Source organism: Schistocerca piceifrons, chromosome 2 (genome assembly GCF_021461385.2).
Source record: "Schistocerca piceifrons isolate TAMUIC-IGC-003096 chromosome 2, iqSchPice1.1, whole genome shotgun sequence".
NCBI lineage: Eukaryota > Metazoa > Arthropoda > Insecta > Orthoptera > Acrididae > Schistocerca > Schistocerca piceifrons.
The window spans coordinates 948083850-948228028 of NC_060139.1; positions in this window are offsets into that span (position 1 = coordinate 948083850).

Consider the following 144179-nt stretch of genomic DNA (forward strand, 5'->3'; position numbering starts at 1 on the left):
AGAGGCGAGGCGTAAACAGCTTCCTTCACACAACCCCAAAAGAAACAGTCGCAGGGTGTGAGATCAGCAGATCTCGGTGACCAGAAGTGCAGAGCCAGGTCCGTGCGACCGATCCAGCGCTGAGAAAGTGTGTCATTCAAAAAGATTCGTACATCATGGTGCCAATGGGGTGGAGCCCCATCCTGTTGGAAAATGAAGTCCTAGGAATCTTCCATAACTTGAGGGAACAGCCACTGTTCCAACATGTCCAGGTACGTGATTCCCGTTACAGATCAAAATGGTTCAAATGGCTCTGAGCACTATGGGACTTAGCATCTGAGGTCATCAGTCCCCTAGAACTTAGAACTACTTAAACCTAACTAACCTAAGGATATCACATACACCCATGCCCGAGGCAGGATCCGTACCTGCGACCGTAGCGATCAAGTGGTTCCAGACTGAAGCGCCTAGAACCGCTCGGCCACACCGGCCGGCCCGTTACAGATCCATAAACCTTTGTACGGGATACGGCACAGAACACGTTGATCTTCGGTGAGTCTCTTTCGTATTTCAATGGTGAATGTGGATTTTCCAAACGCCATATGCGAACATTGTGTCTGTGGAGTTCTTCACTAAGGTGGAACGTCGCTTCACCACTAAAAATTACACGCTGTAGAAATGCGTCATCCTCCATCTTTCCTAGCAAATAACCACAAAATGCAATATGCTTCTCTTTGTAATTGGGGTCGAGAGCCCGCACAAGTTGTAATCGGTAGGGCTTGTACATCAAACGCCGTCTCAGAACTGTCCATAAAGTTTCGAAATGAGAATTATATTAATACCTTCAGCTGTCGTCGGGCCTTTATATATATTAACGGGGACAGGTGAAAATGTGTGCCCCGACTGGGACTCGAACCCGGGATCTCCTGCTTATATAGCAGACGCTCTATCCGTCTGAGCCACCGAGGGCAAAGAGGATAGTGCAACTGTAGGGACTATCTCGCGCACGCCTCCCGCGAGACACATTCTCACTTTGTACGTCCACACACTACATTCGTAGTGTCCCACCCCAACACACACATTACTCGTGGAAGACATTCTTACCAAGTCCCGTAAGAGTTCGGGGAACATGTGTGCATCCACACAGAAGAAGGAGGTTATGGCCGGTAATGCCAGAACTATATACTTATATGGATATGGTGTCTGTTCCTTCGGACATGTCCGAAAGAACAGACACCATATCCATATAAATATATCCATACAGTTGGTTAGGGTATTCCAAGTTCTCGACTGGCTCTATTGGTAGACTTACTGGGACTGCGCACAAAATTTTCTTGAACCCGTTGGACATCATTCTCTGACATACGCGGTCGGCCTGCGCTTTTTCCTTTGCACACACTTCCAGTCTGTTGAAATTGCTTAAACCAATGGCTAATGCATTTGAGAGTTGGTGGTTGAATACCGAATCTGGTACGAAATGCCCGCTGACTGCGGTTTGCGACTCACTTTTCGCGAAATCAAGATCGCAGAAAACCTTGTGTTGCACAGTCGCCATCTCACTTGCAACTAACAGTAAAACGGAATGATGGCCCTATTACCACGCGAAATCTACTAGCCGCTTCTGAAACCATCACTGACCGCCGCCGCCCGCCAAAAACTTTGAAATTTCCTCTTTTCGTTGGTATAAAGCTAGTTCATTTGGGATTTGTACTTGAATACATAGGAATTTTTGAGAATGGGTCCGTCATTTAGAATAACCCTGTACATTGTGGGATGTTTTGACGTAAGTTCCGTGACGAGCTTTACCCACCGGTTAAACGGGTGAGCAGATCGGCTTCAAAGCCAGCCTGGAACGGGTGGAATGGGATGGAAGCACGGACAGGCGGCGTGCTAACTCGACGTTAACGGCTCCCAAGGAGAATCGCTGGATGCCGCTAAGTGTTTCATTAGGAACGTTCACGTTGGCTTATCCCAGCTCGCCACCAGAGCTCACATTTGCTGGTACGCTACTAAAACTCATTTCACTCGCAGCGCTTTTCCAATCCAGAAAGAATGAATCTGTACTTGCACCACCCTGTGATACAAGTTCATAAAGAATAATCGAAGCAAAGTCGATTCTAATACCCAATAACAAACTCTTTGAACCTAACTAAAATTTGTATATCATCCGAAATCTGTTGTTGTATACGTAAGACACACACGGCGATTCAGCTGCCCCTACCCATGTCGTTTTATGCAACCCACAATTTTTTATCTTGCCTTCATGAACCACTCGCGAGATTTTCATATTCTCTCACTCGCCCAACCCAAACTACACTACTGGCCATTAAAAATGCTACACCAAGAACAAAAGCAGACGATATACGAGTAATCATCGGACAAATATATTATACTAGAAATCACATGCGATTATATTTTCACGCAATTTGGGTGCGTAGATCCTGAGAAATCAGTACCCAGAACAACCACATCTGGCCGTAATAGTCCGCATCTCGTGGTCGTGCGGTAGCGTTCTCGCTTCCCACGCCCGGGTTCCCGGGTTCGATTCCCGGCGGGGTCAGGGATTTTCTCTGCCTCGTGATGGCTGGGTGTTGTGTGCTGTCCTTAGGTTAGTTAGGTTTAAGTAGTTCTAAGTTCTAGGGGACTTATGACCACAGCAGTTGAGTCCCATAGTGCTCAGAGCCATTTGAACCATTTTTTTTGGCCGTAATAACGGCCTTGATACGCCTGGGCATTGAGTCAAAAAGAGCTTGGATGGCGTGTACAGGTACAGCTGACCATGCAGCTTCAACACGATACCAAAGTTCATCAAGAGCAGTGACTGACGTATTGTGACGAGCCAGTTTCTCGGCCACCGTTAACCAGACGTTTTCAATTGGTGAGAGATCTGGAGAATGTGCTGGCCAGGGCAGCAGTCGAACATTTTCTGTATCCAGAAAGACCCGTACAGGACCTGCAACATGCGGTAGTGCATTATCCTACTGAAATGTAGGGTTTCGCAGGGCTCGAATGAAAGGTAGAGCCACGGGTCGTAACACATTTGAAATGTAACGTCCACTGTTCAAAGTACCGCCAATGCGAAAGAGAGGTGACAGACGTGTAATCAGTGGCACCCCATACCATCACGCCGGGTGATACGACAGTATGGCGATGACGAATACATGCTTTCAATGTGCGTTCACCGCGATGTCGCCAAACACGGATGCGACCATCATGATGCTGTAAACACGGCCTGGATTCATCCGAAAAAATGACGTTTTGCCATTCGTGCACCCAGGTTCGTCGTTGAGTACACCATCGCTGGCGCTCCTGTCTGTGATTCAGCGTCAAGGGTAACCACAGCCATGGTCTCCGAGCTGATAGTCCACGCTGCTGCAAACGTCGTCGAACTGTTCGTGCAGATGGTTGTTTGTCTTGCAAACGTCCCCATCTCTTGACTCAGGGATCGAGACGTGGCTGCACGATCCGATACAGCCATGCGGATAAGATGCCTGTCATCTCGACTGCTAGTGATACGAGGCCGTTGGGATCCAGAACGGCGTTCCGTATTACCCATCGATTCCATATTCTTCTAACAGTCATTAGATCTCGACCAACGCGAGTAGCAATGTCGCGATACGATAAACCGCAATCGCGATAGGCTACAATCCGACCTTTATCAAAGTCGGAAACGTGATGGTACGCATTTCTCCTCCTTACTCGAGGCATCACAACAACGTTTCACCAGGCAGCGCCAGTCAACTGCTGTTTGTGTATGAGAAATCGGTTGTAAACTTTCCTCATGTCAGCACGTTGTAGGTGTCGCCATCGGTGCCAACCTTGTGTGAATGCTCTGAAAAGCTAATCATTTGCATATCACAGCATCTTCTTCCTGTCGGTTAAATTTCGCGTCCGTAGCACGTCATCTTCGTGGTGTAGCAATTGTAATGGCCAGTAGTGTATTAGTCCTACAAAAAAAGAAACAGGACCTATTTCTAGGAAATTTAATGTAGGTAATTTTTTTACTGGGATACGTTTTCGCTTAAGGCCGTATTTTTCGAGCTATTCAAGAAAAAAGTACAAAAGTGACCTTTAAACGCACTCTCACTCTCACACTTAGGTCCCGCTGTTCAAAAATTTGTGACTGCACGAATTATTTCCGACATAAGACATTTTTTGTTTTCATTGTCTGGTCTTATTACGCCACCGAAGTAGTCTAGCACTTACAAAGTGTAAAACTGATGTTTGTGTAAATTTTATGTAACATATTTGTGAATTTTAACAGCATAAAGTAAACATGCCTTCTGACTGCGAAACTATTGGACCCGTAAGTATTGAGTTTGGATCGAACTCTGAATCTAATTAGTTTTATCGTAACATTTAAAAAAGTAGTTTTTCTTTCATTACCCTCACTGACAGGTTTAAATTAATAACTTTAACGAAATAGCCGACAATGCTAGAAGCATAATAGCCTAATTAGCAGGGACCGAAAAAGGCCGAATGTCGGGGTATTTCATGGAGTCGGAAATTTTTGTACAGTGGACAGGGATGAGTGTGGGGGTGGAAGTGCATTTAAAAGCCATTTTTGTACGTTTCTCTTGAATAACTCAGAAACCGTAGCCTTCAGTAAAAACGTATCCCAGAACAAAATTTAAGTATGAAACGTCCCCTTTGAACAATTTTTACAAGACTGACCTTAACCTGACACACAATATTTTGTTAGCGCAACGCAATCTGACTTTCAAAATTCCCTACAAAAGAATGGCCCTGACTAACATTAAACGATACCTTTCACAAATCACTTACCTCACAAAATCTTCGCTGCTCAAGCTACTGCAATACAGCGAGCGCCACTACTGCCAGCTAAATAAAAGATTCAAACTACTGAAGGCACTAACTACTGATAGGGATAGTTAGCAAATGAAAGATATTAATAGAGAACAAACAATGTATTTACCTTGATATCATCATATATAAATATACCAGTTCATGAAAAATTACAAAACTCCGCCATCTCTCTCCACACATCCACCACTGCTGGCGGCTCACCTCCAACTGCGCAACGCTACGCGCTGTTCACAGCCAGCTGCCGCTGCCCAACACTACAATGGCAGACAACAATGCAAACTAGCCACAGACTGCACACAGCACAGCCAGTGATTTTCATATTGAGCACTACGTAACGTTGCCAATAAGAAAACATAAACAGCCTACTTACATAGAGAAAACATAAACAGCCTACTTACATAGCCCCCATGCTCCCCACAAAAAATTTTACAAATTTTTTTTTGGGCAGTGGCCAATAATGATTTGATAAAATTTTTCATAATTACAATAACAAAGAAATCAAATGCACACACTTATTGATACAATGTTGGTCAAAAGCTAAAATTTTCTCACAGTCCATAAAGATAGTCCTGATCATTCATCATAACAGTAATTACAGGTTTTTTTCACAAAGTCTCATTAGTAAAAGAAATTGCACACAGAAGTAGTGGATTTCCATGCAGTCTTGAAGAAGTAGTGTTGTCCTTCCAACGGAAAGACAGTGCTGACTCTTGACATGCTGACAGGTAATGGGCCACAACAGAGCAAACCCACTGCAGAGTCAGTCGAAGTTTTGATGAATATTGGTAGGTAGGTCATCACAGAGCAGACCCACTGTAGTCCTGGTAGAGATTACGGTATTGGTGGGCCACCGAAGGTGCAGACCCACTGTAGTCCTTGTAGAGATTACGGTATTGGTGGGCCATCGAAGGTGCAGACCCACTGTAGTCCTTGTAGAAATAATAGTATTGATGGATCATCAAAGATGTAGACCCACTGTAGTCCTTGAAGAGATGGCCAGCAGCCATCTGTTGTGACTGTGCAGGTGCACAATCACCATTGAAGAGTCTTGCGGAGAATATAGCAAGTCCATAAACCACCACTTGTGCACTCACAAAGTTTTTGGAATTGTCCTTAGAACCAGCAATGCTGTTATCCAGTCCCTTGCTGAGTTATTAACACACGTGCAAACACTAACAGTCCCTACTTCTCACATATTGTCCACATACTATGACCAACAGAAACGTGTGCAGTGAAATGTAACTAACAAGTTAATAATGTCATGAACTGGTGACAATTACAATTTTATAACATAAGAATAGAATTACAAAGGTACAAAATACATCATTAAAAACATAACAATACAGATAACATTTGTAGTAAAACAGGCGTTACAAAAGAATAGAAATAAACATATACATCAGTGTTACAAAAATAGTGACATAAGTACATACATAAAATAATGAGAATAGTTTTCGAAACATTAATTTCACACATGAACATTGAAAGAGAACAGAATTGTAAACAACTTTACAAAGAAAATAACATATTATTAATGCAACTTATATTTGAGGATAACAGTATTCCTCCTCATAGTGAATATAGCTTAGTATTAGAAGAGAAGAAAAATTCTATGAAACAGTACACAGAGACAGGAAGAAAACAAATACTCAAGGGTACACAAACACATAGTTGGATAACACCAATAGGAAAGGACAGGGTTCGTTTTCAGTGTAACATTTGGTACTGCAGTCCAACCCAAAACTTCATATATCTTTCCTCTTATTTCATCCTTTGTTTCCACCAAAAAAAATTATATCTAAGCATGCTTTCTGTATTTATATGTTCACACATTTCTTACCTCATTTTTATTTTCCATTATCTTACCTCATCATTTATTTCCTAGAAAATCCTACCTATACCTGCTTTCTGTACGTTTTTCGTATAGATTCTCAATGCATTTCTTCCAATTCATCGCAACTCATTCTCTTCTATAGTCTACCCCCTCTTAAGCTAACTTAAATCTACTGAGCTCAGATGCTAAACTAAGGGACGAGGCAATGCAGCAGCACAAAACAATTAACACAAACATCAATGACGAAAAAAATTCAAATTTGCAAAGCAAGCAGCATTAAACCTGGCTTAGCAGAGTAACACAAATTAAAATTCAGTAGCACTACGCCTGGCAAACAGCAGCAACTTATACCTAGACATGACATAGCTTAAGCAGAAAAAATATTACACTAAACAACAATGCAGATAAGGGAAATGTATATTCACATCTTAATGTCTATGTAATTAAAGTGGTGCACCACAAGAAGTTATTCTACCAAAAAGTTACCAATTACTTGAAAAGAAAATTATGAATGCAGTTACTAGTTCCTTCTTATTGTTCTTTCCCTTCCAAGTGCTCCTTTTTTAAAGAATGTGGATCATAAAATAATTATTTAATAGATCTGTTGACAGAAAGTGTTCACATTAGCAAATGCATTTCATTTTATAAAAGCAATGCTGCAACACAGCTGGAAACCAGATATCAAGTGAAATAAGCAATTACGCAAACCAAAGCATAAAAACATCATTCAATAGCTATGTGGCATTTCGTAAGTCAGTAGCTCTCAATTCTCGTAGAAAGACACTTGTCATTATCAGGTTTGCAGATGTAAGAATATTTCCAAGGATAATGGCCTCCCCTTTTTTTTTGTGCTACCTGTGCCGCTGGAAAGGGCTCGCAATAATGGCTTTTTCTCCAGGCGTCTGACACAGCTGGGTGCCCGCGACGCATTACGTGCAGGTGGTCACTTAACTTTCGTACGGAAATATTTACGACAGCAATTTTCGCTAAAGTGACAGTCTCACATAAAAATACTTCACAGGTCAAGAATTAGCGTTGCAAATCTGTAGAAACAAAATCCTATGAATATAACAGTGTCCAAAAAATGTTCAGTGGCATTGTGATACATTCACACATGATTCACACATGTCATAACTCTTAAAGTACGATTCTTGGTTTCCAACATCCTTTTTCACAAGTCAAGAGTCCCTACCCACTATTCATTACTCCTTACCTTATTACACATATACGTATCCATCGACACTCGTCAATATTTCGTCATTATAAATATGAAGCATAATCAAATAACTCATATAGCCTCAGCCTATTAATCGTAAACATACCTCAGCAGCATAATACACATCGTCGTCGTAAAAATAACATCATAACACCTCGGTCAAATCTCAAAATCGTCGTAGCTTCCTCCAATAATTAAAAAAATTCTCTGCTCATGTCAAAAGTGTCATCTGCCTCAAACGTACTTTAAAAATCATGATCTCATACCAAATACATCATTCAAAGCTCTCATAGTATCACAATGATTCCGAAAAAATATGAACAGTTTACAAAGTACAGACAAAATACAGTTTCATAAGTGTGAAGTTATCCAACGGTGTAATTGCGTAAACATCTGTCACTGATGTAGTAAAAAACATGTTTATCTCTCAGTTAAATGATCAGATAGCTGTGTAATTTGTGTGTTAGAGAAATATGGTACCGATGTGTAAAGTTGTATAAGCAAATACCATATTAGCTAGGGCTCCTTGTGCTTGCCAAACACATGGTACACAAAGTAAGCATGTACCCCCCTGAGGATTAATGTAATTATACCCTCAGGTGTTACAGATTACAGCAATGGAATGAAATGTATCACGGAAAACTTTCTTTGTAATTCAAAAATCTTTAAAAATAAATGTTTCAAGTACAAAATTAATCACTCAAATACGTGTACTGTAGCGCTAAATGTGCGTCTTGTTGCAACATAATCTGTATGGAAGTGTCGTAGTTATCGTCCTCCGAAAGCTAAGTTCTGCAGAAGTCAATGTACTTACCTCATGATAAACAAAAGTGAAATGCTTTGTGTAGAGATATCTTAGTTATTACGCTTATTGTTGTGATGATGAAAGTACTATGCTGTAACGTATTGTTGTGCTATGGAAAAGGCTGTCTCCTTGTAGCTATACCACAAAAGTCATTAATAAAACATGTTTTGATTTCCAGAAGAATTCAGAAAACTGTGCAGATATAAAACAGATACACCGCAAAAGCAACATTGTAAATTGTCACTCATTAGTAGCGTCGTGATAAAAATCGTGTAGCTGTCACATAAACTAACCTCTGTGTCATCTGGTATCTCTCAGAAAGCACTTTAAATTCAGAATGTATTTTCAAATAAACCAAAATGGTGCATTAAAATCTCATTAGCAGTACTGGTAAATGTTCTAAGTATGTGAGCCTTATAGTCGTTACGTAATCGTGCAACAAACAAGCAAGAATGTACACACACAATAACACTGTGACGTCTGTTCACTATAACAATGCATTCGTCATTTCTGTTTAAATAAGTTCTCTTGGTTCTTGACTGGATATTTCACTTCAAACATTGTTACATGTTAACAGATTCTAAATCTGACAAAGCATATTAGTAATGTGAAGCGAAAAGTTTTATGGCAATGACAAAGTTAAAAAGCAGATTATCTTTCAATAAACGGATTTACATGTGAAGTGTGGTGTAAACCTTCACTCTTCCTAGTACGCAGACTTTCAACTTGAATGCAATTGTCAGGCGGTATACGTCGGTAAAGAATACTGGAATTTTGCTCAAGGTTAGCGTCAATGTTATTTTTCCCTGAGCCAGCGGGCGCACGCGGCTGCCTGCGGTGTGAGTCATTGTCTGTTTCTATGTTGGCGCGCGCCGTTACTGGGATTAGGAGGCCTAACTTCCACAAATTCGCCTTGCCCAGAGGGCCCAGCTCTGTTTAAAGCTCGCCAGTTCTGATGGAATTCAGGTCTGTCGTTATGTCGGTAGTTGACATAGTTTCTTGTTTGTCGGTCATGTGGTGGAGAATTTCTCCCGGAATCGTAATTGCGTGGTGGACCGTTGCGTCTGAAGTTATTCTGTCTCCCTTGATAATAATTATTTTGGTTCCCATATTGTCTGTTTCTCTGATTGTCTCTGTGATAGTCATTACTGCGGCGAGGTGATCTTTCCCTGTAATTATTACTACTCTGCCAGCGGTTGTCATACGGGTGGTGTCTATTTTGGTCACGATTTGTGTTGTGAGAATAGCCTTGTCGCGTCCAGTTATTATTTCTTTCATCGCGGAATTGCGACGGATGTGACCTGTAATTGTTGTGTTCCTGGTTTCGCGTTCCGCGATTGTCAGTGTCAATTTCTAATTCTTGTAAAAGTCCCTGAAATGCTTCAATGTCGTCTTTGCAACGTCCTGCTAAAATAATATGTCGTAAATGTTCAGGCAATTTGAGTAAGCAAATGCGGATGAGTTCTGAGGGGCTGTATGGGTTTGAAAGATATTGATTCTTATGCAACATGTCTTCAAAATATTTGACAAGACTGGAAAATTCAGATTGTTCAAAGTGTTTCATCATCATGATGCTATGTTTTACACGGTCTTGTGTAGCTTGAGACCAATACGCTGAGAGGAAGGCATGTTAAAAATCTCCTTCACTGTGACAATCGTGAATGACCGATCGCATTCTTACACCTGGTTCATTCTCTAAGTAGCCACACATAAATTCTAATCTGTGTTCCAACGACCAGTTGGGAGGGAAACAATGAGAGAATTGATGGAGCCACGCTTGTGGATGAATGTCGTTGGCAGAATTCTTAAATGTTTTGAATTTACGTGTTGTAATGAACAGCTTATAGTCAAAATCATCGTGTCGGCGAGTCGCATATCGGTCATTGTTAGGTCGTGTCGGCCGTTCCATCTCAAAATTCGGTGCACATTGCCAATTTCTTTCATAACTTCCGAAATGCCCTGTGTTATTATTTTGCGGCTTTTCCGTGTTTCTAAGTCCCTCTTCCCAAGTTGGGGCACGAGTATCCTCTGAAATACGTAATTCTTGTATTAACTGTGTCAGCTGATCTTGTACTTCCCGGATTTCTCTTTGGTGTTGCGTATTAATCTGATTCTGATTTTGTTTGAATTTCCTAATTTGTTCGCACTCTTCAGTGTCAGTGAAGGCTACAGGTCTTGTGTCATTCAGATCATCATCTACCTTTGTAGATAAGTTAGTGACCTGATCCGAAAGTTCGGCTACTTTCTCCGATAGTGAACACATTTCCTCAGTGTGTTTTTCTGAACCAAGTTTCAGAGTATCTACTGTGTCCTTTAAGTTTTCCTGAGTTTTTGCAAGTTGCGTAACCGAATCGGTAGATGCAACTGAGTCAATTTTAGCCCACAAGGTCTCATGATTTTCATGAACAATGGCTTGCAGTTCTTTTATGGCTGCTTCGTGATTCTGTAATGCATTTTCATGCCGCGAAAAAATAGGTTGAAAATGCTCACAAATTTGTGTTTTTACGTCATTACAGACTTTTTGACATTTCGATTCAATGTTATGTAACTCAGTGGTTAAATCTTCACGTGTTTGTTCAAGTGTAGTGTCTAACTTTTGAAGATTTTGTTCCATTGTGTCTAACTTTTTGAGATTTTGTTCCACTGTGTCTAACTGTTGCTGTGTTTGTCTCTGGTGTTGTTCCATTGTGTCTAACTTTTTAAGATTTTGTTCCACTGTGTCTAACTTTTGAAGCTTTTGCTGTGTCTGTCCCATTTGTTGTATTAATTGTAATAACAATGCATTAGTGTCTGGAATCTGTTCCTCTACTCTTTTCGGCAGTGCATTTGCACCGGCAACATTCACATTTTGACAAGCTGAAAATGTGTCTTGACTTATTTGAGAAAACGGTGAGGATCCAAAACCTGAGTCTGCAGTATTTGCAATATTGTGTTCTGTCATTTCGGCTTCCTGAGGCGAGCTATTGCCGACCGATCGATCGATAATGCTTCCCTCTTCACTAATTGTTTCACTGTCCACGCCATTGTTTGACGCCCGCTCCATTTCCCTGTGCACAGTTACCAAATTACTACTTTGAACATTAGTAAATTCATTACTCGGCGGCGCTGATAAGCTACGCTCATCATCACTATTATTTCTCAGTTTAGTTTGGAGCCTAGTGTTACGTTTTTCACACGCCATTATTGTCACAGTATTTCACACGACAACACAGAAAAACACAATTTGAAGATCAAAAATAAGAGAACACATTAACATAGCACTGAAAATAATATCTAGTTAATTGCAAGCGCAGCTGCGAAATACTTGGTGCAAATCTACATGCATGCCACAACTGTTTTACTATACAACAATGAAAGACTGCAACTACAAAGAAGATTCTCTCTACAATTACGCGTTAGCAATAAACAAAAGCTACACTAAATACACAAACTACAAGAAAAAATCAGAAGATTCCAGTGAGGTATCCTAGGCTAAGGGTCGACATATGAAACGTCCCCTTTGAACAATTTTTACAAGACTGACCTTAACCTGACACACAATATTTTGTTAGCGCAACGCAATCTGACTTTCAAAATTCCCTACAAAAGAATGGCCCTGACTAACATTAAACTATACCTTTCACAAATCACTTACCTCACAAAATCTTCGCTGCTCAAGCTACTGCAATACAGCGAGCGCCACTACTGCCAGCTAAATAAAAGATTCAAACTACTGAAGGCACTAACTACTGATAGGGATAGTTAGCAAATGAAAGATATTAATAGAGAACAAACAATGTATTTACCTTGATATCATCATATATAAATATACCAGTTCATGAAAAATTACAAAACTCCGCCATCTCTCTCCACACATCCACCACTGCTGGCGGCTCACCTCCAACTGCGCAACGCTACGCGCTGTTCACAGCCAGCTGCCGCTGCCCAACACTACAATGGCAGACAACAATGCAAACTAGCCACAGACTGCACACAGCACAGCCAGTGATTTTCATATTGAGCACTACGTAACGTTGCCAATAAGAAAACATAAACAGCCTACTTACATAGAGAAAACATAAACAGCCTACTTACAAGTACATTAAATTTCCTACAAAAAGGTTATCTTTATCTTCCGTAGGATTAACACTTCGCGCGTAGGGAGCGAGATAGTATGAAAATCTCACGCGTGGTTTTTGAGGGCCTGATACAACATTGCGGACTGCATAAAACGACGTCGTTATGCGCAGCTCAATCACGCGTATATACACAGAAAATGTTGACCGACCAGAATAAAGAGGAAAGGACAACGAATGCATGCAAACCGTTACAGCGCCTCTATTCCGTCCACTTTGATGATGCAGAGACGTTCAAAACTTTTGTGCGCCAGTGGCTGAGGATGCAGGACCATGGGTTTTACCGTACAGGTAAACATGGTAAACATGCTCTTGTTTCAGGTGAAAGAAAACTGTGGTCAAAGTTGGTGTTTAAACTGAAAAGTGACAAATCAGTCGTGAAAGTTGTAACTGTTTTGCTATGGCACTGGTGAAAATAAAAAAAAATAAAAAATAGGAGGCCTATACCGCATAACCTTTCCAAACCAAAGAGTTTTGACTGAAACTAGATATTTTCGGGGTTTATGCTGTAGACCAGTAATTGTGATCTAGCCTGCACGTTGTTGTTGAAAAATGTTATGCGATGTAACTGCGGTATAGGCTCCGCATTACTGCAGAAGTTAAATCTTTTAAAGTTATGCGACATAATAATGGGATCTGGACTGCGTGATATTACAAGATCATCGTATTCAGACTTTGTTATTTACAGTGTCGTGTGACTAGGGCCTCCCGTCGGGTAGACCGCACGCCGGGTGCAGGTCTTTCGATTTGACGTGACTTCGGCGACTTGCGCGTCGATGGGGAGAAAATTTCCGACCCAGTCAGGAATCGAACCCGGGGCCTTAGGATTTATTTCTATATTTTTTTTTTATTTTGTTCGGAGTTGTTCGTTGCGTTTGGACTGGGCGGACGTCACATGACATCCGTTCAAGTTGATCGTCGATTTCTTTCCTCAGATTTTTTTTAATTACAGGGGGCCACCGCCTCTCTGACCGAACACGCTGAGCTACCGTACTGGCTATTCAGCTACCGGGGGCGGACGTTATTTACAATGTCGGGCCAAAACATTATGACCACTGCCCACCGCGACGTTGGATCCCGCCAGATGGCGTTACGGGCCTGGTCACCGGAGCAGACAAGCACGAGGATCATCCCACCGAAGATATGGGCTGCAAATGACGAAGTCCATCGTGATATGCGACTTTGACAAGGGGCAGATTACTATTACGCAGAGCTTGTGAACGAATATCGGAAACGGCGAAGCTGGCCGAATGTCCACGTGCTACTGTCGTGAGCATCTGCGGAAAGAGGTAGAAGCACAGTGAAACTACCACTAGGCGCTCAATGGTCGGGCGTCCACGACTCTCCGCAGAAGGTGGGATTTGGAGGCTTGTGTTGATCTGTGGCATCCCTGCCGAAGTGTTTTGGAGCACACCGTTCATCGTACATTGTTGAACACGGAACTCTGCTGCAGACCACGTATACGTGTTCCCACTTTGACCTAAACGACATCGTCAGTTACGACTGCAGTGGACACGGGACCACTGGGATTCGACCTTCGATCAACGAAAACGTTTCGGCTCTTCGGGTAAATCACACTTTTGCCACACTAGGTCGATGGCCGTCTCCACAAACGCCGTCATCGAGGTGAGCACCGGCTCGAAACATGCAAAGAGCCACGGACGCAGGCTGGTGGGAGCAGTATTATGCTATGGGAGACATTCTGCTGCGCTTGCCTGATAGTTGTTGTAGTAATCGAAGACACGTTGACAGATGCGTACCACCTGCATCCCTTCATGCTTGATGTCTTCTTTCAGCAACATAATTGTCCGTCTCTCCCTTACGTTGATGTCTCGGCGACCGACTTCTTCCGATGTAAATCCTACGGAACGCATCGGGGTTCTATCGGGCGCTATCACCGGGTACGCAAATCAGCGGCCCATCATTTACAAGAATTGCATGGCCTGTGCGTAGATATCCAATGCCACATACCTCCACAAACCCTGCTATTAAGCAGGTGGTCAACATGTGATTACGTAGGCTTTCCCGGCGTAATAAGTCTTGAAAAGTCTCTTCGGGTACACAGTAAGAATTTTGATGAAAACTGTGGTAGTTGCCAACATTTCCGGTTTTTGGAACGGTGTCTATAAAGAGGCGATCGAAATTAGGTTGACTGATAATTTAATCAACAGAGACAATGGGTTTCCTCTTACAAGGGGAGGCCGCCAATTGTGAAATTCAGATTCGATTCATACTGCGCATAATAAAAGCTCATGGCCAGAGGTGTACTGTGGCAAAGCACCAAGATGCACTTCTCAGCCGTTGTCGAAAAAATCGACAGTTAAAAGAAACCGTTGCGGTGAAATACTCTCTACGATTAACTGTTTTCTACGGCGTCGTGGTGCAGCGTTAAGCGCTCGGGTTCGTAATCCGAAGGTCGCCTGATCGAATCTCGCGCCATGCAACTTTTTTTTTTAGTATTTGTTTTTTGTTATTCAAATGTGTACACACACACACACACACACACACATATATATATATATATACATATATATATATATATATATATATATATATATATATATATATATATATATAATTCCCGGCAATCAGTTGCAACAGTTATGCATATAATAAGTTGTTGAAAGTCGTTTGTCGTGGAAAAACTGGCGACTTCGAACACCATAACGTTGTATGTCACAAATGTTATTAATTATCTTCATAATGTTAACCAAGTATAGTTAACGTAAGACGTAGAAACGATATTCCGAAACGAATACGTATAGCGTAAGTCAAACGTTCGAATTAGAATAGAGACCCCACGAACACAAACTTGCTGTGACAGGTATGAAACATAAACTCCGTTACTCGCTCGTTACACTTGAAGGACAGATGTTGAATGGGCCGAAACGAGCCGCCCCATAACAGCGTAGTTGCCTGCTAACTTCGAAAGAAGGTAGATGCGGTCCCTAGCGCAACTTATAACATCGTCGAAAATCAGTGCGGACGGGAGAGCTTTAAACAAACGGTACAATTGGAGAGCGATCCGCCTTCACCAACATGCATAAGCAATTCATTAATAGTATATATATATATATTTGAATTACAAAAAACTAATAATAAAAAAAATTGCATGGCGCGAGATTCGAACCGACGACCTTCGAATTACGAACCCGAGCGCTTACCGCTGCGCCACGACACTGTAGAAAATTCCTAGTCGTAGAGAGTATTTCACCGCAACGGTTTCTTTTAACTGTCGATTTTCTCGACAACGGCTGAGAAGTGCATCTTGGTGCTTTGCCACATTACACCTCTGGCCATGAGCTTTTATTATGCGCAGTATGAATCGAATCTGAATTTCACAATTGGCGGCCTCCCCTTGTTAGCAAAACGTGGAATCCTGTATTATCTCGCATCAAAACTGAACCTTCTTCGGTGCGGCCTTGATTGCGATATATCGTGTTTCACTAAGGGCGGCGCCACCTCCCTGTCTAGGAAGGCAGAAACAGAGATGGGCGGCGCATGCGCCGTGTACTGAACGGTGCCTATATAGGACGTCGATTTGCAGCCTGGCGTCAGTTCTCAGCGGGACTCAGCAGCAGAAGCAGCATTTTCCTGAAGATGGCGACCAGTTGGATCGCCGAAATATCGAGTCAAGTTGATTTTAGCATCCGGCAGCAAATCCGAAGAGACTTTCAAGATGGTCATAATGTTTTGGCTCTGAGTGTATGACACAGAACAATAATGCCGATTGCATGCTGATTGCACTGATATAATTCTTCTGCAGTTGTGCTTTACGATTCCTGCAAGAAATCAATATTCCGAATGTTGAAACCAGTCTAAATTATCACATCGTATTTTTCTGTCATGAACTGAGGATCGATACAATTACTGGTGATAGTAACGTAACAGGTATCATGGGGGACAGACTCATTTGGCTTTTGGCCAATCTTGGAGCCCTTCAGTGTGCCGAGAAACACGTGAGTTGTGAGTTTGTCATCCTTTCTGATTCCATACCAGCGTGGGAAGCATTGAGAAATCTGCACAGATCCAACCATCCCGGAGCGTATAGCATCACGAATCTCTTTTTACAGTTCGCGAATAGGAACCTGGAAGTTACCAGGTGCTGGTTAAAAGAACACTGTGGCATATTTGTCAATGAAGCAATAGACAAGCTAGCCAAAGCAACCGTCTATGACTGAGCGAGGGGGCACATGGAATCGCCAACTATTGATTTTTCGAACGTTATTAAATCAACGATCACAGAAGTAGGACATAGAATGGCATGAGACCTCGAAATACAAACGGCAAGATCTACGCACAAGTGAACTCGGTACTGTTCCTGTCACGAGAAAAACTGATACTCCAGAAGACTCACTATAAGGTGCCTCACATTCAACCATGGCTATTGCAGGAAGCAGCCACACCGTATTTGTCTGGCCGCATCCCCATTATGCGACTGTGATGAAAAAGAGGATGTCACTCACATCTTTTTTTGACTGCGCGAACAGGCCCAACTCTACAAGCCACATCCTACGGCCGGACGCTGTGGCCGAGCGGTTCTAAGCGTTTCAATCCGGAAACGCCCAGCTGCTACAGTCGCAGGTTCGAATCCTGCCTCGGGCATGGATGTGTGTGATGTCCTTAAGTTAGTTAGGTTTAAGTAGTTCTAAGTTCTAGGGGACTGATGACCTCAGATGTTGAGTCCCATAGTGCTCAGAGCCATTTGAACCGCATCCTTCAACGTCTAGTCATCGAGGGCTGCTCTTTGCCGACATACATCACAGTACTGCTATGCTTGAAAAACTTGGAAATATATCGCCTTTATACGCTTTTTACTGGAAGAGGTGAACTTTTAATATGATTTTACTGTACTTTTCTATTTGTGATAATGCATTAAACCTTGTATGTATGGTGATAGCTGATGAGTCCTGCTCAGGTACGAAGAAAGAATCTCATTAGGCTAATACCAAAATTCTATCACCAAAGAATAACAGATGAAAGTCAAATTAAGTTAAATAACTGTCTTGAAAAGTAACGTTAATGTCGCTCAGCAGATGCTGGAGGACTAAAGAACGCGATTTACACGGTCGACTGTAATCGTGACGCACCAGTTGAATTAAAGTTACTCTAATATAAATTAGGATATTAATTTCACGTCGAAAATATTACACATCTACAAAATCTGTCACAGGTTTTCGCATTAACATTAAATTTCTTTATGCTGAGCTCCACAGAGTTTGTCAGTCATACTGAATTTCGTAAAAAAATTCATTTATTTTTTTCGTTGACATGTCACACAGGTTTGTGGATATGATAGTGGACTCGCAAGTGCCCGTATGTTAATATACACTCAAACAAATTTTTTATGCAACATAAAAACTGTTTTAAATCAATAGTAACATAAATGAAAATATAATTAGCATCTTTGCAGCTTAAATTTTTTATTAAATACATTACTACGCTTTGTTTTCTAATATAACGCCCATTAAAGTGATGGGGAGAGGGATGTCTTCAAATATGGTCTGTGTAGACTCGATGTGGAGGTTGGGAGTGAGTTGGTGTTGCTGTAGGTCACGAAGACATAATAATTTTAACTCGTCGACTGATTTTAGTGTCTCATTTCGTAATCTAATTCTGACAGTGACATCTTAATCCATTACCCTTGTATTACTTCTGTTGATTTTCATCTTACGACTTTTTTTCCAAGACACAATTCATTCCTTTCAACTGCTTCATTCCTTTTAACTGCTCTTCCAAGTCCTTTGCCTTCCCCGACAGAATCACGGCGTCATCGGCAAACCTCAATGTTTCTAAAACATTTATCCATTGTGGCTATGGAACAGTGCGATCGTGATCAACAATTGTTTTCAGAAATTAATGCTCTCAGTCGCAGTTTGCAGGATAGTGCGTAACGAAGACGCACAGGATGTACTTAACACTGTAGCAGACACAATTTCTTCAGCCCTCAACATTGAGTACCTATGTAGACGACCATGTCACTAACTACAAGATAAGCACCATTTGGACAATTTACAGAGGGTAGACAAACAACGACGAAAGACGAATGTACAAAAGTCAGTACGATCACGAAACGTAATCGAGCCAAGCAAATATATACTACCATCATACAAAACTTAGACTAGGAAATAAAATTAATAATAGCCCAAAACATATAAGAGACGCAATTAGTTGAGCAGAGTAGTGACCGGTGATCGCATCACGTGACATGACGTTACGTCAAACCTGTTCTAAGATAAATAGTTTTATAATAAATACAATAGCACATACATTTAACATACAAGGCACATAACATAGCCAAAACGAGCACAACTTACAATTTTACGCAGGGATTATAAAAAAATTAAGAACGTTAAAGGCGTCCAAAGTCAACGGCTCGAGGAACCATACCGAGTCTTTTCTTCTTAAAATCCAAATGTTCTAATTTCCTCTTCTGCAATCATTTTCATTTTATACATAAGTCTAAAAGCTGTTTTACACAAACCAAATTAAGAAAAAAAGAGAGAAAGTAAAAAGGGTCCGCCTAAACGTGGTAGGGACGGACAATGGTGTGTACGGTGCTTTTGTATTGGGATGGCCATGCACATTATACTGAATAGTAAGAATAAAAACTGTACCATCACAAAAGCCAACTGCTTCCAGCTATTTCTGTAAACCTCAATGGTTTCACATCTTCTCCCTGAACTTTACTCCTCTTCCGAAACTTGTCCTTGGTTTCCTTTACTGCCCGGTCAATGTTCAGATTGAATAATATCGGGGAGAGACTACAGCCCTATCTTACTACCTTCTCAACGACCGCTTCCCTTTCACGTCCTTCAACTGTTATATCTGCAGTCTGGTTTTTGTACAAGTTGCGGGTGACTTTCCGGTCTCCACATGTAGCCCATGCTACCTTCAAAATTTCAGAGCGTATTCTACTAAACGTTGGCAGAAGCTTTCCCTTATTCTATAAATGCTGTTTTCCAAGACTTCGTACTGACCAACTAGGCTCACGCAACAAGTTCTTGTTTCTATGTTGTTCTTGTTTATCCAGTATTTCTTCGCCTTCTCCCCATGTCGTCTTTTTACTTCTTTTGTCCATACTACTCCCTGCTTCTGATTTCTTCTGCTTTTATTCTAAACTTAGTGTATTATTCTTAAAAAGGCTTTTTTTCTTTGCCATTTAAGATTTTTTGTTGTTGATTCTTTCTAGTTCTTATTTCTGTAATCCACTCTATGGTCGACTTTTTCCAGAAATACAGGAATATTTGTGGCCCTCGAGGTTTTGGTTTCAATCCTGAAGAGGGGAGGGAATTTTTCCTCGTTCCGGTCGCTCCAGGATGTCCCCAGGTCCATGGCGCCTATTTTAAAAATTAGTACCGTGGGTCTTTCCAAAGTTTTCTCACCTCCCGCCTACCTGTCATAGTATTTGCAGTGGATCCTGATGCAGTTTGGAATTCCTGTGTGATGGTCTGGATAGATGTCTGCCTATTACACATTACGACCCTCTTCAACAGTCGGCGGTCTCTGTCAGCCAACAGACGAGGTCGGCCTGTACGCTTTTGTGCTGTGCGTGTCCCCTTCACGTTTCCACTTCACTATCACATCAGAAACAGTGGACCTAGGGATGTCTGGGAGTGTTGAAATCTCGCGTACAGACGTATGACACAAGTGACGCCCAATCACCTGACCACGTTCGAAGTCCGTGAGTTCCGCGGTGCGCTCCATTCTCCTCTCTCACGATGTCTAATGATTACTGAGGTCGCTGATATGAAGTTCTTGGCAGTAGGTGGCAGCACAATGCACCTAGTACGAAAAACGTATGTTTTGGGGGTTCCCGGAAACTTTTGATCACATAGTGACACGTGGTGCCGGCCGCGGTGGTCTAGCGGTTCAGGCGCTCAGTCCGGAACCGCACGACTGCTACGGTCGCAGGTTCGAATCCTGCCTCGGGCATGGATGTGTGTGATGTCCTTAGGTTAGTTAGGTTTAAGTAGTTCTAAGTTCTAGGGGACTGATAACCACAGATGTTAAGTCCCATAGTGCTCCGTGCCATTTGAACCATTTTTTTGACACGTGGTATTTTCGCAGATCTCTTTGTTACTTCCCGTCCTCCAACCATGTGTGGTTTGTATTGCACCCATTATTTTTCTGATAGTCCGTCTTTCAAGTATCTCGATGCTGTCCAGTTCTTAATACATTGTTTATCATCCGCATGTATACAAGCATTCTAGTCTCGTCTTTCTGGGGGTGCATTTCTTGCTGTAGATATTATTTGTGAAACGATATGCTCTTTCCATTTTACTAACTCATGCATCCCACGATTTTTAATTTCCAAAGTAGTAACAATATTGCCACGATAAACTGGGCAGCGCGCGGCACGTAACTGTGTTACATGGGTAAATCCGAGCTGTTTCCGGCTGCGAACCCGTTCCCGACCACACTGTGTTGGTTCCGCTTGGCACAGCCGCGCTAACGAGGAACAGTTCTCACCCCATCCAAAGCTGGTCAGCCGCTTGACCGGAGCCTCACGGGCAAACAGTGCTGGGCTAGGATTACAGTACTAACGAATGTATCGACCCTGCCGCCTAAGACTGCACATCGGTTCTTGTGGAAACTCCGCGCTCGGCTTTCGGAGGAAGTGTACTCACAGTTGCTCGAAGATTATACTTGCCCTACCAGGAGCCGAAGTTTGGCGCCGGCGGAGTGGTAGCTGGACTGTTTGCTTAATTAACTCTGTTCCGATAGCTATATTTGATCCGAAATTCATTAGTAGCATTGTTGCCCTGGCAATCAAGCGACTGCGGAAAACCCGCGGGGTGATTCATTAGCACCGTGTAGGTTTATAAACGGGCACAAAATAAATCAAAGCTTCCAACTGGAGCCAATTATCGCTTATCGTATTCGCACGCCCGTCGCACACGCCACGTGTAGCGAGTTTCAGTTTTGTTGAATAACTACATTCTACCACTTTGCAGCTTATTTGAAACAGTTTCTCGTCAACGGTATTTCCTATAAACTGGAGACATTCGTTATATACGGAACGCGATCAGGAATGTTCTTCTGCGATATGCAACGCGTTGTCTGCTGCAGGCATTCACCGGTGTTCTACGAGGGAAGTTTTATTTACGAAAGCATTTCTCATGGCTCACGAATATATGACGAGAAGCAGTTAAATAAGAACTTGGAAAAAATGTCATTTTTGCGTGCAGAAAACCAGACGGAACAAAGCCCACTCACACGGATAGATGCGGTCACAGATGTTCCAACCACGACCCCAGGGAATAACGAGGAATGACCGAAACAGTGATGTACCAGACTTGAACAATATGTAAACTACAGCACTCTGAGGACAAGCTAGATAATTTAAGAACTATCTTCTGAAGAAGTAAATAAACTGGGTTGGCTCTGAGCACTATGGGACTTAAACTCTGAGGTCATCAATCCCCTAGAACTTAGAACTACTTAAACCTAACTAACCTAAGGACCTCACCCACATCCATGCCCGAGGCAGGATTCGAACCTGCGGCCGCAGCGGTCGCGCTGTTCCAGACTGTAGCGCCTAGAGCCGTTCGGCCACTCCGGCCGGCTAAATACACTGGGAAAGAGATAAATAGAACACTACATCTTAAAAGATCTGAATCTTCTAGTTAAAATGAACCAACTAAATGGAAGGTTTTCCTCTCATTCGTTGAAACATTCTCAGACTGAATCAGCAGAGTACTCCGAAAACACGGTACTGACACCACTGCTAGAGCCAACAAGAAATGTGCGCAAATATTTGAATACTTTGAAGGACTTAGTCATGCCGCTTGCCAGAGCAGAAGTGTATAAAATCTTTTCACATACGTTCCTATATACGAACAAACTAGAAAACTTGCCACTAACACACGCCTTAAGGAACAGAAGAGCAATTGTTGTCACCCACTGGGAGCAGAAAACGACCAAATTCTTTTCCCCGATACAATGGTTTTATCAAAATCCAATCATTATTACAGTCAGTTTCACAAGAAAGTGTAAGTCGTTATCTGTATGAAATAAAAGTCACTATTACAAATATATGTTTATATGAAAATATATGTTATCACTAATTGCAAAGCTACTTTACAGTTAATCCAATCGCCGCCATGATCGATTATAGCTTGGCTCTTTTTCACATGATTTTCACGAGATTTTCTGCTTATTCTCTTGGTAACGATCTCCATATCGTCCTGACTTTATATGACAGCTGCTTGCACTCGGCGAAGGGTCTACCCGACGGGAGGCCCTAGCCACAAGACATTATAACGCATTAGAATATCTAACAAGTTTCGCCGCCACACGATAATTACAGCCCACACTTGACCTTTGTGAGTAACTGCACTTTAATTATTACCAACAAGTACCTACGTACTCTTAACAGGACAAGTAATAACCTGTTTATAAAAGAAGTGTAGACTGATCGCCAGTGAAAATGAGCCCCTTAGCCTCGAAATGCATAGTGTATTGCATAAAAGAAATCATTTGTAAATGAGGGTGGTTTGTTTTATTTCTCACTAAAATAATAGTCACGGCAGCTACACTGACAAAATTAAGTTTAATTCATTTGCATCATTAGATCTCACCAAATCCGTCTGTTCTATGAAATCTCACCACCAACTAGCTAATAACGCTTATACGACACCGGGCTCTTCTTACCAACTAGATACGTGACCCTAGGCTGCACCCTTGCTCACAGTAACCGGAAAAACGCAGAGACCTTCACACCTGTGCACGAGAATCGGCCTTATTTCTCTTTCAGTTTTCCGAATTGGACGACATGCCTCGTGCATAACAGTGGATCACTTATTCGCCGACCTTAGAAGGTAATAATACTCTCGATTCAACACTTCCGTTCAGGATGATGATGATGATGATGATGATGATTGGTTTGCGGGGCGCTCAACTGCGCGGTTATCAGCGCTCTTACAAATTCCCAACCTTTGCTCAGTCCAGACTCGCCACTTTCATGAATGATGATGAAATGATGAGGACTACACAAACACCCAGTCATCTCGAGGCAGGTGAAAATCTCTACCCCGCCGGGAATCGAACCCGGGACCCCGTGTTCGGAAAGCGAGAACGCGATCTGTGGACTCCGTTCGGGAGAATCCTGAACTCCAACACTTGGGAGCCCTGGGGACCGACTTCTCTCCACGAGCTCCCGGTAACTGGCCGCCCGGTTTGTCCACCTCAAATAAAAAATGCCGAGTGGCTAGGTTATGTTCTCCATTCGGGGAGACTGTTCGCCTGGTGCAAGTCTTTCAAGTTGACGCCACTTCCGCGACTTGCGTGTCGATGGGATGAAATGATGATGATAAGGACAACACAACACCCACTCCTTGAGTGAAGAAAATCACCGACCCAACCGGGAATCGAACCCGATCCTTCTACATCTACATACATACTCCGCAATCCACCATACGGTGCGTGGCGAAGGGTACCTCGTACCACAACTAGCATCTTCTCTCCCTGTTCCACTCCCAAATAGAACGAGGGAAAAATGACTGCCTATATGCCTCTGTACGATCCCTAATCTGTCTTATCTTTGTGGTCTTTCCACGAAATGTAAGTTGGCGGCAGAAAAATTGTGCTGCAGTCAGCCTCAAATGCTGGTTCTCTAAATTTCCTCAGTAGCGATTCACGAAAAGAACGCCTCCTTTCCTCTGGGAGACTTCCATCCCAGTTCCTGAAGCATTTCCGTAACACTCGCGTGATGATCAAACCTACCAGTAACAAATCTAGCAGCCCGCCTCTGAACTGCTTCTATGTCTTCCCTCAATCCGACCTGATAGGGATCCCAAACGCTCGAGCAGTACTCAAGAATAGGCCGTATTAGCGTTTTATAAGCGGTCTCCTTTACAGATGAACCACATCTTCCCAAAATTCTACCAATGAACCGAAGACGACTATCCGCCTTCCCCACAACCGCCATTACATGCTTGTCCAACTTCATACCGCTCTGCAATGTTACGCCCAAATATTTAATCGACGTGACCGTGTCAAGCGCTACACTACTAACTGAGTATTCAAACATTACGGGATTCTTTTTCCTATTCATCTGCATTAATTTACATTTATCTATATTTATTGCTAGCTGCCATACTTTACACCAATCACAAATCCTGTCCAAGTCATCTTGTATCCTCCTACAGTCAGTCAACGACGACACCTTCCCGTACACCACAGCATCATCAGCAAACAGCCGCACATTGCTATCCACCCTATCCAAAAGATCATTTATGTAGATAGAAAACAACAGCAGACCTACCACACTTCCCTGGGCCACTCCAGATGATACCCTCACCTCCGATAAACACTCACCATCGAGGACAACGTACTGGGTTCTATTACTTAAGAAGTCTTCGAGACACTCACGTATTTGGGAACCAATCCCATATGCTCGTACCTTCGTTAGGAGTCTGTAGTGGGGCACCAAGTCAAACGCTTTCCGGAAGTCAATGAATAGGGCATCCGTCTGATACCCTTCATCCATGGTTCGCAAGATATCATGTGAAAAAAGGGCGAGTTGCGTTTTGCAGGAGCGATGCTTTCTAAAGCCGTGCTGATGCATGGACAGCAACTTCTCTGTCTCAAGGAAATTCATTATATTCGAAATGAGAATATGTTCGAGAATCCTGCAACAAACCTGTATGTTAGACATTTCGTCGCGCTGACCAGCGGCGGACTCCACCTCAAATAACGACAACAGACTGTCAAATGGTACAGGATATCCACGCGATGGGGGCAGAGCCAATGGTATTTATATCTCGAAACGAGAGAACAATCCTATGGGACCGATTACCTTTTGAAGCGCAGCACCGAACTAAGAGAAAAATCTACTATAGGACGGTTCAGAAATAGAAGGGATGAATACGAAATGGTTCAAATGGCTCTGAGCACTATGGGACTTAACAGCTGAGGTCATCAGTCCCCTAGAACTTAGAACTACTTAAACCTAACTAACCTAAGGACATCAGACACATCCATGCCCCAAGCCGAATTCGAACCTGCGACCGTAGAGTTCTCGCGCTTCCAGACTGAAGCGCCTAGAACCGCTCGGCCACCCCGGCCAGCGGATGAATACGATTGCAAATGGAGTGACATTACACAAACGACTGAGGAATTCATGCGACAAAATTGCGAAATAAACAAAAATTACTAAAGAGTCAGCCAGTTACGCCAGCCACTCTGAGCTGGCCTCGTTGAGCGGCTAACAAGCGGTGCGCGGTGTTTTTAAACGGAGCGGACTCCGGGGAACAGCAGGGAGACTATTAAAGCCCGCTTTAAGCTGGCGCGCATTACGCGCAGGATCACATGTTGCTTAAGCCAGCACTTCCAGACGCCGGCTGCGGGGCGGTCTGCGTTTAAAGCTGACCGCCGGCTAGAAGATCAGTTGGCAGCGGCCGGAAGTTATACCCTGGCGCGAAATTTCATCCTTCACGCGGCTCTAAGTGTACTTCACGACACGGCCGCGTCTTATGCTGGGAAATTTTCTGAAATGCAACACGAGATGTACTTTGCCCCATTTAAAATTTTTTATCCTTCATATACGTCAGGGTTGCGTGGATGGCCGGCCGCCCCTCACCGTTCGTTTTTGTAATCTTTTTCATTTTTTCCTCCGCTCCTGGAAAGGAGCGTGCGGGCCCTTGTAGAACTTATACTGTCCAGTCACATTAACCTGAACAATTACGATCTCTGGACAACGCTCGGAGAGACAGGTGGACAAATACTGTTGAAAATAAACTTCAGTCGTTCCAGTAGGAAGGCCTGGTCACTGATACGGAAACTAGATTCTGCTTCCATACCATCGAAGAGGACCATGCCTGTCAATGTTAATGCCGTAGCTAACCATCTTGTTGATACATCTAGAACGCCAAACGATAAGAAGCTCAGCAGACTAGTAAAATCCAAATTCAGGCAAGCCAAGCAGACAACTCAACCTCACGACGTATATTAACGACCTTTTTCCATACAAGAAGTTGACCAAGGTTTACACTCCCTTCAGAATGGAACAGCAGCAGGAATAGACGGGATTTATCAGCAAAGGACTTGGAAGAGCAGTTGAACGGAATGGACAGTGTCTTGAAAGGAGGGTATAAGATGAACATCAACAAAAGCAAAACGAGGATAAGGGAATGTAGTCGATTTAAGGCGGGTGATGCTCAGTGAATTACATTAGGAAATGAGACACTTAAAGTAGTAAAGGAGTTTTGCTATTTGGGGAGCAAAATAACTGATGATGGTCGAAGTAGAGAGGATATAAAATGTAGACTGGCAATGGCAAGGAAAGCGTTTCTGAAGAAGAGAAATTTGTTAACATCGAGTATAGATTTAAATGTCAGGAAGTCATTTTTGAAAGTATTTGTATGGAGTGTAGCCATGTATGGAAGCGAAACGTGGTCGATAAATAGTTTAGACAAGAAGAGAATAGAAGCTTTCGAAATGTGGTGCTACAGAAAAATGCTAAAGGTTAGATGGGTAGATCACATAACTAATGAGGCGGTATTGAATAGAATTGGGGAGAAAAGGAGCTTGTGGCACAACTTGACTAGAAGAAGGGATCGGTTGGTAGGACATATTCTGAGACATCGAGGGATCACCAATTTAGTATTGGAGGGCAGCGTGGAGGGTAAAAATCTTAGAGGGAGAGCAAGAGATGAATACACTAAGCAGATTCAGAAGGATGTAGGTTGCAGTAGGTACTGGGAGATGAAGAAGCTTGCCCAGGATAGAGTAGCATGGAGAGCTGCAGCAAACCAGTCTCAGGACTGAGGGCCACAACAATAACAACATATCCGGAACTACTAAAGAACTGCGGCCCGGCTGCAAAAACATGTTTGTCATTGTTTTTCAGCAGCATATTGGAATCAGGGAAGTTACCCGCAAAATTCAGGAAGACCAAAATCATTGCTATCTTGAAGTCAGGAATAGATCCACACTTACCTCAAAGTTATCAACCAATAGCCTTGAATTCTGTCACGTACAAGCTTTTGGAAAGGCTGATATTGAATAGAATAGCACCAGCAATAGAAGAGTTAATTCCAGTTAAACAAGCGGTATTCCGCCCCGGTCGTGATTGCAGTGATCAAGTGCTTGCACTGACCACTTTTGTGGAAGCTGGTTTTGAGAAGAAGTTGAAGAGCGTCTCTGTCTTCCTTGATCTCACTGCAGCTTACGACACCTTTTGGAAGGAAGGTCTTTTATTAAAACTGATCAAGGTGGTTCCCTGTGTGAAGATATCAACTTTAATCGAAAATATGCTAAGTAACAGACTAATCCATGTTTACTCAGACAACAGGAGAAGCCGTTTCCGCAAACTGAGTAATGGTCTACGATAAGGTTCGGTCCTCTCTCCAGCACTTTTCAATTTATACACTCACGATCTGCCTAACACACTCTCCCGCAAATTCATATATGCGGATGATATCAACCTCACTGCTCAACTCACTAATTTTGCAGAAGCAGAGAATGTCCTCAACCAAGGCCTTGTACTCCTGGATGAATACTTCAAGAAATGATGTTTGAAATCGAACCCTCACAAAAGTGAGGTATCTACTTTTCACGTGGACAATAGGCTCTCAAATTACCAACCAGGAGTCAGTTTTAGAGGGGAAGCATTACGGTTCAATGGTACGCCTACATATCTGGGTATGACTTTGGAAAGGACCCTAACATATAAAGCTCAATTACGTAAATCTGCTACAAAACTGAAGAGCCGTAATAACCTTCTTCAGCGTCTATCTGGTACATCATGGGGAGCTGACGCCAACACATTGAGAATATCTTCTCTAGCACTCGTCTATTCCTCAGCAGAGTACAGCTCTGCAGTATGGCTTAACAGCTGCCATACTCACCTTGTGGACATTCAACTTCGTCACACTATGCGTATAATATCTGGAACATTTCTTGCTACTTCAGTCCAATGGCTGCTGGTGTTGTGTAACATTCCACGTCCTCACATCAGAAGACAAAAACATCTTGGTCATCTGTGGTCAAGAATACTGAATAACTTGTCACTCCCAATTGATGAAGATGCGAGACAGCTAGAATCATCCAGGTTGAAGTCCCGTAAACCAGCGTGTAAAACGGCCATGGAATTGTTAAGCAACCACTCCGACCCCAAAGACAGCTGGCGGAATGAATGGACATCATCTACTCCACAGGGCATCTTCAAAGTTGTAGATCCAACAGTAAGGCTCAATGGTTTCAGCTTGCCAAGATACACTTGGAGCAGGCTTAACCGTTTCAGATGTGGTGTGGGAAGAAGTGCTTCGATTCTTTATAAATGGGGTTTGGTGGATACACCATACTGTGACTGTGCTGAAGTTCCACAAACAATTAAGCATAAAGCAGTGGACTGCCCCCTCCGTGCCTTCCCTGGAAATCTAGTGGATTCGAACCTGGTTACTTCCGAAGCGGTGGACTGGATCAATGGCTCAGATATAAAGATCTAAACTGTAGTTTGAAGTATCTGTGGTACTGTACTTTCTGTGTTATTGTGATTGTTATGTATCATACGCTAAATAATAAATAAAATGTGACCACCTGTGAAAAGGTTCAATAAGCACCTTCTTTCAGCGCGTACCGCTGCTAGACGTGCAGGGAGAGTGTCAGCGAGAGTTTGGAAGGTACCGACAGGGGCATGGAGCCATGTTGACAAAAGTTCCATGACGAGCTGCGCTAGGTTTTTTGGTTGATGATCCATGGCGCGAACAGGTGGTCCCAGATATTCCTTGACTTCCGGAAGGCGTTCGATACAGTTCCGCACTGTTATCTGATAAAGTAAGAGCCTAGAGAATATCAGTGGCTGGATTGAAGAGTTTTAAGCTAAGAGAACACAGCATGATGTTCTCAATGGAGAGTCGTCTACAGACGTTAAAGTAACCTCTGGCGTACCACAGGGGAGTGTTATGGGACCATTGCTTTTCACAATATATATAAATGACCTAGTAGATAGTGTCGGAAGTTCCATGCGGCTTTTCGCGGATGATGCTGTAGTATACAGAGAAGTTGTAGCATTAGAAAATTGCAGCGAAATGCAGGAAGATCTGCAGCGGATAGGCACTTGGTGCAGGGAGTGGAAACTGACCCTTAACATAGACAAGTGTAATGTATTGCGAATACATAGATAGAAGGATCCTTTATTGTATGATTATATGATAGCGGAACAAACACTGGTAGCAGTTACTTCTGTAAAACATCTGGGAGTATGCGTACGGAACGATTTGAGGTGGTATGATCATATAAAATTAATTGTTGGTAAGGCGTGTGCCAGGTGGAGATTCATTGGGAAAGTCCTTGGAAAATGTAGTCCATCAACAAAGGAGGTGGCTTACAAAACACTCGTTCGACCTATACTTGAGAATTGCTCATCAGTGTGGGATCCATACCAGATCGGGTTGGCAGAGGAGATAGAGAAGATCCAAAGAAGAGCGGCGCGTTTCGTCGTTTCGTCACAGGGTTATTTGGTAAGTGTGGTAGCGTTACGGAAATGTTTAGCAAACTCAAGTGGCAGACTCTGCAAGAGAGGCGCTCTGCATCGCGGTGTAGCTTGCTCGCCAGGTTTCGAGAGGGTGCTTTTCTGGATGAGGTATCGAATATATTGCTTCCCCCTACTTATACCTCCCGAGGAGATCACGAATGTAAAATTAGAGAGATTCGAGCGCGCAAGAAGGCTTTCTGGCAGTCGTTCTTCCCGCGAACCATACCCGACTGGAACAGGAAATGGAGGTAATGACCGTGGCACGTAAAGTGCCCTCCGCCACACACCGTTGGGTGGCTTACAGAGTATAAATGTAGATTTAGATTCTCGATCGGGCTCAGATACAGGGAGTTTAGCGGCCACGAGAGTACGGTAAACTCATCCTGCTGCTCTCCGAACCACGCATGTACACTGCGAGCTGTTTTGACACGTTGCATTATCTCGCTGCCAAAAAATCGAACTGTTTATATGTGTGGACACGGTCCCCAGCTGTAGATACATACTTGGGTTCATCCACTGTGTCTTCCAGAGCGACGATATCACACAGGAATGCCACGAAAACACTACACAGACCGTAATGCTCCTTCTACCGGTCTGAACCTTTCCGATGATTGTTGCAGCGTGTTAACTTTCAGACGTCTCACGCCGGTGGGGCATGAAAAGTGATTCATCTGAAAAGGCCACCATCACCACTCAGTAGACGTCCAGCTTTGGTATACTCATGCAAATTCCAGCTTACTTCGGCGACGAACAGCAGTTAACATCGGAGCACGAACCAGCCGCCTGCTGCAGAGGCCCATACTCAGCAACGATCGCAACGGTCATTGTTGGTAGCCCCTTGATTCATCCTGGGCTAATTTTCAAGAATGTTTGCCTATCGAAGCCGCGGGCTCCAACGATTGATATCGAACGTGCGATTGTAAATCGATCACGCGACTGTGGTGGTTGGTGTTATGATAAATTATTTGTGAGTTGCTAGGGAAACCCAGACGGTTTATGTCGGTAGTGAGTGGGACGTCTGGTGGTGTTGACGTTTCTTCGGCCGATTGCTCCACGTGGAGAATCTAATTCCATGCTTATGCAATGTAGAAAATTGTTTGACTTTTGGTCGCAAATACGGGCTAATATCGGATGAGGAAAGCAGGGACTGTGTAGACTGCGGTGGGGAGAAGTGTATAAAACTTCGTAAGAAGAGTTCTGATACTGAAATACCGTTACAATTTCATTGCTGACAGTGTGGAAAACGAACGACTATCACGAAGAATACATAGTTTGACTATTCCAAATTATCCATCCAGACCAGCGTAATTCTTCTATCTTGCTGGATTAGGGATGAAACCGTGCAAGAAACAGCATCGGAAACTGACTTATCTACTAATACCGTGTGCGACTATTTCGGGTTTTGCTGAGAAGTGTGTTATGTAATAGTGATGAACGACAGTGTACCGATCGGTGGACCAAGTAAAGTTGTTGAAGTGGACGAATCGCACATAGCAAGAAGGAAGAACCACAGAGGACGATCCTCAAAGAATGATATCAAACATATTTGTGTATTCGGTGGTATAGAACGAGACGTGTTCTGTTGTGAGAGAGTTGTCCAGAAACAAGGTAACTTTAGTCTGTTTAATGAAGCCTTTTATACTGCTCGGTAGTAAAGTCATTACAGACGGCTTTCAGTCCTACAAGACACTGAAAGTAGAAGTATTCGACCATGATTTCGTCAACCTCTCTGTAGAGTTCGTGTCTTCGGATGACCTCAGTGTGCACACGCAGAACATCGAGCTGCTGTGGAAATATGTGAAGACTTCCATTAAAGGAGAATGACGTCCAGGAGAAAGAGACGAACTGTACTTGTTTCAGTTCCTCTCTTTCCGTAACTTGCGCTGGCAAGGAAAAGTTAATGCATGTGACACTCAACCCATATTTTTGAGTGACACTGGCAGAGTTTACTCAGTTTCCCGTAGTATCAAATGGACTTTCTCATGGTGACAACATCGACGAGGAGTAAGGTGAGTCGTTTCCTTGGTAATTTCAAGTATTTTATTCACGCTTTTCTTTTGTCGTTGCTATAAACATGCGCGTAACGCCCGCCACCACAGTCGCGTGACCGATTTACAACTGCACGTTCGATATCAATCGTTTGGAGCCCGTGGCTTCGATAGGAAAACATTCTTGGAAATTTCCCATCTTGGCGGTCAGTGGCTCAACAGTTGAACGTCTATTCGCCCGTACACATTTCCGTAGCCGTCGCTCACTCCTGTTATCTCCGGACCGTTGTGCGTCACAGCTACCTCGGGGCTGGGTTTGGATAGCGTCATTTTGCCACCTGTGGTATACGTTAACCATGACGGCACGAACAGTTTACAAACTCAGCCGTTTCGGAAACGCTTGTACTATTTACCCGCAAGCCAATGATCATGCCCTTCTGAACGTCAGATAAGTTGCTCTGGTTCTGAATTACGACAGCGACTGCACTGTTTTCTGCGTTTACCGGATGGGATTTATATACCTTGCACTACTTCCACATGCCTTCCGTAACTGGATACACCACGTTAACGTGGAACATAGGTGGTGGTCGCCTTAATGTGACAGGAATGTGTACTTCTTTTGAGCCAAGCCAGTCTGTCTGGCATTGTGTCAGGGCGACTCCAGTTGAGAATAACAAGTTGTCGCACGGCACATTATTTTTAACTAGCGTACTTGCGCAATAATGAAGTTGCGACAACAAGACCTTCATGTCAGCCTGCAGGTAACAAATGATGTGAACTAATTATGCATACAACTCATCTTTTCTACTATCGACTTTACGAGCTCGTTGTATTTCATACCGCCTTGCGTTATTTCGTCTAGATATTTAATCGACGCGGCTGTGTCAAGGACTACACCAGTCAATAATCTGTTCAACCATTACAGAATTGTTTTTTCTTTTTTTGTCATCAGTCTTCTGACTCGTTTGATGCGGCCAGCCACGAACTCCTCTCCTGTGATAACTTCTTCATCTCAGAGAAGCACTTGCAACCAACGCCCTTAATTATTTGATGGATGTATTTCAATCGTTAGTGAGATGAAGTTAGGAAAAAGTATTCATTTATCAAATTTTCAGTAGGTGCATTTCTCTGACAGGACACAGTTTTCAGTACGTGACAATAAATTAACACGTACGTTGTGATTGTTTGACGAGGAAGCCATTCTGTATACTATTGATGGTCATTCTTTGTATTTAGTTTCATTTGCAGATAGTCAGATTCAGTTTAGATTCGTTAGTTGATTGGTTTGGGGAGTAAAGGGAAGAAACGGCAGGGTTATCAGTCCCTATTCAGTTTAGATTAACTGGTACCACTCGCATCGAAAGCAACTGACACACTTCATGTACGCATTCAAACGTTGGCTAGCACAGGCTATGCTAGATCAGAGCACAGGGACGGCTCTGTAATAGGAATTTTGAACACTTGGTTTCGCATTGCTAACAATACACTGTGACCCTGTATTCATAAATAAAAATTAAAATAGAGTTCGTACTTCTGCTAAAATGTTCAGGTTATACAGTAATGGCAATGAGAAACATTCGTAAGTAACAGGTCTCGCCACATACAGTTATCAAATGTGTGTGTGTGTGTGTGTGTGTGTGTGTGTGTGTGTGTGTGTGTGAAATCCTATGGGACTTAACTGCTGAGGTCATCAGTCCATAAGCTTACACACTACTTAACCTAAATTATCCTAAGGACAAACACACACCCATGCCCGAGGGAGGACTCGAACCTCCGCGCCGGCCGAAGTGGCCGTGCGGTTAAAGGCGCTGCAGTCTGGAACCGCAAGACCGCTACGGTCGCAGGTTCGAATCCTGCCTCGGGGATGGATGTTTGTGATGTCCTTAGGTTAGTTAGGTTTAACTAGTTCTAAGTTCTAGGGGACTAATGACCTCAGAAGTTGAGTCCCATAGTGCTCAGAGCCATTTGAACCATTTTCGGACCTCCGCCGGGACCAGCCGCACAGTCCATGACTGCAGCGCCGTAGACCGCTCGGCTAATCCTGCGCGGCACAGTTATCAAGTTTCAGTTTATTAGCTTCAGGGTACCTAAAGTCGTCATCCAACTTTCCTTACAAGAATATATCGGGAAGAAACGATAGCAAGTAGTGTAAGTGAAGTAAGAAAGAAGGAAGACGGAAGGAGATTTTCACTCTGCAGCGGAGTGTGCGCTGATATGAAACTTTCTGGCAGATTAAAACTGTGTGTCGGACCGAGACTCGAACTCGGGACCTTTGCCTTTCGCGGGCAAGTGCTCTACCATCTGAGCTACCCAAGCACGAGTCATTCCCCGTCCTCATAGCTTTACTTCTGCCAGTATCTTGTCTCCTACCTTCCAAACTTCACAGAAGCTCTCCTACGAACCTTGCAGATCTAGCACTCCTGGAAGAAAGGAAACATCCAACGGGCTGTGGCTAAGCCATGTCTCCGCAATATCTTTTCTTCCAGGAGTGCTACTTCTGCAAGGTTCGCAGGAGAGCTTCTGTGAAGTTTGGAAAGGAGGAGACGAGGTACTGGCGGAAGTAAAGCTGTGAGGACGCGGCGTGAGTCGTACTTGAGTAGCTCACACCTTCCAGGACAGTTATAATGTGTAAGGACGTAATATGTTTATTTTGTGAATAATAAAGGTTTCTGTTTCTCCTACCTTCCTTAAAAAAATAAAATAAAAAATAAAAATAAAAAACCTCACTCCTGACATTTCTTTTCTTTGTTAAAAAAAAGGTGGTAGAGCACTTGCCCGCAAAAAAAAAAGTGTTAGAGGACTTGCCCGCGAAAGACAAAGGTCCTAAAAAGAAAAATGGTAGAGCACTTGACCGCGGAAGGCAAAGGTCCTAAAAAAAGTGGTAGAGCACTTGCCCGCGAAAGTCAAAGTTCCCGAGTTCGGGTCTCGGTCCGGCGCACAGTTTTAATCTGCCAGGAAGCTTAAAGGAAGACAGAGTTCAACGTCCCATCGACAGTGCGGTCATTAGAGACGGAGCACAAGCTCTTATTACGAAAGGATAGGGAACAGCATCGGTCGCGCTCTTTCCAGAAGTCTGGATCGGCGGATGGGAATTGAACGGTCGTCGTCGATAGTGGGAAGTATCGTGTGCCATGTGCAGTACTTCACAATGATTTCCAGAGTATTTACAGAGTATTTCCATCTCAAAGGGTATCAACGATTAGATTCACTGAGCTTGGTATCTTTTACAAAAGTGAAGAGGACGGGTTGAATGGAATGAATAGACCAAAGAGTACAGAATGCACATTTGAGAGTAAACCAAAGGCAGACAATAGTAACGAGGAGTAGCAGAAATGAGATTAGCGACCAAGTTAGTATCACTATTCGGGACCAAGAGGTAGACGTAGTTGAGAAAGTCTGTTACGTTGGAAGCAAAATAACACAACAAATGAGACAACGAGAACATAAAAAGTAAACTAGCACAAATGAATAGGGAATTCTTGGACAAAAGGAGTCTACATGCATCAAACATAGGCCTTAATGGGAGGCAGAAACTTCTGACGATGTAAGTTTGGAACAAAGCGTTTTATGGTAGAGAATCGTGAACTCTGAGAAATCCTGGAAAGAAGAGACCTGAACCGTTTGAGATGCGGTGCTGTAGAGGATGCTGAAAATGAGGTGGACTGATAAAATAAAAAATAAGGAGGTTCTCCTATAATCGTCGAGGAAAGGAACACGTGGAGCTTACTGACAGGAAGAAAGGACAGGATAATTGATACGATATATTTTAAGAAATCAGGAATAACCTCCATGGTACTAGATCAGTAGTTCTAAACCTTTCTTAGACCATTACCGCTGAGTCCGATCAGACATTAACTGACAGGAATTGGATGACTTCAGGCTGTTAGTGCTTTGCGCCTAACCAATCTAATAATAATAGAAACAATGTAGAGCACTATAGTAGCCCTTATGTAGTTATTGCTGTGTCATGCTGTTAATTGCCGGCCGCTGTGGACGAGTAGTTCTAGGTGCTTCAGTCTGGAACCGCGCTGCTGCTACGGCCGCAGGTTCGAATTTTGCTTCGGGCATGGATGTGTGTGACGTCCTCAGGTTGGTTAGGTTTAAGAAGTATTAAGTGTAGGGGACTGATGACCTCAGACGTTAAGTCCTATAGTGCTTAGAGCCATTTGAACCATGCTGTCAATTAATTCATTTATTTGTTTGTTTCGAAGCGAGTAATGAAGAAATTTCTGGACTACTGTAGGTATTATCTACAACTTGGAGAAGACACTTTCGTGAGATATTTAGCATTTGTTATTTATATGTATCACTTTTTATCATCAGCGATGTTCGGGACAAAGCATAACATATGTGTGTAGTGGATGGACTATGTGAGGAACCTGTAACTTCCAATTCATTAAAGCTACTAATTCAGAAAAAATAATTACTGGTATCTTATATAATAAATATTAGAGTCTTACAAAGTTGTGATAATGGAAATGACCTTTTGAAAATAATTTAGTTCGTGACTGAAACAGAAGTGAATCCTTTAGTTTTTACCCCTCAGAAAATTTCGTATCACCCCTCAGGAGGTAATTACCTCCAGGTTGGGAACCGCTGTATTAGGTGATCTTGTAGAGGGTAAAAAGCTGTAGAGGGTAAAAACTGTAGAGGAAGACAGAGATTGTAATACATTCAATAAATAACTGAGGATGAATCCAGAATGAGATATAGAATACCCTTTCTTTCGGGAGTGCTAGTTCTGCAAAGTTCGGAGGAGAGCTTCTGTAAAGTTTGGAAAGTAGAAGACGAGGTACTGGCAGAAGTAAAGCTGTGAGGACGGGGCGTGAGTCGTGCTTGGGTAGCTCACTTGGCAGAGCGCTTGCCTGCGAAAGGCAAAGGTCCCGAGTCCGAGTATGGGTCCGGCACACAGTTTTAATCTGCCAGGAAGTTTCAACTGAGGATGCAGTTTCCAAGTATTAATTCAAATGAAGAGGTTTGCACAAGAGAGGAATTCGTGGCGTACCGCATCAAACCAATTAGAAGACTGATGACTCAAAATAATAGCCGGCCGAGGTGGCCGTGCGGTTCTAGGCGCTACAGTCTGGAACCGCGTGACCGCTACGGTCGCAGGTTCGAATCCTGCCTCGGGCATGGATGTGTATGATGTCCTTAGGTTAGTTAGGTTTAAGTAGTTCTAAGTTCTAGGGGACTGATGACCTTAGAAGCTAAGTCCCATAGTGCTCAGAGCCATTTGAACCATTTGAACCATCTCAAAATAATATATGCTGGGAAAGTGTTTAAAAGTTTGTCATCGCATTTCTGTTATACACTGTATACGTGGGACGTCGTCGTGTTCCGGTCGACAGCATTTACTCCTGATGACGTTGGAAATCATTAAAAGCTCGGGACTAGGAACGAAATTAATGCGGTGTAAGAAGCAGGAGGATAAAGTCCGCCACGATAAACAACACCAACCCAGGTAGTAGACGTTGCATGCCCCCTTCACGGTCGACGAAATGCAGTAACAGCGGCCCGCGAAGTAATGACAGTGGACCGCACCCAGCGCACGTAACCTTTCTCGGACCGTCCCACTCCGAGGCTCCGCGAAGGGAACGTGACGAGACTAATTGCGTGACCGCAATGACGAAAACCCGCGTCGCGCGACAGCCCAAATAGCGCAACCGTGTCCATGTGTGACTCTGCCGCGGAGCTAACAAGAAGCAGGGGCGGGCGTGCCGAACACTGCCAATGGATTGTAAGACTGTTCGGTCTCACGGTACCACCTGAGGTGAAAAACGTGGACCGGTAACTAACAGTACAGCCTCTCACTCGTCCGGAAATACAAGGTGGGTATTACTTTTGGAATATGTGCCGCGCCCCCCGGACTCCAACCGCGTGCTGATGTAGTCGGCGCCGTAGAGCTGCTACTGCCACAGCTCTCGCGGCAGAGTAGAGACACGATGCGATATAACGTCAGTCCCCGTAGATTAACGGGAGAAAAAAAACCTGAAAAACTTCCGAAAAGGCGTTCCTCGCGTAGTCGTTGTATCTCAATTACAAGTCCGCATCGTTTCCATTTATGCGAACTCGTATAATTGATGCTTTTTATTATTAATATTGTATTGTTAATTGCCCGGATTTGCAGTAGTTATTAATTCTTCTCTCGTTCGCATAGCACACACCACTGATTACGAGGAAATATTTTAGTTAACAGTTTTTTCTTACGCTGTTGTCTCGTTGGTATGGAATTGTTGTGCTGGCATGCAGCGAGATCCAGAGATACTCTCTGATTCAGTCTTTGTAAGATTGCGTCGTAATACGAAAATATTTTAAAGTTCACTTCTTAACTAATGACGTGAATATTTGCACTTCAATGAAGTAGTCTTTCATGGGTAGTCGTTGATTTACTTATTTATCAAACTATTTAATGATGTAGTCCACACCGGGTATTTAACTGGTTGTTGTTGTTGTGGTCTTCAGTCCTGAGACTGGTTTGATGCAGCTCTCCATGTAATCTATCCTGTGCAAGCTCCTTCATCTCCCAGTACCTACTGCAACCTACATCCTTCTGAATCTACTTAGTATATTCATCTCTTGGTCTCCCTCTACGATTTTTACCCTCCACGCTGCCCTCCAATGCTAAATTTGTGATCCCTTGATGCCTCAGGACACGTCCTACCAACCGATCCCTTCTTCTAGTCAAGTTGTGCCACAAACTTCTCTTCTCCCCAATCCTTTTCAATACCTCCTCATTAGTTATGTGATCTACCCACCTAATCTTCAACATTCTTCTGTATCACCACATTTCAAAAGCTTCTATTCTCTTCTTGTCCAAACTATTTATTGTCCACGTTTCACTTCCATACATGGCTACACTCCATACAAATACTTCCAGAAACGACTTCCTGAACTTAAATCTATACTCGATGTTAACAAATTTCTCTTCTTCAGAAACGCTTTCCTTGCCATTGCCAGTCTACATTTTATATCCTCTCTACTTCTACCATCATCGGTTACTTTGCTCCCCAAATAGCAAAATTCCTTTACTACTTTAAGTGTCTCATTTCCGAATCTAATTCCCTCAGCATCTCCCGACTTCATTCGACTACATTTCATTATCCTCGTTTTGCTTTTGTTGATGTTCATCTTATATCCTCCTTTCAAGACACTGTCCATTCCGTTCAACTGCTCTTCCAAGTCCTTTGCTGTCTCTGACAGAATTACAATGTCATAGGCGAACCTCAAAGTTTTTATTTCTTCTCCATGCATTTTAATACCTACTCCGAAATTTTCTTTTGTTTCCTTTACTGCTTGCTCAATATACAGATTGAATAACATCGGGGATAGGCTACATCTCTGTCGCACTCCCTTCCCAACCACTGCTTCCCTTTCAAGCCCCTCGACTCTTATAACTGCCATCTGGTTTCTGTACATATTGTAAATAGCCTTTCACTCCCTGTATTTTACCCCTGCCACCTTTAGAATTTGAAAGAGAGTATTCCAGTCAACATTGTCAAAAGCTTTCTCTAAGTCTACAAATGCTAGAAACGTAGGTTTGCCTTTCCTTAATCTTTCTTCTAAGATAAGTCGTCGGGTCAGTATTGCCTCACGTGTTCCAACATTTCGACGGAATCCAAACTGATCTACCCAGAGGTCGGCTTCTACCAGTTTTTCCATTCGTCTGTAAATAATTCGCGTTTGTATTTTCCAGCTGTGATTTATTAAACTGATAGTTCGGTAATTTTCACATCTGTCAACAACTGCTTTCTTTGGGATTGGAATTATTATATTCTTCTTGAAGTCTGAGGGAATTTCGCCTGTCTCGAACATCTTGCTCACCAGGTGGTAGAGTTTTGTCAGGACTGGCTCTTCCAAGGCCGTCAGTAGTTCCAATGGAATGTTGTCTACTCCCGGGGCCTTCTTTTGACTCAGGTCTTTCAGTGCTCTATCAAACTCTTCACGCAGTATCGTATCTCCCATTTCATCTTCATCTACATCCTCTTCCATTTCCATGATATTGTCCTCAAGTACATCGTCTTTGTATAGACCCTCTATATACTCCTTCCACCTTTCTGCTTTCCCCTCTTTGCTTAGAACTGGGTTTCCATCTGAGCTCTTGATATTCATACAAGTGGCTCTCTTTTCTCCAAAGGTCTCTTTAATTTTCCTGTAGGCTCTGTCTATCTTACCCCCAGTGAGATAAGCCTCTACATCCTTACATTTGTCCTCTAGCCATGCCTGCTTAGTGATTTTGCACTTCCTGTCGATCTCATTTTTGAGACGTTTGTATTACTTTTTGCCTGCTTCATTTACTGCATTTTTATATTTTCTCCTTTCATCAGTTAAATTCAATATTTCTTCTGTTACCCAAGGATTTCTACTAGCCCTCGTCTTTTTACCTACTTGACCCTCTGCTGCCTTCACTACTTCATCCCTCAGAGCAACCCATTCGTCTTCTACTGTATTTCTTTCCCCCATTCCTGTCAACTGTTCCCTTATGCTGTCCCTGAAACTCTGTACAACCTCTGGTTTAGTCAGTTTATTTAATTGGTAACGAACAGTTTGTTGTTATTTTGTCACTAAAGACTTATAACTCCCGCACCACACGCACACGGAATAGTTCAGTTAAGTCAGTCCGATTGAGTTATAGTTTCTTGGCAATTATCACAATTCAACACTGTAGCGTAATTGTTTTATCTTCATGATGTCGTGTACTTGGGTCCTACTCAAGACTAATTGCGAGTATTCTTTCATAGAATGTTCATTTCTTCTTAAGGTCTAACTAATTTAAAGTCAAGTGCAATGTTCACTAATTCCGTTATTAGATTTCAATTAACCCGTAGTGCACGGTTAAATGAGTCTATCTGTTCCTGTCTCAGTTCATAAAATCAGTTTCTTAAGCCGCGAATCCCATCACGCAACAAACACTTCTAAACTCGAAAACAATCTCGTCACGATTCGCAATCTCAATAATTCAGATCAGAACTGCTCTCGTACGTCTGCACTGGATGAGTTCTAGCAAGCGACTTCTTCTGTCGAAGAGCATTGTAGACGCATTGAATTTCGACGTTGCGCTTACAACTCTTTTCCACATAGAAGTTATCTCTGATGACATTACTGTGGACTTAACTTTTGAGATATTAATTTCACATTAGTCACATGGATATTTGTCCATTGCTGAAATACGATGTTTATTCTTTTTCTTTCGCTAACAAATATGCTCATTGGTGTACAATGTAGTTGTTGACAAAACTCTTTCGTGTTAGCTCATCGGCAAAGATGTCGTAACCGCCAAGATAACTTTCCCTACTTCATGTTCTATCTTAAGTGACTTTAAGGTGGTCATTGGGGCGTTACAAATACCATACAGTTAACAATTACACGACGTAGAACTACATCTATATCCACACTCCGCATGCCGCCTTGAAGAGTGTGGCGGAGGGTACTTGTGGTATCCCCTTCCCTGTTCTGTTCGTGAATATCGCGTAGGACGAATGGTAGTCGGTGAACTTCCGTACTACCGTATTACCTCTAAATACCCCCCCCCCCCCCATCCTCCCCACCCACCCAGTTTCTGTGAAGAATGGAATTTCCTCATACGAAATTATGTTGAACGTTTGTTGCAAGTCGCTAACGGCCCTCATTATCAACCACTGGATGAGTATAGGCTGGTTAATTTGCGCTTTGTTTTAAGGAAAGTAAGTTTGACACATCTCCGTTTATGATGTCGTATCTCTTGAACTATACGTCGTGCAACGACACAATTTTGCACGTACACTCGCTGGTATATATGTATACAGTCTGCAAAATATGTTACGAATACAGGGCGTAGTAAGGAAGTAATAAATTAAAACAACATGCCTAATGCTGAAGTTTTACTGCATGAACAGAGGAAATGTATTAAACGATAAACTTGGTTCCTTTCATCATTTTGTACGGGTATTAGCGAGAAAGAGTTTCTTAAAGGTTTAAAATTGTGTATAAAGTTTGTTCGAAGTCGCTAACCGCTCGCATTCTCAAATACTGGACGAATGTAATATGGGTAATTTGTGCGCCGTCAGTTACACTGCCTGAATACATTACGCAGTTCCTAACTTTAATACTTGACTTATGAGGTCTGTTCAAGAAATTTCGAAACATTCATAATTTCGCGCCAATGGTGTGTTGAAGCGAAATGAGGCTGGCATCACTGCACACGCCTGTGTTTAATCTGTAACTGTTGGAAGTTTCACTGTTGTATGTCTGTTAGTTACTTTTCAGTGCCGTATTGAGTAGAAAGTTGTGTCGCACAACTTGCGAATTTCGAGGTGGCAGAGTTAGAGGAACAACGCGTCTGCATTAATTTCTGGGTGAGATTCAAGAAAACCTTTACAGAGACACGCCGAATGGTGCAGAAAGCCTGCGGTGATGAGTGCTTGGGTCGTACTCGGTGTTAAAAATGGTTCACACGGTTTAAAAATGGCCGGGCGTAAGTTAAAGATGACCCTCATTTAGGATGCCCTTCGACTTCTACCGACGACCCCATTGTCAGAAACGTCAACAAAACTGTGAGCGCAAATCGAAGGCTGACTACCCGAGAGAGTGGAGAAGAATGTAACATTTCAGCTGGATCGTCTCATGAAATCCTGACGCAGCATCTTGGAATGTATCATGTTGCCGGCAAGTTCGTCCCACGGCCCATAAGTCAAGACCAGAAAGACCTTCGCTCCGCAATCTGTGAAGAGCTTTTGGATCGTCCCAATGAGTTCGAGACATTGCTTAAGGTAATCATAACTGGTGATGAGATGTGAGTCTACGGTTATGACATTCAGACCAAGGTAGCATCTTGACAATCGATCGGGAAAGGTTATCCAAGACCAAAAAACGCTCCTCAGTCCAGATCAAGTCAAATTTCAAAGCCATGTTGACAGTTTTCTTGAATTTGAAGGATTAGTTCATCATGAATTCGACAACATTTTTAAATTTTAAATTGCGACCAAAAAAAAAGAAAGAAAAAGGAAACACTTATTGAAAAACTGATCGTCAAATTATCGTTGCCCCTGGAAATCGTTAGATAGGCAACCTTCAACTGGCACTGGGTAAATGGGTGACCGTATTAAGGGGGGATGTAACGGGAAATGTAAACATTTAAAAAATCATTACAGCCATATTTATTAATGTACAAATCTAACATTTAGCAAGTGTATACCCAAAGAGCTGCGCTTTAACACAAAAATATAAAATATGCTGATTAATATTTTCCAGTAATTTGAATTTTTAATCATTTTATTGTCTTTTTATAAAAAGCCATAACTCAAATTCTAATCATGCAGTTCATCTGAATATTATATGTAGTGTCCTGAGAAGGTTATAGGACCACTGGACTATTGTTATCAATTTATGGTACAAATTGTATCATTCACAGCGTTTTTAATTTTGCACATCCAAAATTAACTTTTTCTATAATCAGGCATCTAAAAATCAGAATGTAATTGCAGGATCTCGTATTTTTTAGTTCCAGGGAGACAAATACGCTGCGAACAGTTCTTGAAAATTTCATAACATTGGCATAAAAGGCTTCTAGAGAAAATGAGTTTCAAAGATTTTCTTCTCATACTTCTACGTGTAATAAGTATCGACAGTTTTGTTATAACGAGTAATTGAGAATAAATAACTACTCTGTGTTCAGTAACGTCAGCTGCCCTCACATGTCTGTCTATTGCATCATGCTACTGAAGTAGCATACATTATAAAAAATTTACATTATGGAACACTTTTAATAATTTCTTCTGATAGTTTATGGCCACCAATGAAAAAAAAAAAAGATATTTTGTTCCCTATTTTAGCGTGTTAGGGGTCGATTTTGTATACTTTCTAAAGTGACCTACCTTCGTCTTCAGGGTTCAAGCTATCTTTAAACCAAATTCCATCGAAATCGGTTCAGCGGTTTAGTCGTGAGAAGGTAATAGACAAACACACTTTCGCATTTATAATACAGTAGGGACTGTCATTATTGTAGTGAGTGACATGGCCCCCACGCCACATTTTGTTCCCTTTTTTGTTTTTTGAGATTTATACCTAGCAGCAAGTGGCCATAACTGCTTTGCTTTGTTGACCCTTTGTTTATCTGCCAATTTCTTCTTCGGTGCTCTGGTGAGGAAGTACTGACAATGAACGTCTGTACTGGGAATGACGAAAGCGTTGTAGTTCAAACCAGACCTCTTGCGATATCTTACACAACCATAGTTCAAAACACGTCACCTCAAACTGGCACTTTAATGTGTTCGCATAATACTGTATAAGCGAATGAAATATTATATAATAAAAGGCAGCTTCTTTTGTTAAAATTAGGTTCGTGTTCTTAAAAGAAATAATGAACTTATGAAGAAATTTTTTAAGCTTCAACCCAAGGCCTTTCTGGCTTTGCACAACCTTATTTCTACACTATCATGAGTCTTTCAGTCAGTAAGAACAGCGTTCCTACCTTGTACTGCAAACTCTCATAGCAGCTAGGATGAAAAGTGCGATGTGGGGCTTACCTGTAACAAAAGATAAAAACAGACGTAATGTTAACAGTCAGTAAATGCATATTCGTCTAAGAGGTTAAAAAATTAAAACAGCGTTGTCCATACTTAGTATTCAACTTAGAAACAGAATGGGGAAAGAGGGAAGTGTCATAACACACATGAAAATAGGGATGAGTCTAAACTGTTTAGTGGCAGTGAACGGAACAACTATCCACAAAGGATATATCAGAGCAGTCTGAACAGTGAATAAACATGTCTCACATCACGACGACCAAAATAACACAGACAATGTAACCTCCTACCCCATTTATTTTGAAATAAGCAATCGGCGATCGGCAATGAATATTCCAGGCGCTACGGGTCTTAAATAATCAGCGTGGGTGAAACACATGTTTATGAGCTGCCTGTGTTTCACAGCACACGAGTTACGGACGCTTCAATGTTGATTTCGCCGGCCGGTGTGGCCGAGCGGTTCTAGGCGCAGGCTCGAATCCTGCATCGGGCATGGATGTGTGTGGTGTCCTTAGGTTGGTTAGGTTTAAGTAGGTCTACGTTCTAGGGGACTGATGACCTCAGATGTTAAGTCCCATAGTGCTCAGAGCCATTTGAACCATCAATGTTGATGTCGCTTTAATTGCATGGCACCTGCGCAGAAACTCATTCTCGTGCTGCGGCTTCGGCTATCCGTAAATGCTGCCTGGGCCGATCTACACTTGCATGTCTCAAATGGTTCAAATGGCTCTGAGCACTATGGGACTTAACATCTGTGGTCATCAGTCCCCTAGAACTTAGAACTACTTAAACCTGACTAACCTAAGGACATCACACACATCCATGCCCGAGGCAGGATTCGAACCTGCGACCGTAGCAGTCGCGCGGTTCCGGACTGAGCGCCTAGAACCGCTAGACCACCGCGGCCGGCTGCATGTCTCACACGATACACATACGTATATCGTAGTCTCCTGAATTCATCACCTAATGCTCGGATAGCCGACGTGTTTAAGGAGACCACTTGCGGTAAGAGGAATCCGGGTTCTAGTCTCGGTAGAGCACGTATTTCTGTAAGTTACTATTAGGTAGAAGATCTGTACCTAATACAGGTGATGTAGAGGAATTCGGAGACAGCGAATTAATTTCGAATTATTTCGCTCAGCTGTGGATAAACAACATGGCATGGTCTTCCGGACCTGCATGTATTACAAGCCTATGTGGACACACGACGTTGATAACATTGGTCTCAGTTCCTCTTTGTCTCATGCTCCCTGTCGTGACATACAGGTAATGTCGAGATCATTAGGAGATGAATTCAGTCGACTATGATATATTGAAGGAGACAGCGTGACATATGGAAGTTTGGGTCGTTCTGGGGAGCACGCAGGTATAGCCGAAGCAGTTAAGGTGACCGTTCGTGATAAGCACGATTTTCGGATTCAAGTGACGGTATGGCAAAAAATTTTCATACACCACTACTGAATAACGGATCCATATCTAATACTGCTGATGTCAAGGAATTCCCATTCAGTGAATTAATTTAGAAGTATTTCGTACAGCTGCGGATCGTCACCATTGTTTGCTCTTTCAGACATGCTTGGAAGTATAAATTTATTCACTGTTTGTTAGAACTTCAAAATTCATATTCTGAGGGCTTAGTTTCATCGTATGCTGAAAACAAATACGTTGTCTTTCAGAAGTTTCGTTCTTCAGAACGAAGGCCATTACAAACTTACGCATTAGTAAAAGAAAATTCCTGTTGGAAACTTTTTAATCTGTTTCTATCCGGAACTTTAAAAGAAATTCCCGTTGCACTTGCGAAAGCACTCCCATTGTCATTAGAATTCCGAGTCATATTATGTTATCAGAAATCACGGCTGAAAATTGAGATAAAAACTTGTTTCAAAATGGAATTGAATATTTAGTACGATTTTCAAGACGACAGTTAGTTTTCAAAAGATTGAAAAGTACACGAGAAAAAGACTGTTGTCATGCTGGTAACATATCCTTACCTTACCACAGATCCTCCTCACCACGGACCACCTATCACTCCCGCCGTCTCAAGCAACTCAGAGTCTCGCCCACGCGAGAATCATGTAGAAATTTAATTTTCAAAAATGTTATCAAAAAGAATTACAACATACTTTATTGGGTCAGAGACATGAATGACATCTTTTGTTTAATAGATGAACCTCAGGCAAAAATTGACCAGTTGCATACAGATATAAACATAATACACAGAAACATAAGATTCACAATGGAAAAAGAATAGAACAACCAAATAAAGTTTTTAGAACAACCATTAAAAAAGAAAACAATCAGCATAGCTTTGAAATCTACCGTAAACCTACGACAACTGACACAATCCTACATCAGACTTCTAACCACCCACAGTCACAGAAACAATCAGCACCCGGATACATGCTTCGTAGACTCAACACAGTACCACTCAGCACAGAAAACTACCAGAAAGAACCAGACATCATCACACAAATAGCAACAAACAATGGGTACAATAGGGAACTAGTCAAAAATTAAACAAAAATATTAAAAAACAAATACAGTCAGTGAACACAGTACATAAACACTCACAAACAACGGTACAACAAAACACTACACAAACAGGCACGAAGAGTGACAGAACAATAACGACGCAAACAATACACGAAAACAAGAAACAAGATTCAAGATCGTACCCAGTGACATATAAGCACAAACTCACACATAAACTAACAAACATTTTCAAAAGACAAGGGATACACATAGCATTCAAAACAGACAATTAAATCGAAAGGCACATACCAAAAATAACAAAAAACATAGATATATACCAAAAATCAGGAATATACCAACTGCAGTGCAACACATGTGATGGAAGATTTATAGGACAAACCAAAAAAAAAAAAAATGTTCAAATGGCTCTGAGCACTATGGGACTTAACATCTGTGGTCATCAGTCCCCTAGAACTTAGAACTACTTAAACCTAACTAACCTAAGGACATCACACACATCCATGCCCGAGGCAGGATTCGAACCTGCGACCTAGCGGTGGCGCGGTTACAGACTGAAGTGCCTAGAACCGCTCGGCCACCACGGCCGGCAGGACAAACCAGCAGAATATCTGACACCCGGTAGAAAGAACATATCAGAGCATGGAAATTGGAACGAGCCGCTCAATTTGAGAACAATTGAGAGAAAATAACCGCGAACCTACTACAAGAGAAAATGATATGAAAATAATTAGAGTAAATAATGAAAGACATCTCCTAACATTACAGGAAAATTATCATATATACAAAACAAAGGCTGAAAAGAAAGAACTACTAAGATAAATGACGAAGTAAATATGACTATCAACTCACTGTTTACACTGACTGATCATATAATAGACAGAAATCCCAACTACACATCTGATTGCTCTCAGAAGTATAAACAGGAAAATATAATAATAATAATAATAATAATAATAATAATAATAATAATTATTATTATTATTATTTAGGAAAAAAATAAAAAATCTCTCTCTCTCTCTAATACACACACACATTCACAAAACAGTTGTTAACACTTAGAAAAACAAATGAATCTCTGTATTAAAAAGATTGCAGTTACAGTGATGTCTAACGAAAAGCCGGCCGGTGTGGCCGAGCGGTTCTAGGTGCTTCAGTCTGGAACCGCGCGACCGCTACCGTCGCAGGTTCGAATCCTGCCTCGGGCATGGATGTGTTCGATGTCCTTAGGTTAGTTAGGTTTAAGTAGTTCTAAGTTCTAGGGGACTGATGACCTCAGATGTTAAGTCCAATAGTGCTCAGAGCCATTTTCTAACGAAAACAGTGAACTGAAAGTGAACTGTAAGATATCCACCTGGTTTCCAGATGAGAAAAAGTAGTTAGCTTAGATGCAGTGGATTAGAAGTTACCTGTAAGTAGCTTTCCATTTCGTAAAAAACGTTATGGAACTGTTTTCAAATCCTTAACCTAGATGTGAAACCATAACCTACGTGTAAAATGGACAAATCATGTAATATTTCAGGACACCCACTGAAGATGCCTTGTAAAAAAGGCGAAACGCGTCTGGGTGCATAAATAAAAATTTCCATGTGCAGCACGCAAAAGGCATTTCTTTGAAACAACTGCAATTTATATACAGCTGCTGCGAAAATGGCCACTACAAGAGACGTGTTTAAATTTTTGTTTATCCACCTGTTTTACGTATAGACGGGTGGATCCAAAGGCACGGACCACGCAGTAGACTACTGCTGGAAATCTCGCTGCCGGCATCAGGTGCGGGAGTTGAACGCAGCCGGCTCTTGGCTAGTCGCACCGGAGGCACGCTTCTCAACGAGCGCGTGGCTTATCACCGTCGAGCGACAAAGAGGGCGGGGAAGCCCCTATAACGTTGCGGCCGCACCGCCTACGCCGACTTGTGCGACCGCACACCGTACGCTCCTGTAGCAGGCCTCGACGGGCGATTAAAGTACTCTAAACTTCCGCCTTGCACCAGTGAACAAGTATTGGGCAGTTATAATACCAGCGCAATTAGACACAGAGGTCCGGTCTGGATTATAATTATCGTAGGGCAGCGAAACTTGGTAGATATTCTAATTCCTTAGTGCGGAACGGATTTATGCTGGAAAAAAAAAATTAGTTACAATTTTCGCCACCAGCTACAAACCTGGCGCTGTGAATGGAAGAAAGATGTATAGAAATGTCTTACATATGTAATGCATTACGCACGGAGCGTGGGCAGAAAACGTAGGACATGGCATAATGCTGATTTTATTATTGACAAACATTTACACAATTTGTCCAGTACTGGACCGGAGACAGCGACGAGCTGCTGTAAAGTGCCAGATTTGCACATAATGGCCAAAATTGGAACTAACTGTCTCCACGTAAATCGGTTCCAAATGTTCAAATGTGTGTGAATTAGAAAAAATGGCTCTGAGCACTATGAGACTTAACTGCTAAGGTCATCAGTCCCCTAGAACTGCCCGAGGCAGGATTCGAACGTGCGACCGTAGCGGTCGCCCGGTTCCAGACTGTAGCGCCTAGAACCGCTCAGCCACCCCGGCCGGCGCTGTGTGAATTCCTAAGGGACCAAATTGCTGAGGTCATTGGTCTCTAGACTCACACACCACTTAAACAAACTTAAACTAACTTATGCTAAGAACAACACACACCCATGCCCGAGGGAGGACTCGAACCTCCGGCGGGAGGGGCCGCGCAGTCCGCATCATCGCGCCTCAAACCGCGCGGCCACTCCGCGCGGCAAATCGGTTCCGGTCGCTTTGGCAGAGCGGCTCTAGGTGCTTCAGTCCGGAACCGCGTGGCTGCTAGGGTCGCAGGTTCGAATCCTGCCTCGGGCATGGATGTGTGTGATGTCCTTAGGTTAGTTAGGTTTAAGTAATTGTAACTAGGGGACTGATGACCTCAGATGTTAAGTCCCATACTGCTTAGAGCCATTTGAACCATCTGAAATCGGTTCCACATCGACACTTTAGCACATACTAGATTTTGCTGCCGTACGATAATTACTCCGTGAATAGTCACATTTTAATTATAATCACCCAGTATTAGGGACATCAAAAAGTCATGTCGTACTGCGCCAGTCGATAATTGTTTCTCATTATCAGCTCACTGTGTATTTGAAAGTTGTTCCAAAGGCACATTAATGTTAGAGTGAGTTTTTTACTCGTAAATAATCAAGTCTTAGCCTTCTCCTTGCAATTTATGGTGAAATGGCAGCGAAATCCCAGAAGAGTTATATATTCGGCATCGTATGCTCTTTAAGTTTCGCAATCGAGTATTTGCTACCGAAAATATTTACGATGTGTATCCAAGTGCGTTACATGTACCCGCCAGGGTAGCCGAGAGCGCTAACGCGCTGCTTCCTGGACTCGGGTGGGCGCGCCGGCCCCGGATCGAATCCGCCCGACGGGTTAACGACGAGGGCCGGTGTGCCGGCCTGCCAGCCTGGATGTGGTTTTTTGGCGGTTTTCCACATCCCACTAGGTGAATACCGGGCTGGTTCCCACTCAGATACACGACTCGCAGACATCTGAACACGCTCGCACTATTCCATTAATTACACTCGGCGCAGACATTAGGGGTACACTAATTCCGTCGCCAAAGACAGTTTTCTAAATTCAAATCCGGTAGTTCTGATTTTTCAGACTCTCTGCACTTGGATGGCATACACGGATATGTCTTTCCATGCTGCTTCCGCTCTTTGCTAGAGTAAATGAACTTCAGTGGCTGGATTTCAGTGATGTGTCAGTTTTTCTGGAACCTACGACCAGATGTTTTCAAAGGATAAGAGATGTGCAGAATGATCTGACAGGGGAACAGTAGAATACCTTCTGTATCACGCAAAGTCAGGACGGGAAGGCCAATACGAGATCGTGCGTTATCTTGTTGAGAGATAACATCTCGGAGACAGGGTACCGACCTTGACACGTCAGAAACGTAACCCCTGCTGTCCAAATTACCGGCTATGCCAGCTAGAGGTGTGTTGTGTACCCAACGGCAACCCTTACCATTGTCATGAGTTTCATCATAGTCACAATACAATAACAATTTTTTCAGCAATCCAGGAAGATATTTATTTTATTATATTCCGGTGACGGACTACAAATGTTTATAAATCAGGTTATCAATTTCAGTCAGTAATGACTATCTTCAGATCCAAACAATATACCGTGTGACTGAGCTGCCCCTACTGCTGTCTTCTATGCACCCCCAACACCTTCAAATACCACGTGCAATATTTTCATACTCTCTCTCCCGCTATGAGCAAACTATTAGTCCCACAGAAAAAATGAACAGGAACTTTGTAGGAAATTTAATACAGTTAAATTTGGTACTGGGATACCTTTCCGCTGGAGGCCACAGTATTTGTGCTGCTCAGGAAAAACGTATTTGAAGGTCACTTTCCTACGTTTCTCTCCAATAATCGAAAACTATGGCCTCAAACGAAAACGTATCCCTGTACATAATTTAACTACATAAAATTTCTTACAGAAAGATCTGCTTCATTTTTTCTGTAGCACTAATAATTTTGGCGCAGGGAGCGAGAGAATACGAAAAATTTGCACGTGGTCTTTGAAGGCGCTGCAGATTGCATAAAACCCAGAGGTAGGAGCAGCTGAATCCTATGTACATATTCGGATTTAGGTTATGACATGTTCGATATGCCTGCCATCACTGGCGGTGATGTGGCGCAGACGAATTGCGAAATTCCGCATGTCTCGCTGAAATGTCGGAACATCGATGGTGTCGATGACCTCCTGAATGGCTGTTTTCAGATCAGCAGTGGTTTTGGTGTTATTGCTGTACACTTTGTCTTGAATATAGCCCCACAAAAAGGAGTCGCGAGTGTTCAGATCCGGAGAATATGGCGACTAATCGAGACCCATGCCAGTGGCCTCAGAATGCGGTCCCCAAAGTGTTCCTCTAAGACATCAAACACTCTCCTGCTTCGATGACGTCGATCTCCGGCTTGAGTGGATCATATCTTGTCGAAATCGAGGTCACTTTGAATAATGCGAATGAAATCGTCTTCCAAAACCTTCACGTACCGTTCGGTAGTTACCGTGCCACCAAGGAATATCGAACGGATTATTCCGTGACTGGACATTACACACCACAGTCACACGTTAAGGGTGAGAGACTTGTCGATCGCGAAATCCGGATTCTCAGTCCCCCAAATGCGAGAATTTTGCTTATTGACGAACCCGTCAAAATGAAAGTGGGCTTCGTCGCTAAACCAAACCAAACATGCGCATACTAATTCCCATCATGACCCGTTGCAAACCGTGCAGTTTTATCATTTTAACGCCATTTTTAATAACTAAAAGAGGTGTACAAAAATCTTTCCAGCTGCAGGTAATAGGTTAGGTTAGGTTAGTGTTGTTTTAACGTCCTGTCGACAACGAGGTCATTAGAGACGGAGCGTAAGCTCGGGTTAGTGAAGGATGGGGAAGGAAATCGGCCGTGCCCTTTCAAAGGAACCATCCCGGCATTTGCCTGAAACGATTTAGGGAAATCACGGAAAACCTAAATCAGGATGGCTGGAGACGGGATTGAACCGTCGTCCTCCCGAATGCGAGTCCAGTGTGCTAACCACTGCGCCACCTCGCTCGGTACTGCAGGTAATACAAACAGATACAGTTGTGCAGATAACTGTGCTTACGTCTTGTAGGATGAAACATGAGATGAAGGGTGGCTTTATTAAAAACAGTAACAGATATATTACTGAAGTCTACCGAATAACACTGTACAATGTAACTAGTAAATCAACTACGAAATCTGCAGACCGCTAATAAATAACGTAGAACAATGTACCACGCAAGGCGTCAGTGCATATACCACGCCCACACAGTCCACCTGACAATCGACATCAGACAAGTAGTTCCCAATTATTTGAAAGGAGGTAAAAAGGCAAGTTGGAGTACATTCCTTTATATACCTTTAAACATGAAAAAGAAGAGTTTTACTAAATTGGTTTGATCTGGCGTGTAGCGATATCTAGCGAGGCGGAATGCAGACAAGTCAAGCGTCCGTGAAGGGCATTCTAAATGGCTCTGAGTACTATGGGACTCAACTGCTGAGGTCATTAGTCCCCTAGAACTTAGAACTAGTTAAACCAAACTAACCTAAGGACATCACAAACATCCATGCCCGAGGCAGGATTCGAACCTGCGACCGGAGCGGTCTTGCGGTTCCAGACTGCAGCGCCTTTAACCGCACGGCCACTTCGGCCGGCGAAGGGCATTCTAAATAGTTTTTCCATCAGAGTTAGCATCTATATTACAACGAAGCTTGTGGTACGCAAATTGTACAATTCAGTGATGAAGCTGATGCGATATGATTGATATACTGCGTCTATAAGTAATCAGGTATGGAAACGTTTCGATTTTGCTTAAAATCATTTATACTTCTGTATTTTGTAATTTGGATATAATTGTACGCCATGTTACTTCTGTCCATATATTTTTTAGGTCTGATCGGCGTGTTCTACAACCAGTTTGTTCCTTTCATTTATCAAAAGTCAGATGATGAGAGCTGCTGCTTTTTATTGTGACTAATAGTACAATAACCAGTATAGCTGGTGACTGGCCGAGCGGTTCTAGGCGCTATAGTCTGGAACCGCGCGACCGCTACGGTCGCGGGTTCGAATCCTGCCTTGGCCTTGGATGGGTATTATGTCAAAAATGGTTCAAATGGCTCTGAGCACTATGGGACTTAACTTCTGAGGTCATCAGTCCCCTAGAGCTTAGAACTACTTAAACCTAACTAACCTAAGGACATCACACACATCCATGCCCGAGGCAGCATTCGAATCTGCGACCGTACCGGTCGCGCGGCTCCAGACTGTAGCGCCTAGAACCGCTCGGCCACTGCGGCCGGCTAGTCACTGGGATTACATCTTCTGCCTCCACATGTTTTCAGATCGTAAGAAGGGACAGATGATTCATCATGAAGGTCGTGAATAAGGAAGGAAGTAAGGAATGTTATAGAATCACGTGATTTAGAAGCAAGGCAGGAAATTAAAACAAAATTATCTAATGGTTCAAATGGCTCTGAGCACTATGGGACTCAACATCTTAGGTCATAAGTCCCCTAGAACTTAGAACTACTTAAACCTAACTAACCTAAGGACATTACACACACCCATGCCCGAGGCAGGATTCGAACCTGCGACCGTAGCAGTCCCGCGGTTCCGGACTGCAGCGCCAGAACCGCTAGACCACCGCGGCCGGCCAAAATTATCTACTTGCTGCCTGATATGCTGACGTATCTCTCCGATCTGTTGCACAAAGTCGAAAAGGCGTAATTTCCACAGATATGACCCCTTTGTGCATCTGACAAAAAGTGTCCAGGGAATGAAGTACATAAGTTTCACTATCGTTACTTGCATATGGATGTAATAAGAGATATTATACTATCTACATGTTGACATCACGTTTTCACTGCAAGCTAGAAACAGTCGAAAATCAGTCACAAATAACAATATTGTAGTTGTCTCGCCGTGTTGAGGAAAAGCATTTCAATTGTTGCATACACATTATCAGCATTAATAAACTAATTATACAACAGGCAACGCAAATGAAAAAACAGTGGTCGGTATTATTACGAAAGTAGTAGTATCGCGAAAGGGTGTGGTGATTAGGTATATTTAGTTTGTTGAAATGTATTGCTGACAAAGGCAGTTCTACTTTCGTGACAATGTTTTTCGAACTCCAGCTCACAAGGCACACGCGGCTAGATTCCGCATTCCTTTTCGCACTCATTACACTCAGCTGCCGACGATGCACTGACCATTGTGTTGTGCGACAGATCAATCGTTTATTTTTCTCAGAAACAACTATATTATTCGCGAGTCACACACGGTCAGTTTCGCAAGCCGTAGGTGAGTGACGGAGCACCTGGCATGTGCCTATCGTTCTAAGTGAAGGGAACGGTCGTCATTATTTTAATAGTGCTCAGATCAGAAGGAAAACATCCTTTGTTAAGATTCCATTCCAGCCATTCAGTGTTAAAAATACGATGGGTTACGGGGATTAAACTAAAATTCCATAAGAATTGGCAGTTTATTTTTGTGTGAATTATTAACCTTTTCTCATTTGAAGAAGCATCACCATTTATGAGTAACGGCCACATTTCTGTTGTTGACAGGTTTAATTGCACTTCCTTTGCCAAAACACAGTGTAATTTGCACAAACTCATCTCACGGCAGCTATTGCGACGGAATTCTGATACAGAGTGCCTCATTAAATGAGTGATTGCAATCTAGGAGCTCAATAGCTTACGAAGAAGCTCGTACTGTCGGTTTACAGTGACATAAGAGAAGAAATTTCATGTTTATTTTCATACTAGGAAACTCTTGTTTCACTAGCTGACGACAACTCTTAAAAATTGAAGTGAGTGGAGTGAAAAAAATAAAAAGGGAATTTTGACTGCTGGTATATCGCCACAGATAAGAAAGTTCCGTGTGTTTAAAAATTGGCAAAATACTCTCCTCCTTGTGTGCTATCATATGCCAAACTCTCGTTTCGATGTCTCGTGCGGTTTATGAGATATAAGAGATGATGTGAATATTTCATTCTCGCGTGCGTCAGATCGGAAGTGAGCGCGCTACATAGGATCCATTTTCTCGAGATCGGAGGCAGATAGAGACTTCCTCCCAAGTCTAAAGAAAAATTCAACATGTTAGCTAAATTTCTTACGCAGCAATATATGGTGTAATACGCAACAAACGCAAAATCATAGCGACCCCTATTTTTCATTGCTAACTTTTCGAATTTTGAGTGGCATCTTACTAAAATGTGTACACCGCAAAAAGAATAGCCATTAGCGAGATTATGGGCACTTCGCCACGAATGTGACACACAACGCTACAAGCAAGGTAAAAAGGAAATATTTTTACTGAATAGTTTCTGTAAAATCGTTCGAGAAAGATTACAGTGTGCGCGCGCTTCGTTTCTGTCAGCGCAGGGCGTCGCCAACCGACGCGTGCAAAGTATGTACGAGGTGCGGCTAGAAAAAAACCGGACTGATGCTGGAAAAAACATTTATTTACAATTATTTACAATTTCATGTTATCTCCTTCAATGTACTCTCCTCCTCGGTCTCTACACCGCTCCATACGAATTTTCCACTGTTCATAGCAATGCTGCAGATCATTTTCGGTAAGTCCATACATTACTTCCGTCGCTTTTTCTTTTACTGCTTCAACAGTCTCAAATCTAGTTCCTTTCAAAGCTGACTTGACTTTAGGGAAAAGAAAAACTGTCACAGGGGGCCAAATCAGGTGAGTAGGGTGGATGATCTAAGATGGGAATGTTGTGTTTTGCCAAAAACGTCTTCACTGACAACGAACTGTGAGCTGGGGCATTGACTTGGTGAAGGATCCATGACTTTTTTCTCCACAAATCGTTCCGTTTTCTCCGTACTCGCTCACGTAGGGTAGCCAGGACGCTAATGTAGTAATGCTGATTCACTGTTTGTCCCTCTGGTACCCAATCAATGTTCACAATCCCTTTGATGTCAAAAAAAAAAAAAAAACAATCATCATTGCCTTGAATTTCGATTTTGACATTCGTGCTTTTTTTTGTCGTGGAGAACCAGGAGTTTTCCAATGCATCGATTGGCGTTTAGTTTCGGGATCGTAAGTAAAAAACCACGATTCATCGCAAGTAATAACATTTTGTAAGAAGGTGGGATCACTTTCAATGTTTTCCAGGATGTCAGAACAAATCATTCTTCGGCGTTCCTTCTGTTCAATTGTGAGACACTTTGGAACCATTTTTGAACACACTTTGTTCATGTTGAAACTTTCATGAAGAATCTGCCTAACACTTTCCTTGTCAACTCCTGTTAACTCAGACACTGCTCTGATTGTTAAACGGCGATCTTGTCGAACAAGTTTACCGATTTTTTCAATGTTTGCATCAGTTTTTGCTGACAATGGTCTGCCAGTGCGAGTGTCATCACTGGTGTCTTCGCGGCCATCTTTAAATCGTTTAAACCACTCAAACACCTGTGTTCATGATAAACAATCATCGCCGTACACTTGTTGTAACATTACAAACGTTTCACTTGCAGATTTTCCTAGTTTGAAACAAAATTTGATGTTAACACGCTGTTCTTTCTGTACACTCAATATTTTCCGACGCACAGACAAAACGTCAACTACTTAAAACAGACGCCACGGGCAGACTGAGTGCAGGAGGCAGATGAAACTCGAGCAGTAGGCGGAGCGAGAGTCACGTGACAGGCCACGCGACTTTCAGCCTTATTGCATTCGTTTTATTGTTTCACCAGTACTAGTCCGGTTTTTATCTAGCCACACCTCGTATACGTGTCCCAATATGCTTTGGAGCCGTGCGACACGTGCAGAACGTGCGCTTCGCGCTGTAGTGTCGTGTCACGTCACACGTGCTATACGCGTCTCAATTTGGGTCGGAGGCCGCCTTCGTGCGCGCTCTTCACAACTACAGCGGTAGGTGATCCACAACACTCAGCGATCGCCCGCCCAGAACGTACAGCGACCCCAGCCGCCGGGTCCATTAACTAGGGAGCCTTATTTAACCGCGCTACTGACGTCTATTAGCCAGTTCTCATCGTACTATGTTCTACTTCACAACTCCGGAGCGCTACGCTGCGGTGAACCTGCTAATTTGGCTGCGCTCAGGACACAGAATCCGAATGCTACACTGGAGTTGGATCGTCAACGTTCACTAGACTCAGTGCGTCAACGGACTGGTGATTCTGCGTTTCGCTTGCACATTACGTACATTAGTATAATCAACATCAATTTATATATTTTCCCATTATGTGTTCATCTACAAAATCAAATGGCTCTGAGCACTATGGGACTTAACATCTGAGGTCATCAGTCCCCTAAACATAGAACTACTTAAACCTAACGAACCTAAGGACATCACACACATCCAAGCCCGAGGCAGGATTCGAACCTGCGACCGTAGCATCAGCGCGGTTCCGGACTGAAGCGCCTAGTACCGCTCGGTTCATCTACAGCTTGGCACTTAGTAGCAGAAATATTTGTATAGTGTTGGGTCAATAAACTATAGAACGGTGGGCTATTTATTGTGTTATTCCTGGTTATAACACGAAAAGGTATGAATTGCTACGAAGATGTGAGGTTGGTGGTAGGGAATGCGAATGGTGGACGTCGGTTCATTGGGAGAATTTCAGGAAAGTGTGATTCATCTGTAAAGGAGAAGGCATACAATACGCCAGCAAAACCTATTCTTGAGTACCTCTCGAGTTTTTGGGAATCCCCACCATGTCCGATTAAAGGAAGACACCGAAGCAATTCAGAGGCGGGCTGGTAGATCTCTCACTGGCAGGTTCGAATAACACGCAGCTTTACGGACGTGTTTCGGGAACTCAAATGAGAAACCCTGGGGGGAAGGCGACATTCTTTTCGAGGGAGACTATTGAATAACTGCTGACTGCAGTAAGATTCAAATGTCACCAACATAAATTTCGCGAAAATAAGATATGAGAAATTAGCGCTAATACGCAGGCATTGTAATTTTTGTATTGTATTTAACCGCGGGGCCTAGACAGGACGGAGAGGCTCCGTCCCCGCCGCAGCCGCAGTGGTCCACAACCCCACGACGCCTTCCGCAGTCCACTTCACCCCTCTGCCGCCCCACACCAAACCACTCTTTCAGGGTTATTTTGTGGTACGGCCCCCGGTGGACCCCCCCTCCACCCCCACCCACAAGGGAACGTCTCACACCAGACGAGTGTGACACCTATGTTCGTGTGGTGTACGCGTACGAGGAGAACTTGTTTTCGCAGCAATCGCCGACATAGTGAAGCTGATGCGGAATCAAGGGAACCAGCCCGCATTCGCCGAGGCATGTGGAAAACCGCCTAAAAACCATCCATAGACTAGCCGGCTCACCGGACCTAGACAGAAGTCCGTAGGGCGGATTGTTGCCTGGGACCAGGCGCTCCTTCTCACTAAGGAAAGCCGTGCGTTAGACCGATCGGCTAACCGGGCGGGCTATACGCAGGCATACAGAAAGTCGTTTTTACTTCACTCTGTTTGCGAGAGGAACAGGAAAGGAAACGTCTAGTAGAGCTACAGGCAACCCTCCGCCACGCACAATACGGTGGCTTCCGGAGTATCTATGTACACTCCTGGAAATTGAAATAAGAACACCGTGAATTCATTGTCCCAGGAAGGGGAAACTTTATTGACACATTCCTGGGGTCAGATACATCACATGATCACACTGACAGAGCCACAGGCACATAGACACAGGCAACAGAGCATGCACAATGTCGGCACTAGTACAGTGTATATCCACCTTTCGCAGCAATGCAGGCTGCTATTCTCCCATGGAGACGATCGTAGAGATGCTGGATGTAGTCCTGTGGAACGGCTTGCCATGCCATTTCCACCTGGCGCCTCAGCTGGACCAGCGTTCGTGCTGGACGTGCAGACCGCGTGAGACGACGCTTCATCCAGTCCCAAACATGCTCAATGGGGGACAGATCCGCAGATCTTGCTGGCCAGGGTAGTTGACTTACACCTTCTAGAGCACGTTGGGTGGCACGGGATACATGCGGGCGTGCATTGTCCTGTTGGAACAGCAAGTTCCCTTGCCGGTCTAGGAATGGTAGAACGAGGGGTTCGATGACGGTTTGGATGTACCGTGCACTATTCAGTGTCCCTTCGACGATCACCAGTGGTGTACGGCCAGTGTAGGAGATCGCTCCCCACACCATGATGCCGGGTGTTGGCCCTGAGTGCCTCGGTCGTATGCAGTCCTGATTGTGGCGCTCACCTGCACGGCGCCAAACACGCATACGACCATCATTGGCACCAAGGCAGAAGCGACTCTCATCGCTGAAGACGACACGTCTCCATTCGTCCCTCCATTCACGCCTGTCGCGACACCACTGGAGGCGAGCTGCACGATGTTGGGGCGTGAGCGGAAGACGGCCTAACGGTGTGCGGGACCGTAGCCCAGCTTCATGGAGACGGTTGCGAATGGTCCTCGCCGATACCCCAGGAGCAACAGTGTCCCTAATTTGCTGGGAAGTGGCGGTGCGGTCCCCTACGGCACTGCGTAGGATCCTACGGTCTTGGCGTGCATCCGTTCGTCGCTGCGGTCCGGTCCCAGGTCGACGGGCACGTGCACCTTCCGCCGACCACTGGCGACAACATCGATGTACTGTGGAGACCTCACGCCCCACGTGTTGAGCAATTCGGCGGTACGTCCACCCGGCCTCCCGCATGCCCACTATACGCCCTCGCTCAAAGTCCGTCAACTGCACATACGGTTCACGTCCACGCTGTCGCGGCATGCTACCAGTGTTAAAGACTGCGATGGAGCTCCGTATGCCACGGCAAACTGGCTGACACTGACGGCGGCGGTGCACAAATGCTGCGCAGCTAGCGCCATTCGACGGCTAACACCGCGGTTCCTGGTGTGTCCGCTGTGCCGTGCGTGTGATCATTGCTTGTACAGCCCTCTCGCAGTGTCCGGAGCAAGTATGGTGGGTCTGACACACCGGTGTCAATGTGTTCTTTTTTCCATTTCCAGGAGTGTATATGCAAATGCAAGTTTTCTGGAAGCACCGTAATATGGGGAAAACTTCATATTCCGAGCATTAGCTCTAACACGATGAAGGGCACCGCGGGCACAGAAACCAGAGACAGGCCCTCGGCAGCACGGCAGCTGGTTCACTTCGGAGCCCGCCCTGCCTGTGCTAAATTATGCATCTCGCCGGCGACTTGTATCGGGTTTAGGGCGGGGCGGACCGGAGCGGAGGGTGTCTGCTTTCCGCCCCGCGGATTACGGAGAGCGGTCGGGGGCGCGAGCCGCTCTTAAACCGGAAACCTCCGCTAAGGCCGCCACTACTTTCCTTGCGCCCGAGCTCCTAAACCCTAAACGGAAACGACTCTCGCTGCGTCTGCCCGAAGCTGCTCTTAGAATATTGCGTTTTACAGTTGAAACACAAGTCAGCAGCTGAAACCTGAAATACTTCGTGCAGATAAAACAGGGGATGAAGGATGAACTGTACAGTGTCTTGCAGAAACCTCATCAAGCACCGACGAATTATTACACTTAGGCGCTAGTAAATATACGACCTGATCAGGCGAGGATCCAGGGCTCGGTTCTCCAAGAGGGGAGCGAGAGAGCGTGTCACTCTCTGTTACTACCTCTCTCCCTCTGTCACACCCCTCCCCCCCCCCCTCCCAATATCCCTCTTTTATCTTCTCGTCCACTTTCAAAGTGCTTCAACTGTATATCATTTTAATTGCAGTAACAATAAAACATATAAAATGTTTTAATGTGTTTGTACGTTATTGCCGATCTCAAGAACTACAATGCGGGTTATGATATGGTTTTCACTAATAGACAGGGTGATTCACGAGGAAGAGTTCTGTTTATACCTTATTGTTTAAAGTAAGTATACACGGTGGTCCATTGATAGTGACCGGGCTAAATATCTCACGAAATATGCGTCAAACCGAAAAACTACAACAAACGAAACTCGTCTAGCCTGAAAGGGGAAACCAGATGGCGATATGGTTGGCCCGCTAAATGGCGCTGAGATAGGTCAAACGGATATCAACTGTGTTTTTTAAATAGGAACCCCCATTTTTTATTAAATATTAGTGTAGTACGTAAAGAAATACGAATGTTTCAGTTGGACCACTTTTTTCGCTTTGTGATAGATTACGCTGTAATAGTCAAAAACATATGCCTCACAATTTTAGACGAACAGTTGGTAACAGGTAGGTTTTTTAAATTAAAATACAGAACGTAGGTACGTTTGAACATTTTATTTCGCTTTTTCCAATGTGATACATGTACATTTGTGAACTTATCATTTCTGAGAACGCATGCCGTCACAGCGTGAATACCTGTAAATACCACATTAATGCAATAAATTGTCAAAATGATGTCCGTCAACCTCAATGCATTTGGCAATACGTGTAACGACATTCCTCTCAACAGCGAGTAGTTCGCCTTTCCTAATGTTCGCACATGCATTGACAATGTGCTGACGCATGTTGTCAGGCGTTGTCGGTGGAACACGATAGCAAATATCCTTCAACGTTCCCCACAGAAAGAAATACGGGGACGACAGATACGGAGAACGTGCGGGCCATGGTATGGTGCTTCGACGACCAATCCACCCGTCATGAAATATGCTATTCAGTACCGCTTCAACCGCACGGGAGCTATGTGCCGGGCATCCATCATGTTGGACGTACATCGCCATTCTGTCACGCTGTGAAACATCTTGAAGTAACATGGGAAGAACATTACGTAGGAAATCAGCATACATTGCACCATTTAGACTGACACCGATAAAATGGGGGCTAATTATCCCTCCTCCCATAATGCCGCACCTTACATTAACCCGCCAAGGTCGCTGATGTTCCACTTGTCGTAGCCATCGTGGATTTTCCGTTGCCCAATAGTGTATATTATGCCGGCTTACGTTACCACTGTTGGTGAATGACGCTTCGTCGCTAAATACAATGCGTGCAAAAAATCTGGCATCGTCCCGTAATTTCTCTTGTGCCCAGTGCCAGAACTGTACACGACGTCTCCATGCACTTCCTGGTGCCTAAAAATATGGCACGGGTGCAATTGATGTTGATGTTGCATTCTCAACACCGATGTTTTTGAGATTCCCGATTCTCCCGAAATTTGTCTACTACTGATGTGCGGATTAACCGCGACAGCAGCTATAACACCCACTTGGGCATCATCATTTGTTGCAGGTCGTGGTTGACTTTCCACATGTGGCTGAACACTTTCTGTTTCCTTAAATAACGTAACTGTCCAGCGAATCGTCCGGACACTTGGATGATTTCGTCCAGGATACCGAGCAACATACATAGCACACGCCCGTTGGGCATTTTGATCACAATAGCCATACATCAACACCATATGGACCTTTTCCGCAACTGGTAAATGGTCCATTGTAACACGGGTAATGTATCACGAAGCAAATAGCTTCCGCACTGGCGGAATGTTACGTGATAGCACGTACTTATACGTTATTACAGCGCCATATATCACAAAGCGAAAAAAGGTGGTCCAATTAAAACATTCATATTTCTTTACGTACTACACGAATATGTAATAAAAATGTGGGTTCCTATTCAAAAAACACAGTTGATATCCGTTTGACCTAAGGCAGCGCCATCTAACGGGCCAACCTTAACGCCTTTTGGTTTCCCCCTTCAAGCTAGACGAGTTTAGTTCTTTGTAGTTTTTTCGTTTGATGCTTATTTCGTGAGATATTTGGCCCGGTCACTATTAATGGACCACTCTGTATATTATGTCTCTGCATGTCCATCTTTTCAGAGATGGTTTCGGCACTTGGCTGTTCAGTACAAAATGCCAAATGTAACACCTTTCAGCTGTCTAATTTCCAAACTGTTATTTTACTGGGCTACCAGTTTCGGCGATATATTACGCCATCTTCAGACCGCAACTGAGGTTGGAATCTTCTTTAGCGTCGGACAGGTGGCCTGAAGCTGGCGTCACATATCGACGAAACTGGCAACCAAATAAAATACACTTTGGAAATTAGACAGCTGAAAGGTGTTTGATTTGACATTTTATTATATACCGAAGTGCCATACCGTGGATATCTGTCTGTACGTGAAGGCTAATTTCCACTACTACTTTAGGGATTCACTAATAGACAGACTGACCCACGAGGAAGATTTGTGTATATCACAACATATTATACGAGGGTAGTTTAAAAAATTCACCGAATCACCACCGGATGTCAGTGGCAACACAACGAGGTTCCCGTGTAGTCACAGATCATCCCTCCTTAGTAAACACGTGATGTTTCGTTGCTCTGGGTGGAGATCTGTGGTGCGGACGTGTCACTGCTGTTGTTTCCCATATAGTGATTTGTGAAGACAGGCAATAAAATTCGAGCGTTGATTATTTCGTAAGGAAAGGTATGAAAGAAATGGAACTAATGTCGATTTTCAGAGCACACTGGGGGCTCCGATCCTTCATAATCAGCTGTCGCCAAACGGACAAACGAGTTTAAATTCGGTTGAGACAGCTTAGGTGATGATCCACGTTGAGGCCGGCCAAGATCTCTCTCTGCCCCAGAAATGATTGCAACAGTGCATGAAACGGACACGGAGGATCGCGAGCAGAACGCACGAGACGTTTCCGAAGTTGTAGGAACGTCATGTGAAGGGGCAGATCAGGCTCTAACAGTGCATTTGGATATGAAAAAAATATCTGCCTGATGGGCCCCGCAACTCTTAACACGGGGTCAAAAATGAATAGCAATGAAAATGTCTGAACAATAACTGACCCATTTTCAGACTAACTAAAAATATTTTTTTGCTCCATTTCGTGACCACAGATGAAACTTGGTTCTAGTACTGTACCTCGGAGAGAAAACAACAGTCAAGGCAATAGAAATATGTTTCTTCATCACCACCAAAGAAAGACAACGAATTCTTGGTACGTCCAACTTATTTTCCTCCTCCAAGCTCAAAATTATCCGCACTGGATGGAGATGGTCTTCAAACGAAAAACTGACAGCCGAAATTGGTAGGTATTTTGCAGACCAGGAGGAATCTGATTTTCGATTTGGGATCAAATCATTGGGACATCGCCGTGCATTAGTGTACAGGAAGATTAGATTTAAAAACAGAATTGTTTCTTTCTGTTCCATTCTGAGAACTTTTCAAAACTAGCATCGTAAACAAGTCGTCCGGCCGTAGCTAATTAGTTTCTCCCGAGTGAAAGCGAGACGGGTCACTAGTATAACATGTTTTAATATAATAATAATAGTTTGTTTACGTCACCTTGGCTTTAGTGTACTTATAAGAAAACGTATTTTTTTGGCAGTGTAGGATCTTTCCCTTTTTGTCTACCTTACCCAACTTTGCGTGATTTGGCAGTTCTACCAATGGACTGACGAACGGGTCCGATGTCTGTTATCAGAAGGCACGGTCAGCCTGTGAATGGACTCCTTGACCTCACTTGAAGGTTCGCCGCAACCCCTCAGACCATAAACCCAACCACATGTGCAACTGTAAGCTGTCCTACGTTAAACGTAGCACGTAGCAACTAAGTTCTTTCCATTTTCGAGACTCATAGTTTTCGTGTTGCTTTATTTTCCTGAACTTAGCTGTAAAATTTGGTTATTGACATACAGTAAAACTTCTTTAAGTCGACCACTTGCTTTTTTTTGTGGTTCTCTTAAAGCGAGATCAGGGTAAAATGTACCCCAATCGTTTACGTAGTAAAATGCGTGGAAATTCACATCTGCAGAGACACTTTTTCACACGTTTGTTTACAATCGCATTCTCATATTTCTTTTCCACCTCAGATAGTAAGTACATCAGTTTCTGGTTGGGAAATTCAAAAGCAAGTGATTTGTGTCTAGCAATATTGACTGTACAGGAATTGCGTCATTTTCACTATCACTGTTTTGATTGTCACTAAGCTGAGAATCTGCAGCCGTTCCCGCAGCGGGATCTTCCCAATTATCACCATTATTGAAGCATTCAGTGTCTTCATTCACTGTCGAAATGTCCAATCCAATATTGGCAGCATCGCACAGGTGACAGGATATGTACTGATTCATCAGCATCTTCTTCCCCAGCGTCTACATTTTGTGAAGACTGAAAACCAGAATTAATGATGCATTTTCTCATTGTTTCGTTTTTCACTTGATTCCACGCACTTTCAATCCAGCTGACGGCATCACATACGGTCACAGACTTAGCTAGTTCATACATGGATGTGGCGTTGTCCTTTTTCGCAACCAGGGAACGCGGAAGTCTCTTTCGGTAATTTAATTTAAAAGACCGGATCACTCCTTCGCCAAAAAGGCTGAACACAAGACGTTGTGTTGGAGCACAAGATTGTACTTTCACACTGTTAACTTTTCGCTGCAGTGATATGGTACATTATCTACGAAAAGTGGGATTGTACGTTTCTGAATGTTCGTTTTTGAATTTAAATTAATTAGCCAAGAATGAAAGATGTCACTCGTCATCTACACATTTTTATTTGCATATCAAGACACACTAACCAATGAAATATCATGGACGATTTGCTTATGTATCACTAATGGTTCTCCTTTTCCACCGCAGAGGTTAGCACAAAGACCGATCGTTAATCTTTGTTTTTCCATTTTGCCCCCATTGCACTGATCACCTTTCACAGTTAGTGTTGTGTCTCGAACAGCTTTAAAAAATAGGCCAGTTTCATCCGTGTTGTAAATGTCACTATTACAATTGCCACTTGTAATTACACTATGTCTCGACTTCCACTCGGATACAGCATCTTTATTAAGATAAAATCGGTTCCGTCAGCCGTTACTTGCATTGAAATTAGGAATTTGAAGTAGTAGTAGTAGTAGTAGTAGTAGTAGTTGTTGTTGTTGTTGTTGAGGTCTTCAGTCCAGAGACTTGTTTGATGCAGCTCTCTATGCTACTCTGCCCTGTGTAAGCTTCTTCATCTCCCAGTACCTACTGCAACTATTCATCTCTTGGTCTCCCTCTACGATTTTTGCCCTCCCCACTGCCATCCAGTATTAAATGGGTCATCCCTTGATGCCTCAGAACATGTTCTACCAACTGATCCCTTCTTCTAGTCAAGTTGTGCCACAAATTTCTCTTCTCTCCAATTCTATTCAATACCTTCTCGTTCGTTGTGTGATCTACCCATTTAATCTTCAGCATTCTTCTGTAGCACCACATTTCCAAAGCTTCTATTCTCTTCTTGTCCAAATTATTTATCGTCCATGGTTCACTTCCATAAGAATTTGAAGATAAGAAGCAAATTTAAGAGCTCTTTCTTGTATCATCGAGCCACTATAAGGCAATCCTTTGGCACGTGCTCTATTAAACCACACTAAAACACCATTATTAGCTCCTTCAGATGGTTGCCACCGTTTTTCCTTTGAAGTTCTGTTGAAGTTTTCTTCCCATTCCTTAACATGCCCGCCGCGGTTTGGAATTGCATTCTGTATTTGACTTTTCCCCCAAATCAATTCACTTGTTAACTGACTCTGAGATTTTCATTTTTCAGTCCCTCTAATAACGGAAATTCTCTGTTCTAGTGAAAGAATAAGAAGTTTTCTTTTATTTGAAGTAGCCATGACTTTTCACTGCAGAGAAACAATCAGAACAATTTGCTGTTGTTAGTGCAAATGATGATGATATTTTAGAGATTATTGTATCACATTGTCGACGAGAGAACTTACAGCAATACAATATTGTGATTCCCTCTGCTGTGATTGTTTTTAGTCGTCTTAAAGGCAGGACATCGTACGTTAAAGAGCGGTCGTTGGACGGGAAAAGGGGTGGTCGGCTTAAACGGGGTCAAGATGCATTGGTCTTATGAAAGTTTTTTTTCTGTTCCTTAAAAATATGATCGTCTATTGAGACGGCCGGCTTAAAGGAGTGGTCTTCCCAAGTGGTTTCATTGTACATATAAAAATATAAACACTTTCACTAAGAAGGTTTTTTTTCTTTTTTACCTTCCCCTGGATCCGCGCCTTTCCCTGGAACATGTGGTTAATACCAGGAGTGAAATTAGGCTAAACTGTGTGTTTCACAGCCACGATACTAGAAGCAGAAATAATATTCAAGTAGATTATGCATTCCTGTCGAGGATTCAGAATGGAGTTTTATACTCTGACGCAGAAATGTATAGCAGATTGCCAGTAGACATCAAGCAATCCCCTTGGTGATATCTGAAAAAAGTAAAGGAGCACGCCATGGGCCGACACCGAGTTCCACTCTCTTCCTTCTATCATCATCATCATCATATCAACAGCAACAGCAAAACCCGGCACTAAACCATAAATACAGTGATTAGTCATCTACACAAAAAACTTAACCCCTTCACTACCAATGGGACGTCTGTGTCCCACGACAGGTAATCAGGAAACCAACAGAAATTTGCTGCTTGTTATTGCTATCTGTCAATGTGACCATGCTAACGGCTTCCACAATTATTGTAATTACCGTCCTTCAACTTACATTGTTAACCTTCTGTTTGATAGAAGTCACGCCATAAAAATTCCATTGATTGATTTCCTTATTCCAGTTGCACAGAAATTGATTGCACTGGGAGAAAAATGGTTTAAATGGCTCTGAGCACTATGGGACCCAACATCCGAGGTCATCAGTCCCCTAGAACTTAGAAATAGTTAAACCTAACTAACCTAAGGACATCACACACATCCATGCCGGAGGCAGGATTCGAACCTGCGACCGTAGCGGTCGCGCGGTTCCAGACTGAAGCGCCTAGAACCGCTCGGCCACTCCGGCCGGCTGCACTGGGAAAGAAAGAAACGATTGTGATTATAAAGAGCGCTGCTGGACGTCCAGTTGTTGCATCCAAAAAAAGGTGTGCAGGATGTTTTAAGAAAGAACCTACAACATACACCCTACGTGCAGTCTCTCAAATTACTTCGTGCGAAAAGTGTTTCACCCCTTATCAAAAGCAGGAAGATCGATGTGACTATCGCATAGACATTAGAATTTGCGTTTAATGATAAATAGCGTTTAATGATAAATAGCTACCGAAATTTACAATATTTTTAGTCATAAATACGACCCAAGTGGTTCTCTGAAAATATATATCATAAATATAAATATAGGATCGAACATGTAGGCTTCGCGTCAAAATACCACTGGAGCACGTTAGTACCTCCCGGATTTCATAAAACGAGTACGTGGAAACTAGAAACAGTGACGCATCAGTGGACAGACCACCTCTGTAAACTTACACTCGCAATACGTGCACTGGTGCTGCTGCACTAAGCGGCAGGTCCGCCAGAACATGTATGTAGGTCATACAGGACCTGTTGTCGCATCGATATGCGTAGTAGATATATGTAGTTCGCGCTAGCGGATAGGCAACCCATTGAACAGACCTGCAAAGCGCTTTGCTGTTGCGTTTTCACAGACAATTAGTGTCAGTTGAGTGCAAGCATATACCGACGTTTGACGCGTCACAAATAGTGCCGATATTCAGCACCTATAATGAGTCTCATGCTGTAGGCACTGATATGTGTCTGTTTTCTGTCTGTCGTGTACTACTTCTGCAGTCCCCTTCTGAAATCTCAGAAGTCCTTATGAATAACCCTTTATGTTCCACCTTTACCCACGTTGAAAAGCGGACCACAGGAAATTCTTTTTTTCATGTTGTTAGTTCCGACTGCTACGTTAACAAATAGTTTTGCCATCAGACATTTCGTGCTGTAAATGTGTCATGCATTTTTATATCATCGTACAGTGTTATATTTAACTTGCTGATGACCATACTGCATTCGATTTAAAAAATATATAAAAACGCTTACCCAAAAATTTCTTAGCTTATTATTCTCTACACAAATTATCGGACGTCTTCACTTTAAACTGTTTATAAGCAACGGAAGACAAAATGATTAAAATTATATAAATTGATTTTGTTTCCATGCAAATAACACTACATTTGATTTAAAGAAACTTCAGTAATGTCCATAAAATCTATACAAACTTCTTACTCAAATGACATAACAAACGAAATTTTTAGTATTATTTACAGATTATAATTATAGTAAATGGCCACTATTTTGCACCGAGCGAGGTGGCGCAGTGGTTAGACACTGGACTCGCATTCGGGAGGACGACGGTTCAATCCCGCGTCCGGCCATCCTGATTTAGGTTTTCCGTGATTTCCCTAAATCACTCCAGGCAAATGCCGGGATGGTTCCTTTCAAAGGGCACGGCCGACTTCCTTCCCCGTCCTTCCCTAATCCGATGAGACCGATGACCTCGCTGTCTGGTCTCCTTCCCCAAACCAACCAACCAACCACTATTTTGCAACTTGTTCTTCATCACCTAACGCTTGTGTTTTGGGGCAGGATATGTTTTATCAAGCCATGGAAATATCTTATATGGTTTCGTGTTTCAATATGGAAACAATTTAAGTCATTTGTTGAGTCCCATACCCACTAAGAAAGCTATAAAACCTCTTACCTCTGCTACTGTGACGTTTTTCAATTATTTTATATGGGCTGGACAAAGTAGTAGCATGTTTAGAAACGTGTGTGAAATATTATGGTCATCAGTCCCTAAGCTTACACACTACTTAACCTAAATTATCCTAAGGACAAACACGCACACCCATGCACGAGGGAGGAAACGAACCTCCGCCGGGACCAGCCGCACAGTCCATGACTGCAGCGCCATTTGAAGCCCGCTCGGCTAATCCCGCGCGGCCAGTAGTATGTTTAGACACAATTTGCTTAGATGAGCGATTTCATACGGCCATAATTATTTAAGGTAACGCTTTAGTCAAAAATAATTCTAAATATTCAACTGCAGAAGATCCCACTGTTGGCATATGCTTTGGTCCAGGCATCTCGAAGTGAATGTGGTACCGGTTGTAGTGTTTGCGTGCAATCACTTCAGTGTATTGTGTACTTTCCACTCTATCCTCATTTTCAATCACTATTCCAGCAAAACTTGACTGCCTCTTTCTGAACATTTGCTACTTTCTCTAAAATACGGTACTCTGTATCCATATTATTTTTTCAATAACCCTTGAAATATTGCTGTAAATATTTTAAAAAAATAAATTGCAAAGGCGAATGGAATAAAGAAACTGAAAACATTGTTGTTGTTGTGGTCTTCAGTCCTGAGACTGGTTTGATGCAGTTCTCCATGCTACTCTATCGTGTGCAAGCTTCTTCATCTCCCCGTACCTACTGCAACCTACATCCTTCTGAATTTGCTTCGTGTATTCATCTCTTGGTTTCCATCTACGATTTTTACCCTCCACGCTGCCCTCCAATACTAAATAGGTGATCCCTTGATGCCTCAGAACATGTCCTACCAACCGATCCCTTCTTCTTGTCAAGTTGTGTCACAAAAACCTCTTCTCCCCAATCCTATTCAATACCTTCTCATTAGTTATGTCATCTACCCATCTAATCTTCAGCATTCTTTTGTAGCACCACATTTCGGAAGCTTCTATTCCTCTTCTTGTCCAAACTATTTATCGTCCATGTTTCACTTCCATACATGGCTACACTCCATACAAATACTTTCAGAAACGACTTCGTGACACTTAGATCTATACTCGATGTTAAGAAATTTCTCTTCTTCAGAAACGCATTCCTTGCCATTGCTAGTCTACAATTTATATTCTCTCTACTTCGACCATCACCAGTTATTTTGCTCCCCAAATAGCAAAACTCCTTTACTACTTCAAGTGTCTCATTTCGTAATCTAAATCCCTCAGCATCACCCGACTTAATTCGACTACATCCCATTATCCTCATTTTGCTTACGTTGATATTCATCTTATATCCTCCTTTCAAGACATTGTGCATTCCATCAACTGCTCTTCCAGGTCCTTTGCTGTCTCTGACAGAATTGCAATGTCATCGGCAAACCTCAAAGTTTTTATTTCTTCTCCATGGATTTTAATACCTACTCCGAATTTTTCTTTTGTTTCCTTCACTGTTTGCTCAATATACAGATTGTATAACATCGGGGACAGGCTACAACCCTGTCTCACTCCCTACCCAACCACTGCTTCCCTTTCATGTCCCTCGACTCCTGTAACTGCCATCTGGTTTCTGTACAAATTGTAAATAGCCTTTCGCTCCCTGTATTGTACCCCTGCCATCCCGAAAACATTATCTTGAAGAAAAATAGCAAAGAAACAATGTTAAAAAACAATAGTACACAAAACCAACGTCGCGACGGATGAAATAACAAAATAAAAACAAGTGTTACGTTGTACAACGTTAATAAACGAACAACGCAGTAGCAGAGTTATCGATCATCGATATTTTACAGCAACGACGCTCACGTTGCTAACTATCGATGTTCACGTATATTGAAATGTTGAACATCAGTACTGAGCACGCTAGCTACGTCTAGCGGCGAATTTCAGAAACTAAGCGAGAGTAATCTGACAAGGGAACCTCCCCATCGGACCCCCCCTCAGATTTAGTTATAAGTTGGCACAGCGGATAGCCCTTGAAAAACTGAACACAGATCAATCGAGAAAACAGGACGAAGTTGTGTGGAACTATGAATAAATAAGCAAAATATACAAACTGAGTAGTTCATGCGCAAGATATACAACATTTAGGATAATGTGAGCCCAGGAGCGCCGTGGTCCCGTGGTTAGCGTGAGCAGCTGCATAACGAGAAGTCCTTGGTTCAAGTCTTCCCTCGAGTGAAAACTTAAATTTTTTATTTTCAGAGAATTATCAGAGGTCAGGCACCCACACATAATCAACTTCGCTCTCCAAAATTCCAGGGCATGTTCAGATTTGCTTGGACATATACAGGATTTGACGGTCTACACACGGAAAAATTTGAAAAAGTTAAAAGCATATGTTTTGACAGAGCACAGGGAAAACTGTGCGACTGTGAAACTGTTGCATTCATTTGTTGCAGTTTATGTGACACACTCCTACGTTTTCATCACTTTTTTGGGAGTGATTATCACATCGACAAGAAAACCTAGATCGGGCAAGGTAGAAGAATCTTTTTACCCATTCGGCAAATGTGCAAGTTAGGTCGCTCGACAACATATTGCTATCATGTGGCGCACATGCCGTCACCAGTGTCGTATAGAATATATCAGACGTGTTTTCCTGGATCAAATGTTTTCGGTTCCCATTGGAGAGGCACGTCCTTGCGTCTACTAATCGCACGGTTTTGCGGCGCGGTCGCGAAACACAGACATTAAGCTTATTACAGTGAACAAAGACGTCAATGAACGAACGGACAGATAATAACTTTGCAAAAATAAAGTAATTAAACTTTTCGTTGGAGGGAAGACTTGAACCTAGGACCTTTCGCTCCGCAGCTGCTCACGCTAACCACGGGATCACAGCGCTCCTGTGCTGATAACATCCTTGATGTTGCCCATGGACTACTCAGTTTGTATATTTTGCTTTTTTTTCATAGTTGCACACAACTTCTTCCTGTTTTCTCGATTGATCTGTGTCCAGTTTTTCAAGGCCTATCCACTGTGCCAAATTATAACTAAATCTGAGGGGGGTGCGATGGGTAGGTTCCCTTGTGAGTACCGACGAATCGGCACTCTGACAGTACCGGTGTCAGTTCGGAGAACGGTAGATCGTTAGTTTTACTTTCAAAAAGCCAAATGAACCATTCGGTAACGTCTTTCACTCCGAAAAAATAAACGTAGTGAAATGGTTGCAGTCACTTGGGTGGCAGGTACAGGAAAGATATTAACTGTGCGGGAGCGACACGTATTCATCGTGCGTCGTCATCTCAGTCTTCTCGGGAGCAAGCAACGCCTTGCGTTATCTGCGCAAGTCTTCCCGGCGCAGCCCAGTCCCGCCTCTTCTATAGCGGGCCAACTGAAGCCCCGTTTAACCTCCACGTGCTGCGCTTCACGTAATTGGGCGCCGATGAAGACGCGGAGGGCGAGAAGTTGGCTGCGCAGTCACAAGAAAGCGGTGAGACACGCCTCGTTATGGCATCAGGGCACGGACGGGCGGAGCGCCGGCGTGCGCACGTGCGCGGCTGATTGCAGCCGGCGGACAATGGCCGCAAATGACGCAGGCTTAGCCCAAAACTGCCTTCTCTGGCCGAGCGCGCGCGGAGAAAAGCGACCGAGTAACCCTGCAACCAACTTGCTCGTTTCTCGATTTCAGGTCCGACGCGTACTAGCTGTGGTATCCACTGCTTTGTGCTGTTCACACCAGTCCATTAATCTACGGGCTGACTAGGGGACTGTAAGTACTTGCCCTCACCGATATGATTCAATTACAGCGTGGTCCATTGATCGTGACCGGGCCAAATACCTCACGAAATAAGCATCAAACGAAAAAACTACAAAGAAAGAAACTTGTCTAGCTTGAAGGGGAAACCAGATGGCGCTATGGTTGGGCCGCTAGATGGCGCTGCCATAGGTCAAACGGATATCAACTTTTTTTTTCTAAATAGGAACCCCCATTTTTTATTACATATTCGTGTAGCACGTAAGGAAATATGAATGTTTTAGTTGGACCGCATATTTCGCTTTGTGATAGATGGAACTGTAATAGTCACAGATATATGGCTCACAATTTTAGGTAGATTTTTTAAATTAAAATACAGAACGTAGGTACGTTTGAACATTTTATTTCGGTTGTTCCAATGTGTTACATGTACCTTTGTGAACTTATCATTTCTGAGAACGCACGCTGTTACAGCTTGATTACCTGTAAATACCACATTAATGCAATAAATGCTCAAAATTATGTGCGTCAACCTCAATGCATTTGGAAATACGTGTAACGACATTCCTCTCAACAGCAAGTAGTTCGCCTCCCGTAATGTTCGCACATGCATTGAAAATGCGCTGACGCATGTTGTCAGGCGTAGTCGGTGTATCACGATAGCAAATATCCTTCAACGTTCCCCACAGAAAGAAATACGGGGAAGTCAGATCCGGTGAACTTGCGGGCCATGGTATGGTGCTTCGACGACCAATCCACCTGTCATGAAATATGCTATTCAATGCCGCTTCAACCGCACGCGACCTATGTGTCGGACATCCATCATGTAGGGAGTACATCGCCATTCTGTCATGCAGTGAAACATCTTGTAGTAACATCGGTAGAACATTAATTAGGAAATCAGCATACATTGCACCATTTAGACTGCCATCGATAAAATGGGGGCCAGTTTTCCGTCCTCCCATAATGCCGCACCATATATTAACCCGCCAAAGTCACTGATGTTCCACTTGTCGCAGCCATCGTAGATTTTCCGTTGCCCAATAGTGCATATTAAGCCGGTTTACGTTACCGCTGTTGGTGAATGACGCTTCGTCGCTAAATAGAACGCGTGCAAGAAATCTGTCATCGTCCCGTAATTTCTCTCGTGCCTAGTGGCAGAACTGTACACAACGTTCTAAGTCGTCGCCATGCAATTCCTGGTGCACAGAAATATGGTACGGGTGCCACCGATGTTGGTGTAGCATTCTCAACACTGACGTTTTTGAGATTCCCGATTCTCGCGCAATTTGTCTGTTACTGATATGCGGATTAGCCGCGACAGCAGCTAAAACACCTACTTGGGCATCATCATTTGTTGCAGGTCGTGGTTGACGTTTGACATGTGACTGAACACTTCCTGCTTCCTTAAATAACGTAACTATCCGGCGAACGGTCTGGACACTTGGATGATGTCGTCCACGATATCGAGCAGCATACGTAGCACACGCCCGTTGGGCATTTTGATCACAATAGCCATACATGAACACGATATCGACCTTTTCCGCTACTGGTAAACGGTAAATGGTGGTTCCGATTAAAAAAAAAATGCAGTTGATATCCGTTTGACCTATGGCAGTGCCATCTAGCGGGCCAACCATAGCGCCATCTGGTTTCCCCTTCAAGCTAGAGAATTTTCTTTCTGTGTAGTTTTTTCGTTTGAAGCTTATTTCGTGAGATACTTGGCCCGGTCACGATCAATGGACCACCCTGTAGACAGGGTTTTAGATCATGCCTGTGAGTTCAACATCTGTAAAAATGAAGGCGCAAGTGTCAACCGTTTTCGAGAAAATCGAGTTTGGAAGTTTTAGGCGTGCATGCCTCTATGAGGGTGTTTCTGCAAGGACGTGAAAAAATCTAACAGGACATAGAGAATGCTCCACTGAACAATTTGGGGTAGGGTACCAGGGGTCGGAGAAGCCAGTTTGAGGTGATATGGAAGTGAACTTGTCTACCAGTTTGTCTATCATTACTGTTTTCCAGCTTATTTACAACTAACATGCTTACAAATTTACTCGTACTGTGCTGTTTATTTATGTAGAGTCTTGTACCGCAGGAATCAAGGGAGAGGATGTTGTTTTGTGTCCGGTATCCTTTCTACAACACAACTGCACACGTCGATTAACAGGTCTTTATTTACATGAACAAGAAGCTACTTATCTTCAGTACACTCCATGTGTTGTGGTACAAACTCTTCCGTAATAGTCCTCTTGCAGACGATATCGGTACTTTTGCTATTACATTAATTTGAACGCCAAGTACTGGCGTAGCCTGTGCTGAACTATGTCGCTCCGCGAATGGACCGACAGACGCCAACTTGGAGTAATGAGTTAAGCCGTCGGCACACGGACCGAGCATCCGAACGTTGAGCGTTGAGCGTGCCGAGTTTCTGACGTCATAGTGTGGAATAGCACGTTCGGGAGTCTTTCCGAACGTGCAGAGAAATATTTAGCATGTCAGATATTCTGAGCGAGCGTCTGAGCGTTGACCAATGAGATGCAACAACGCCACCTACGCCACCTACGTCACACGCACGCCATCTCCCTTCAGTACAGAGTTGTGAGGCGCCATATTGGCATTCATTTCAAGCCTAAATGTATATATGCCGTTTCTGAGCACCAGCAAATTGAGAATCACTGGAAAACCCGTTGTTAGTTGTGTGATTCGATCCAATAAAATTATAAGAAACATCATATTCGAAGCCAAAGAATTATTGTAACTTGCGTATTATGAGAGTAGGCTATTTGAAGGCAGCGACACACTAAACATCCACCCAAAACGCATTGTTCTTGGTACATTTTGTTATAATCAAATTTCAATTAGTAACATAATTATCTACGATTAACGTTTTCAGCAGGGGTACCATAATATGATTTAAGACAGGGAGCCTGTTGTCGGTTTAGTGTAGTGAGTAGCATCTCTGTCCAACATTGGGATTTTGATGGGGCGGTGGTTCGCGTCGTAACACTTCCTTTTTTTCCCTAACATTCGCGTTTTTATTAGGTTCTGATACTTTATTATTCGTTTAATATAAGTATATAATATAATATTTGATGTTATGTAAATATAAGTTCACCCTTTTTTGAGGGGTGACTTTGTTCGGTTGGCGTAATCTACAGGACAGCTTGCGCTACTTGTATAAAGATATTTTGCTCCTTTTTCTGTTAATCTTCATAATCCACATATTGCAAAGATTCTGCTCCTGGGTAGGAACAGTGATCAAGTAAGGCTGACCTTGGGGTTTTACTAAAATGTGGGAATGATGAAATAATGTTTATCTATGCGGAGAAGTATTCCAAATTTGTACCGCACTGTTTGTAACAGAACTTTTATAAGCCTGTGTCCTTATTGATTGGACATGGTACTTTCCTTTTCGTGGACGATGAAGGAAATGTGCGTTTTAAGAGAGATAACGTAGGAATTTTACGCGCGCCCGTTGAGTAAACAGTGTGATTTACGAGCTAGAAACATCCCACTACTGCCGCTAGAGTGCGTTGCGATCGCGTATACCACGTTGGGGCCCACGTACCGTGTGCACAAGTCGCATCGTTCCTGAGCGTTCAGCAGCAAGTTGAACTTGGCACGCTCAATGTTAACGTTCGACAGCACGGTCCGTGTGCCGACGGCTTTAGTGTGAGTCAGTGAGCTAGTGACTGAGGCGCTCCAGTCAGCGGCGGCGGCCTAACGACACGGTGTCGAGAGGGCGTTGGCGGCATCTTCTTTACGAGTGTGTCTTTGGCCTCTCTCCTGATAGGCGCGTTTGATCCAGCGCCTACTATCGATCTTCGCGCTACATCTTTGGCGACCGACGTGCTATCGACAGCTGACATCAGCACAGTTTATACATACATTCTTTATTTCCTGCAACGAAAAAAGGAGGATGAGCCTGATTACTTGGAAGTCATGAAGCAGGGTTCTGTTTACTTTACTTGCTCATAACATGGCTCTGCAGTATCGTATTTACACTGTCCCCTTGGCTGTTCGTGAGGGGATGCGGATACAACATGGCGGTGCACCGCCTCACTTCAGTGTGGATGTCTGCAACCATCTCAGTGCTGTATTTCCTGGTCGCTGTATTGGAAGGGGAGGTCCTATTCCATAGCCTGTGAGGTCACCTTGTGACGCTACAACGCAGTCCTTGCTATGAATTTTTTCGCTTACTTAACACATGAAACTGTTTGTATACGACGTATTGTCTAGTGTAAATATGTACTGTAAATACTATGTTTAAATTATGTAATATGTAACACTGGCAAGTCAGGGCATATTTAGTTAACTTTGAAGTCAGAGAGATTGTGTTTTGTCGTGATTTGTAGTAGCAGTGACGCCGTGCTCGGAGTAAGACGTACAGTCGAGTGCTGCTAGTCCTAGCTGTGTTACATCTAACGGCTAGTGTGTGGATCTAAGTACGATGGGAAAGTAATGGTCGGCATATCTGGAAGCACGGCCGGGCAAGTTATTATGGATTAATGGGCATAGTGCTGACGAAACGAGGGCTTAAATGTGAAGCGCACTGTGGGCCCAAGTCGTAACAGTAAAAGCTCGAGGCCACATTGTGTCGCCGCCGTGGACTTCCGTCGATTCACCGACAACGATGGAAGTAAGATCTACGTTATTTTCGTAGTATAAAATTTTAGAAGGCTTGCCAGTGACTCTGTTTTTCTCTGAAGCTGAACAATTAATAACAAGCACCTTATAATCGAAGTCTTGCACTTACATTCCACCCGACAATAACACCAAGTAGGCTCCTTCCGATCCTTACCTTATTGAACCGAGTGTGTCACACGCCATTATCAAGAGAAAATATGTTAATTATCAAATTATTTGCATAGACGGTTAAGAGTAAATTTCGGACTGTTTTGAACGATTGGTTATCGTAGTTAATTGTTGCACTTAATAAGCTTACACCAACCGTAGTAACTTAGTAAGAGACTGAAGTAATAAATTCGATTATTAAGATTTATTTCAATGCATATTCAGCTGAAGTTAATTCAAGAATATTTCATGAAGCTTATTCCACCTGACAATCGCCCAATTAATGAATTATAATCATTCAAAACATACTTAATCAATTATTGGCAATATATTTCATTATCAGGAGATTAAACTGTGCAAGGTACGTAATTTTAAAGACAGAATGACAGTCCATTATTCAAAATCTCGATAGATAATTATCTGTGTTGTCAGCATTGCACTTAGCTGACAAATTATGAACAAAATAATTATCAAAATACTTATTGAAAGTTAACCATTAATGTTTAAGTGTAGTTAGATTGTTATGACATTATTTTATATGACTACTGAGCCTGACACAGCACTTACGTAATAGTTCCCGTTCGCCAGCCGCGGTGGTCTAGCGGTTCAGGCGCTCAGTCCGGAACCGCACGACTGCTACGGTCGCAGGTTCGAATCCTGCCTCGGGCATGGATGTGTGTGATGTCCTTAGGTTAGTTAGGTTTCAGTAGTTCTAAGTTCTAGGGGACTGATGACCACAGATGTTAAGTCCCATAGTGCTCAGAGCCATTTGAACCATTTTTGAACCAATAGTTCCCGTTCGACCTGCTGCGCTACAAACAGGTAAACTTTATTGTTGACACAATTAATCACGTACTTAACAGTACTGTCGCTCACCAATTGAGCTGGCGACCGATTTTTTAATTACTTTTACCACTTAATTATTTCTTTAGGCAAAATTTCCAAATTGTTTCCATTATTTCATTTTCCGATCGTTATTGAATGAAATTACTCATTCAATAACTATCAAGTTATAACGTCTCCTGTTTCCCGCGGAATAATCATTATTTACTTCGGATTCGGTTGCCTGATCCCGACACGGGCCAAAATTCATAATTCACGGTCATTGTTAACTCGTAATTTCACAAATCCCGGGAAGCAGGGGGGAGTTATAAACTGACCTGATTCCCCTTGATTATTTTCTATGGTGATATCTAAAGTCACTCGTGTATGCGATCCCAGGGGGTATGGAGATGGAATTAGTTGCTAAAATTGTAGCTGCCTGTGATGTGACTTGAAAGACACCAGGGATATTCGTCAGGGTGCGTCAGGACCTTGTTCGCCGAAGTCATGCTTGCATTGATGTTGATGGCCGTCAGTGTCAGCACATTTTGTAAAATACAGTACAAATGGTACGTGTTCATTGTATCAATTATGGTATTTGCAGTAAACTGTAAGTAAAGTAAATAAAAAATGATTTTATTCCTATAATCTTCTTAAGCTGGCTTCTCCTACGCCAGGATCCCTACCTCAAATTATTGATTGGAGCATCCTGTATATCCTGTTACATTTTTGTAAGCTCTTACGGAAACCACCTGTATATTAAAGGCAATGTCCTGGCTGGCTGACTGACTCAATCATCACTGCCCAGCCCAAACCGCAAAGGACAGAAACTTGAAATTTGGAGAAGGCGTGGATCTTACACTGTGGGCTTCGTTTAAGAAGAGAGTGTCCGAAATTGCACCCCTGAAGAAAGTGAAACAGTGGACGAAAAGCTTTTTGAAAGTATGTCGCTATTTCGGTAATTTTGAAGTTAGAACTACGAAAACTGGTATTTGGTTTCTCAGTCAGAAAGTAAAAAAAATACGTATTTCAGCATTTTTGGAAATCCAACGGGGTAACAAATCTAGCAGCCCGTCTCTGAATTACTTCGATGCCTTCCTTTAATCAGACGTGATGCAGATCGCTAACACTCGTAGAGTACTCAAGAACAGCTCTCACTAGCGTCCCATATGGGTTCTCCTTTACAGATGAACCACACTTCTCTAAAATTCTTCCAGTAAACCGAAGTGAACCATTTGCCCTCCCTACTACAATGCATACATCTTCGTTTCATTTCGTGTCGCTTTGCAACGCTACGCTGAGATATGTAAACGTCATGGCTGTGTCATGGAGTCTGCTACCAATGCTATATTCGAACGTTACGCGTTTGCTTTTCCTGCTCATCTGCATTAACTTATGTTTTTCTACATTTAGAACTAGCTGCCATTCATCAGATCAACTATAAATCAAAATTACACTGTGTGTTTGTCAAAACCTCTTCCGATGCTGCTCTCCCTCCCATTAATTTTTTGGTGTCTTGAGCGTCTGTCTTGCAAACTTTCCTTCGTGCTTCCCTAAGGTATTGTTTACAATCACTCTGCGAATTTTAAAGACAGTTCTGAGGCACCGAGAGTCGTGTTGCTACAAACGCGTGTTTAGCACTCCCGAAACAAGCTGTTGCAAACAACTTAACTCGACTCTGAGATTTTGCGGCGCTCCTCTGTCGAGCAACTTTACCCCGGAAGCTTGAGTTAATTGGCCCTCTTGAACATCTTAATGACACTTAATTGCGCCGTTCCGTTAGTACGCTGCTAAGAGTCTTCCGTAAAGACGCACCGCTCATTGGCGGACGACCTCCCGATTATCACTAGTTGCGCCATGGCACAGCGCAGTCCTTTCCCCTAGGTGTTTGTGCGACATACAAGCTGTTTCAATAAAGACAACCTTTTAGTGACTGTGCAGAACGTCAAATGAATCTGTATGAAATGGAGAGTGCTGGTACGGAAACGACAGAGTCGCAAGCTGCTAAGCCAAACGTGTTATAGGATGTGTCTACCGGCGCGATACGAGATACTAAGTATCGTTTTTTGTATGATGTAATGAACTGATTCATTATTTAAAAAGATGGTACTGATACACCGTTCTGAAGTGGTAAATAGCGCAATGATTTTCTCACCCACCTTTCCAGAGCAGTTCTCACTATTTTTTTTTTTTTAATGGTGTCATAACCTATAAATTTTGTGCCTGGTTCGATGCCACCCGTCATGAATTCCTCTCATTATCTCAAAGCGGCACGTGCAACCTATGACCCTAATTATTTGTTGGATGTATTCCAACTTCTGTCTTCATCTACAGTTTTCACCCTCTGCAGCTGCCCGTAGTACCGTGGAAAATATTCCCTGCTGTCTGAACACGCGTCCTATTACCCTGTCCCTTTTTCTTGTCAGACTTTTCAGTATGTTCCCTTCTACACTGAGTCTGCTGGCAACCTCCACATAGCACAGCCCATCTAATTTTGAGCATCATTCCATAACACCGCGTCTCAAACTCTTTGATTTCTTTCCTGTGCCGTTTTTCCCACTGTCTACTGTTCACTACTGCACAAAGTTGTGTTCCAAGCGCAAATTCTTAGAAACTTCTTTCTCAAATTAAGACATACTTTTGCTACTATCAGACTTCTCTTGGCCAAAAAGGCCCTCTTTTCATGTGATAGTCTACTTTTTATGTCCTCCTTGCTCTGTCCTGGGTTATTTTGCTTCTAAGGTAGAAGAATTCCTTAACTGCGTCTACTTCGTGATGGTCAGTTTAGATGTTAAGGTTCTCGCTATATTCACTTCTGTTTCTTCTGATTACTCTCGTCTTTCTTCAGCTTACTCTCAATCCTTATTATATAGTCATTAGATTCCCCATTCCATCCTACGTGTTCAGTAGTTCTTTCCTGCTGAAGATACCATTATCAGCAATTTACCTTATCGCTGATATCCTTTCACCCTGGGTTTTAATCCCACTCTTGAATCTTTCTTTCATTTGTGTGTTTGCTTCTTCGATGTACAGATTCATCATTACGGTCGAACGACTGCATCCTTCTCTTACATCCTTTTTAATCCGGGCACGTATTTCTTGATCTTCCATTCTTATTGTTCCTTCTTGGTTCTTGCACATATTGTATATAAAGAACAGCCAAAACGTTATGACTGCCTACCTAATATGCGGTATGTCCACCCTTGGCACGGATAACAGCTGTGACGAGGCGGGACATGGAAGCAACGACGTCTTGGTAGGTTGCTGGAGGGAGTTGGCAACACATCTGCACAGACACACGAGTCATCTAATTCCTATCAATTCAGCGGAGGGGGACGATTAGCTATGACACCACTTTTAGTGACATCCCGTATGTGTTCTATAGAGTTAAAACTCGCCACTGTGTTCCTCGAACCACTCCATCATACTCCTGGCCTTGTGAGAGGGCGCATTATCTTGTTGGAAAATGCCACTGCCATCGGGAAACATGATCGTCATTAAGAGGTGTACATGGTCTGCAACCAGTGTACGATACTCCTTGGCCATCATGGTGCTTTGCACATGCTCCGCTAGACTCATGGACGCCCACATGAATGTTATCCTGAGCATAATAGAGCCGCCGCCATCTTGTCTCTGTCCTGCAGAGCAGGTGTCAAGGAGTTGTTCTCTTGGAAGACCACAGATTTGCATCCTCCCATCGGCATGATGAACGTTTCGGGACTCATCAGGCCATGCAATGCTGTGCCAGCATCCAGGGCCCCTGGTCACATGCCCATTTCAGTCTTTGTTGTCGATGTTGTGGTGTTAACATTGGCACATACATGGGTCGTCGGTTGCGGAGGCCCATCGTTAGGAGCGTTCGGTGCACAGTGCGTTCACACAAACTTGTACTCTGCCCAACATTAAGGTCTGGTGTTAGTTCCGCCTTAGTTCGCCGCCTGTCCTGTTTTACGACGTCGACATCTGTAATAAGGGGTGGCCGCATAATCGTACGACGTCTACACGTGGTTTCACACTGGTTTCGCCACAAGTTGACACGACAGCACTTCTCAGGCACGCAACAAGTCGTGCAGTTTCCGAAATGCTCGTGCCGAGCCTCCGGGCCATCACAATATGCCGTCGGTCAAACTCAGAGGGCCGGCCGCTGTGACTGAGCGGTTCTAGGCGCTTCAGTCTGGAACCGTTCGACCGCTACGATCGCAGGTTCCAATCCTGCCTTGGGCATGGATGTGTGTGGTGTCCTCAGGTTAGTTAGGTTTAGGTAGTTTTGAGTCTAGGGGACTGATGACCTCAGATGTTAAGTCTCATAGTGCTCAGAGCCATTTGAACCATTTGAAACTCAGGAGAGATTGCTCGCCTTCCCCATTCTACACACTGACACCACTCTCGCTGATACTAAATGCATCATGCCCTTGCTCGCCAGCAAACACTGCAATCACCTGGACTGGTTTATATCGACAGTAGGTCGGTGGTCATAATATTCTGGCTGATCTATATATTATCGTCTTTCTCTGTAGCTTACTTCTATTTTTCTCAGACTTTCGAACATCTTGTATCATTTTACGTTGTCGAATGCTTTTTCTGGGTCTATAGATCCTGTGAACGTATCTTGATTGTTCGTAAGTCTTGCTACAATTATATATCGCAGAATTATGCATCTGGCGTCATTACCATTTCCAAATCCAAACTGATCATCATCTAACATATTCATTCTTTTCTTTCCCATTCTCCTATAGATCATTCTAGTTAGCAAATAAGATTCATCAGTCGTTAAGAAGAATGGGATATAATTATCGCACTTACCAGCTCCTGCTATCTTCTGGATTGCGTGGATAACACTTTCCGAAAGTCTGACGGGAAGTTTCAAAATTCATACGTTCTACACAACAACTTGAATAGTCGCCTGATTGCCACTTCCCCCATTTTGTTTTTGTTTTTAGAAATTCCGAAAGGTATGTTCTCTATATCTTCTGACTTATTTGCTCACATGTCTGCCAAAGCTCTACTAAACTCTGGCTCCATTACTGGGTGTTCTACGTGTTAAATATCGACTTCCATTTCTTCCTGAACACGTCATCAACATGTCATCTCTCACGCAGAGGCCTTCAATGTACTTTCTCTACGTATCAGCTCTCTGCTCTTTGCTTAACAGTGTTGTTCCCATTGCATGCTTAATTCTGACGTCCTCGCTCTTAATTTCGCACTGCGAACTTTCGTTTTTGACCGCGAAATGTGTGTGAATCAACGCCCTCGGGAAAGGGGTGGTTTCATTGACGTCCTTTATGCCTCCATCTGAGGCCCTTCCGTGTTGATTTTGAACGGCCGTGTGTCTGAAATCTTATGGTCGGCTACCGATAAGAAAATTCTGCGATTTCAACGCTGGATATCGCTGTTTTGGCTTCCATTACAGAGACATCAAAAGAAGGGGTGAAATGTAGGTAGAAGGAACTGTGACGACCTTCCCACCATGTGAAATATCAACGGTGGAGCTCCCATTAATATTGACGCCCTTGCTTTTAATTTAGCGCTGCGAACTGTCGTTTTTAGACCGCGAAATGTGCATTAATCAACGCCCCAGGTAAAGTGGTGGTTTCATTGATGCCCTTTATGCCAACACCTGAGGCCTTTTCGTGTTAATTTTGAACGGAGGTGTGTCTGAAATGTTCTCCTCGGCCACCGCTAAGAAAATCGCGCGATTTCAACGTTGGGTGTCGCGATTCTGACTTCCACCACAGAGACATGAAAAGAAGGGGTGAAACGTAGATGAATGGGGCTGTGACGACCTTCTCGTCGTGTGATATATCCAGGACAGCGCTGGGGCAGAATTGTGGTGAAATTTGGTGCCAAAGTTACATCATTAACAACTCATGTTACAGCTCACATGAACTTCCGAACTCTGGCTTTTTTTTTCTTTCTTTTTTTATCGACACCTTTCTGTGTGCTGAAGCGTCGCCGAGCCCGAAGATGACATCATAGGACACCATGTTTTGCAGTCTTACAGATGATGATGAAGTCCCATACTCCTTGACAGAGCGTAGGGGACGATGCGGGAGATCTGCACCGCTGTACTAGGCACAGTCCTAGTGGAGGTGGTTTGCCATTGCCTTCCTCCGACCGTAATGGAGATGAATGATGATGATGATGATGAAGACGACACAACAACACACAGTCATCTCGAGGCAGGTGAAAATCCCTGACCCCTCCGGGAATCGAACCCGGGACCCCGTGCTCGGGAAGCGAGAACGCTACCGCGAGACCACGAGCTGCAGACAGCCTTACAGAGGGAGGTTTATATTTGCGTTCCTCCTCCTGCAATTTGAATACCATCGACTTATTCAACTTTACTATTTTCTTCCACGTTCCATCACCTTTTCGGTCTGCATTATCATTTCTTTGCTCTTCTTATCTTCAACGAATTAAATGACGTTAAACGCTGTAACCTCGCAACAGATAAATAATACAAATAATATTCACATTTAGTGTAAGCTCCCTACAGATAAATTATATAATAACCTCCCAACAGTAAAAAATATAATTATATAATTCACATTCAGTGTAACTGACCAACAGATACATTCCGTAACCTACCAATAATACAAGTGACTAATCTCTCAATAAAATTATGCCTCACTTATAACCTTTCAATAACTGATTGTGAATTTAAATTGGTGAATTTTGGACGTCAGCAGCGCTGCGTCATGGCCCTGAGAGATCATTCTGAATAAATTGAAAATTCTTACCTCAATAATGTGGCCCGATAACGCATATATATATATATATGCTCCTATAAGAAATTTTTCTGGCACAGCCCTGTGCAATGCTGGCCGATAGATTTGTAATGTATTAAAAGAAACAACTGATTTTTCTTTACATTAATCGGGATGACCATGGATTGGAGAAATTAGTAAGTTCTTTAAATTGAGATGAATGATTATCAAAAGTTATTTTTTATAAGAAAGATTATTATTAAGAGATTTTTTAAAACATTTACATGGGGCATGACATAAGAATAGTCCATACGCGCGAAGCTGCTTTTACCTTATATTATATCGCTCAGGCTCCGCCATCGCTCCCCACGACCGGCCCAGCCAACACCATACACACGACTGATAGCTAGCTACTACTACAACTGCTACACAGTTCCTACTGCATACAACACTGCTCTCTGGTCTGAGATTCTCTTACAGCTTACATATCGCAGGCAGCGCGTGAGCAAACCATCGAAATTACATCTGCTCGAGTGCGCTAGCAACAAATTCCTTAATCATGGACCTCTTACAACGCAAATTACTGCGGCTGCCACGGAAGGAGTTTTCCAGGAGCTGATTCCTTGCTTGCATTACAGTGAAGCAACATGCACTACTCTGGACTGGAACGTGGCAGTACCTAACCACATTACCTAATTAGGTCCGGCTACGGCCCAGCTCTACAGTGTGCTTTGTCGAGAGGTAGGTAGTTAGTAGGCCTGGTAGGTTCTCGGAACGCGGTCAGGAGATAGTCGGCCCGCGCGACCTATAGAGGGATTCTCGGCATGCTCGGTCGGCAGCGCTGAATGAAACATCGCCGGCTTGGCCCCTGCCGCGCTGCTCCCGCATGCGGTCCACGACTCCACCCCCACCTCCACCTCCACCAGCCGCGCCCTGCCCTGACAACAGGTGTCCGCGCCAGGTGCGGCCACCCCGGGACGTGCCCCGCCCACGCGATTAGCGCAGAAGGCGTGAGGTTGCGCCCGCCGCTGCCCTTGTAGGCCGCAGCGGAGGCGTCGGTTCGCGACTTGCCGATAGTGCCGGGTTATCAGTCCAGGAACAGCTTCGTCACAATGCGACACACGCCGATGAGCCAAAACTTTATTGTTGTTGTTGTTGTTGTGATCTTCAGTCCTGAGACTGGTTTGATGCAGCTCTCCATGCTACTCTATCATGTGCAAGCTTCTTCATCTCCCAGTACCTACTGCAACCTACATCCTTCTGAATCTGTTTAGTGTATTCATCTCTTGGTCTCCCTCTACGATTTTTACCCTCCACGCTGATCTCCAATAGTAAATTGGTGATCCCTTGTTGCCTCAGAACATGTCCTACCAACAGATTCCGTCTTCTTGTCAAGTTGTGCCACAAACTCCTCTTCTCCCCAATTCTATTCAATACCTCCTCATTAGTTATGTGATCTACCCATCTAATCTTCAGCATTCTTCTGTAGCACCACATTTCGAAACCTTCTATTCTCTACTTGTCTAAGGTATTTATCGTCCACGTTTCACTTCCATACATGGCTACACTCCATACAAATACTTTCAGAAACGACTTCCTGACGCTTAAGTCTATACTCGATGTTATCAATTTTCTCTTCTTCAGAAACGCTTTCCTTGCTATTGGCAGTCTACATTTTATATCCTCTCTACTTCGACCATCATCAGTTATTTTGCCGGCCGGAGTGGCCGAGCGGTTCTAGGCGCTACAGTCTGGAACCGCGCGACCACTACGGTCGCAGGTTCGAATCCTGCCTCGGGCATGGATGTGTGTGATGTCCTTAGGTTAGTTAGGTTTAAGCAGTTCTAAGTTCTAGGAGACTGATGACCTCAGATGTTAAGTCTCATAGTGCTCAGAGCCATTTGAACCATCAGTTATTTTGTTCCCCAAATAGCAAAACTCCTTTACTACTGTTAGTGTCTCATTTTCTAATCTATATCCCTCAGCATCACCCGACTTAATTCGACTACATTCCATTATCCTCGTTTTTCTTTTGTTGATGTTCATCTTATACCCTCCTTTCAAGACACTGCCCATTCCGGTCAACTGGTCTTCCAAGTCCTTTGCTGTCTCTGAGAGTATTACAATGTCGTCGGCAAACCTCAAAGTTTTTATTTCTTCTCCATGGATTTTAATACCTACTATGAACTTTTCTTTTGTTTCCTTTATTGCTTGCCCAATATACAGGTTGTATAACATCGGGAATAGGCTACAACCCTGACTCACTCCCTTCCCAACCACTGCTTCCCTCTCATACCCCTCGATTCTTATAACTGCCACCTGCTTTCTGTACAAATTGTAGATAGCCTTTCGCTCTCTGTATTTTACCCCAGCCACCTTCAGAATTTGAAAGAGAGTATTCCAATCAACATTGTCAAAAGCTTTCTCTAAGTCTACAAATGCTAGAAATGTAGGTTTGCCTTTCCTTAATCTTTCTTCTAAGATAAGTCGTAGGGTCAGTATTGCCTCACGTGTTCCAACATTTCTACGGAATCTAAACTGATCTTCCCCGAGGACGGCTTCTATCAGTTTTTCCATACGTTTATAAAGAACTTTATTAGCGCATGCGTAATAGCGTTGTTACATGCTAACCTCGTACAAAGCAGCAAGCCGTTAAAATTTTCAAAGTCCCAGAGCGAAGTTATCTCGCTTCATTACGCCATTGTCGACACGAAGCTGGCGCGGAGAGTAAATTTTCACCACCGAGAATGGGTCAGGAGAAAATACAACACCGGTGCTTCTGACTAGCCAGATAGCAGACCTCACAGGGGAAACTCCCCATGACATACCCCTCAGATTTGGTAGTAAGATGGCTCAGTAGATAGCCCGTCAAAAACTGCATACAGATCAAGCATCAAAACTGGAAGAAGGTGTACCGAATCGTGGAAAAAGAAGCAAAATAGAAACAGTGAAAAGTCCAAGCTCAAGGTGTGCAGCATTGAGCTTGGTTGCGTAACCACTGCGTCGTGGTTGAAGGGTCACGCCGGCACGGTACCTCAGCGTGTTCGGTTAAAGGGTTAGCTGCCCTCTGTAATAAAAAAAACTGAGTGAAAGGATCAACAATGAACTTGAACAGGTGTCATGGGACGTCCGCCCCGAACAAATGCAACGAACAGTAACGAACAAAATACGACCAGAAAAAAAGTGGTCGTGGTGTTGGACTACGAAGGGGGAGGTCCTTAGAAAATGTAGTCCATCAACAAAGGAGGTGGCTTACAGAACACTCGTTCGACCTATAATTGAATATTACTCATCAGTCTGGGATCCGTACCAGATCGGGTTGACAGAGGAGATAGAGAAGATCCAAAGAAGACCGGCGCGTTTCGTCACAGAGTTATTTAGTAAGCGTGATAGCGTTACGGAGATGTTTAGCAAACTCAAGTGGCAGACTCTGCAAGAGAGACGCTATGCGTCGCGGTGTAGCTTGCTGTCCAGGTTTCGAGAGGGTGCGCTTCTGGATGAGGTATCGAATATATTGCTTCCCCCTACTTATACCTCCCGAGGAGATCACGAATGTAAAATTAGACAGATTCGAGGGCGCACGGAGGCTTTCTGGCAGTCGTTCTTCCCGCGAACCATACGCGATTGGAACAGGAAAGGGAGGTAATACAGTAGCACGTAAAGTGCCCTCCGCCACACACCGTTGAGTGGCTTGCGGAGTATAAATGTAAATTTAGAGGTTCGTTTTCAAATTTCGCTCGTACTCCGTATTTTTTTTATTCACAAAATGATGAACTGTTCGTCCGGTTATTGACTTTCCGTATCCAGATTTGTGTCTGTGTGGTGTTGTAATGTCCGTTTGCAACAGTGAGATGTAAGAACGGTGCCTGCAGATGTATTTACCTGCCATTTGTTCTACACAAGTGCCACTTGTTACGATTCTTGCGTTCCGTTTTGGAACTTTTGACTTTTGAATTCCGTTATTGTAACAGAGTTCACACCCGCTCAATTACTGTTTTCATTTCTGTGAAAGGGTGATGGGGATCTTGCCTGCTCCCACTACTCATCACATTTGCTTGCGATGGTAATACATTCTTAGCACATGACATACTATATAACCAATGTGTAGTATGACAACTGCCAACAGTACAGAAGGAAAAAAGACACGTCAACGACCGAACGGAAAGTTCATAATTTTGTGAAAAAAATTTTGGGGCACGAGAGAGATTTCAACATGGATCCGCCTTCCATTCTCAGTCCAACACCGTGACCACATAACCACGACGCAGTGGCTACCCAAATATGCCCGATACTGCACGTCTTGAGCTTGGACCTTTCACTGTTTCTATTTTGCTTCTTTTTTTTTGCAGTTCGGTACACCTTCTTTCTGTTTTCATTCTTTATCTGTGTTCAGATTCTGATGGGTTATCCACTGGGCCATCTGAGGGGGATGCTACAGGGAGTTTCCCCTGTCAGCAGAAATGGAGTGAGGTAGAGCAGCTGCATTAGATCACGTCACCTTCGTTATACGATAAAAGAAACGCTATTGCTAATGCAAAAACGCGTGTCAGGAGCTTTTAAGAACTTGTCCTATACTACAACGAACTCGTTAAGCAAACACGGCAGAGAGAGAACCGCTGATACCTTCTTAATAGCGAGACCTATGTGGTCATGACAAGTGACGTCAAGTAAACGTTAGTCGCTTCTTCGCTCCATAAATTCAAATGGCTCTGAGCACTATGGGACTTAACAGCTGTGGTCATCAGTCCCCTAGAACTTAGAACTACTTAAACCTAACTAACCTAAGGACATCACACATATCCATGCCCGAGGCAGGATTCGAACCTGCGACCGTAGCAACCGTAGCAGTCGCGCGGTTCCAGACTGCGCGCCTAGAACCGGTAGACCACCGCGGCCTTCATAAATTCCCCAGCGTTTTAGCCGGTAAGACAGTCGGTCAGACGGATCGACAGCGTACATAAGGTTCGTACTCGATAACGTCTGGCGCAATCTGTTGTAGATATCTTGCCCACTACTGAGCAACAACAGCCGCTACGGAGAGACATCGCTACCTCGCCATAATCACCATTCGCAGAGTTCAACGCTACAGTCTGCCGCTGATGCACATGAGTGGACCTGGGTGTCTTCCCTATCGTCCCGGATCAGGACAACGGCGTTCCTGATACTTTGGTGGACTGACCAGGGCCTACCTGAACGGCAGGCAAAGACCGCCGTGCTGCACGGCAACCATCATCGTGGTTTGACACGTGAAGACCGGCGGTGAGCGGAAGGGGAAACGTTACCTCCCAAATCGGCGTGTGTTAAGTCCTACACACGCGCAGTCTTCACTCACAAGAGAACCCTCCATATGTAAATCACGGATTTTGATGCGCTTCAAATATGTTGTACAGGCACTTACCCTGAGTGCCTGCTTATCCGGGTTTTTTAGCGACGGGCTTTGATTTTTGAGAAAATCGATTTTGAAGCTCATTGCGTGCTTTGTATACCCGTAGGGTTACATAAATTCCGAGCAAGTCAGCGTACCGCAACGGTAAAGGTTCACGGCTACCGCGCTGGAAGTACCGTGTTCGAATCATGCTCGTGTACGTTTTTTTTTTTTTTTTAAAAAAAAAAAAGTCGACCGAATTCTTCAATTTTATTTCAAAGAATGTCAACAGACAGTGTAACGTGTGCGAAATTATAAAGATATATCCAGTTATTAATTTTTCTGAATCTCCTAACGCTGTCGACAGGCGTTGATATACATCAAAGGGGACAGTCGAAAATGTGTGCCCCGACCGGGACTCGAACCAGGAATCTCCTGCTTACATGGCAAACGCTGTATCCATCTGAGCCACCGAGGGCACAGAGGATAATGCGACTGCAGGGACTTATCCCTTGCACGCTCCCCGTGAGACCCACATTCGGACATGTCCGAAAGAACAGATACCGTCTTCATACATCACAGAGATTTGTCCCTACTTACATCCTTCAAACAGCAGTCTCTTGCAGCGTGTTGGTCCACCTTTAGAGCGTAATATAGTAGCGATTTTGCGTGCCGTGCACTCGACAACTCCTTGGTAGGTTTCCGGAGGTATGCAGCACCAAATGTCTGCCCACTCCGGTAAATTTTGAGCCTGCGTTCCGGATGTTTTCCATTGTGTTTATACCAGGCGTGTCTGACAGCCAAAACATCAACGTCACTTGATTAGCAGGTTACTGCGCCACCATTCTAGCCTTGTGGCACACACAGTTGTGCTGCTGGAAATATTATCACCGTCGGTAAAGTACCGATGCAGGTGGTATGTTATGATTTTCACGTAGTTCAAATGGTTCAAATGGCTCGAAGCATTATGGGACTTAACATCTGAGGTCATCAGTCCACTAGAACTTAGAACTACTTAAACGTAATTAACCTAAGGACATCACACACATCCATGCCCGAGGCAGGTTTCGAACCTGCGACCGTACCAACAACGCGGTTCCGGACTGAAGCGCCTAGAACCGCTCGCCCACAGCGGCCGGCCTTTCACGTAGTACACGGCTGCCGTGGAACCTTCGTCTGCTACCGCAGGTGCGATAGAAGCGCAGGTGAATGTCCCAAACAAAATAATGCTCCAACCAGCCTAGTTCCATAGTGCGGTGCATATAGCGGACTATTACGTGTCTGTATATTTGTTACTGAATGAAAGGAAGTCGAAGACATGCTCTCTCTCTCTCTCTCTCTCTCTCTCTCTCTCTCTCTCTCTCTGCCCATGGGGTCATTTAACGGCATCTAAAAGAATCGCCAACGCGCAGATGTTACACGAGGTTTAAACAATGTATATCACGCAGTTCAAATGGAGGCAAGTGTATCTGAAAGAGTGCTTTATTCACTGCAGAAAAGGGTTGAAAGATTTGTCAGGAAGCGTGGTAACCACATGCAGCACTGTCTATAGTGTCTACTTCTAGGTTAACAGACAGACTGGTTTGCGGCCATATCATTATAGGAACTTTTCTTCTAGTGAATTTACAATTAAATCAATACAATGAAATGAATACCCTTAGCTGCATACAAGTGTCGATATACGTCAACGGGGACAGTTGCAAATGTGAGCCCCGACCGGGACTCGAACCCGGGATCTCCTGCTTACATATACAGGGTGAGTCACCTAACGTTACCGCTGGATATATTTCGTAAACCACATCAAATACTGACGAACCGATTCCACAGACCGAAAGTGAGGAGAGGTGCTAGTGTAATTGTTTAATACAAACCACACAAAAATGCACTGAAGTATGTTTTTTAACACAAACCTACGTTTTTTTCAATGGAACCACGTTAGTTTTGTTAGCACATCTGAACATATAAACAAATACGTAATCAGTGCCGTTTGATGCATTGTAAAATGTTAATGACATCCGGAGATATTGTAACCTAAAGTTGACGCTTGAGTACCACTCCTCCGCTGTTCGATCGTGTGTATCGGAGAGCACTGCAACATACATCGCGTTTCTACAGAATGATCTGCCAACGTTGCTCGAAAATGTCCCACTGGAAACGCATCCACGTATGTGGTATCAGCATGATGGTGCACCTGCACATTCCGCAATTAACACTTGGCTGACCCTTGACAGGATGTTCAACGGGCGTTTCATAGGACGTGGAGGACGCATAAATTGGCCAGCCCGTTCTCCTGATCTTACACCTCTGGACTTATTTCTGTGGGGTACGTTAAAGGAGAATGTGTACCGTGACGTGCCTACAACCCCAGAGGGTATGAAACAACGTATTGTGGCAGCCTGCGGCGACATTACACCAGATGTACTGCGGCGTGTACGACATTAAAAAAAAAATGGCTCTGAGCACAATGGGACTTAACATCTATGGTCATCAGTCCCCTGTAACTTAGAACTACTTAAACCTAACTAGCCTAAGGACATCACACAACACCCAGCCATCACGAGGCAGAGAAAATCCCTGACCCCGCCGGGAATCGAACCCGGGAACCCGGGCGCGGGAAGCGAGAACGAGATGCGGGCATACGACATTCATTACGCCAGAGATTGCAATTGTGTGCAGCAAATGATGGTCACCACATTGAACATCTATTGGCCTGACATGTCGGGACACACTCTATTCCACTCCGTAATTGAAAACGGAAACCACGCGTGTACGTGTACCTCACCCCTCATGGTAATGTACATGTGCGTCAGTGAAAAAGACCAATAAAAAGGTGTTAGCATATGGACGTAATGTGCTGTTCCAGTTTCTTCTGTACCTAAGGTCCATCACCGTTCCCTTTGGATCCCTACGTAATTCGGTGCTCTCCGATACACACGATCGAACAGCGGAGGAGTGGTACTCAAGCGTAAACTTTAGTTTACAATATCTCCGGATGTAATTAACATTTTACAATGCAACAAACGGCACTGATTACGTATTTGTTTATATGTTCAGATGCGCTAACAAAACTAACGGGGTTCCATTTAAAAAAACGTAGGTTTGTGTTAAAAAACATACTTCCGTGCATTTTTGTATGGTTTGTATTAAACAATTGCACTAGCCCCTCTACTCACGTTCGGTCTGTGGAATCGGTTCGTCAATATTTGATGTGGTTTACGAAATATATCCAGCGGTAACGTTAGGTGACTCACCCTGTATATAGCTAAGGCTCACCGGCCATTTGATCATCTTGTGTGCGGATGCACACACATTGCCCGAACTCTTACGGGAATCGGTACAGCAGGGAGTAATGCGTGTAATATGCAGGGCACTACGAATATAGTGCGGGACAATAAGTTGGGAATGTAAGTCTCACGGCAGGCGTGCCACTCCTTGCAGTCGCACTATCCTCTGTGTCCTCGGTGGCCTAGATCTCCGGCACGGTAGCTCAGCGTGTTCGGTCAGAGAGCTGGTTGGCCTCTGTAATAAAAAAAAAAACTTGAACGGATGTCATGTGACGTCCGCAACGACCAAACAGAACGAACAAATGCAGAAAAAAAGAAAAAAGAAACGAAAAGATGGATAGAGCGTCTGCCATGTAAGCAGGAGATCCCGGGTTCGAATCCTGGTCGGGGCACACATTTTCAACTGTCCCCGTTGACGTACATCAACGCTTGTATGCAGCTAAGGGTATTCATTTCATTGTATTGATTTAATTGTAAATTCATTCTAACGAGCTGCACGGTCGCCGTTGGTATCCGTTCTTTCGGACATGTCCGAAAGAACAGAAACCATCTTCATTCATATTTTCTTCTAGTTTTGACCAATTCTACCTCCTTTACGAATGTATGACACTTTTTTTGAAGGTCCATTTATGTATTTGTTAATGCTGGATTTGTTTAGCAGTGCACCTCCTGCGTCTATTGGAGAACTACAAATAACTGCCATTTATAGTGTTTGAAATCTGTCGCTCTCCGTCGGAATATTTGTGTGTGTGTGTGTGTGTGTGTGTGTTCTCCCATATACATCTTATTTTTAGTTTTGTATTTGAGGAGCATCTCCGCACTACAGCAAAGTACAATTTCCTTCACGAGTTACCCAAAAGACATGTATCTGCAGTTAATATTCGGCACCATAGCGTATTGCTTCTATATATAGCGAGCTAGACAGGCTTTGTCAACGTAGTGGATACGCATTCTGGAAGAGAACAGTGGGACACAAATTACCACACGGATGTCGTGATTTCGGTTTTCTTTCCTTCTCTGAAGCAATTCTAACAAAAATTTAAATTATTCATTGAACAGGGCCGATGGCCATTACTACCCCCTACTCGTTCAACTGCGGAACTTGCAACGCTGACACTGTCGCATATTCCTTCTCTTGGTATCTAGAACGAAGCGCTGGCTGGCCTTGCTATCTGCGGCACGTCAGACGCCCACATAAAAGAAGGGAGGGACCTGACCTCGCATCCGACTCAGCTAGCGTACGGTATGACCTGCGCGTGCCACCATTGTTCTTTTACGTCGTCTCCCCAAGTACCCATAAATTTATTGCCCGTAGGTATTTTATTTCCCGACGACCGTCATAAATTTTCTTTTACTGCGATTGTATCGGCTCAGTCTAGCACTCCCTGTCACACACGTACATCTGCCGATAGTCTTATCAGAGCGTTGACCCATGTATGAGGAAGTTCTGTGATGTTTGGAGTGTAGTGGAGGAGTTACTGGCGGATGTCAAGGTGGGAGGACAGATCGTGTGTTGTGCTTGGGAAGTTCAGTCGGAAGAGTGCTGGTCACGAAAACTAAGATTAAGAGTTCACATCTACGTCTACGTCTACATACATACTCTGCAAACCACCATATGGTGCATGTCGCAAAGTACCTCTTGCCACTGCTGGTCGTTTCCCTTTAGTGTTCAAAAGTGTTCACTTGTGTGTGAATTGCTAAGGGACCAAACTGCCACAGGGGAGTGTTATGGGACCATTGCTTTTGACAATATATATAAATGACCTAGTAGATAGTGTTGGAAGTTCCATGCTGTAGTATACAGAGAAGTTGCAGCATTAGAAAATTGCAGCGAAACGCAGGAAGATTTGCAGCGGATAGGCACTCGGTGCAGGGAGTGGCAACTGACTCTTAAAATAGACAAATGTAATGTATTGCGAATACATAGAAAGAATGATCCTTTATTGTCTGATTATATGATAGCGGAACAAACACTGGTAGCAGTTACTTCTGTAAAATATCTGGGAGTAAGTGGAATGATCATATAAAATTAATTGTTGGTAAGGCGGGTGCCAGGTTGAGATTCATTGGGAGAGTCCTTAGAAAATGTAGTCCATCAACAAAGGAGGTGGCTTACAAAACACTCGTTCGACCTATACTTGAGTATTGCTCATCAGTGTGGGATCCGTACCAGGTCGGGTTGACAGAGAAGATCCAAAGAAGAGCGGCGCGTTTCATCACAGGGTTACGGAGATGTTTAGCAAACTCAAGTGGCAGACTCTGCAAGACAGGCGCTCTCCATCGCGGTGTAGCTTGCTGTCCAGGTTTCGAGAGGGTGCGTTTCTGGATGAGGTATCGAATATATTGCTTCCCCCTACTTATACCTCCCGAGGAGATCACGAATGTGAAATTAGAGAGATTCGAGCGCGCAAGGAGGCTTTCCGGCAGTCGTTCTTCCCGCGAACCATACGCGACTGGAACAAGAAAGGGAGGTAATGACAGTGGCACGTAAAGTGCCCTCCGCCACACATCGTTGGGTGGCTTGCGGAGTATAAATGTAGATGTAGATCCTTAGCTCATCGGTCTCTAGACTTACACACAACTTAAACTAACTTATGCTAAGAACAACACACACACCCATGCCCGAGGGAGAACTCGAACCTCCGGCGGGAGTAGCCGCGCAGTCCGTGACATGACACCTCAAACCGCGCGGCCACTCCGCGCGGCTTTCCTGTTCCAATCGCAAGTAAATCAAGGGAAAAATGCTGTCTATACCCCTATACACGAGCTCTAATTTCCTTTATCTTTGTTATCCTGACGCGAAATGTAAGCTAGTGACAGCGGATTCATTCTGAAGTCAACTTCTGAATTTTCTCAGTTGTTCTTCGTGGAAAGAGCGGATTCCCATTCGAGTTCCTGAAGCATCTCCGTAAAACTTGCGTGTTGATCCAACCTACCGGTAACAAATGCAGTACGCCTCTGAATTGCTTCGATGTTCTTCTTTAATCCGAGCTGGCGGGGAACGCAGACGTCCGAGCAGCACTCAAGAATGGGTTGCGCTAGTGTTCTGTAAGCGTACTCCTTTATATGTGAGCTACACTTTCAAAGGATTCTCCCAATAAACCCAAGTCAAGCATTCGCCTTCCTTACTATCGTCCATACGTGCTCATTCCATTTCATATCCATTTGCAACGTGACGCCTAGGCTCAGTCTTCTTGTATCTACATTCGCTCAGCGACGATAATTTCCCTTAGAGCGTTTCCGTCAAATCGTGTACATCTAGCGGGCGACCAAAACGTTTCCTACTGAGCGCGTTGTTTCAGCTTATGTGCAACGCAAGTGAACTGACTTATGTTCAAATAAGTGACATCATTGTTTATACCGTTAACTTTTGTGTCTCTCTGATGTGTCACTTGACCCCTTTTGAATGTGAAAATTACGAGTTGCTTCCAAAATGATCACTGTCTTACAAATTATATCTGTGTAATGACTACTAGTACCTGTGTATCAAAACATCCGAGCTACAGTGAACTACTACTACTGGACCCATAACATGCTGAGTGTGTATGAAGCAACTATCGCAGACAAGTGGTGGTGTGGTAGAGAAGGGGACAGCAGTAATGGCAGGTCTACGTCGTAACCGATCACAAACGATGGTATTAACAGATTATCCCAGTACGACCAATAATTCGAGGAGTATAGCGTTCAAAGTCAATAGTTTCTCACTAGAGCATCGAAAGAGAAATACTTGCATAACCATATGATCAACGAGAGCAAATTAAGGCGATCCACGCGCTGCCAGAGTAAAATCTCCTAAAATAAAAACGAGGTGAAAAATGTAGTGCTGTGGAAAACGTCACTTATTCCGACACTGACAGTGCAAAATAAAGAAGACATGTTACGTGCACAATTATTTATCAGTCCATAGAGAATCTGTTCAGCAATTTATATATACAAAAGCCAACGTCCTGACTGACTGACTCATCATCGTCCAGCCCAAACCGCTAAGTGAAGAACTTGAAATTTGGAGAGAGTGTAGATCTTATACTATAGCGTCGATTAAGAAGGGAATTTTCGAAACGATTGTTGAAAATATGTATCTATTAACGCAATTTTGAAGCTATAGCTATGAAAATTGGTATTTGGTTTCTCAGTCAGAAATAAAAAAAAAATTACACGTTTCAGCATTTTGGAAATTCAACCGTTCAAGGAGTAAAATAGTGGGCGAAAGTTTTGAGAAAATAAATGTTTATTATGAATCACTAAAGCATTTTTAAAGCTACATCTATGAAAATTGGTATTAGACTTCTCGGTTTGAAATAAGAAAAACATTTTTCATTGTTTTTGAAATTTAACCCCATAAGGGAATGACATAGGTGATGAAAAGATCCATGAAACTATTTCATAATGAAAGCATTATTAAAGCTAAATCGGTGAGAATTTGTATTTGTGTCCCTGACAGAAATTAAAAAAAAAAAACGTGTTTCACTGTTTTTGGGGGGCGAAGTAAGACACGAAAACTTTTGTTAGACATGAAAAATGAACAAAGTTTCTATGGAAACGTCACCACAAGAACGCAAAAAGAACGATTAACGAAAACTTTGGAGGCCAACTACCAGAGAATCGATTCTTGGTCAGAAGTACATTTGTATAAGAACGTGCTTCTATGGCCTTAATCAGTGTGGAAATTTTAGAAAGTGTTGCAATTTCTGAACATAAAAAAAAATTCGGTTAAAAGAAAACAAAACAATTCTGAGCAGGCCGTACAGTCTACATTAGCCAAGCAGTGAGCGATATGCTATTGTTATCTAAAAATAAAATTTTCTTCCCCTCCTGCATCTTCACGAAGTAATGAAGTCTTGGAAATTAAATGTAGCTATATTTCCTCCCACCTCCCCTGCCTACCCCTCCTCCTTCTTTATTCTATTTATTGTGCGACTAGAATAGTTAGCAGTTCCTGCAACCCTCCCAAGCAGGCTTTTCAATAAAATCATTGCTTTATTTTTCACCGCTTCTGGCATAAATTAAACGACATTAAGAATCATACATGTCTGATGAAGAAAGTTCCCTGCCATATACTGTTCTAAGTCTGCAGTGCCCAGTTGTGTAGTATGTAGACAGCAACGAGACCACGGTCTCGTCAGAAAACTGAGGCCGTCTCCCCTTCAGAACAGAGGGGTTGAATCACCCAGGGGAAGGATGAGAATGCTTTTCTGCGTCGGTGCCACGTTATTGGTTCAAATGGCTCTGAGCTCTATGGGACTTAACATCTGAGGTCATCAGTCCCCTAGAACGTAGAACTACTTAAACCTAACTAACCTAAGGACATCACACACATCCATTCCCGAGGCAGGATTCGAGCCTGCGATCGTAGGGGTCGCGCGGTTCCTGACTGAAGCGCCTAGAACCGCTCGGCCACAACGGGCGGCGCCACGTTATTCTGCGTGAGTTACAAGTGAATGGAATTTGTTTTCGATAAACTTCACCCTTCTTCCAAATACACTGAAGTGCCAAAGAAACTGGTGTAGGCATGCGTATTCAATGTAAAGAGGCAGAATATGACGCTGCACTCGGCAACGCCTTTATAAGACAAGTGTCTGGCGCAGTTGTTAGATCGGTTACTGCTGCTACAATGGTAGGTTATCATGATTTAAATGAGGTTGAAAGTCTTGTTATAGTAGGCGCAAAAGCGATTAGACACAACGCCGCGGCTGTGGCCGAGTGGTTCTAGGCGCTTCAGTCCGGAACCACGCGCCTGCTGCAGTCGCAGGTTAGAATCCTGCCTCGGGCATGGATGTGTGTGATGTCCTTAGGTTAGTTATGTTTAAGTAGTTCTAAGTTCTAGGGGACTGATGGCCTGAGATGTTAAGTCCAATATTGCTGAGAGCCTTCGTTTTGGGGGGGGGGGGGGGGGGGGCACAGCACCTCCGAGGTAGCGATGAAGTGGGAATTTTCCCGTACGACCATTTTCATGAGAGAAAGGAATCGTTCAACGTGATAGAATGCTGGGCCATCAACAAATGTTAGCGTGCGAACCATTCAACGAAACATCATCGATATGGGCTTTCGGAGCCGAAGGCTCACTCGTGTACCCTTTGACGATTGCACGACTCAAAGCTTTACGCCTCGCCTGGGCCCGTTAACACCGACACTGGACTGTTGATGACTGGAAGCATGTTGCCTGGTAGGACGAGTCTCGTTTCAAATTGTATGGAGCGGATGGACGTGTACGGGTACGGACACAACCTCATGAATCCATGGACCCTGCATGTTAGTAGGCGACTGTTCAAGCTGGTGGAGGCTCTGTAATGATGTGGAGCGTGTGCAGTTGGAGTGATATGGGACCCCTCATACGTCCAGATACGGCTCTGATAGGTGACACGTACGTACGCATCCGGTCTGATCACCTGCATCCATTCATGTCCATTGGGCATTCCAATGGACTTGGGCAATTTCAGCAGGACAATGCGGCACCCCAAACGTTCAGATTTGCTACAGAGTGGCTCCAGGAACATTCTTCTGAGTTTAAACACTTCCTTCGGTCACCAAACTCCTTAGACATGAACGTTATTAAGCATATCTGGGATGCCTTGCAACAGGGTGTTCAGAAGAGATCTCCGCACCCTCGTACTCTTACGGATTTACGGACAGCCCTTCAGGATTCATGGTGTCAGTTCCCTCCAGCATTACTTCACACATTAGTCGAGTCCATGCCAAGTCGTGTGGCGATACTTTTGCGTGCTCGCGGGGGCGCTACACGATACTAGGCAGGTGTGCCAGTTTGTTTGGTTCTTCAGTGTATTGTGCATATTGAATAGTCTGACTTGGCTGGGAATCAGTGTTCGTTACAACTCTCTTGGGACTTCATGGCTCGTGAGGCAGAGGCTGCGCCACTGAGAGCAAGTAGTTAGCGCCTTGTTTCTCACCAGTAGGATAACAGCTTTGTGTCTCAGCAAGATCCCAGTGCGCCATTACGGTCATCGACCTAACTTCGTTTCCTGTCTGAGGTTGGTAACGTGACAACGATTTAAATATAAGGTAGATCTGTCGCAAATGTTTATAGAATATCATAATAATAGTCGTTCATGAAAGGGAGCGTCTGGTCGCTGTAGCTGTTCTCAGTTGTTTGTCGATACATCATTCAGTTGTAAATGCCTCTGCGCATTCCTCCAATCGCAGTTTCCATTTTAGACGTTCAGACACACCCAAAATGTTTATTTTGTTTGTAATATTTTTGCGTCAAAGAGGTTTCATTATTTCGTTATGTCAAATTATCCGTTCAATTTCATTTTTTCTGTTCCGAATGGTCATAATCAATGACTTTTTCCCTTTATTGCTTTTGATACCCGATCATTATATTTTATTTTGATGCTGTATTTCAGTTACTTATCGCCATGTCCCCATTTCTATTCGTCCTTATTTTTCCCTTTCGCATCTTGCTAGAATCCTTGCCATCACAATAACAGTTTAAAACAATCCAAATAAATGTTTTAATACACTGTGTCATCATTTACGCATCAAGGTGGTTGTTCATATTTTTATCTCCGAAGGCTTTTTTGGTCATTACGGTTCTTATTTTACAAGTAATATACATCACGAATCTGTTTCCATCACTCGTTGTACTACCCAAGAAGCAGCATTCGTTAAGTAGCGTTAGCGATGTGTTTCCTGTCTTAATGTTCCAACTCATATGCTTCTCCATCTTTTCTGTCATCGTCTTAGACAGAAAGTAGACAGAGGAAAGGAAGCGAATCATGGGACTCGGCGAGTAGAATCGAGCAGGGGAAGAGTTTACAACAAAGCTTCTGAAGTCAGTTATCGTGCAAATTGAAACAATAGATTTTGAAACTGCTGCATGCTAATCAATAAAACGAAGTTACTTTAGTATTCATATTTTTGAGATAACGCCTAGACAGATGTTAAAAAGGATGTAAGCTGTTGTGATTCATTAACTAAAGTGCTTCACTAAAAGAAACGTTTAATTGTTACAGAGGAGTCAAACAGAGGAATTACGGATATGTAATAAGATTTTATAGATTTTGAGAGCGACTGACAACGCGATTAACAAACGTATCTCGTCGCACTGTATTTACATAAATGTAACTCTATTAGATGTTGGAAGTTAAAGGCTATAATACTATGATTAAAAATATATAATAAATATCTAATGCATAAAGAATAAGTATACGAAATTCCAGAACATTCGTAATTTCGCGCCAATGGTGTGTCATATTAGTTCCCTAAATGAAATTCATGTTATAAATAATTCGTGATACATACACAGAGCAGTTTACCAAATAACCTTTAGGAGAAAAAATATTTATTTCAAATACACTGGGTAACTATTGCAATATATTGGAAGAGGCGCAACTTTAAATTCTCTTCGTTGTAATTTATAATTACGAGAAAGATGCTTAAAACAAAGTGCTTAAGTTCTCATGACATGTCAGAAACAAAAAAAAATCAGTACTTATCGATAGCAAAATGCGGAAAGAAACGCAGTGAAAGTATTATAACATTGTTGGCTGCTGAAGTAATTGTATGCAAGGCGCACAGATTTTGAGTACAGGACAAATAAGACGTCATCAGAGCATCCAGTAAATTTGTTACGAACTTCAAAAGAAAGCAAAAGGAATGGTAGCATTGGAAGTTGATACAGATCGGATACAGTTAAAATGGGAAAACAGCATAAGGTGGAAATAAACACACTGAGCCCTGGGTCCAGAATAGATACAAGTCATGTTTAAAAAGTACTTGGGTCGTGTCGTAACTGGCTAGGTGAACCACACTAGACTACAGGCGAAATGCAGGCGTGTCATTTCCTATATCACCGACAGCTCAGCCTCGATAAACAGTTAATTGTGATTATCAAAAATTTTACGTTAGCGAAACGTTAAATGAATACATGGAAAACGACTTCACAGAACAGGAATTCGGAACTCAGTTTTTTTAAGGCACAATGCTGCACCAGCAGTTCGTCAGAAATTAATTGAGAGAGCAAATCCTTGCACGCGATTTTTAATGAGATGTGGACGCATTGTGTAGAATTAAATGATTTTTTTTTCTCGTGGCCTCAAACTGCGTGATCTTCAAGACAAGAGTTTCATTACAAAGAAAATGTGGATAAATGCGCTTCTGAGCTTCATTAGTCTTTAATGAAGGGAGGTAAGCATTGTAAATTACTCTTTAATGAGAACTTTAAGCTTTATTGAAACAGAAAAGATTTTTATTTTCGTTTTGTGGTCTGTTATTCATTAGTTTTCCCGAGTCATTGGACATACTTTGCTGTAACGGGTATGTGAAATAATCTATCGTATGCTGACTGAAAGAAAGCGTAGGAGTGTTATTCCAGATTTACAGGACACTTCGTAAATACGTGAGACGGTTAGACGGTTTCGATGGCAGGAAACAAAATTTCAGTGGCTCAGATGGAGTGTTGTTCCGTAAAGGTAGGTTAGTGTATTGTTCCGAAGTCCGATAGGAAAAGAAACTGGTATCCCGGCAGTCAAATATGGATCCAGTTGATATTTGACGACTCAGGCGTCCCGAAAGACGGCAACGGAGCCACATTACATCTACTAGTATTCACCAGGCTATCGCTGAGGCTTTCCGGATTATTTGCAACAAAAAAAATTTTTTAGCCATTTTAGTTTCCTTCCCACGTAAACTCGCGGTTATTTTTTCAGAAATCCCATATAGTGGGGAATTTAGTTTACTCTAAAAAGAAAATTCCGAAAACCGTGCTCTGGAACTGAATGAAGTGATCGCAGTAGATTTTGTACAGTTCGCGTTATGGCGGATGAAAGATCGATTACCACAAGTGGAAGATGGTCTTAATAAAAATATAGTTGCTGAAGGTATCAACCAAGCTCTTGCGTGTTCAGTTCCGCAAGGGTTACTTTATCCTTGTAAGTTCAGACTGTGTAACCTTTCAGGTCAAATGACTATGGTGTCATATTACAAGCGCTACCAATGTCCTTCTGTTACATAGCGGTAAAAATTTTCATTTTATTTGAAGATAAGGCGGAATTCCCACGAAGTAGAATGGAGGAGCCGGCCACTGTGGCCGAGCGGTTCTAGGCGCTTCAGTCCGGAACCGCGCGCCTGCTACGGTCTCAGGTTCGAATCCTGCCTCGGGCATGGATGTGTTTGATGTCCTTAGGTTGGTTAGATTTAACTAGTTCTAAGTCTAGGGGACTGATGACCTCAGATGTTAAGTCTCATCGTGTTTACAGCTATTTGAACCATTTTTTAGAATGGAGGATGACTGTGAATGAGTTTTAACTTCACGGAACACTTCCTGTTGTGAAGTACGACATTTTTATCGTGTGGAGATGACAGCACTGCACTCGGAGCAGTTTTAAGTGAGGGGAAGTTTCCCCAAGTTTAAAAATCTAAGCGCTAGACAACGTAGCTTTCTGTTACAAACTTCGTATGAAGACGTAACTTGTGTGTAGTACAGAGCTGCTTATTTGAAACAATTTTGCGAGGGAAGTCAGTATGGGACTGAAATGTTTCACAAGGCGTTTTATGTTGTGAAATCTACCGTTTTCGTCAGTTGCCTTGATACAAGAAGTAATAAGTATAGAAAATGAACTTTGTGTTTCATTTAATGGGATGTAAGTGAAGCACTGCGTGAATTAGCTGCCAGCTTGCGTTGCTACCTCAGTGGCTTTTAGCACCAAAAGAACTTTTTCGTTAATAAATATTTTATTTGAAACGGTGAATTACAGTGACTTACAGTTTAATCAATAGTATCGATTCAACGTACTTACCTTTATTTTATGCTGGAGTTAACATGCTTTGCAAATAAACTTGGTAAACGCAAGTTTAAAGGCAGAACTCTTTTCCACCGTTTCGCAATCTGCTCCTAAGTATCTATTTTTCCAATCAAAGAGTTTATTTCAAATGCGATTGTGAGCTCATGTTCGGCGCCCAGGGTCTCAAATGAATTTATATATCGGATGTTTAAAAGTTCGCAGCCATGACTGCTACATCACGTAAAGTAATTTTTATTTCCTTGCACAATCACGTTTTATAGTATTACTGGTGTCAACGGTATCGAAGGATCGTCTGCACATACAAAAATAAAATTTATAACTACTATACAATATATAACAAACATATTCGTTGTAACAAAATAATAATATACCAAATTTCTCATACAAATGGGTAGCACATCAGTCTCAAGACTCGTTGAGAACCATTTACTGTTACTACACAAAAAGCTTACTAGCGGCATCCAGTGGTATACTTTACGTAATGTACTTGAAACGTCCCCTTTGAAAAATTTATGAATGACAGTGCTGGAAAACTTCTACGTCACATGATCTTCAAACAGCAGAGCAAAACTGAACGTACTCAAACATTTCTCTCTTTACTTATTCTGATCAATACTAAACTGACACACAATATTTTTAGCGCAACGCAATCTGACTTTCAATAATCTCCACAAAAGAATGGCCCTGACTAACAATAACCTATGCCTTTCATGAGTTACTTACCTCACAAAAATCTTCGTTACTCAAACTACTGCAATACAACGAGTGCCAATACTGCCAGCTAAATAAAAGATTCTAACTACTGAAGGCACTAACTACTAATAGCCATATTTATCACATGAAAAATTTTGATAGTGAACAAATAATGTATTTACCTTAATAGCGTTCAAAAGTCATTATATATATATATATAATTTTGTGACAACCAATTAAACAAATTTCCTTTTTCTGACGGACACACGTCCAGATCGTGCTCACATAGTAATCTCTCAAAACTCCGCCATCTCTCTCCCCACCTCCAACTGCGCAACGCCATGCGCTGTTCACATCCAACTGCCCAACACTACAATAGCGAATATCCCAACAATGCCAACCAGCCACAGACTGCACACAATAATTGTTTGATTTTCATACAGAGCGCTACGTGGCGTTACCAACATAAAAACTAAACATCCTACTTACATGCTTTTACTTAGCTCTGTTTTACAACTACCACTTGGTGGTACTCAAGGTTCCTTTATGTCACTGAATATGTTTTATATATCATATTTAAAATTGTATAGAAGCATTAATATTTAGCTTTGGATATGACTATGTCAGTTTGTACTGTAGAAACCGATGGTACGAAATGTATGTCAGGAAATTAAAGTCGTTCTTACACACTGTTCTGGCAGTCTAAATATGGCTATCACAGGACAGAATACTACTCACCTCGCAAAGATTTTGTTTCCAGACATTTGCTTATAGTACTTGTTTTGCTGGTTTTGTAATACCAGGTCCTGATAGTGATGTCTTAACTCAATTTATATTTTTCGTCACATTAGTGCCTCTTCTTTCTCATTTTTCACGACAACTGCCCGATTTTTTCCTTGTGTTAGCTGTCATTTGTCGCAGAGATACGCATTTAGCTGCATTATCGTTATGCCTATATGCTGCCTGCAACTTGACAACTAAACAGTGGTAGTCAGACTCTTAACAGTAATACGACCAGAAGTATCCCAACGACCATGTTTCATGAGTGTATGGTGTCCTTATGAATTAGGGACACGGATGCTGTGCTACAGATTTACACAGCATAAACGGTCTAGATTCTGGGAGTTCTGATCATAACCAAACTAACGATAATACGTACAGAAGCAGATGCAAGCAGAACAAACATTGTACAGGAAACTGTTAGGAACAGGAACTGTTACTTGTTTACTACACTGGTTTGATACCTTCTATAATGTGGCTGCGAAATATTTGACTTATTCTGATATACACGATACAATTTTAAGTTGTTTGAAGATATGTTACTGTAGCACTAAGATTTCGTGGGATTAATTGTCTTTTAAATCTGTGTTAATATTTCAGTATTTATGTATAATTTGGCAATGTTTATAAGACAAGTTATTAAACTTACATAGTCTGACGGCCAGTATGGAACTGCTCTTACTTGGTATGTACGTGATTTGGCCATGTAATTTGTTACAAATTCCTGGTAAGTTGCATTGTGCGTATCATTAAAGCCAGATGCGACATTTGTATGATTCAATTTAATGTATGCGTTAAACGTCTTTTTCATCAATTAATGCTGGTTTTGCGGACGACGTAGTTTCAAAAATAATAATGTCAGGATAAAGCCTATATTGTGATATAGATTAGTTGGTTTAAAGTCCAAAGTTGCGGCATTATCTCGAAGATTGCTGTCTCCAACCAGCCACACAGTCTTTCACTATCTTTTGCGAGAGAAAACACTTCTTAATTGTCACTCTAAGGTGGAGAGGATGAGTCATTGGTCGTCCTTTATTGCTCAGTAGGTACAGCATTTATCCTTGAAAGCCAAAGGTTTCGGTTTCGAGTCCCGCTTTCGGACACAGTTCTACTCTATGAGTAAGTTTTAACTGAAATTGTTTAAATGCACTACGTATACACCTGATAATAACAAAACCAGATGTTCTTGTAAATATGAAATAAATAGTGATAGAAAAAAAGGCTGGGTGTCAAACTAGAGATTCAGATGTCTGGCGTTGCATCCTCAGAAGTTTCTAGAAGTTATCTCATTTATCGCTTTTTTCACATGTGGCAATAAACTGCGTTAACGAAACCCGCCTACGGGAACCCTGGTTAAGACTCTGCGTTAAGCACTCTATAACTGGGTTGGGAAGTCATTTCATAGGTCGGAGGCCATAGCACCTCCAGCAGGACCATATCTAGTAAGGCACAGTAATGTTAAAATCATACTTCTGGTTGAGGGCAACATACAACAACAAGATCTTTTTCTGGTCTTATGCTTGTTGTTGTGGTCTTCAGTCCAGAGACTGGTCTGATGTAGCTCTCCATGCTACTTTATCCTGTGCAAGCTTCATCATTTCCCAGTAGTTACTGCAACCTACATCCTTCTGAATCTGCTTAGCGTCTTCATCTCTTGGTCTCCCTCTACGATTTTTACCCTCCACGCTGCCCTCCGATACTAAATTGGTGTCTTACCAACCGATCCCTTCCTCTAGTCGAGTTGTGCCACAAATTTCTCTTCTCCCTAATTCTATTCAATACCTCCTCATTAGTTACGTGATCTACCCATCTAACTTCAGCACTCTTCTGTAGCACCACATTTCGAAAGCTTCTATTCTCTTCTTGTCCGCCGGCCGTGGTGGCCACGCGGTTAAAGGCGCTACAGTCTGGAACCGCGCGACCGATACGGTCGCAGGTTCGAATCCTGCCTCGGGCATGGATGTGTGTGATGTCCTTAGGTTAGTTAGGTTTAAGTAGTTCTAAGTTCTAGGGGGCTGATGACCTTAGAAGTTAAGTCCCATAGTGCTCAGAGCCATTTTCTTCTTGTCCAAACTACTTATCGTCCAGGGAATTATTTTAGTTTTGTTCAACAGATAATAAAGTAAAATAATAAGTATCGGTTGTTCTATAGGGTTTTAATCTGAAGACTGATTCGATGTAGCTGTTCACGCTACTGTAGTCTGAGAGAGCCTGTTCGTCTCTGAGTGGCTACTGGAACACACATACATCCGAACGCTTACTGCAGTCAAAACTTGATCTCCTCCTATCCCTCTCCCCCCTCCCACACTTACTTTGATTACTAAATTGGCGATATCTCGACGCCTCATGATTTTTGTCCTGGTAACCCCCCTTTCCTTTAAGTCAAGCTGTAGCACAAACTACTTTTTCCCATAACACTATCCAGTGTCTCCTGGTGATATATTCGATTTACAAATCTAAAATTCAGCGTTCTTCTGTAGCACAACATTTCAAACGCTTGTGTTCTATCCTCTTGTCTGAGCTGCTTATTGTTCATGTTGCACTTCGGTACAAGGCAACACACCGTGCAAATAACGTCAGAAAAACTTCTGAACGTTCAAATTTATATTTGATATTAACAAATTTCTCTTCTCCAGAAACGTTTTTCTTGTTCTTGACAGTCTGAATTTTATATCCTTTCAACTTACACCATAGTCAGTTGTCTTGCTGCAAAAATAGGAAAACTTCTCTACCGTATTTTGTGTCTCATATCCTAATCTAATTTCCTCAGCATCCCTGATTTAATTCGACCACTTTCCATAACCGTTGTTCTACTTTTGTTGACTTTCATCCGATATCTCTGTTAAAGACGCTATCCGTTCAGTTCTACTGCTCTTCCAACTCCTTGGCCGTCTCTGACAGAAATACAATATCGTCCGCAAAATTTAAAGGTTTTGAAACATCCTGGGAGATTAAAACTGTGTGCAAGACTGAGACTCGAACTCGGGACCTTTGTCTTCCGAGGCAAGTGCTCTACCGACTGTTCTGCCCAAGCACTACTCACGACTTGCCCTCACAGCTTTACTTTCGGCTGTACCTCTTTCTATTGGACGCCACTTTGGCGACTTACGCGTCCCTAACGTACCCCAGTTATCAAACCTGGGAAAGAGGACCTGTGGTTTACTGTAAGCTCCTCACATCTTTGAGAGATGAAGGTTAGGTCAAAAGAAAGACTGAAAACTCCGAGGTCCGACCAACATTCTACCGTGCGACTTCTCTATTTCCAGACAAGCGCTTTGCTGCAGGAACAGTGTGAAAGCTTGTAACAGTGATGCATGGTAGGTTGTGCTGAGAAATAATTGTTAAGAAAATATTCTATGCATTGCTCCGTTTTAGAGTTAATTCGCATTGAAGCTGGCCAATCAGACAGCTGCGCGAAAATTCAAGCAGCCCGCCAGAGAGGCTGTCACCGAACGTGTTCTTCGTTTGGCTTCCTAAAACCGAACAAGACAGCGATACAAAAACTGGACATGGGACAGTAGTAAGGATCGAACCCGAGCCAAAGGCTGAGCAGTCTCATGCGCTATCACTTACACTATGAGAACAATTGAATTTTCGCGCGCAACAGGTTGGTTGACTAACTTCAATCCTAGTTAATTCGGAAACGGCACAGCGTACGAATTTTTTTCTGTACATTTCTCAACTCAGCGTACCCTGCCACAACCTTACAGGCTTTTCAGACTGCTTCTGACAGCCCTGTATAGAGAGTTCATCTACAGATTTTCAGCCGGCCGGTGTGGCCGTGCGGTTCTAGGCGCTTCAGTCTGGAACCGCGTGACCGCTACGGTCGCAGGTTCGAATCCTGCCTCGGGCATGGATGTGAGTGATGTCCTTAGGTTAGTTAGGTTTAAGTAGTTCTAAGTTCTAGGGGACTGATGACCTTAGAAGTTAAGTCCCATAGTGCTCAGAGCCATTTGAACAGATTTTCATGAGTGACATTGCGAGCACCAAAATACGTGGTATAAATGGCCGCATCTTTTGATGACTTTGACTTGGAAGCATAAATTTGTCATACCGCAAAGGGACCGTAGTCTTTAGTACCTGGCATAAATATCAACTTTATACCTTTACCGGTTCCTGAGTAAAAGGGGTGGTGACTGTCATACGGGCAGACAGATAGACGGACAACGTAGTGTTTCTATAGTGGTTCCGTTTCTACCGACTGAGGTACGGAACCACTTAAAAAAAAAAAAATGGTTCAAATGGCTCTCAGCACTATGGGACTTAACATCTGAGGTCATCAGTCCGCTAGAACTTAGAACTACTTAAACCTAACTAACCTAAGGACATCACACACATCCATGCCCGAGGCAGGGTTCGAACCTGCGACCGTAGCGGTCGCGCGGTTCCAGACTGAAGCGCCTAGAACCGCTCGACCACTTGGGCCGGCCCACCTAAAAAGAAAAAGGAGAAACAAAGAAAGAAATGTGCTGTGTAGTGCGGAAGCATAAAGGCGACTGCACTGGAATTTCATGTAAATGTTCGCATAGTTTGCACGGCATAGTTTACCACGATCGTTTACGTAGCTTGAGGCAGACGAACTACGTCGGGAAGCAGCCCTGTAGACTTAATTATTGCACATTCCTGAGGGGCCTCGCCCGTAAGGAGGCAAGAAGGACTAACTTTACTGTGGCCAGCAGCATAGTTCATGTCCTTCGCCGAGGACAATAAACCGAGCCAGCAAGACAGACATAGGTCGCTCCATACACGGGCCGTGGAGCTGCCCGCGTAATTAAAAACTTCCCGCAGCCCTCCATCTCTGACTCGGTGCTCACTTCTCTCTTTCTCTCTCTGTCTGTCTTACAAGCGCACGGACGCACACACACACTGTAAGGCGTCTTCCAGACTCCGCTAGTCTACCCGCCGCCTTGTTAGTCTTCCGAATCCTTGAGGAATATGTCTCTGTGGCGCAGGGACCGAATGTCGGTTCCCACACTCGTAAAATGTGGAGGGCGTCCTTACTTCGCACGGCGCAATATGCCGCAGAGAGAGAGAGAGAGAGAGAGAGAGAGAGAGAGAGAGAGAGAGAGACAGAGGCCGTCCCGCAATGAAAGTTGTAACTGTGGTGTCAGCAGCCGCGAAGGCGCAGGCGCGGGCGTACGCTGCAGATTTACGAGCCAGGTAGGTACGCCGACGACGTGTTCCGTCTCTAGCTGTCGCCGCTCGAGACGTTCTCCTGCGCCAGTGTGACACCAGTCGCGGCGGAAACTTCATTCCGCGAAATGGGACATCCAAAGAAGAAAAGTTATGCAGCGTCTAGACGGCTGCCGACGGAAGACACGACCCGGAAACTGCGAAATTGCAGACGTAAATGAGTATAAAGGAACAGGACCCTCGGTCGTCGTTGCTTCCTATGCATGACTGCAGAGCAGAGTTTGTGACATAGTGTCTCAAAGAATAGTTCTGTTGGAATGCACGGTCTCGTGGGGATATGAACTACACTACTGGCCATTAAAATTGCTACACCAAGAAGAAATGCAGATGATAAACGGGTATTCGTTGGACAAATATATTATACTAGAACTGACATGTGATTACATTTTCACGCAATTTGGGTGCATAGATCCTGAGAAATCAGTACCCAGAACAACCACCTCTGGCCCTAATAACGGCCTTGATAAGCGTGGGCATTGAGTCAAACAGAGCTTGTATGGCGTGTGCAGGTACAGCTGCCCATGAAACTTCAACACGATACCGCACTTCATTAAGAGTAGTGACTGGCGTATTGTGACGAGCCAGTTGCTCGGACACCATTGACCAGACGTTTTCAGTTGGTGGGGGATCTGGAGAATGTGCTGGCCAGGGCAGCAGTCGAACATTTTCTGTGTCCAGAAAGGCTCGTACAGGACCTGCAACATGCGGTCGTGCATTATCCCGGTGAAATGTAGGGTTTCGCAGGAATCGAATGAAGGGTAGAGCCACGGGTCGTAACACATCTGAAATGTAACGTCCACTGTTTAAAGTGCCGTCAATGCCAACAAGAGGTGACCGAGACATGTAACCAGTGGCACCCCATACCATCACGCCTTGCGATACGCCAGTATGGCGATGACGAATACACGGTTCCAATGTGCGTTCACCTCGATGTCGCCAAACACGGATGCGACCATCATGATGCTATAAACAGAACCTGGATTCATCCAAAAAAAATGACGTTTTGCCATTCGTGCACCCAAGCTCGTCGTTGAGTACACCATCGCAGGCGCTGCTGTCTGTTATGCAGCGTCAAGGGTAACCACAGCCATGGTCTCCGAGCTGATAGCCCATGCTGCTGCAAACGTCGTCGAACTGTTGGTGCAGATGATTGTTGTCTTGCAAACGTCCTCATCTGTTGACTCAGGGATCGAGACGTGGCTGCAAGATCCGTTACACCCGTGCGGATAAGATGCCTGTCATCTCGACTGCTAGTGATACGAGGCCGTCGGGATCCAGCACGGCATTCTGTATTACCCTCCTGAACCCACCGATTCCATATTCTGCTAACAGTCATTGGATCTCGACCAACGCGAGCAGCAGTGTCGCGATACGATAAACCGCAATCGTGATAGGCCACAATCCGACCTTTATCAAAGTCGGAAACGTGATAGTACGCATTTCTCCTCCGTACACGAGGCATCATAACAACGTTTCACCAGGCAAAGCCGGTCAACTGCTGTTTGTGTATGAGAAATCGGTTGGAAAGTTTCCTCATGTCAGCACGTTGTAGGTGTCGCCACCGGCGTCAACCTTGTGTGAATGCTCTGAAAAGCTAATCATTAGCATATCACAGCATCTTCTTCCTGTCGGTTAAATTTCGCGTCTGCAGCATGTCAATTTCGTGGTGTAGCAATTTTAATGGCCAGTAGTGTAGTAAAATGTTACCGCACGTCCCGACGTGAGAACTGCACAGACGAGCCAAACCATTATGAACACCTGCTACACGCCTCCGTAACAAAGGTCGCTAAAGCATGCTTGTACGAAGGCGCTCGACTTGGAGGTGAACCGGTTCGAATCCTGCTGCTGGATGAAATTTTCAATACCAATATTTGGCCGGCTAGGAGAGGAGAGATGGTGGCGTATAGTTCGTGATCACCAACCTTTACATCCATGTCCTATAATAAGTTCCGAACATCTCCGCAGTATCTCATAAAGTGGGTGCTTGTGACTCCGATGATGGCGATCCGTTCATCGAATGGGGACGTTAATTCGGCGGTCGCCTTGGTGCTATTCTGCAGGAGCAGATTATGCACCGGCATGAGGTTTCACCCTCTTCCTTTTACGCTTCACCCTCATGCAACACAAACATAACGCTACACTTGTGAGACGTGTATATTTCTATTGTCTATTGTCAAACCACAATTTATGAAAGATATGAGAGTTGGCATGAGCCCCCTCTCATATTTCTATCTTACGATTTTCCTCTCTAATTGCGTGCAGTGAAAAGTCGCTATTCCTTTACACGCGGACTTCCCACGCAGCGTCTCTCGTCACCCGGGTGGTCCGGTGACAGGCGGGCATTGCTGATCTGGAAAGGGTTAAGCCGACGGGTGTGAGGAAGTCGAGTGAATGCTTTGCAGACGCCGACATTGTCAAAAGACACGCCCGCAGGGGTCTGAAGTAGCAGCTGGGCTAGAGGTTCCGTTACTTCGCAGAATCTTAGCGAAAACACTTTCTGGCGGGCTACCAGCGAGGCGTGGGAATGACTTGTGTACCCAGGCAGTTGTGGCGGGAAAATTCCCGCGCTTTCTGCAAAATAGTAACTGTGATTGGCTTGCTCAGGGCATAGCTCCGTGACGTAGCAAAATGAGCGCAGAAATTGGCGCCAAGAATCTCCATTGGTGGAATGGTAGTGCTCCAGCAATGGAGTGGAATTTTCCGCCTGTTTTCGAGTTGCTGATTGGAACGTTTAACCACGGCAACTGTCGTGCGGGCGGGAATGTTGTGTGTTCGGCCTGTACGGGTGCTCTAGGTAGTCGGCTCTCGCCTTTCGGTCGAGGACGTCGAAGCAACCAGCCATCGCCTCCGGTACGCCAGATCCTGTTCTGGCAGTTAAGAAGACAGTTTGGTAATGTATGTCCGCAGCACCGGCAGATAGGGATTTTCCTTGGTGATAATCAGAGCTCAGCAGAGCGCGCCTGTTCGTCTTTTTCTAACTTTGTTCTGTCTTGAGTAGCAGCAATTAATGTTGGGTTAGCTGTGTGTCTCTCTTAAGATTTGAGTGGGAAGGAATTGGCTCCACATACCACTTCGTCATAAACCTCACAATCTAGTTTAAGGACAACTTCACCTTCACAGCGTTTATTTGAGTATCCAATTTGAGCCAATTTGATGTATTATAAATGTTTCATGTGTTTTTGTTTATTATTTTGTGTTTAGTCTTAATAAATCATATTGTTATTTTGGACAGAACTTTCATTCTGTTAATCAGTAGAGCAACCAATCATTTCTCACTACGTTAATGAAACCTTCCTTTATTTAACTTATTTATCAAATTAAATTATTGCAGGTGCCAAACTCTTTTCTACTCCACTTGCAGGGTTGGTTACAGTCAGTTCGCGTATATTTTTTAATCCATGTGCAACAGCAAAAGTCGGAGTTAGAATAGGGGGGGCTTAGAGCATCATTTACATATGTAGATTCTAGAAGAATTTAGTATTAAATACACTGCTTGCCCTGGCACCTCGCAGATATTTATATTTTATTGATAGGATTAAGTACGAATAATTAATATTTGTCAATTTGGAAATAATTGTGATAGCAGGGAATGTCTGCACCAAAGTATTGTTGACGGGAGAGACCGCACGTTGATATAATTTTAAAAAGAGCGGGAGAGACCGCGTATGGATACATTTTAAGAAAAGAGCGGGAAAGACCGCGCATTGATGCATTTTGTAATGGTAGCAGGGATTGTCTGCACCAGAAAGCTTTGTTGTCAGGAGAGACAGCACTTTAGCGTTCGTAGGAAGTCAGTAGTAAGCGAGATGTGAAGCGAGTCGGTAGCAGGTCTGAAGCGAGAGGTTGAGAGGAGCAGTGTGCCTGCCAGCCACCAGCTATGATTTACAAGAGATTATAAACGGATATACAGAGACATTAACTAACTATTATCATAAGAGGAACTAATATTATTGAATTAATTTTTTGAGAAACTCGAGACTACTGAAGGTATGTTTGCGCAATGCTAGTTGTAAGATTATTGTAAAAAGTAAGTCCCATTTGAACGTTTGTAAAATCATTTCATTACCAGCAGTAAATATTTAAAGAAACGTTTCCAGAATGTAATTAATTTTTGCCAACAATACTGCATTACTGATTATAATCCATCCCAAAAACCATCAACGTAAAACTTTGCAAAAATTTTATTGTTGTCAAGAAAAACTGTAACTATGAATTACGTAACTTCAGTCAAATTAATTAAAGAATAACGTCAGCTTTGCCATTAAAGAATAACGTCAGCTTTGCTATTAAAGAATAATGTCAGCTTTGGTAATTAATACAGACACTTATTATGACAGCCCACCAGCAGCTAATAGAGAGTAGTAAAACAGAGTAAGTATATTCATGTCGCAGTTTGATGTAGCAGTCAGATGGCGATTCAGTAACAATAAAAAAGGTAAGGAACAGTTTTGGGTTATTGCAGATAACGACTGAGGGCCAAGACGACGAAACATTCTATGTTTCGTCGAAATAATCAGGAAATCACTTTTAATAAGCAGCAATTAAACTTGTATGCGAAGATTGAGAAACTATCCTCGGAGTAATGAAGCAACTTAATAAAAGCAAGTCTTCTGGAACAGACGGTATACCAATTATGTTTCTTTCGGAGTATGCTGATGCATTAGCTCCATACTTAACAATCATATACGAGGTGCATTCAAGTTCTAAGGCCTCCGATTTTTTTCCCAATTAACTACTCACCCGAAATCGATGAAACTGGCGTTACTTCTCGACGTAATCGCCCTGCAGACGTACACATTTTTCACAACGCTGACGCCATGATTCCGTGGCAGCGGCGAAGGCTTCTTTAGGAGTCTGTTTTGACCACTGGAAAAACACTGAGGCAATAGCAGCACGGCTGGTGAATGCGCTGGCACGGAGAGTGTTTTTCATTGTTGGAAAAAGCCAAAAGTCACTAGGAGCCAGGCCAGGTGAGTAGGGAGCATGAGGAATCACTTCAAAGTTGTTATCACGAAGAAACTGTTGCGTAACGTTAGCTCGATGTGCGGGTGCGTTGTCTTGGTGAAACAGCACTTCCCGGACGTTTTTGTTGCAGTGCAGGAAGGAATTTGTTCTTCAAAACATTTTCGTAGGATGCACCTGTTACCGTAGCGCCCTTTGGAACGCAATGGGTAAGGATTACGCCCTCGCTGTTCCAGAACATGGACACCATCATTTTTTCAGCACTGGCGGTTACCCGAAATTTTTTTGGTGGCGGTGAATCTGTGTGCTTCCATTGAGCTGACTGGCGCTTTGTTTCTAGATTGAAAAATGGCATCCACGTCTCATCCATTGTCGCAACCGACGGAAAGAAAGTCCCATTCATGCTGTCGCTGCGCGTCAACATTGCTTGGCAACATGCCACACGGGCAGCCGTGTGGTCGTCCGTCAGCATTTGTGGCACCCACCTGGATGACACTTTTCGCATTTTCAGGTCGTCATGCAGGATTGTGTGCACAGAACCCACAGAAATGCCAACTCTGGAGGCCATCTGTTCAACAGTCATTCGGCGATCCCCCAAAACAATTCTCTCCACTTTGTCGATCACGTCGTCAGACCGGCTTGTGCGAGCCCGAGGTTGTTTCGGTTTGCTGTCACATGATGTTCTGCCTTCATTACACTGTCGCACCCACGAACGCACTTTCGACACATCCATAACTCCATCACCACATGTCTCCTTCAACTGTCGACGAATTTCAATTGGTTTCACACCACGCAAATTCAGAAAACGAATGATTGCACGCTGTTCAAGTAAGGAAAACGTCGCCATTTTAAGTATTTAAAACAGTTCTCATTCTCGCCGCTGGCGGTAAAATTCCATCTGCCGTATGGTGCTGCCATCTCTGGGACGTATTGACAATGAATGCGGCCTCATTTTAAAACAATGCGCATGTTTCTATCTCTTTCCAGTCCGGAGAAAAAGAAATTGGGGGCCTTAGAACTTGAATACACCTCGTACAACCGTTCGCTAGACGAAAGATCCGTACCCAAAGACTGGGAAGTTGCACAGGTCACACCAATATTCAAGGAAGGTAGTAGGAGTAATCCACTAAATTACAGGCCCATATCGTTAACGTCGATCTGCAGCAGGAATTTAGAACATATTGTGGTCAAACATAATGAATCACCTCGAAGAAAACGGTCTACTGAACTCAGTCAACATGGGTTTAGAAAACATTGTTCCTGTGAAACACAACAAGCTCTTTATTCACATGAAGTGCTGAGTGCTATTGACAAGGGATTTCAGATTGATTCCGTATTTCTGGATTGCCAGAAGGCTATTGACACTGTACCACACAAGCGGCTCGTAGTGAAATTGCGTGCTTATGGAATATCGTCTCAGTTACTTGACTGCATCTGTGATTTCCTGTCAGAGAGGTCACAGTTCGTTGTAACTGACGGAAAGTCATGGAGTAAAACAGAAGTGATTTCTGGTGTTCCCAAAGGTAATGTTATAGGCCCTTTGCTGTTCCTTATCTATATAAACGATTTGGGAGACACTCTGAGCAGCCGTCTTCGGTTGTTTGCAGATGACGCTGTCGTTTATCGACTAATAAAGTCATCAGAAGATCAAAAAAAACTGCAAATCGATTTAGAAAAGATATCGGAATGGTGCAAAAAGTGGCACTTGACCTTAAATAACGAAAAGTGTGAGCTCATCCACATGAGTGCTAAAAGGAACGCGTTAAACTTCAGTTACAAGATAAATCAGTCTAATCTAAAAGCCGTAAATTCAACTAAATACCTAGGTATTACAATTACAAACAATTTAAATTGGAAGGAACACACAGAAAATGTTGTGGGGAAGGCTAACCAAAGGCTGCGTTTTATTGGCAGGACACTTAGAAGATGTAACAGACGTACTAACGAGACTGCCCACACTACACTTGTCCGTCCACTTTTAGAATACTGTTGCACGGTGTGGGATCCTTACCAGACAGGACTGACTGAGTACATCGAAAAAGTTCAAAGAAAGGCAGCACGTTGTGTATTGTCGCAAAGTATGGGAGAGAGTGTCACAGAAATGTTACAGGATTTTGGCTGGACATCATTGAAAGAAAGGCGTTGTCGTTGTGACGGAATCTTCTCATGAAATTCCAATCACCAACTTTCTCCTCCGAATGCGAAAATATTTTATTGACACCGACTTACATAGGGAGGAACGATCACCAAGATAAAATTAGGGAAATCAGAGCTCGTACGGAAAGATATAGGTGTTCATTCTATCCGCGCGCTACACGAGATTGGAACAATAGAGAATTGTGAAGGTGGTTCGATGAACCCTCCGCCAGGCACTTAAATGTGATTTTCAGAGTATCCATGTACATGTAGATGTAGATGTAGATTTACAAAATGGAAATCGCATGCGTCTGGTTCCAGTTCCCATTCCACCTTCAATGTGTGTTAATTCCCGTCTGAGCATTACTACCACCACTACCACCATCTCTATGGGTGATATCGGTATCGCATGACTTTTGTCACGTCGGTGTAATTCAGTACAACCGAAGCAGTTCGACATAGCTCTCAATGACACCTCGAGAATCATAGCAGGTTGGTTGAAATGCACTCCAGTCGAATGGCTTTACCACTTTGCAGGAATAGCACCACGTCCGGTTCGCAGAGAAACAGCTGTGAATGAGGCTCTTGGGTATGTTGAGGAGTGCCTGCGTGTTGCTATTCTAAGCCATTGACATCGTCATTTACAATTGAAGCGAGCACGGAATCATGGAGCTTGGACCTTGGAAATGTGTCACTTGGTTGGATGAATCGCGATATCTTGACCACTAGACCGACGGTCGCTTCCGGATTCGCCGTCATCCAGGTGCACGACAGTTGCCAGCCGGCGGCGCCAGTATTATGCTATGGAGGACATCCACGTGGGGTTCCATCGGACCTATCGTAGTAGTCGTAACCATCACGACAGTTGCGGACAACGTGTTACTGTCTACCAGTATCCCTGAATGCTTTATGTCCTCTGCAATGGCGGTGGAAACCTACAGTAGGATAGTCACGAGGCGCTGCAGTGGTTTGAGGAGCATGATACGAACTCAGGGTGATGTCACTGCCACGAAAGTAGTCGATTTGAAACCGATGGAACACATCTGAGATGATATCTGACACTGGCTACGAGCCCACAGAACACCGGCCCATAATTAACGGAAATTGCATGATCTGGGCATATGCATCTGATGTCAAATACCTCCTGAAGCCGATCAACGACTTCTCGAATCCATGCCTTGCAGAACTGTAGATGTATTGCGTTCGAAATATGGACCAATACTCTGTTAAGCAGGTAATAATGAATGTAAATGTCGTATGGAATTGCTGGCTGGGATATCCCACGGGTGGCTTACGATGTCTTTGATCTGCCGACACCAAATCTCACGCTACTCAGTTACTACAGTTCGGACTTGGCTCCATCTGATTTTTACCTCTTTGGTCGTCTGAAGGGCCACCTGCGTGGTAAAACTTTTCATAGTGAGAAAGACCTTATTTCCTGTGTCAAGTGATGGTGTAAAAGTCAATCCCCGGAATTATACCAAAGCGCATTTACCTCATGGAAAGAACGTTGGTACAGATGCGTCACAGCCGATGGAGGCTGGGTGTGTGTGATGTCCTCAGGTTAGTTAGGTTTAAGTAGTTCTAAGTTCTAGGGGACTGATGACCTCAGAAGTTAAGGCCCATAGTGCTCGGAGCCGTTTGAACCATTTGAACCACCCGAAAAAAATAAAATTAGAGACGGCTGTGCAAAACTTTTTGAACGCCCTTTGTAAATAACTCATCGTCTTATGGAGTACATTTGCAAATGTATACACTGCCATGTAATTTGCAAGTTACACCTTACACCGAGAAAAAGCAACTTCGCTGTCGGGTATCTGATGACAAGAGTCCGTTATTTTCGCCATGTCATAACACTGCAATAGCTACATCGTGAATTTAGCGTCTTTGCTACGTCACGGCTTTACATTCCTGCACAATTTCTTATGGGGGAACGAGTCGACGAGTAGAAAGTGCCATCGCCCATACCTTTCTCAGAGATCTCATGCCCGCTGAACTACAACGTGTAGGAAGCAAGCTAGTGTGGCACTGACAAAACAGTGATGCCTTAATTTACGAGGTGCATTCAAGTTCTAAGGCCCCCAATTTCTTTTTCTCCAGACTGGAAAGAGATAGAAACATGCACATTGTTTTAAAATGAGGCCGCATTCATTGTCTATACGTCCCAGAGATGGCAGCACCGTACGGCAGATGGAATTTTACCGTCAGCGGCGAGAATGAGAACTGTTTTAAATACTTAAAATGGCGACGTTTTCCTTACTTGAACAGTGTGCAATCATTCGTTTTCTGGATTTGCGTGGTGTGAAACCAATTGAAATTCATCGACAGTGGAAGGAGACATGTGATGATGGAGTTATGGATGTGTCGAAAGTGCGTTCGTGGGTGCGACAGTTTAATGAAGGCAGAACATCATGTGACAACAAACTGAAACAACCTTGGGCTCGCACAAGCCGGTCTGACGACGTGATCGAGAAAGTGGAGAGAATTGTTTTAGGGGATCGCCGAATGACTGTTGAACAGATCGCCTCCGGAGTTGGCATTTCTGTGGGTTCTGTGCACACAATCCTGCATGACGACCTGAAAATGCGAAAAGTGTCATCCAGGTGGGTGCCACGAATGCTGACGGACGACCACACGGCTGCCCGTGTGGCACGTTGCCGAGCAATGTTGACGCGCAATGACTGCACGAATGGGACTTTCTTTTCGTCGGTTGTGACAATGGATGAGACGTGGATGCCGTTTTTCAATCCAGAAACAAAGCGCCAGTCAGCTCAATGGAAGCACACAGATTCACCGCCACCAAAAAAATTTCGGGTAACCGCCAGTGCTGAAAAAATGATGGTGTCCATGTTCTGGAACAGCGAGGGCGTAATCCTTACCCATTGCGTTCCAAAGGGCACTACGGTAACAGGTGCATCCTACGAAAATGTTTTGAAGAACAAATTCCTTCCTGCACTGCAACAAAAACGTCTGGGAAGGGCTGCGTGTGTGCTGTTTCACCAAGACAACGCACCCGCACATCGAGCTAACGTTACGCAACAGTTTCTTCGTGATAACAACTTTGAAGTGATTCCTCATGCTCCCTACTCACCTGACCTGGCTCCTAGTGACTTTTGGCTTTTTCCAACAATGAAAGACACTCTCCGTGGCACATTCACCAGCCGTGCTGCTATTGCCTCAGTGTTTTTCCAGTGGTCAAAACAGACTCCTAAAGAAGCCTTCGCCGCTGTCATGGAATCATGGCGTCAGCGTTGTGAAAAATGTGTACGTCTGCAGGGCGATTACGTCGAGAAGTAACGCCAGTTTCATCGATTTCGGGTGAGTAGTTAATTAGATAAAAAATCGGAGGCCTTAGAACTTGAATGCACCTCGTATAATGCATGCAACCCTCAACGCAGAACTCGTACTCGATCCGTTTCTGGTAGCTAGTACTCTATGCTCTATTTATAGCCAGCCCACAGTTAATACAAAATCTACTGATGTGACCTGACCAACTGTTCCGCCTGCATGGCAAAGGAAGTGCTCTCTTCCCAAGACATCCTTTAGCTCATTTGAGCTGTAATGAGAGTGAAGACAAGTGCAGACGCGCAGATTCACCGCTCATTCGCACTCATCCACGATGGGAATAAAAATACCTGTGAACAGTCGCAGGATTTGTTGGGAGGAAATTGGTGAATCTGAAACCGAGGGTACGTGACGTTGGTCGTCGTGTGACGCGGCAACGTTCGTGTTAGGAACGTCTGCTCAGTTACAACATCGAGCGTCGGTGACAGAGTACCCACGAAAAGCGGTCGGCGTTAAATTAAGTTTACTTTAGACTTAGAGCGTCGCTGGGGGAGGAAACGTGAATAGAGCTGTGCGTCGAAAGCCCAAATCAACCGCAAACATCAAGTGACCCAGTTTCAAGAGAAGGGAGGAAATAAACACTTGAAAGAGGTACATACAAAGCAAGCACTTCCCATTACAGCAAAAGACAAATAATATCAACGACGCTTATTCGTTATTCAGACAGTGCTTCGATTTGCCGTGTAGTGTTTCTGAAGCAGTTAGCTGTGAATAGTCCTGTGTAAAACAGCCCAAAATCTAGCTAGTACATTGCCTCCCCTTCAAAAGAGCTTGCTAGCTTCACAGTCGCCGATCGGCTGGTGGGATGGGGGAGTTTTGGAACTGAACTTCTACAAAATGGGCCATCACGTGGCGATTTTGTTTAGAAAATTTGTGTTCCAGCAGTTGGGTTTCTTGGTATAATATCTGTGTCAAAATCCTACTGTTGTTGTTGTTGTGGTCTTCAGTCCTGAGACTGGTTTGATGCAGCTCTCCATGCTACTCTATCCCGTGCAAGCTTCTTCGTCTCCCAGTACTTACTGCAAGCTACATTCTTCTGAATCTGCTTAATGTATTCATCTCTTGGTCTGCCTATACGATTTTTACCCTCCACGCTGCCCTCCAATGCTAAATTTGTGAACCCTTGATGTCCCAGAACTACTAATGGGTAAAATTGGACTGCCAGTTTCAAAGTCGGAAGAAGCCACGTTTCAATAACTTGCTCCAGAGATTCAAATAAACAAAAAATATTGAGACTTCGAGAAGCTCATTAGTTCCGCCACAGCGTCGCGTAATTTTAACAGAATGGAACGAAAGTTAACGTAAATTTAATTTCAACCAGAACAACTTGGACCAGGACTTGTTCTGTATCAGAAAAGGCTAACAAAGCCGTAGGCAAAGTATTGGGAGAAGGGACAAAGACATACAAGGAGAGGCCGTAGGGTGACGAATAAAGATTCGAAGTATTGGTCAGAGAGATAAGGATGGAAATAAGAGAGAGGAGGAGAGAGGGAGAGGGAGAGAGAGAGAGAGAGAGAGAGAGAGAGAGAGAGAGAGACAAAGGATCGCTCAGGAAATTGCGACGCCCGTTAATAACGCTACTGAAATTGAATAACGGGCTCTATTTACTGGAGAGAAGAAGCTGTGTTTAAACTCGCTAACATTGAGCAGGATATAGATGAAAGATGAGCTGTAGTAGAAGTCCATAATATACTGAAGACGTTGGCTGTAGGAGACAGCATCTACTGCGGCAAATTAACTACAACGGAAGCTGGCGTCATTGGTAATTATGTCTCTAGCTAGAAGCTTCATGGGGTAGTTTGCGTGAACTGGAATGGACTCCTACATGTGTAACATATGACAATATTCGACTTTAAACTTGGACTGGAAGCCCTTTCATAAAGAAAATTAAATAATAATTGTGACTGAACCTACATGTGCCCTCTATACTGAATTGCGATTTTAATATTTGGAGGGGGAGGGGGGAGCAGATCGTAAACATTTTAAACAAGGTTCCTAGGGCTAAAAACATCAATTAGTGTTTCTACAATACTGTGACGATGATTTTGTTGTTCTTGTGACAATGAAACACCAAACTTCCTTGGACACCTTCATTGACAACTAGCTGACAAATCCGTCATTGGCCGAGTATTTATTTTGCCAATTTTCTATTAGAAACGAAACAGATTATGTACTCCCGCAGCAGACTCGGTGTGAGATGACCCCGGACAGTTTCTGTATGCTGAGCGTAGCTGTCTCGGGTGTCTATAACGCGATTTTGTGAACGTCTCTATGGCAACGCCTCTATAGACGGCTTTGTTTTCGCCTATAGCCGTTTGTGCTTCGCAGTTGAAAGTTCTTAAAATCGCTGCCAGATGCCAGGGATTTCCTTAAGCTGACTCAACTGCAGTAGTGTCTTAGCAGTAAAGAACAAATGTATTAAAACCCTCATGTATGATGCGGTACTTTTTCACTCATCTCATTGTTTCTTTCCCCTTAATAGTAATAGGTACGTGGTTCTTAACCCCACAGCGATTGTATCCTGGCAGTAAGGCAAGTAAGACAAGTTAGTTTGAAACCGGTCCAGTAGTTTAGGAGTAGAGGTGGATCACACATACATACATACATACATACATACATACAAAAATAAACACATTTGTATAATATGTTTGGATTATAGTCACATTAAATTATATGTGCGTCTTCACTGATATGAGAACCCAAAACAGCCTGCAATAAAATATTCAAAATTATGACCAGCAGGTCTGTCATAGATTACGCAACGTCGAACCTAGTTTTGTCTTACTCTATGTAAGAGTCCATGTTCCCATCTTAAGTGTGTCAAACGCTTTAAAAGATGAATTCAGTAAACTGATCTACCGTTCTACCGTGACTGAGTTCACGATGGCGTTAGGTACTCACGTGGGGAAAAGGTGAGAGGACTGAGTGTAAGGAAGGGTACAGGTAAAGGGAATGTGGATCAAGATGTTGAAATATGCTGTAGGGAATGGCTAAACTACTGGTTTCGATTAACAGGTTAAAGCGTTCAATTTACTACAGGCTAACAGGTTTCAGAAACCTATCAGCTATTTAACAGGTTCCACGTAGACTGTAAAGTATGGCGTAACCACAGAAACAGTTCGTCCTACTTCTACGTATACGTGATTTCTCTACAATTCACACTAAAATATTTGGCAGAGGCAAATTGAGACTAATTCTTAATCGTTCTACTCTCGAAATGCATATGGGAAATATGAGGATCTAACTCTTTCGGTGTAAAGTCTGATTTTTCTTATTTTATAGCCGTGGTCATCTCTCTCTATGTACGTCGGGGAGTAAACAAAATATTTTGCCATTCCCGGTGGAAAGTCGGTTATTGTGATTTTGCGAAAAGATGTCGCCGCAATGAAAAATGCTTTTGTCTTAATAACCGCCTGCCAAACTCGAGCCAACCGCTGTGACCGAGCGGTTCTAGGCGCTTCAGTCCGGAACCGCGCTGCTGCTACGGCCGCAGGTTCGAATCCTGCCTCGGGCATGAATGTGTGTGATGATGTCCTTAAGTTAGTTAGGTTTAAGTAGTTCTAAGTCTAGGGGACTGATGACCTCAGAAGTTAGGTCCCATAGTGCTTAGAGCCATTTGAACCATTTTGAGCGAAACTCGCTTGTCATATCCGTGAGTCTCCCGTATTTCACGATAATACAAAACGACCGTCTCCCGAAATTTTCGACGTCCTCCGTCAATCCTATCCGCCCAGGATCCCGCACAGCGCAGCAGTACTCTAGAAAAGGGCTGCGAAACGTGGATTTATCCAATCTTCTAAGTTATTTGCCAATAAAATGAAGTCTTTGACTCGCATTTCGACAAAATTTTGTGTTTTATGCTTCTAATTTAAGTAGTTCGTAAGTGTAATCTTTATGTATTTAACTGAATCGATAACCTTTAAGTTTGAGTGATTTACTGTCTAATCTACATTTGACTGAATATTTTAGCTCTCCTGTGGACGACCACTTTTTATTGTTCATAGTAAATTGCCATTTTTTGCACCATTCAGATATTTTGCCAAATCATTGTGCAGTTCGTTTTGATGACTTTACTAGGCTGCAGACGATAGGACAATATGAAAAACAATCTTAGAGGGCTGATCAGGTTGTCTCCTAAATCCTTTATATAGACTAATAACAGCAGAGATTGTTCAAAACGTCCGTGGGGATTCCCGGGTATTTCCTCAGTTTCACTAGATGGCTGCTAATATCAACGGTCCCTTTAATAACAGAATACGAGTATGTAGAAGCGTGGGACAACGTTTTGGATTCATCGAACAAATTTGTGATTATTTGTACTCAGAAACAGCTATTTCTCAAGTTCCCGATTTTTAATGTTCTGTATAGCGACTGGAAACGGTACGGATGAACCGACCAACGTAATTGCTTCTGCACTCACAGGTGATGAAGATCACAGGAACATTGAGGCCGGGTCTGTCGCAGAATCGTCTTTTAGGCGGTCAGAAAATAGGTCTTATTCCCAGTCTTCCGAGGGCTGTGCCTATTTTGCTAGATAAAGCACCGTTGGAAGGAAGGAGCACAGTAGCTGGCCAGTTTCACGATTATTCAATATTTTCACATTTCCTTTTATTGGAGAGCGCTAACTTCATTCATATAACGCGCCCCGTAACCATTCTTTCGGAACATGAAATTTGGATGATTGGTTTCACATTCCAAGTGATCGTCGTCAAAAGCAGTTGTAGTTCAGTGTATCAGTTGAGTCCCATAGTGCTCAGAGCCATTTGTATCAGTGTTTTTAAAATGACTTTCTTCTGGAATGGATTTTAGAAACCCTGCGCGATGAAATCGGTGTGCTTCGTTTTATAGTGGCCGAGCTGCCCATCCAACTTCCTTTATACCAAAGCATCTAAAAAAAAGCAATGTTCCACCTCTCTCTGTCTCGACACTGAACTGGATCTTTGGCTTCCTGCTGTTCATGTGCTACAGGGTCTGCTCAAGAGCTCCGATGCCAAGTAGCCAGACCATAAACGTGTCATCAACATAATGATAAAACGAAGATGGGAAAATGGAGCCAAATTTAAGCAAGTTCCTCAAAATGTTACAGTTTATGGCACGTTAGCGCTGCCGACTGAGAGGAGCATAATCAGAAGAACTGCGGCACGAAACAGGTAGAAGGAAGTCTAAATTCTCATTCAAGAGATTCTTTCGAGGACTGACAAACCTCACCTTGCCTCCTTCAGTGACGTGGTTTTACCCAGTATGGCCTCGCGGCACCAAAGACCACTGTTCACGGCCAAAGCTTCTGCTTCTAAGTAACAACGTTAGTGGTTAGGCGTTACAGAGATGTTGCATGTTCCTTCGACAGAACAATATGACTTCTAAAGAGCTTCTCTCTCCTTGAGTTCAGTTGTGCAACATTGTAAAAGGAAATCTAAATAAACAGTCACATGATACAAGAATTCCATAAGAGAGTGGATCCACCCCTGAAGATGGAGTTTTGCTCGTAGTGTAAGACGCGACAGCAGAGGAAATTTGCTTCGTGTCGCAAAAGCGGTGTGGCGTCCCTTCCGGCAGAGCTGCATGTTGGTTCATCTCCTTTCTGCTTTGAAGACGGCTCGCGGATGCGGCGCTGAATAAGCAGCGAGTTGCTGAAGGTGTTTATAACGCCAGCTACCGACAACTTCCGCCAGAGCGGCAGAAGCCGCCTGCGTAATTTCCGCTACGCTAGTTCCCTTCACCGCCGCCAGATGGCCCGCGCTACACGCTACCGGGCGATTCGCGCGTTTGAACGTGGGAGTTCGGCCGACCTAACCTGCTGCCTTATTTATCGAAGAAACATGGACACGAATGTTCAGATCAACTTATTTCGTTACATATGTATAGGAAGGTTAGAACACCACAGTGGTTTACTGGGCGTGGTCGCACTTCATTGCCTTCCTACGACGTTTGAACTGATGTATAGGGAGATCCACAGTTGAAACACTCCTCCCGTGTGTTTCTCGGAGAATCTGTGGTGTTGGACAAGAAAGCTTTTTCGAAATTATGATATTTTCGGAAAATTATTTGGGTGCACGATTCACAATAATATACAACAGCAAGATAGGTTACTTAATAAGCACATATTATACAAATGGATATACGTACGTACACATATACAGGGTGTACATAAAGTCCGGGAACACTTTTCTATTATTTATTGCACAAGAAACATTGTACAGATATTTTTTAAATTTTTTTTACAAACATTCGATATGCGAAGCATGAGGGACCCGGCAGATGTCAATACGGTAATCTAATTCTTGCCATACACGTCCCCGCATGGCATTGTCGACTGTGGCAGTCGCTTCCGTATTCTCTCCCGGAGCTCTGCTACATCACGTGGTACAGATGGTACATACACCATATCTTTAATGTGTCCACAAACAAGAGTCACACGGAGTGAGATCTGGTGATCGGGGAGGCCAGTTCATCAAACAACTCGCTCCGTACCTGAACTCGCCATGTTTGCGACTAGCGCTGACTATCGGCAAATTACCGAACTACGCTGTGGCGGTATACATGGGAAAAAGCTATCAGGGTTTCTCTTCAAAATTGAATGTGTGTGTGTGTTCATCTCCTCCTAAACCAATGGACAGATTTCAACGAAACTTGGTACACACATCACTGTCAGCAAAGAATCGCTGTGTGCCTAAGAACCACCTACCTATCAAAAGGGTGGAGCAGGGATAAAAAAAGCAATGCAGCACACGACGCGTGAATACACATTCTTTAGTCATGCACTATTTGAGAATGTAATCACTTAGTGGCTTGCAACAAACTTTACACGTAACGTCAGATCTTTACGGAACTTTTTTCTCTGACGACCCCTATAAAATGACAAAAGGAAAAAAAATTATCGCTTACTATTATACATTTTCGCTATTCGTGCAGTAAAACTGCCGCATGATGCATGACGCTTTAATTAATTACTTCTTTACTACTAACGGTATCCGCAATACGTTTTGCAAACATTATTTACATATACCACTGAATGTAGCAGAAAAATTATATCATTTTACGACACACAGTTCAGGAGATATGGGCCTGATGACCCTGTAGTTTGGTCCCTTTATCCCTCAAACCAACCAATCAGGAGATACGACGTCAAATACTGATGCGCGAAAAACCATATTTTTCTATTTATAATGGTATACTTATGGATTTTGTCCTGTTTTCACCGTCAGACCCTGCAGACCCTGTTTACTTCGATTCTTACAGACCGATCCGGCAATTTTCATGCCTCACCCACACAGGCTCTCTCATACCACTGGATAAATTTGTTAATTTTGTAAGTCACTTGTATGGTTTTGCCGTACTCAATTAATGTATGTTCTACTGATGGATTACAGCCGTTACAGCCATCTTAATGTTATATAATTTTGTCTTCTGTGTTATTCAATCTTCATTAATTGTTACAGTAGCATCTGAACATGATACTAACGTCCTCAAATCAGCATAATTTACGTTCCTGCTTCGAAATAAGGGAACTTTTAGATAACAACTGCAGTGGATTTTATACACCGTGAACAATGCAAGTAACACATATGGATGTCCCACTAGGAATATACACTGGTCTCCAAAATTAAAGCAAGAAACCGAAATTTTGCAACGTCGCGATTATTTTGCACAAAATAGTTGGATCAGGTTCAAATGGCTCTGAGCACTATGGGACTCAACTGCTGAGGTCGTTAGTCCCCTAGAACTTAGAACTAGCTAAACCTAACTAACCTAAGGACATCACAAACATCCATGCCCGAGGCAGGATTCGAACCTGCGACCGTAGCGGTCTTGCGGTTCCAGACTGCAGCGCCTTTAACCGCACGGCCACTTAGGCCAGTAGGATCAGGTGACAGTAAAGTAGAAACAATATAAAGAGTACAGTACGTAACCAACTGCAACCTGCATAATGGTAGACGAAAATGTTCTTCGTCGTTTTGAAACATCCCCTTACAAAAATTATAAATGACAGTGCTGATAAACCTCTTACGTTATTTGATTTTCAAACAGATGAGCAAAACTGAATGTACTCAGACATTTCTCTCTTTACTTATTCTGATCATCACTAAACTGACACACAATATTTTTGGCGCAACGCAATCTGACTTTCAATAATCCCTACAAAAGAATGAATGGCCCTGACTAACAATAACCTATACCTTTCATGAATCACTTACCTCACAAAAATCTTCATTACTCGAACTACTGCAATACTGCCAGCTAAATAAAAGATTCTAACTACTGAAGGCACTAACTACTGATAGGCATAGTTAGCAAATGAAAGATTTTGATAGAGAACAAACAATGTATTTACCTTAATAGTTTTCAAAACATCGAACTGCCCAAAACTACACTAGCGAATATTCCAACAATGCAAACCAGCCACAGACTGCACACAGCACAGTCAGTGGTTTTCATACAGAGCGCTACGTGGCGTTACCAACATAAAAACCTAAACAGCCTACTTACATTTTTTTAACTTAACTGATTTGGCTCTGAGCACTACGGGACTTAACATCTGTGGTCATCAGTCCCCTACAACTTAGAACTACTTAAACCTAACTAATCTAAGGACATCACACACATCCATGCCCGAGGGAGGATTCGAACCTGCGACCGTAGCAGTTGCGCGGTTCCGGACTGAGCGCCTAGAACCGCTAGACCACCGCGGCCGGCTTAACTGATTTACACACACATTCCGACAACTGGTTAATTCGCTCAGTATGGGGTGTGACCACCTCTGGCTGCAATACAGTCCTGAAAAACGACGGGGCATGCTGTGAATGATGTCATAAATCTCATTTTGAGCCAATAACGCCCATTCTGCTGCGGCGCTGCTCGTAATTCTTGGAGAGTAGTTGGTGTATTCTAACGTGATGCAACCCGTGTCCCTAGTGCATCCCAGATGTGGTCTATGGAATTAAAATTGGGAGAGAGAGCAAGCATCACCATGCGTGCAATACCTTCCGTTTCCAGGAAAACATCAACCACGCGTGTTCTATGAGGTCGAGCATTATCTCCCGCAATGTGAAGTCTGGGTTCACAGCACCTCACAACAACCGCACATGAGATCCCAAGATATCGTCACGATACCTGACAGCAGTTAAGCTTTGCCGATTCACCCATACAGTTTCATGACGAGGCGTTCGAGTGACCAACATAATCCCTGCCCACACCATTAGGAATCACCCTCGATATCGGTATCTTTCCAGAAGAGTTGGGTCCCGAAATCGTGTTCCACATACACTCAAGATGCAGACCCGTCGAAAATCACTGTCCAGACCAAATCAGAACTCACCTGCGAAAAGAACATTGTGGTCTTGCGGTTCTAGGCACTGCAGTCCGGAACTGCGGGACTGCTACGGTCGCAGGTTCGAATCCTGCCTCGGGCATGGATGTGTGTGATGTCCTAAGGTTAGTTAGGTTTAAGTAGTTCTAAGTTCTAGGGGACTGATGACCTAAGATGTTAAGTCCCATAGTGCTCAGAGCCATTTCAACCATTTTTTTTGAAAAGAACATTGCCCCTCTGTTCGATCGTCCATGTTGATGGCTCCACTCTAGATGTTCCCTTCTGTGAAGGGGCGTAAGAGGTACACACATGCAGCAGGTCTCCGACAGCAAAGGCCATCTGCTGAAGCTTTATGTACAGCGTTTGCCTCGATACAACACGTCCAGTGGATGCTGCGAAGTCAGAGGGCTAAGACTGTACCGTCGTGCCCTCACAGCCTAATAACGGTTCCCTCTTTCTGGTGTTACATGTAGTCGGCTCCGCCCTGATGTCCGGGATACAATTTCGATCTCTATAGACTGTCCCCACACCTGAAAAACAACAGAACGATTGACATTAAGCCATTGGGCCACATCAGCTTGCGACTGTACCGCTTCTTGTCTTCCTATGGCCCTCCACAGTACAGATGGGCAAAACTGTTCTTTTCAGAGATCGGATCGGAACTGTTCACTCCCTGAAATGAACTAGCTCTTTTTCATGACTCACCACTCATTCACAATAGAAAATAAATGGAAGGCACATTGCCCTTTAAACTTGGTTTATTCCAGTACTATACCTGTATTTTGATCTTATTTGATCCTATTTTGAAGTAACACAGATAATGAGTAAGAATTTTTTATTGTTTATTGAAATTTCCACGATATGACAAAGTTTTTGATTATTGATTTATTTTGCACTATCGTGGTTTTTTGGGTGATCGGAAAATGTTGTAACTTGAGATTTACATTAAAAATATATTTGGCTATAATGTATTAAAATTTCATTAACCTCGTACAAATACATTGCAAGCCATATATTTTTAAAGCGAACGTTTCATTCCGAAGACGCCTAAAATCGCAAAATCCGTACTACAATAAGAAAAAAATATATAAATTTGACTGTAAGACCAAAGTGCTGCATATAGCCTTGCGCAGAATAAAACAAGGAAAATATTGGTGTATCACATTTTGCGATACGTTGATCGGTTCGCTCGTAATTAAAGCGTAAATTCGAGTGTCCATAATAAAAAATCCTATAGTAAGAGGAGTCGTCAGGAACCTAATCTGATCAGTTTAAACAAATAAAAATAAAATAAAAACAAATGATGTATACATAACATAATTATGTAATATACATAGCGGTATTACTACGAAGAACAATATCCAGTGGAGACGAACTCCGATGCAGAGGCACTGAGTCAAGCAGGTCGAGGTGCGAGCTGTATTACTGCGTGAGCTAAGACCGCAGAGACCAGACTGACACCTGAGTTGCTTTGCTCAACGCTCTGGCTAGAGTAGAGAACGGTGGGGTGAGCGTTGAGCGGGCGAGTTCCGAGGGTGGGGGGAGCTGTGAACGGCCACCAATCACCCGCTCCGAGGCAAATCGTCCGTTCTCTTGCGAGCAGGTTGTTGCAAGTAGTTCTTATGTTCTCCGCTAGGAGGCTCTACGTCCTGTTGCTCGCATCAACTGCCCAGAGGGCAGGACGTGCGACTGAAACGATCGCCGACGGAGTGCGATGCCAAGTTAAGGTGGCCAGACACTGCACGCGACAGAGGAAGCACAGACGGCACGGCATATGTGAAACACAAAATCCAATGGGGCACTGCACAATGCAGGCAGCCAGGGCAGAAGCAGGGCAGAGGCCGGCGCTGGCTGTGTTGTATGGCGTGCAGTGTGCTCTGACTAGCAGAGGCCCAGCTGATCTGCTCCGACTCTCTCTCTCTCTCTCTCTCTCCCTGCTGTGGGAAACGTTTGGAGCTACCGTTCTTTTTTTCTGAATCACTGATTGTTCAATCCTTTGAAAGATTCAACTCTATGAATCAGTTCAGGAGCGGATCCCCCATCTCTACTCCACAGCAGGCAGCGTGTAGGCGTCTTTGCCATACTGCGCCGTCTGTGACTGTACACAGCGATTGTGGATGTGGGACTACCGGGCAAACACTATCCCGTTTAATAGGTGCCTTGAGGTCAGCGTTGGCGCGGTTCTCCGTTGACCACAATACCGTCTTCCGGCAGGAAACGATCGTACGGGCGTCTGTTGACAGTTTGTATCGTGAATTACACACAGGAGGGGGAAATAGAGGTTTGTTGCTTTAATTTTGGACACAAGTGTATTATAACAAGTAACTGAGGACGCTGAGATGAACATTTGGCACAGAACAGGGAACCATCGCGGGCCGCATTAAGTGGAAATTCCTGTTACAAACTTCTAGGACTTGTCGAGGGGAGTGAGTACATAACATTTTGAATAGGAGCCCAACTTCGGAAACGTACCGTTTCCGTTCTACGGCGGTTTCAGTTCATATGTTTAGCTCATCCACTTCTGCTTAGGAGCTGAATTAGACATGACGCAGCACAATTATTAGTAACGTTTCGATAACAAACATCCATTTATTACTTAAGGACACCTGTTTTTACTACGGTTAAACAATTCGTGTTAAAATTATTCCAAAACAAAAACAAATCCAGCGTATTATACGTACAGAACAGTACTAATACAACAGCGGCTCGACCACAAACGCTGATACAGGCATTGTAGCTACGAAGTATGTTCTGGTAGACACTCCCATCCCACATGGTGTCTCTTTAATTGATAGTGCAGCGGCCAGAACTCGTGCCAGCAGATCTTCCTCTGTCTCTACAGTAGTATTCTAAGTTAAACTTTCCATATTACCCCACAAGAAGTAGTACAAGTCATCCTTCGATCCTGTTGCGTACGAGAAACGCAACTCCGAGACTTTTCTTTTCTCTCAGCTTTCGTGGACGCGTTATAGCGGACACGTTTTTCCATACAAAATATTTTCACGTAGAGGACGGTGTAAGTAGATGAATAACGAACACTTTTCTCTTAACGAAGATTTATTCAGCACTTGCACATAGAAGAGAGCGGAGCGAACTGCCTCCGGCCACAACACATACGGTATACAGGGTGGTCCATTGATCGTGACCGGGCCAAATATCTCACAAAATAAGCGTCAAACGAATAAAACTACAAATAACAAAACTTGTCTGGCTTGAAAAAATATGAATGTTTTAGTTGAAATCACTTATTTCGCTTTGCGATAGATGGCACTGTAATAGTCACAAACGTGTAAGTACGTAATATCACGTAACATTACGCCAGTGTGGACGGTATTTGCTTTGTGATACATTAACACGTGTTAAAATGGACCGTTTATCAATTGCGGAAAAGGTCGATATCGTGTTGATGTATGGCTATTGTGATCAAAATGCCCAGCGGGCATGTGCTACGTATGCTCCTCGGTATCCTGGACATCATACAAGTGTCCGGACCGTTCGCCGGATATTTACGTTATTTAATGAAGCAGGGAGTGTTCAGCCACATGTGATACGTCAACCACGACATGCAACAAATGATGATGCCCAAGTTGGTGTTTTAGGTGCTGTCACGGCTAATCTGCAGATCAGCAACAGACAAATTACGCGAGAATCGGGAATCTCAAAAACGTCGGTGTTGAAAAATGCTACATCAACATCGATTGCACCCGTACCATATTTGTATGAACAAGGAATTGCATGACGACGACTTAGAACGTCGTGTACAGTTCTTCCACTTGTCACAAGAGAAATTACGGGACGATGACAGATTTTTTGCACGCGTTCTATTTAGCGACGAAGAGTCATTCACCAACAGCGGTAACGTAAACCGGCATAATCTGCACTATTGGGCAACGGAAAATCCACGATGGCTGCGACAAGTGGAACATCAGCGACCTTGGCGGGTTAATATATGGTGCGGCATTATGGGAGGAAGGAAAACTGGCCCCCATGTTATCGATGGCAAACTAAATGGTGCAATATATGGTGATTTCCTACGTTATCTTCTACCGATGTTACTACAAGATGTTTCACTGCATGACAGAATGGCGATGTACTTCCAACATGATGGATGTCCGGCACGTAGCTCGTGTGCGGTTGAAGCGGTATTGAATAGCATATTTCATGACAGGTGGATTGGTCGTCGAAGCACCATACCATGGCCTGCACGTTCACCGGATCTGACGTCCCCGGATTTCTTTTTGTGGGGAAAGTTGAAGGATATTTGCTATTGTGTTCCACCGACAGCGCCTGCCAACATGTGTCAGCGCTTTGTCAATGCATGTGCGAACATTACGGAAGGCGAACTACTGGCTGTTGAGAGGAATGTCGTTACACGTATAGCGAAATGCATTGAGGTTGACGGACATCATTTTGAGCATTTATTGCATTAATGTGGTGTTTACAGGTAATCATGCTGTAACAGCATGCGTTCTCGGAAATGATAACTTCAAAAAGGTACATGTATCACATTGGAACAACCGGAATAAAATGTTCAAACGTACCTACGTTCTGTATTTTAATTTTAAAAACCTACCTGTTACCAACTGTTCGTCTAAAATTATGAGCCATATGTTTGTGACTATTACAGTGCCATCTATCACAAAGTGAAAAAAGTGTTACAACTAAAACATTCATATTTCTTTATGTACTACACGAATATGTAATAAAATATGGAGATTCCTATTTAAAAAAAAACGCAGTTGATATCCGTTTGACCTATGGCAGCGCCATCTAGCGGGCTAACCATAGCGCCATTAGTTTCCCCCTTCAAGCAAGACAACTTTCGTTGTTTGTAGTTTTTTCGTTTGACGCTTATTTCGTGAGATATTTGGTCCGGTCACCATCAATGGACCACCCTGTATACTGCTACAGAACATTCTGGTACAATGATTCTTGCCGTTTGTGGATACTTCTAGAATGAACTCGAACTGAATATAGAAATTATAATCATACAGTTCAGGTGAGTTTTGAACTCACAACCCTCCATGCAACAATCTAGTATCATAACCCCTACACTACGGCGAGTGCGCTATTTGACTTCTTCTCCGACAATTTTATGTAGTCAGTCCCACCTGCAAGTCCTAGAAGCTTGTAACGGGAATCTCCGAACAACCTGTAAACAGGCGACCCACACCGCGAAATACCTCCATTCATTTCATTTCTCGAAAATACGAGGGTCACTCCAAAAGAAATGCACACTATTTTTGTAAAAATACAGTTTTCATTCTCCATGTGTGAAAGTTTTACAATGTGTAGATACATCCTTCCCGCTTGTTTTCAAACACAGTTCAACCTGTTCCCGTGAGTGGCGCCGTCACAGCATGTCTTCAAGATGGCTGCTACACTTGACGTTGGTCAGAAACAACGTGATGTCATAGAATTCATGTGTTGTGAAAACGAGACAGTGGGAAACATCCACAAGAGCTTCAAAAAGGTGTATGGAGATGCTGCTGTCGATCGCAGTACAGTTAGTCAATGGGCAAGCAGGTTACGTGATGAAAGCGGGCACGGCAATATTGAGGATTGTCCTCGGAGCGGCAGGCCCCGTACTGCACGCACTCCAGACAATGTGCAGAGAGTTAACGAATTGGTGACTGCTGACAGACGCATCACAGTACATGAATTGTCACGCTATGTTGGGATGGGGAAAGGAAGTGTTTGCAGAATACTGAAAGTGTTGGCGTTAAGAAAGGTTTGTGCCAGGTGGGTTCTCAGGATGTTGACAGCGGCTCACAAAGAAACAAGAAAAATGGTATGCAGCGAACTTTTGGAATAGTACGAGAATGGTGGAGATGAAATTCTTGGAAGAATTGTGACAGGTGATGAAACATGGCTCCATCATTTTTCACCAGAGACGAAGAGGCAATCAATGGAGTGGTATCATGCAAATTCACCCAAGAAAAAAATTCAAAACCACGCCTTCTGCTGGAAAAGTTGTGGCTACGGTGGTTTTCGATTCCGAAGGACTCTTGCTTGTGGACATCATGCCAAGTGGAATCGCCATAAATTCTGATGCATATGTGACGACACTGAAGAAACTTCAAGCTTGACTGAGTCGTGTTCGACCACATCGGCAAAAGCAGGATGTTTTCCTGTTGCACGACAATGCACGGCCACATGTCCATCAAAAACCCATGGAAGCGATCACAAAACATGAATGGACAACACTGAAACACCCGCCTTACAGTCCAGACCTGGCTCCATGTGACTCTCATCTCTCTGGGAAACTGAACGACTCTCTTCGTAGAACAAGGTTTGAAGATGATGACTCCCTTGTGCACGCTGCTGAACAATGGCTCCAACAGGTTGGTCCAGAATTTTACCGTGCGGGGATACAGGCGCTGGTTCCAAGGCGGCGTAAGGCAGTTGAGAGGCATGGAAATTATGTGGAGAAATGAAAATATTGTTCCTAAAGGATGTATCTACACACTGTAAAACTTTCAAACATGTAGCATAAAAGATGGATTTAAGAAAAAATAGTGTGCATTTCTTTTGGAGTGACCCTCGTGTGCCTATATATGATTGAGAAAATGAAACAGTTAATAAAGTTTCTACATAATGTAGGTTATTTATTGATATATACTGCCCTATTAGAGAAAGAGAAAGTAATTGCGATATTTTCATGTTTGTCTCTAGTGGCTGGGAAGGGAGTATTCGCGAAGTACGGGATGCTAATATAACGTCCCACCCACACGGCGCAGATTTGGGATGAGAAAAGTTGTGCCGGCAAACGGCTCATCTCGCGGGCCTCAGAGTGCGTGCAAAGGCGCTTGTCGCGCCGTTTAAACGAAACGTGATTTACGCGCCGTAAAACCGCGGCCCTTAAGGGACATTTCATATTCATAGCCTGAGCTTGCTTCACGGTATTAAACTGTAACCGTCATCGCGCGCCGAAATTGAGCCGGCGTCGCGAGACAGAGGATTCCCTGGCCTCACATAGGCTGCCGCTAAAGCCAGCCTCCGAAAGGCCCGGGGAATTCGCTGTCCTAAAACAGAGGGGCGTTGCCCTACTGTGTGACGACCTGGTCGTAGAAAATGACACTCTTCCAGAAACTTCGCGTCGTCTTTATCATAACTGCATGTAATCTCGCGGTACATCAAAGGTTAGGTTGCACGATTGTGGAGCTCATTTCCGCCTCATTTTCGATCAGAAATAGTGCGAGCTATCACAAGAAGTGTCACACAGACGAGAACAACTACATGGTTGTTCGTAAGTACCGCCGTGGTTTCAGAAGACGACGCACAGTGGGACCAAATCCCCAAAACGTGGCCGACACACCAAGAAGACAATTAATTCAGATAAAACGTATCACACAGATGTTTTTGCTGTCGCTGATTACGAATTTGAAGTTAAAAATTGTCTAAACAAAATGGGGGATCCGATATAACAACGAGACACATGAAAACCCGTCACAATTTATTAATAACAGCGTATGTAGGGGATTTGGTGGTCAGTAATTATAAAAATTAATACAGTGCCCACATGATTTGTTTATTAAACCAAAGAAACAGAATATTCGTGGAAAATGTACTGGCGGATAAGACTTATTCGATACCACAACAATATAATGAAACAAACTTCAAAGCCACTGACTAAATTCAACTAATAAACGTTTTAGCATAATCAACGATAGAAGTAATTCATATGATAGGAATAAGAATAAGAGCAGCTATTCAAGACAATCGGTCTTAATATTTAATACGTTATCTGATTGATATTGAAGATGTTGTACTGCAGCATACAATATAATGTGATTACTTTCATACCTATTAGTACGAATCAGTATCGTTCTTGAAATCCTCAGAATCAGAATCCACATCGTAATCTTCTGTGGTCGGTCGTGGTGTGATTGGAATTGCAGGCGATGTAATAACTCTATTGTCTCTTTCGACGAACGTTTCATATGTTTTGTGGCAGTTTCCTCATACTGGAAATATATGAATAGGAAGTTACCAGAAGCCGCTTGAAAACGACTTCCATTGTTTTTAATCATGAGCACTTCTTGGAAAATTCTTCGTGATATATTTTAATATATTCGCTCCTCGCTTCTTGTGCTTCTTCGGATAACTGAGCGAATGGTAGCAATATGTGGGACTGTGGGCTGTGAATCAATTGACGTGAAACCGTTCTACCAAATCAATATCCAATAATGTTATGAGAGCAGATGTTTTCGAATTTTCAAAAAAGCGTCAAGCTGTACTTTCATCACTGGTATTTCCGTAGTTAGGTTTCGGACCATCGACAATAAGTCCCAGTTTTGAGTTGAACACTTTTTAATGATCTTCTTGTGCGTTTCTACCATTCCTTTTCCTTCGGCAATGTGTGTTCGCCGTTTTTTAATCCCACGTTTGTATGACATATGCAAGCTGCCTTAGAAAAAAATTCATCCAACCATGTAATGATGATAGCCCAAATCCCAGATTCAGTTAGTCGACTTCTTTTTGTAAAACATCATCGATGTTATTGAAATCTTCACTACTAATTCCATATAAAAAGCATCCTAGCGAAGCATTTGTGGATGCGATTGCGTTGCATACTTTTCCATCCACTGAATTTCACGTGTTCTTCAAAAGTGTTCAAATGTGTGTGAAATCTTATGGGACCTAAATGCTAAGGTCATCAGTCCCTAAGCTTACACACTACTTAACCTAAATTATCCTAAGGACAAACACACGCACTCATGCCCGAGGGAGGACTCGAACCTCTGCCGGGATCAGCCGCACAGTCCGTAACTGCAGCGCCCTAAACCGCTCGGCTAATCCCGCGCGGCACGTATTCTTCATCCGAATATATTTCATTAACATTAGCAACAAATTAAGTACAGACAAATAGTCAAATATTGTAAGCGTGTTGCACGGGAAACATACACACATCAAAAAAAGTCTTGCATCACCTCAGTTCCGAGAGTTCCGGAACCTGTACAGAAAATTGGAATAAAGGTCAACATAAACATCATTTCCGCCCTTTTTATTACTCATGAAAACCACACTTGCATGTTTTACCACCACACAGCGGCACCTTCAGAGGTGGTGGTCCAGACTGCTGTACACACCGGTACTTCTAATACCCAGTAGCACGTTCTCTTGCATTGATGCATGCCTGTATTCGTCGTGGCATACTAATCACAAGTTCATCAAGGCACTGTTGGTCCACAATGTCCCACTCCTCAACAGCGATTCGGCGTAGATCCCTCAGAGTGGTTTGTGGGTCACGTCGTCCGTAAACAGCCCTTTTCAATCTATCCCAGGCATGTTCGATAGGATTCATGTCTGGAGAACATGCTGGCCACTCTAGTCGAGCGATGTCGTTATCCTGAAGGATGTCATTCACAAGATGTGCACGATGGGTGCGCGAATTGTCGTCCATGAAGACGAATGCCTCGCCAATGTGTTGCCGATATGGTTACACTATCGGTCGGAGGGTGGCATTCACGTATCGTACAGCCGTTACGGCGCCTTCTACGACCACCAGCGGCGTACGTCGGCCCCACGTAATGCCACCCCAAAACAGCAGGGAACCTCCACATTGCTGCACTCGCTGGACCGTGTGTCTAAGACGTTCAGCCTGACCGGGTTGCCTCCAAACACTTATCCGACGACTGTCTGTTTGAACCCATATGCGACACTCATCGTGAATAGAACGTGATGCTAATCCTGGGCGGTCCATTCGGCATGTTGTTGGGCCCATCTGAATTGTGCTGCATGGTGTCGTGGTTGCAAAGATGGACCTCGCTATCGATATCGGGAGTGAAATTGCTCATCATGCAGCCTATTGCGCACCGTTTGAGTCGTAACACGACGTTCTGAGGCTGCACGAAAAGCATTATTCCGCATTGTGACGTTTCTGTCAGGGTTCCTCCGAGCCATAATCCGTAGGTAGCGCTCATCCACTGCAGTAGTAGCCCTCGGGCGGCCTCAGCGAGGCATCTCATCGACATTTCATGTCTCTCTGTGTGTCCTCCATGTCCGAACAACATTTCTTTGGATCACTCCGAGGCTCCTGGACACTTCCCTTGTTGAGAGCCCTTTCTGGCACAAAGTAACAATGCGGACGCGATCGATCCGCGGAATTGACCGTCTAGGCATGGTTGAGCTACAGACAACACGAGCCGTGTACCTCCTTCCTGGTCAAATGACTGCAAATGATCGACTGTCGGACCCCTCCGTCTAATAGGCGCTGCTCATGGATGGTTGTTTACATCTTTGGACGGGTTCAGCAACATCTCTGAACAGTCAAAGGGTCCGTGTCTGTGATACAATATCCACAGTCAACGTCTATTATCAGGAGTTGTGGGAGCCGGGGTGATGCAAAACTCTTTTTTTTATGTGTGTAGTTTTTAAGCCTGTCACGCTGCAAGCTATATCGACCGCGGCACGGCACCATGTTGTGATACGATATGTGGGACGTACGGGCCCGAGGAAACATTCGTTATACAAAAGAGCAGGCAGATTTAGCCAACTGATTCTTGTCAGTTCCATCAGATAATTGATCAATCTATAGCCTTCGAGTTGTAGGTCCGCGGTATATTGTGGTATACGCTACTTTTGCTCCCGCTGAAAATGCAAGTTCGGCAAATCACGGTCGTTTTGTACAAGCATCGAAAAAGATATAATATAAATAGGAAAACTTTGAGATTTAGGCTGCATTAGTATATTAATACGTTCTACATACCTGTAGCAATCTTTTCCATCTTGTAGAACTGTATTTCTTGCTGGCCGCGGTGGCCGAGCGGTTCTAGGCGCTTCAGTCTGGAACCACGAGGCTGCTGGTTCACTACCCCAAACCACGCGTGTACACTCCATGGACACTGACGAAGCCAACGGTATTATCAGCAGACCAATAGTGCATGGCCGGCCGCGGTGGTCTCGCGGTTCTAGGCGCGCAGTCCGGAACGGTGCGACTGCTACGGTCGCAGGTTCGAATCCTGCCTCGGGCATGGTTGTGTGTGATGACCTTAGGTTAGTTAGGTTTAAGTAGTTCTAAGTTCTAGGGGACTGATGACCACAGATGTTAAGTCCCATAGTGCTCAGAGCTATTTGAACTGTACTCCTTCACTCCACTATGTCAATATCCACTTAGTAACCGAGCGTAAATTTGCTTAGTTTCACAGATATGCGTGTGCTCCCGACAAAGGTCGAGAGACATTAAAGCAGAGAGATTCGAGTTCACACGAAGGCCTATCAGGAGTCGATCTTCCCGCGAACCTTTCCCGACTCGGACATGGAAAAGGGGGAAGGAAGGGGAGGTTTAGTGCCAGTGGTACGCAGAGTATCCTCCCCCACACACTACAGCTGAGTTATTGCAGAATGTAGATGAAAATAGCAGTACCGTCTGAAAGACTGCTTTATTACTTGAAGAAAACACAAAGATAAGAAGAAGATGACGTGGCTTTGCCTTTTGAAGGAGACCGGTGACTTTGGAATCTAAATAAATCGAAGAATTGGCAGTGTTGGTCACATTTTAGTTTATCTGTATGGATAAACGGTTTCGGCTTTACAGCCACAATCAAATCTTAAAAAGCAGGAACACAGAGGAGGCATGGCTCTGAAATGTACTGATTAACAAGGTGCGTGATAATGAAGTAACGGGTAAAAGTACAAATGTTGGCCCTGGTGGAGGTGCAAATTCTGTTAGAAGGCAGAACAAGTTCAAGCTATACGAAGTGGCGTCGGAGATTTTGGCTACAACAGTTTCTGCAGCTCATTAACCTAAGGCTGGGATGAAAACTTCGGTCTTCTAATTGGAAGAGGGAATTTAACTCCCACCGTTCTGTTTTCATTACGGCGAAAAAATAATGAACACAGCAGTACAATAATGAGATTTTTTTTAGACTGCAAAGGATCAATGCAAGAGAAACAAGGATTGTGTGGGAACGTGACTGATGATTTGTTGTACCTTTCTTAGAAATATCGTCCTTCATATAGTGTTTTAGCTACCAGTGTCGTGACAAATGTCTGATTTTTAATAGCCATTTCGATTTCTGACAAAC